At 41.4% G+C, this 144,179-nt stretch overlaps 2 protein-coding genes across 5 annotated transcripts in view; both read left to right on the top strand.

Annotated features, from left to right (window-relative positions):
• The window catches only part of LOC144493550 (uncharacterized), a 235,917-nt gene extending 234,695 nt beyond the window's left edge, over positions 1-1,222 (top strand). Inside the window, exon 5 of the mRNA XM_078212643.1 lies at positions 1,102-1,222. Coding sequence (XP_078068769.1) covers positions 1,102-1,119 — 18 coding nt within the window. The 3' untranslated portion in view covers positions 1,120-1,222. The remainder of the gene's footprint in view (positions 1-1,101) is intronic.
• A 26,296-nt stretch (positions 1,223-27,518) lies between these two features.
• fbxw7 (F-box and WD repeat domain containing 7) lies at positions 27,519-136,115 on the top strand. 4 transcript variants are annotated; one of them, XM_078212603.1, is made up of 11 exons: positions 27,519-27,848; positions 101,771-101,853; positions 104,452-104,593; positions 113,333-113,467; positions 113,852-113,975; positions 114,194-114,330; positions 115,331-115,447; positions 120,865-121,046; positions 121,218-121,443; positions 124,654-124,864; positions 134,238-136,115. In XM_078212603.1, the coding sequence occupies exons 1-11, from the start codon at positions 27,744-27,746 to the stop codon at positions 134,504-134,506; spliced, it is 1,731 nt and encodes a 576-aa protein (XP_078068729.1). In that variant the 5' UTR covers positions 27,519-27,743; the 3' UTR covers positions 134,507-136,115. The 4 variants fall into 4 exon arrangements, with proteins under 4 accessions (XP_078068729.1, XP_078068737.1, XP_078068748.1 ...); XM_078212611.1 differs by having other exon boundaries at positions 115,334-115,447; positions 134,238-136,114; XM_078212622.1 differs by lacking the exon at positions 27,519-27,848 and adding an exon at positions 99,294-99,757 and having other exon boundaries at positions 134,238-136,114.
• Positions 136,116-144,179: the final 8,064 nt, after the last annotated feature.

The following is a 144,179-nucleotide window of genomic DNA, read 5'->3' as shown; positions in this document are numbered from 1 at the left end:
GCTCATAAAAGGATCAAGGACGAGAGGGCACAGATTTAAAGTGATTTGCATAAGAAACAAATATGGTTTATAAAAAAAGCTTTTCACAGGACAAGTGGTTTGTCCTGGAATGTCCTGTCTGGAAGTGTGGTGGAGGGAGGTTCAATTGAGGTGTTAAAGAGGGCATCAGATAACTTGAATAAAAACAATATGAGCTGGTGCAGGGGAATGACACTCAGTCATGATACTCATTTGGAGAGCCAGTGCAAACATGATGAGCCAAATGACGACACCTTGCAACGTAACAATACTGTGATAAATCATCTCCTCTTACTTGTAGTCCATATCAGTGAATCCTCTAACCCTGCTCAATCCTTTACTATTACACTCCACACCCGATAAATTCCTTTCCTGCATGCCTGTGCTACAATGGCTAAATCACAATATAGTTTTTAGGCTTTTTGGGACAGTGAGAAACTTCTTTATTTGTTCAGTTTCTTTTTGTTTCTTATGTCTAAATAAAAAGACCTCTTTGCTCTTAATTTCCACAGCACAAGTCCTCCTCAATTCTTTGAGACTCTTAATTTCACCATCTCTTCTGATCTTGAATAAAACTGCCATATCTCCCCCATTCTATCCCTGCCTCTCATAATTTTGTAAACTTCTATTAGATCACCCCTCAGCCTCTGACATTCAAGTGAAAACAAACCAAGGTTGTCCAATCTCTCCTCATAGGTAATACGCTCCAAACCAAGCAACATCCTGGGAAACGTTTTCTGTACCCTCTCCAAAGCCTCCCACATCCTTCTGGTAGTGTGGTGACCAGAACTGTTCGCAGTATTCCAAATGTAACCTAACTAAAGTTCTATACAGCTGCAAAATGACTTGCCAATTTTTATGCCCTATCCCCCGACCAATGAAGGAAAACATGCCATATAGCAGCCTTGACCACCTTATCCACTTGTAATTGCCACTTTCGGGGAACTGTGGACCTGTATGCCTAGATCCCTCGGCATGGGTTCTGCCATTTACCATATACTTCCCTCCTGCATTAGACCTTCTAAAATGTATCACCTTGCATTTGTCCGGATTAATTCCATGATTTTTTTCTTGATGATGCAGGTTTGCTCATCCATTTGAAAGAGAGCAGTGCCACAGTGGTAGACCGTAAATAAGCAATGTTGAAGTGTGAATAATGACATGATGAGGAAAGATCATCGACAGCCAGTAATGGATCATGTTTGTAAGTCTGATCCAATACAGTCTCTTATTGTATGTGTGCAAGAATTGGAAAATTTTTGAGGAAGAGGTAAGGGCATAGTTGCAAAGCAACAGGATTTTCCAAAATTTTGGCAAACAAGGTTGTGGATAAGAGAAAGCGGTGAAATTTTTTTTTGAAGAAGCAGAGAAGGCAACTTTTAAGAGAAAAGGGTCATGTTAAGTAAGGGGTTAGATATGGGCACTGGATTGACCAAAGAGAAATTAGGTTATTGGGAACTGTAAAAGGAGGAGATTAAGGACTAGATTGTATGCTTAGCACTGTTGTCTCACAGTATCCCTGCTGCCGGCCCAGAGAATCCCACTGGTGTGAGCGGCCTTAATGTCTGCAGTGTGGTTGGAGGAATTGTTTAGTGAAACAGTATTTGGAATTGTTCCTACGCTGAGGTGACATTGGAGTTGTAATCTCATTTAACTATGTAAAGTGAAAATTTGTTGCAACAAAATCTTTCAGTAGACAGCAAGGCTAGTTACTGCCACGTGTACAAATTTGGAGATGGTTAGTGAAATCTGAGGGACTCATGGTATCCAAGGTGAAAGAAAGATTTAAGCAGTTGATTGAAGTGTTGATGCTCTTTGGGTAATGAACTAGTGGAGTGACATTTTGGAATTTGAAAGGGCTCATATAACTATAATTTCTTCTGCCGTGCAAAATATAAATAAAGCATTTGGGGGTATTTATGTTTATATGTAGGACGGAGCTGAGGAATTCGACAAGAGTTTGGAGGATCTTGGATCCATGCCATGTCATAGAATCATCGAATCCCTGCAGTGCAAAAGAGGCCATTCAGTCCATCAAGCCTGCACCAACTATCTGACAGAGTATCTTACCCAGGCTCTCTCCCCTGCCCTATCCCCACAACCTTCACATCTTTAAACACAAAGGGGCAACTTAGCATGGCCAATTACCTAACCTGCACATTTTTTGACTTTCAACAAGAATCCTTACACTTCATGACTAACAAAGAAAGATTATGGGTGCTACAGCATGGCTCAGGTGAAGTGTAATTCAGTAACTGTCTTTTTAGATGGAGTTTTTTTTTAAAGTCAGGTTTCACTGTTGGTTTGGGTTGTGTAATAGCTTTGTCAGAAAGCTCTTTAATGAAAGAGATCAAATCAAATAGGTGGCATGGTGGCACAGTGGTTAGCACTGCTGCCTCATAGCACCAGGGAGCCAGGTTCAATTCTGGCCTTGGGTGATTGTCTGTGTGGAGTTTGCAAGTTCTCCCCGTGTCTATGTGGAATTCCCCTCTCAGTCAACAGATGTGCAGGTTAGGTGGATTGGTCATGGTAACTTGGCCCTTAGTATCAGGGGATTAGCAGGGTAAATATGTAGGATTAAGGAGCTCGAGCCTGGGTGGATTGTTGCCAGTGTGGGCTCGATGGGCCTAATGGCCTCCTCCTGCAATGTAGGGATTCTATGAAATTAGACAAACACTTCCTGTCTACAGCCACAATCATCTTCAGTGGGCAAGGGACAATACGGAACCAAATTAGAATTAAAGCTATTGTACTTCACTCCTCCTCAAAAAATCTTGTCATTGTCACCTTTACTTCTGTTCAGTGCCCGCTGTTTATTTTGTTTTTGACTGCATGATAAAGATGTCCAAAATGAGGTTGCACTTATCACCAATATTTCCTGTAAATTTTGCGGCAGGGCAGCAATCTGGAGATTCCCATGCAGGTCGAGTACAAATTGGTCACTTCAGTTAGTGCATCTGGGCAGGGGTACAACCTTCTGCAATGTTCTCATCTACTTTCTTTATCATTCTCGGGTGGAAACCATCTGTTCCTAGCTTGTTACTCTTCATGCCATTATTTTCTTCATTTCTATTACTTTGCTTATATTGATTTTGAGTGCGTTCCTGTCCCTGATTCAATATTAGGGTTTCCTTGACATGCTGATCTCTGTTAATCTGTGATCATCAGATTATGTTGTTGATCGGTAGCCCAGCGATGCAATTTCATTATTTCTCGGACTTGAGTATGCTTCGTGAATTTTTCCTAAACATGTAGGTCTTTTAGTATTCAATTATGTCTTTATGTACTTGATGTAAAACTAAAAGATGTGCTATTTTCCTGGCTTGCAGTTGCACAAGTTGGTTTGTAGGTAGGATCTTTTTTGATGGGACTTTATATTCAACTGACATGCAGGCAGCGAGGAGACCCAATTGCCACTGATTTTATTGTACATCTGATAATTAACCAGTGGTTATGTACTCACTAGGAGAGCAATGTGTTCAAAATGTTAACTTTGATTTAAATTTGGATATTTTGTAAATAACTGCATTTGACTTGAGTTTAAAGATGACCTGGGGAAAATTCCAATTCGGGATGAAATGCATATTTATTGAATTATTTCCTAAAATCTTTGAGCAAGGTTTAAGCATGTGACAGAGGAAATACCAGCCAGGTTATATGATTTGAGTCTCTTGGTTTCTTTTTTGATCTCTTCCACCTCCCTATCTGATGTGCAGTACTGTGTTTCATTGAGTGTGGGAAAAATTGTGGAAAACTATAAAGCTAACTTGCAAATATTTTGATAAATGATTCGAGTGTCATTAGAAGTCTAAAATGCTGACTCTGGCATTCCAATTCCCTTTTAATTATGTAAGCAAACATAAAATCATGGAAAGTGTGCCATCAAATGATCTGTCTATATAACAAGTGCTGCAAGGTGGGATTCTTTGCAATTTTATTCTAGCTTTGCAAATATTCCTTACACCAAGCGGAACTTCATTCTTCTTTTCAACTGAATTGATATTCATGAAAAGTATAGCAACTTGACAAAAATAAAGGACCACAGCATAGATGTTGGGTTCAACTATGGAAGAACAATGAAAGACAAATTATGGAACTAACAATGATATTAGAATCAGGAGAGTTCAAAACGAGCTCCCTTTCTCTACCTTCTATCATCAGTTAGTAAATTTATTCACTGACCTATTGGGGCACTGAGAGCACACCAGCCAAAATAACAGTGTGATCCACAATTGTAGCCTAGTTATTCTTACACTGGAATTGTGTAGGATGATATTGTGCGCGATTGTACAAGCTTACTAAAGCTAATTTGATGTGTAGGTGGCTGAAAAAGGAAACCCTTATCAACTGTGTGAAGGGTATAGGGCATACTTCAAAACGATAAAACAGAAATGTTTCAGATTTCTTCTTGGATTTTACTTTCTATCTCTGCTCAGCCTCCTACTATACAACTGCTTGTCCTATGTTATGCGTAGTCATCTTTTGTTGCACATGATGGGCAACTACATTGCACAAGGTTATAAATGTGAATGCCACCAATGATTAGCTTCATGTTAAAATCTCACATCTATCCCAGCATCTTTCACTGCTGATAGAACTAGTGAAATCTTACTAAAATTTTTGCTTTTACAAACAATCTCTTGATAGAACTTGATTGTTAGTGAAAAGTTGCCAAAATATTTCTCTCACTCATCAGAACATACGGAAAAGTGCCAAATTTCAAACGATCGTTACAATTTATATGCCAGGAGAAAAGGGTACTGATTGGTTGGCAAATAAATTCTGATCTGAGGTGTGGCATTGAGGGAAAAAAAACAAGGAACGATGGTCTCCCCAAGCTCATGGGTAATTCAAAAAAGGCATGATAGCAATCCCTTGTCCATGTACTCATTCAGCATTGAGCTTATTTAATCAAATGCTGCTGAAGAAGCCATTGACATTTGCATAATGCCACTATCATCATATAAACACGCCATCGTTTTGTGGATTGTATTAATTCAAACTTGTGAACTTAGCAACATACGTAAGTCGAGTTCAGTTTTAAAGACACCATGTTTGCCCAAATAGATGTAGTCACCCTCTATTGGTCCAGCATTGGCTCATGTTTTTGTTGGTTTCCACAAGAAATGCATTTTTGGTGAATTAGTCCTCATCTCCTACCCCATGCATATTTTGCATATGTAGATGATACACTCACGATCTTTGAATCTGCAGCCATGTGTAAGGACACCATAATACACTCCACCCAGCACGCAACTTCACTTTTGAGATGGAGCAGTCTAATGCACTCTCTTTTCTTGTCGTGCTAGATGAGAAACCCGTTAATGGGCTTTCCACTATTGTCTACCGCAACCCTATTTTCTCAAGTCAATTTACATGTTGGGGCTCGCATAGCCCCATGTGCTACAAGATTGGCCTTATAAACACTCCTGTAAGTAGGGCCTTTGTCATTTGCTCACCTTGCAAGCTTGAGGCAGAAATAGAACGCTTCAAAGCTATCCTGAGGGACAGTGGCTATCCTAATCAGAGTAAGAAATCTCACAACACCAGGTTAAAGTCCAACAGGTTTATTTGGTAGCAAAAGCCACAAGCTTTCGGAGCGTGCCCCTTCATCAGGTGAGTGGGAGTTCTTTTCACAAACAGTGCATATAAAGACACAAACTCAATTTACAAAATAATGGTTGGAATGCGAGTCTTTACAGGTAATCAAGTCTTAAAGGTACAGACAATGTGAGTGGAGAAAGGGTTAAGCACAGGTTAAAGAGATGTGTATTGTCTCCAGCCAGGACAGTTAGTGAGATTTTGCAAGCCCAGGCAAGTCGTGGGGGGTTACAGATAGTGTGACATGAACCCAAGATCACGGTTAAGGCCGTCCTCATGTGTGCGGAACTTGGCTATCAGTCTCTGCTCAGCGACTCTGCACTATCGTGTGTCGTGAAGGCCGCCTTGGAGAACACTTACCCGAAGATCAGAGGCCGAATGCCCATGACCACTGAAGTGCTCCCCAACACGAAGAGAACACTCTTGCCTGGTGATTGTCGAGCGGTGTTCATTCATCCGTTGTCATAGCATCTGCATGGTCTCCCCAATGTACCATGCTTCGGGGCATCCTTTCCTGCAGCATATCAGGTAGACAATATTGGCCGAGTTGCAAGTGTATGTATCGTGGATGGTGTTCTCATGTGAGATGATGGCATCCATGTCGATGATCCGGCATGTCTTGCAGAGGTTGCTGTGGCAGGGTTGAGTGCTGTTGTGGTCACTGTTCTCCTGAAGGCTGGGTAGTTTGCTGCGGACAATGGTCTGTTTGAGGTTGTGCGGTTGTTTGAAGGCAAAAGGTGGGGGTGTGAGGATGGCCTTGGCGAGATGTTCGTCTTCATCAATGACATGTTGAAGGCTCCGGAGAAGATGTCGTAGCTTCTCCGCTCCGGGGAAGTACTGGACGACGAAGGGTACTCTGTCCGCCGTGTCCCGTGTTTGTCTTCTAAGGAGGTCGGTGCGGTTTTTTGCTGTGGCGCGTCGGAACTGTCGATCGATGAGTCAAGCGCCATATCCTGCTCTTATGAGGGCATCTTTCAGCGTCTGGAGGTGTCTGTTGCGATCCTCCTCATCTGAGCAAATCCTGTGTATACGGAGGGCTTGTCCGTAGGGGATAGCTTCTTTAACTTGTTTAGGGTGGAAGCTGGAGAAGTGGAGTATCGTGAGGTTATCCGTGGGCTTGCGGTACAGTGAAGTGCTGAGGTGACCGTCCTTGATGGAGATGCGTGTGTCCAAGAATGCAACCGATTCCAGAGAGTAGTCCATGGTGAGTCTGATGGTGGGATGGAACTTGTTGATGTCATCATATAGTTGTTTCAGAGATTGTTCACCATGAGTCCGAAGGAAGAAAATGTCATCGATGTATCTAGTGTATAGCATCGGTTGAAGGTCCTGAGCGGTGAAAAGTCTTGTTCGAACCTGTGCCTGAAGATGTTGGCATATTGAGGTGCACATTTGGTCCCCATGGCTGTTCCGTGTGTCTGGATGAAGAACTGGTTGTTGAAGGTGAAGACGTTGTGGTCCAGGATGAAGCGGATGAGTTTTAAAATTGCATCTGGAGATTGGCAGTTGTCAGTGTTGAGTACTGAGGCAGCTGCAGCAATGCCATCGTCATGAGGGGTGCCGAGGCATCCATTGTGACGAGGAGTGCTCCTGGTTCAACTGCTCCATGTGTGCTGAGTTTCTGTAGGAAGTCCGTAGTGTCGTGACAAAAGCGGGGGGTCCTTTGTACAATGGGCTTCAGGATGCCCTTGAAGTAGCTGGAGAGGTTCTTGCACAGGGTCCCATTGCCCGATACGATGGGACGGCCGGGTGTATTTGTCTTGTGTATCTTCGGGAGGCAGTAGAGATCTCCAATGCGGGGAGTACGTGGGATGAGAACATGGAGGGTACTCTGAAAGTCTGGATCAAAGGTCTTGACCAGTCTGTTGAGTTGACAAATGTATTCTTTGGTCGGATCTGCAGGTAACTGTCTGTAGTGTTCCTCGTTGTTCAGTTGTCGGTACACTTCTTTGCAGTAATCCATTCTGTTCAGTATGACGATGGCCTCTCCTTTGCAGGTTTGATGACAATGTTGCGGTTGGTCTTGAGAGCGCGGATGGCGTTGCATTATGCTTGGCTGATGTTCGGGGCTGTCCTGTGAGTGCGGCTGATGAATCTGGTGTTGATGCACCTCCTGATGGCTTGGGCATACATGTCAAGTCGAGAGCAGCAGCCTTCCGGAGGAGTACAATTCGACTCTTTCCTCTTCAGTTGCTGCACTGCAGATATCTCTGTCGGCTGTTCCGGTTCATTGGCTGTCTCATTGTGTTCACTGTTGGCCTCTTGGGGTTTGTGGAAGAACTCCCGCAGCCTCATTTGCCTGATGAATTCCTCTGTGTCTGCTGCGAGACTGATGGGGTCCATTTTGGTGGTGGGGCAGAAATTGAGCCCTGGGCTGAGAACTTTGATTTCATCTGGTTGAAGTGTGTAGTCCGAAAAGTTGACAATGGACTTCCCTGCAGTGGGGCTATTTTCTACTGTGGTACCAGGGGAGGCTTGTTTGCTGCTGGTGGTGATACAGAGTTTCTCAAGTTTCCTTTCTTGGTGTGCATGTAGATGGCGCAGTTACTTTGTCTCGGCTGCTTGGCAGAGTTTCGCAGCTGGTCTGTGTCCTGCGCGCAAGTTGAGAATATGGACTCTATCTTGGTTTCCAGATGCGGCGTTTGCTGCAGAGTTGGTGTATAAGGTGTTTGAGGAGTATGAGAGAGGTGCAACGGCAAAGTCTCTCAGTGTAGTCTGTGTTATAGGTTGACCTGAGTGGGTTTGTGATCTGTAGTCCTTTCAGTAACTTGTATGCTTTCTTGCATCTTTGTAGAAACTTGATGTCTGTGTCGATATGCGCAATCTTCTTTCTTGGAAATCCTCTCCACTTGGAGCTGGCAGTTTGCGGTGTCGATGGTAGCCATAATGTAGAGATGTCGGCGTTGGACTGGGGTAAACACAAGAAGTCTCTCAACACCAGGTTAAAGTCCAACAGATTTATTTGGTAGCAAAAACCACTAGCTTTCGGAGCGCTGCCCCTTCAGGTAAGTGGGAGTTCTGTTCACAAACAGGGCATATAAAGACACACACTCAATTTACAAAATAATGGTTGGAATCTTTGTGTCTTTATCTGCCCTGTTTGTGAATAGAACTCCCACTTACCTGGTGAAGGGGCAGCAAGCGTTCCGAAAGCTAGTGGTTTTTGCTACCAAATAAATGCTACCAACCTGGTGTTGTGAGACTTCTTACTGTGTTTACCCCAGTCCAACGCCGGCATCTCCACATCATGGCTATCCTAATCAGACCATTGTTTGCTGTATATCCGTCAAACTTGCAAATGGGCCAAAGGCTTTCAAACCTGAGGTCTACTTCAAATTACCCCTAAAAGGCAAAGTATCTCAAAAATTTGAACAACAGGTTAAGCAAGTCATTTCAAGCTGCTATTATGCAGTAGTTATGTGACTGGCATTTTTCACTAACAGGATGCTGCCGTCAATCCAAAAAAACGTTCTGCCTACCACACAATTGAGCAGCATTGAATGTGAATTTTAGTCATGATGTGGAGATTGGCCTTCACGACACACGACAGCGCAGTCGCTGAGCAGAAACTGATAGCCAAATTCCGCACACATGAGGACGGCCTAAACCGGGATGTTGGATTTATGTCACATTATCAGTAACCCCCACAGCTTGCCTCCTGATCTTGCAGAATCTTACTAGCTGTTCTGTCTGGAGACAATACACATCTCTTTAACCTGTGTTGAATGCTCCCTCCACCCGCATTGTCTGTACCTTTAAGACCTGGCTGGCTGTAGAGATTTGCATTCTAATTAGTATTCTGTAACTTGATGTTGTGTCTCTGTGCTCTGTTGGAGAACAGATTTTCACTCCATCTGACGAAGGGGCAGCGCTCCGAAAGCTTATGGTATTTGCTACCAAATAAACCTGTTGGACTTTAACCTGGTGTTGTGAGACTTCTTACTGTGAATTTTAGTGCCAGTGCGATGCCACATGTCCCAATGATAAGTTAATCGAGTCAAACAGCATGTCCCTTTGATTGCTTGTAATAGACGGAATACAGACTGTACTAAAACAGCCGTACTTGCAAAACCCAAAACTAAACATTCCCTGTTAGATGCAATTCTGCAATTGGGCAGCCACTTCTGAACAATCCTGCATTCACTAATAGCTAAACTTAAGATGATCAACTGAACTCGTAACATGAATCATTTATGCTTGCTAGAAGCAACATAATTAACACACAGGTACCTGTACTCTGCAAACAAAAGAAATATGTTCAAACCTTGCACCTTTTATGAATTACCCGGGAGCTTGTCGAGCCTATAGTTCTTAGTTGCTTTCTTCTTGGCAATCCTTGACCAATTGGAGTTGACTCACCAACCAATCTGCATCCTTTTCTCCTGGAATATAAATTGTCAGGATAATTTGGCATTTTTGCATTTGTCCTGAGGAGTGCAAGATGAAACATTTTGGCAACATGCCTTCTCTTTTCAGTGATATTTCTCATTTTATGCATATTTATTTTGTAATTTATTTTCTGTTTCAGCAACTTCTGTCTGTTTATGATCTCTTGACAACAGACCTTTATAAATGATTTCCATAAGATCATGGCTATCTGTATTCAAGTTGTTGTGGGGTAAAGTTTCCATGAGCATTGCTCACATTCTTCTTTCTGGTTATGGCCTTTAATAGAATTTGATTTCAGGGATGGGGAGATGTGGTGTGGATTTTTGGATGCATTTCTTAAATATTTTGTATTCCAGTTGTTGCAGACAGTTGATTGAAGAAAGTAGATGTCACAAATTAGCCTGTATTTCTGTCTTAAGGGTACTTGGGCTATCGGAGATGTTTTACCATTTCTTTCATTCTGAAAACCTGTACTGGTCCTGTTTACTCTAACTACATAAGCTAATCGGAACCATAGCTTGAGGAATTGTAGATAGTGAACTTGCTTTGAATTTAATGTGGTATTGCTGGTCACTGAATTGTGTTACATTCACATACAAGTAGAAAATGAATTGTGTTAGATTTGTGTGTGCGATTTTATTATTTATGTTAGATTTGTGGTGGGTCTAATTATTTTTCCTTCCCTCTTCGGTGTATTTTTTATTTTCCTCAACCTATGCCAGAACCCCCAACCCAGAAAATGACAAAATCCCCTCTCTGCTCATGCTGCTCTGCATCTGCACATTATGGGGGTAACAGGTGGGGTGGCACTCTCTATCTGGTTTCTAGGTTGAAGGGAAATCTCCCTTTAGAAAAGCATCTGGTGGGGGGGGGGGGGGGGGGGGGGGGGGGGAGTCGGGGGTCATGTGATGCAAATGTGAGTGCCTGCGTTTTCTCGAGTTCTGGCGATACTCATTTTTTTGCTCTGTTTTTTATACTGACGCACAACTCGTGTTTATCTCATCCTGATGTGTATAATCTGTGCTATGATCCTGGAAGGGAGAGAGTAGGGCCTCTTAAGCATCAACAAGGTCATCTATGTGCGGATCCACAAGAGATGGGTGAGATCCTAAATGAATATGTCTCATCAGTATTTACTGTTGAGAAAAGCATGGATGTTAGGGAACTTGGGGAAATAGTGATGTCTTGAGAAGTGTACATATTACAGAGAAGGAGGTGCTGGAAGTCTTAAAGCGCATCAAGGTAGATAAATCCCCGGGACCTGGTGAAGTATATCCCAGGACATTGTGGGAGGCTAGGGAGGAAATTGCGGGTCCCATAGCCAAGATATTTGAATCATCGATAGTCACAGGTGAGGTGCGTGAAGGTTGGAGGGTGGCAAATGTTGTGCCCTTGTTTAAAAAGGGCTGCAGGGAAAAGCCTGGGAACTACAGGCTAGTGAGCCTCACATCTGTGGTGGGTAAGTAGTTGGAAGGTATTTTGAGAGACAGGATCTACAGGCATTTAGAGACACAAGGACTGATTAGGGACAGTCAGCATGGCTTTGTGAGTGGAAAATCATTTCTCACAAATTGAGTTTTTTGAAGGAGTAACCAAGAAGGTAGATGACGGCAGTGCAGTTGATGTTGTCTACATGGACTTTAGCAAGGCCTTTGACAAGGTACCGCATGGTAGGTTGTTGCATAAAGTTAAATCTCACGGGATCCAGGGTGAGGTATCTAAATGGATACAAAATTGGCTTCTTGACAGAAGCCAGAGGGTGATTGTAGAGAGTTGTTTTTCAAACTGGAGGCCTGTGACCAGCAGTGTGCCTCAGGGGTCAGTGCTCGGTCCACTGTTATTTATCATTTATATTAATAATTTGGATGAGAATATAGGAGGCATGGTTAGTAAGTTTGCAGATGACACCAAGATTGGTGGCATAGTGGACAGTGAAGAAGGTTATCTCGGATTGCAACAGGATCTTGATCAATTAGGCCAGTCAGCTGACGAATGGCAGATGGAGTTTAATTTAGACAAATGCGAGGTGATGCATTTTGGCAGATTGAACCAGGGCAGGACTTGCTCAGTTGATGGTAGGGTGTTGGGGAGAGTTACAGAACAAAAAGAGATCTAGGAATACATGTTCATAGCTCCTTGAAAGTGAAGTCGCAGGTGGACAGAGTGGTGAAGAAGGCATTCAGCACGCTTGGTTTCATTGGTCAAAACATTGAATACAGGAGTTAGGACATCTCGTTGAAGTTGTACAAGACATTGGTAAGGCCACACTTGGAATACTGTGTACAGTTCTGGTCACCCATTATAGAAAGGAAATTATTAAACTAGAAAGAGTACAGAAAAGATTTACTAGGATGCTACCGGGACTTGATGGCTTGAGTTATTAGGAGAGGCTGGATAGACTGGGATTTTTTCCTCTGGAGCATAGAAGGCTGAGGGGTGATCTTATAGAGGTCTATAAAATAATGAGGGGCACAGATCAGCTAGATAGTCAATATCTTTTCCCAAAGGTAGGTGAGTCTAAAACTAGACGGCATAGGTTTTACGGTGAGAGGGGAGAGATACAAAAGTGTCCAGAGGCACAATTTTTTCACAGCGGATGGTGAGTGCCTGGAACAAGCTGTCAGAGGTAGTAGTAGAGGCGGGTACAATTTTGTCTTTTAAAAAGTATTTAGACAATTACATGGGTAAGATGGGTATAGAGAGATATGGGCCAAATGTAGGCAATTGGGACTAGCTAGTTTTAAAAAAAAGGGCGGCATGGACAAGTTGGGCCGAAGGGCCTGTTTCCATGCTGTAAACCTCTGACTCTGGGATCCTAGATGTTGCTCAATGATCCTGTCATGGCTTTGACCTTTTCAAGCTCCGTGGATGGTGTATTATCCTGCAGTTCATCATTAATCCTGAACTTTCTTCCCGTGAGATTTTAATCCTGATTTTGTGGTATTGTCTGTCATCCTGACAAGGGTGTACGTTCTATGAGCATAGTGGCGTTTGTTGCCTGTTGTCCTGTTATGCTGTGAAACTCGAGATTGGTTATTTCTTTTTCTTTGATGGTGCTCATTCACCGGTGTGCTCCGACAGTGGAACAAGGGAGGCTGGGGTTTAATTGTTTGTGGGGGAGTATGCTGACTTGGTTGTGTGACATGAGAGTTGTGCAGTATTTATTTGGTTTGTCTTTTTTCTAAATGTGCTGTAATCCCTGCTTTTACACTAGGGGAGTACAATTTTAGCATCCTTCACTGTTTTTAAAGATTAGTAGTCTGAGACAGACTTGCAATGAAGCACATGCCTCGGCACAGGGTGGCAACCAACGGGGATACTGATCAGAGCCTGATAGCTCTGTGAGCCTAATCAGCAGGCGATGCAGAACAATATCGGACTCTGTTTGATTGAGTCCCCTTAAAGCGGAAAAACACTGTCCAAGATCAATAAGAGGTGATGGTGACTTGGAGGGCAAGAGAGCAGTGACGAGGATCTCTGAAAAATATTGTTTAAAAATAGCACAGCCAGATTTCTGATCCAGAGCACAGGAGGCCAGATAGCCAGGGAGGCAGTCTGAGCCAACAGTGAGGTTGTCGAGCTTGCAACAGGCTGCGAAGGCCAAGCAAGGAGGCCGATGCAGGCTGCAGTCATCGAGAGGAGAAGTGGGCAACTCTTTACCCCCAGGCCAGGGCTGAGGAGGGTGGGCAGGCAATCTAAAAGTATATTACCTAAAAGTAGCAGCAACAATTTCTGACTCAGTGCCAGGGGGGCTGAGGAGGCCAGATAGCCAGGTAGGCAGCCAGCACAACTGTGAAGTTGTCGTCAAGCAGAACTCTAGGTTGAGTGCAAGGGTTGAGGAGGCGCAGGCAGTCATCGAAGTGAGAAGTGCGGCGGGGTGACTCGACCAAGCCAACAGGGCTAAGGAGGGCCTGGCAACAAACCGAGGGTGAAGCAAGGTGGCCAGATAGCCAGGCCAGCAGCCTGAGCCAGCAATGAGGCGAGTCAAGGTCGTCACGGTCGTGGGGAGCAGCAGCAGATTTGACTCCCAGGCCGGAGCTGAGGAACGCTGGGCACCCAAGGACAAGGCCATACCATGGCCAGGCAGCCTGAGCCAGCAGCAAGGTGAACAGGGGTAACTTAAACCCCAGGGCTGAGGAGGGCAAAAAAGCCTGCTCTTGAAAAAATTAATTTGTTGAAAACGAGAAAGATCACTCAATATGAAACAACACTATTAATCTGGCAGCCAGAAGTGCAGTAATGTAAGGTGAGGCAAGGGGATGAAGCTAGGCAAAACGTTTGTCATTTTACTTTAGAAAGCTCAAAGTATTGAGCAGTGCACAAACTGTACATTCATCCTCATCCACCAAAAGTATGGGTGAATTATCTGATGACTTAGATTCCCTGATTTCTGGACCACATCGCCTGAAAAGTTGAACGAGAAATTGACTCTGAAATGGGAGTGGAACTACAATACTGCTGATTCTTCTGCCTACCCTGGAGATATTGCCTAATGGTCAAAGTCTGTTCCACTGGTTATGATGGAATATTTTACACAAAATAAATCAGAAAACACAGGTAATATGGGAAATTTGGAAAAGGGCTTTGAGGTTGAAAAGCAGGTTCCATTTTCTGAGCGGGGAGTGAAATGGGATGACAAAAAGTAGAAATTGGTTCATTTTTTTTCGGAAACCTTTAAGGCAGCCTTTTGCAAATTATTCCCTGACCCTAGTGAAGGGAAAGAAGCTTTTGTCAATGGGTATTCTAACTGTAGAAATGTTGGAAGAGAACATGTTGATCATGAAACTTCCAAAGCTCATATTAAAGCTGTGTATGTTTGTTCAAAGATGTAAATTATCTGGAAGAATTGATTCTGCATTTTTGGTTTGGCTTGGTTTGAAAAGGAGTGTTCTTATTGGAGGAGAGTGCTGAGATGAGTTGTTGCCACAGTTAAATTGCTGTCTTTGGGACTTGTCAACTTGAAGAGGTATTTTTTTTTCACCTCAGTGAATACCACAGTGAATTTGATGAGCCTAGAACCATACCGTAGAAATGATACAGCATAGAATGGAGCCATTCGTCCCATCTTATCCATGCCAATCCAAAGATTCCCAGGTGTCCTTTCTAATCCCATCTTCCTGCATATGGTCCATAGTCTTGCAACTTACCACACTTAAGGTGCAGATCCAGGTACTTTTTACCATAGAATATCATAGAATCCCTACAGTGCAGAAAGAGGCCAACCAGCCCATCAGATCTGCACCAACTCTCTGAAAGAGCCTCCCCTCCATCCTATCCCCATAACCCCACAAATATACCATGGGTAATCCACCAACCTTTGTACTGTGGGAGGAGACAGGAGTGCCAGGAGGAAACCCACTCGGTCATGGGAGAATGTGTGGAGTTTGCACAGTCACCCAAGGCCAGAATCGAACCTGGGCCCCTGGTGCTGTCGGGCATCAATGCTAACCACAATGCTAAATCAGTACTGTGTGACGACCAGTAGCCCTTGCCATCAATCGAGGACCTATTCTCTGGATTGTCTCGTGATCAAAGGTTTCCTAAGATAGACTTGTCCCAAGATGAAGGCTGGCAGGTGGATCGCAAGCACTGATTTTTGATTTGATTTATTATTTTAACATGTATTGGGATACAGTGAAAAGCATTGTTTGTTGCACGCAATACAGACAAAGCATACCGTGCATGGAGAAGGAAAGAAGAGGTGCAGAATGTAGTGTTAGTCATATCTAGGGTGTAGAGTAAGATCAACTTAGTGTTCAACCATAGGCCTTTGACAATTTTTGGTCCATACAAGGTCATTTCATCATTCGCCGCAATTTGTCTACAAAGATGGGTGTTGATATTATCAGTGCATAGTTATGAATTAGAGTATCGGAGATTAGAACAGCATGCTGACAAAGATAAGTTATTGTGATTGCCACTTCAGGACAAAATCTAATCACAAGGCAGCTACATCAACATTATATTTCTCCCAGGTAGAGAATGTCCCAATAAAATAGTTTCAGGTGCAAAGGCACACAAGGATATGGTTTTAAGGGGAGCATCATTGGACAACCAAAAGAAGAATCCTGAATTCAGACCTTGTATAATGAGGGGACTTGAAATGAGTGTCCAGAAATGGAGCATTGCTACGGGGGATCAAGGTCATCATCTCACCATGCTTATAAAGCCAAATCCTGGAGCAACTGCATGAAGGTCATCCAGGGGTAGTGCGGATGAAAGAGCTTGTATGAAGCTATTTTTGGCTGGGACATGACTTCAAATAGAAGAAAATGTAAGATAATGCCATTCATTGGCTGGGATATGGAATGCTCCACCTCTAGAACCACTTCATCCATGGAATTGACCAAAACAACATTGGCAGAGGATACATATCACCTTTTGAGGGAACGATTGAAGATTACATGTTTCTCATCCGAGTGAACATGCATTCAAAGTGGCCCAAAGTCAGGGTGGTGAAATCCACCATGTTGGAAAGAACCATTGGATAGGTTGTTCGTAAGATTTGGACAGTGCAAACAACTAGTCAGCGATAGTGGAACACAGCTTACCTTGAGAATTACCTTAAGAACAAAGGTATATGACACACAAGGACCACAATCCATTAGTGGACAGATGATATGAGGCAGAGAGGCTAGTACAGTCACTGAAACATGCCATTAAAGTGTCCAAAGAAGAAAGCCCGTTCCCCAGGAGAGTAAATAACTTTCTCATGTCCTATCGGGACATAGCTCATACCACTACACACAATTCACTGGGCAATATTGTTCCTGAGAAGGAAACTGAGAACTAAATTCAATCCACTCACATCACCTGACGCTGCTCCAATCTAAGAGCGACAACAAGGACAAAGAGTTTCCATGAGAAACTACTCTACAAGTGGGAAGTGTGTATCTGCAACCATTCTAGTTAAGACGGGGCCAATTTCTTATACAATGTAACTTGATGGCGAGAAAATATGACGGGGAAACACTGTTCAAAACCTCGCTTCAAAAAGTGAATTCGTAGTGACGGCATCAGAAAGACTTATGTCAGACACCAAAGGTTGTGAAATCCCCGAACCAAGGAGTATTACAGAACCAAGTCCAGATTTTACGCCGGTGAAGCTGACAACAAAGCAACTTAAGGTGAAGTACCTGATATTTGTGAGGGACAGGCTATCGAGGATGTCAAAGATCAGATTCTGGAATGTTGTTTCTTCCCAAAACAAAATCTATGTTCACCAAAATGATTCTTGTATTAATTGTACATATGTAGATGATACTTAATGTTCATTAATGTTTAAAAGTTTGTTGTCACACTAAAGTAATGGTTGGAGGGGTGGTATCAATTGTGAAGTAATGTATCTCTGTGCGATTGGTTACATGACGTGCTGTGACGTTTTTAAAATTTTAAGTTTATTTATTAGTGTCACAAGTAGGCTTACATTAACACTGCAATGAAGTTACTGTGAAAATCCCCTCGTCAATGCACTCCGGCGTCTGTTCAGGTACACTGAGGGAGAATTTAGCATGGCCAATGCACCTAACCAGCATGTCTTTCAGACTGTGGGAGGAAACCGCAGCACCTGGAGGAAACCCACGTAGACATAGGGAGAACGTGCAGATTCGGCACAGACAGTGACCCAAGTCGAGAATCGAACCTGGGTCCCTAGCACTGTGAAGCAGCAGTGCTAACCATTGTGCTACCGTCCACCCTAAACCAGAGGCATTAGTGGCATCCTATATCTCTTCCATCATGGACTATGATGAAGTAAAACCTATCTCAATAAACTCTGACTTGGTTAAGTAAGAAGTCTCACAACACCAGGTTAAAGTCCAACGGGTTTATTTGGTAGCAAAAGCCACTAGGTTTTGGAGTGTTTGCTGCTCCTTCGTCAGATGAGTGGGAGTTCTATTCATAAACAGGGCATATAAAGATACAAACTCAATTTACAAAATAAAGGTTGGAATGCAAGTCTTTACAGGTAATCAAGATGTCATTGATGAAGACGAACATCTCACCAAGGCCATCCCTACACCCCCACTTCTTGCCTTCAAACAACCGCACAACCTCAAACAGACTACTGTCCGCAGCAAACTACCCAGCCTTCAGGAGAACAGTGACCACGACACCACACAACCCCTGTCACAGCAATCTCTGCAAGATGTGCCGGATCATTGACACAGGTGCCATCATCTCACGTGAGAACACCATCCACCAGGTACACTTTACATACACTTGCAACTCGGCCAACATTGTCTACCTGATACGCTGCAGGAAAGGGTGTCCCGAGGCATGGGACACTGGGGAGTCCATGCAGACGCTACGACAGCAGATGAATGAACACCGCTCGACAATCACCAGGCAAGAGTGTTCTCTTCCTGTTGGGGAACACTTCAGCGGTCACGGGCATTCGGCCTCTGATCTTCGGGTAAGCGTTTTCCAAGGCGGCCTTCACGACACACGATAGCGCAGAGCCGCTGAGCAGAGACTGATAGCCAAGTTCTGCACACATGAGGACGGCCTCAACCGGGATCTTGGGTTCATGTCACACTATCTGTAACCCCCATGACTTGCCTGGGCTTGCAAAATCTCACTAACTGTCCTGTCTGGAGACAATACACATCTCTTTAATCTGTGCTTAACGCTCTCTCCACTCACATTGTCTGTACCTTTAAGACTTGATTACCTGTAAAGACTCGCATTCCAACCATTATTTTGTAAATTGAGTTTGTGTCTTTATATGCCCTGTTTGTGAACAGAACTCCCACTCACCTGACAAAGGAGCAGCAAGCGCTCTGAAAGCTAGTGGCTTTTGCTACCAAATAAACCTGTTGGACTTTAACCTGGTGTTGTGAGACTTCTTACTGTGTTTACCCCAGTCCAACGCCGGCATCTCGAATATCTTGGTTAAGTAACCCATGATGTGGCTACCTATTCTTTTGCTCTTTGCTGTAGAAGAAGCTAAAGCCCCAGAACGTGATGGTTTCAAAATATAGGCCGTCCCATTTAATACGGAAATGTGGAGGAATTTCTTCTGAGCGTCATCAGTCTTCGGAATTCTCTTGAGAGCAATTGGGTCATTTAATTTATTCATGATTTTGTTGGATAGATTTTTGACTGACAAGGGAGTGAAGGATTAGGGAGGTTCTGCAAAGAGTGAAGACAATTCAAAACTGAAGGTCCACTCGGGAATATGTTTTCTGTTGGGGCTCTTGGGAACTTGCAATTTTGTGTAGTTGACAACCGAGATTGTTTTGACTTCTTTCACTTGAAGAAGGTTCAGGATAATTGGCATCTCTGCTCAGAAGAGAAAAAGGGTCATGTTGTTTTTCCTTAAAGGTACCAGAATTATGCCTATAACCAAAAGTCTAATTCCTTAGAATGGTGCGTCTGTCATTTGTAGCCAGTGGTGTGTCAGCCCCAGTTGTTTGTCCGAGATTACCATTTTACCGGCTCCTGTGTCAGATTGAAAGTTTGTGAGATGACCATATCTGCAATCCACAACAAGAATCACAGATTTTTGATCTCACCTAAGAAGCATGGTTGTGTTTCCTCTTGGTGTGGTACCTCAGCCTCCTGAATCATGGTCATCTTGGGATTATCTGTGCATCTTGCTGTTTTCGCTTTGTGATGCTTTCGAAGTGTCCTTATGCAGTTGTAATTGAAACTCTATGTTAAGACTGCAGGACATTGATTGTGATCACTGCTGTTGGGTCACTTGGCTCAATGGTGCTGACGTGGTTGCCCACCCTCCAGTGGGTAATTCGGGTATCGCTTCCCTTGACCTGGAGTGTTCCTATTCTTTTGTTCTTTTACAAGCTGAATAGTAGGCATTGCTCTGTACCATGGCTTGATTTCACCTCTTAAGATGGATCTGTGCTGTCAGCAGATTTTGGATTGCCTGACAATCTGTATGGTCTTTTCAGGGATCAAATCATCCTTGAAGCATGTCTGAGAATGTGTGCGTTCGCCACTCTGACGACAATTCTGTCCGATTAGCTATGATTTCCAGTCACAAGTCACATCCTTCAGCCAATCTGTACAGGTCATTAATGAAGAAGTCAACAGGTTCTCCACGCTGTTAGACATATTGGTTAAACATTTTTCTTTCAAGGATCTTGTTGCTTATATTAAATTGTGTCAAATAATTTTAGTATTTTTCAGATTTTGCCGAGGATTCATTGCTTCTGTGTCCAGCTATTATGCTGTCAGCTATTGGACCTACTGAATAAACCAATATGTCAGCTTGTTCAGATTTTTGTCTAGACCTGAAGCAATCATGTATCTAAGGAACCTCCTTCTCCAACATCCCCAATCTCGTGGCTGGTCTGGACCTTGGATGAGTCCAAACTGGTCTGGTAAGGTAGATTTTTGATCCATGGTGACTTAGAATGAAGTAGTGGAGCGTTTTAAATGCTGCAAGAAAATTCAAGATGGCGCTGTCATACACTTCTTAATGAAGTTTCCCATGCTTGTCAATTTGGTGGGCTCCCGCAGTAATGGCAGATGCAATTTCCGTGCTTTACAATTTTTAGCAGACTCCCTGAATTGACTCTTGTTTGTTCTGTCTCTGTCCAGTACAAGATTGCCTTCTAGACTTGATCGTGTGTTCATTTGCGTCACAGTGTGGACGGTACTGTGCTCTGTCCTACATTAACCCTTCCTATGCCAGGCCCTTTATACTACTTTAACTGCTTGTACTTATTAAAATGTCTTAAGTGGAACAAGTTCTGTGAATGGAGAAAACTAGAGAGAAGAGAATAAAGTAATAGGGAATGAATACAGCCACGGAGAGAATGATGGGTTCACGAGAAGTTTAGTTTGAAAAGATTCATAGAGACGCTTCAAAGATGGGGACAGGAAATTGTGCTGAATAGGGAAAATTGCAGAGGAGGTGAAGTTGCCTTACTGATTGGAAACAAAATGATTTCAGTGGTGAGGGAGGATATAATGAGGGGAAAACATCCAATGAAGCACAGAACCTCCCGAATGGGGAAGATAGAGACCAGCAAAGCTGCTTATAAGAGTTACTAAAAGGAATTATGAAAGGAAACTTGCAAGGGACATCAAAATCAATAAGAAGAAATGTTATAGTTACATAAAGGGAAAGCGGGTGGTCAGGAACAATGATGGCTCACCCAAAGACTGAAAGTGGAGATATTGTATATGACAATGGGAAAATGGCAGACATGTTGAATAATTACAGCGGTATAGCGCTTAGTACTGCTGCCTCACAGTGCCAGGGACCCAGGTTCAATTCCAGCCTTGGGTGAAGAAAAAGAAAGTCATGTTAATGTAGGGAATGAGAGGGCTGCTTGAAAAAATAATTCCAGAAACCTAATTATAACCAGAGAAAGGCATGCAATGGCTTTTCTTCCAAATCCCATGAAGGGGATCTTATCACTGGAAGGGTTCTTCTGTGACCTCCTATTCAGCTGACATGGCTGAGCCAACTTCTCCAAGAATGCTCCTCTGCTGCCTCTGCAGAAACATTGTCATGAACAAAGACCAAAGGTGAGACAGTTGGATTTAGAAAATACAACTGTAAGTGTACTGGATGGGGAATATGTTAATCCAGGAGCTGGCACATAAAGTCGAGTTGGATCATGGAAAGGAGATATGCACTGAGAATGATACAAAGGAGTAATCAAAGATGGCCTTATCTGTGATGGATTCAATTGGAGTAGCAAAGCCATGTGGGAAGCTGGCTGTAAATATGGGTTGTGACCCTATCGCCAGAATTCTATTGCCCCACCCACCACAGAATTGGAGCGGGCGAGGGGCGGACAATGGAAATATCCGTTTACCTCGGGCGGGATTTTCTGGTTTCGGGTCGAGTGAGGCCGTAAAACCCCGCCCTATGTCTTCAAATTGCTGTAGAATTGAGGGATTTCCACAAAGATGTGGTTGTTTGAAACCATTTTTATTAATTATGTAATTAAACTGAAACAAATAATTCTATCACCTGTGCTTTTCACTCCAACACAACTTCAGTGTTTTATTGGGGTGTTGATCTGGATAGAGATTATTGTTCTGGAAGGATTAATAGTGCAAATACCATTTGTATGAAAGAGAGGGGAACAACCAAATGATTGGCTTTGTGCCAGGGTCAGTGTCAGTACCTTGACAGGAAGCAGAGTTAGCTTTTTCAAATATCTCCTATCTTTAAATACTCATTAAATACTTGAGCTTCAATAAATAAGGAGTTAATGTTTGCAGCACCAGAAGCAGCTGAGTAGCTAAAGAACAACTGCAGAAATTGTTAACAGGTGGGCCAATCCAAAACAGATCTGAAAGTGAAATTCCATTGAAACTCTGGGCACACGCAATCCTCTTAACTCGAGCATTGATTGGTTAAATAGTTTAGGAATGCTGAATAAAAGCTGGCAGCTGTTTAATTCCTTACACAGTACTTCTGTCTGTAACTTTTGTGGACGTACATGGATAAAATTAGTTTAAGGACATAATCTTACCAAAAAAGTTCTGAGTGCCAAATGAGCAAGAAAACGGGAGAGTTTCAGACCTATTTTTTGGACGAGTTTTAAAATGCAATCTTATGATACTCTTGTCACTTTTTGGAGACAGAAGTGAGTTTCACCAATAAGGAGGAGGCGGAGCCTAAACTTGCTGGTGAAGCTGGCTGAAGACTGCTTGGCGCGTCATTGCGCAGGCGCCCCGATCTTCCAGACCTCATGCTAACCCCCTCCACCGTTGATGGCAGTGTACCCCCCATCTCCCATGGCAACATTGTTCACGGCATCTGGGCATCGGCCCACCCTGCATGCCCCACTCCGCTGGTCACTCCCGGTGCCAGTCTTCCTCACTCCCATTCAGGCTCCAATCCCCTTGGCACTGGCCCTGGCACAAAGCCAATCTCACTGGCAAAACAGGGCCAGTAAGATTGCGTGCAGCGAAAAACTAGTTCGCGAGCCGGTAAGACCACAGCATAAGTGTCTGCCAAGAGAACGTAATCCACCTGTCTTCCAGTTTCTAAAATCTGTTATTCTGTATCTCATTACTGCTTTAAAACCTGCAAAAATAAGACATCAATTCTTAATCCCTCAAAAATCCCCTGGATTATGGACAAAGGCATTCACTAGAATGCTTAAGCTAGCTGATTTATGCCAGTACTTGAATTCAGAACTACTTATCTTCACCAGAGACCTATGAAGGGTACTTGGTGTGTACTAATGATATAAAATACAGAAGACATTTCAGTCCATCAAGTCTGCAACAGCTATTCTGTCGAGCAATCCAGTTAGTCCCACCCTTTCCGTGATGTGCTATTTTCAAATGAGCTCACTCATGCATTTTGTTGCAGCTGCATGCTAGCTCCATCAGAATGAGTATAGATCAAGGCCACCTATGACCTAACCTCCTTCAGCCCCTGTCTTGACAATCCAGTCAGCTGCCACTGAAGTAACCATCACTGTGGTGTTCCTATTGACATGGTATTCCAATAACTCTTCAATGATGATCTCAATAGCAATTCCAGTATCAGCTTCCATTGGTGCTTGAGTAGTGAACCAAACTGTGTAGCTGCTGATATTGAATAACGTTTGGAGTTCATCTTTCAGAACTGTCTCACTTCTCAAGAGCTTGAGCCTTCAAGTTCTGTGACCATTTTTTTTTTTCAAATCACCATTGCCTCTTCCAAGAAAATGTTGTGATTTTGACAATAGATGTCTGTGCCTGAGTTGGCACATTTAATCTGGTCTCATTACACCAATGAGATACTTCATTGAAGTGCTTATGCTGGCCCTGAATGAAGCAGTCAACTTGTTTTGTTACACGTGAAAAACCAAGAGTCAATCTGTCTGGAGGGATTCAAGGTTATGATGTGGAGATGCCGGCGTTGGACTGGGGTAAACACAGTAAGAAGTTTAACAACACCAGGTTAAAGTCCAACAGGTTTATTTGGTAGCAAAAGCCACAAAAGTGTGGCTTTTGCTACCAAATAAACCTGTTGGACTTTAACCTGGTGTTGTTAAACTTCTTACGGTATTCAAGGTTTCCAGGGGTAGCTTGAGACCTAGGTTCAAAAGAATCATACTGATAGGAAAATACGTTAAGAAATAGCATGCTCTACATTACTGCCACATCAAAATGCAGTTGCTGTTATTTCAAATACTGATGCATTGTCATTAGGCAAACTAGATTCAAAACTTTTCAAATGACCAAAACTTAGTCGATTAGAGAAAAAACATTATATTCCAGAAGTTTATTCCCCATGCTTCACCTAAATTAATTGCATTTTTCTTGCTTCTCCTGTCCCTGAGACTAGTTCAGAAATTCAGAATTTTTTTCTAAGCTGTAGCAAAGTTCCCCCTCATGCAGAAAAATCTGATGGATGGGTTGCAGGTAGGGAAGGATGAGTGCTGATGTAGCATACATTTGTGTGCAGTTGCGCTTTTTAAAATGTTTAGCAGTGCTTACATTTACATTATTATAAGCCTTTTTTATAGAGATGTTCTTTGTTTTCAAAGAAAAGTCTAATATGACGAGGTGTAGTATGGTTTAACAGTAAAGCTTCTGGTCCCTCCAATAATCACTTGTGATGCAACAGGTAACTAATGTTCATGAATTAGGGGAGGCGGTGGCATAATGGTAATGTTATTGGACTAGTAATCCAGAGGCCCAAGCTAATGCTCTACATTCAAATCCCACCATGGTGAAATTTAAATTTAATTAATAAATTGAATTAAAATACTCGTGTAATGGTGACCATAAAACCATTGTTGATTGTTGTTTAACACTGATGTGGTTCACTAATGTCACTTAAGAATGACAGTCTGCCATTCTTACCTGATCTGACCTACATCTAACTTCAGAGTCACAACAGTGTGGTTGATTCTTAAGTGCCCTCTGAAATGGCCTGGCAAGCCACTCAGTTATATCAAACTGCTCAAATGTCTAAGAGGAATGAAACTGGACAGACCACCCGCCGTTGACACAGGTACCCAGCCCCGTTGACCCTACTAAGTCTTCCTTACTAACATCTGGGGGCTTGTGCTAAAATTGGGAGAGCTATTGCACAGACTAGTCGAGCAACAATCTGGCATAGTCGTACTCAAATAATCATACCTTATAGACAATGTCCTAGATATCACCATCACCATCCCTGGGTATGTCCTTTTGAGTGCCCAACAAGAGAGAAACCCCACTTGACCTTGTTCTCACCAATCTACCTATTTCAGTTGTATCTATCAATGACAGTATCAGTAGGAGTGACCACCGCACAGTCCTTGTGGAGGCAAAGTCCTGTCTTAATATTGAGACCTTCCATTGTGTTGTGTGGTGCTACCACTGTGCTGAATTGGATAGACTTGAAACAGATCTAGCAACTCAAAATGGCATATCCATGAGGCACTATGGGCCATCAGCAGCAGTACAATTGTACTCTACCACAATTTGTAACTTTGTGGCCTGGCATATCCTCTACTCTACTATTACCACCAAGCCAGAGGGTCAACCCTGGTTCAATGAAGAGTGCAGAAGGGCATACCTAGACATAGGATGTCAACCTGGTGAAGCTACAAAACAGGACTGCTTGTTTGCCAAATTGTCTAAGCAGTATGCAATATACAGAGCTAAGCAATCCCACAATCAATGGATCAGATCCAAGCTCTGCCTTATCCGATCTTGAGTAGTGGTGAACAATTAAGCAGCAATTAAGGAGGGAACTCCACAAATATCCTCATCCTCAATGAAGGGAGAGCCCAGCACATCAGTGCAAAAGGTCATACTGAAGCAATTGCAACAATCTTGAGCTGGAAGTGCCGAGTCGGTGATCCATCTAGACCTCTTCCCAAGGTCCCAGACATCACAGATGCCAGTCTTCAGACAATTTGATCCACAGCACGTGGCAGCAAGAAATAGCTCCAGTTACTGGATACTGTAAAGGCTATAGGCCCTGTCAATATTCCAGAATAGTACTGAAGACTTATGACCCAGAACTAACCGTTCCCCAGCTTAGCTGTTCCCTTGAAGCTACAAAACTGGCATCTACCTGGCAATGTGGAAAATTGTCTAGGTATGTCCTGTACACACAAAACAGGGCACATTCAACCAATTACCACCCCATCAGTCTACTCTTGATGATCTTGACCTCATTACAGCTTTGGTCCAAACATGGACAAAAGAATTGAACCCCAGAAGTTATGTGAGAGTGACTACCCTTAATATCAAGGCAGCATTTGACTGTGTGGCTTCAAGGATCTCTAGGGAAACTGAAGTAAATGAGAATCAGCAATAACCGAGCACAAAGAGTGATGCTTGTGATTGGAGAATACCTATCTGGCCCTGGTTCAAATGTTCTGAGATTGTGAAATTAAATGAGTCCTTTTGGCATGATGTAACACCACAACTGAGTCATTGCAGTCAGTCTGGGATACTGAGTTGGAGAAGTAAGGGATCTATTCTAGCAGGGGTGCTAGGAGTGGGGGAGGTGTACAGAATCCAATCACCTTTGCTACACTCCATTTAAGTTGCAACACTTGGTTCTGGGGGGTGGAGGAGAAGTTATTTTTATCTTGCAATACAAAACTGGTTTCATTCACTTGTAGATCAGATAATTTATGAGGAAAGGGCATAAGACTAGAACTAAACAGGTAGCCTTTTTGGAGACCTGCAAGTCATGAAAAACTTTACAGCTAATTGCTGTGTTTTAAATTTCAGTTTATTAGTTGAATCTGACAATTCTAAAGAGATTTGTTTTTTTTTAAAAGTTGCCCTTTCAAATTATTTAAAATTAATTCAGTGGTGTGCAAAGAAAAGAGAGCTGGCAGAATATGATGCCTGCTTTGCCCTTTAAAAAATGTATTTGTCTTTGTTTCTAATAATATATACATGATAGAAACATAGAAGAGACTGGAGCAGGAAGAGGCCATTTGGCCCTTTGAGCCTGTTCTGCCATTCATTACGATCATGGCTGATCATCCAGCTCAATAGCCTAATCTTGCTTTTCCCCATAACCTTTGATCCCATTTGCTCCAAGTGCTATATCCAGCCACCTCTTGAATACATTCAATGTTTTGGCATCAACTACTTCCTGTGGTAATGAATTCCACAGGCTCACCACTCTTTGGGTGAAGAAATGTCTCCTCACCTCTGTCCTAAATGATGTTACATAAATTATCCGATATGTGCCTTTTCATTATGTTTTGTGAGCTTTCCTGCATTTGACCCCTAAATTTCACTGACACTGAAAAAGCTAGACACCCAGCAGTCTCTGCTGCGGCGTTTGGTACCTGGGTGAGCCATGTGCAGGCTGTGGAGTGGATGCTCACATGTTGATATCACATCAGTAGGAATTTAAAACATAACCAGGGAGTATACATTCCTTGGCTAATAAACCTAGCTTGTCCAAAATACTGTATGCTAGATGGGTGGGTGGCTCTTGTGGATGGCATGCTTAAAGCGTATCAGCTGCAGGATTGGCAGTCATTTCCAGTGATGTCAGCTACAGAAGTAGTTTATAGTCATTCCGCCTGTGTTTAGCTGTGCTGTGAGAATCTGAACTTCAAAGCTTATTGACGGGGGAGTGAGTTGAACTTTGTAGCTGTTGGGAGAAGATCTTGAGAAAGGCAGCAGGCCTTGGGATTCCCTTGCCCTTTTTATATATCTCAGTGTTTATATATAAAATAAAACCACAATGGCTTGCAAAGTGGGACTTCATTGCATGTCAATTAAATAAGCCTTAGCATAGAAAAATTACCATTTCAAGCCATGGTTCAGTTTTTGCTTACTTGATGAGTGAGAAGGAACCTTTATCGCACCATACGGTGCTCAGTATGTTTAACATGAACATTGCCATCAATATCATCACCCAGGGCCTTCCCTGCTGTCGCAGACGGGTGAGTCGAGTGTTGTTGCTATAAAACTGCTTCTGTTGCTTCATATTGACTCTACTGTACTTTGTACTGTGAAACATGAGTGTTGTATAACTACCTTACCAGTTTGGAGACTTGTGATAAAAAGAAGCCTGTTAGTGTAACTGTCGTGCCTGTTGAGGGTGGAGGGGAACTAACCCATTTTTTAGATTCTGTAACTTTTAGATCTAAAGTTTTTGTTTAGTGGATGGATACTTTGTTTCGTAGTACTTAATGATTTCTTCAAATCTGAAATCTACATTGCTAATACTGCTGACCACGAACAATATATTTGCAATTTTAATTGCGACCAACATTATAGAAATAACTTGAAAAAGTGCTCTATTTATATTCATGTTAATTCAAAAGATATAAATTAATGTCTGCCCCAAGATTTGATCAATATAGCCTTTGGTAAAACTAGTGATGTTTATTTCTCCATTTAAGCTAATGTTGTTGCAATGAACAATATTTTATATTTGGAACTAGCAAACAGTCATGTAGAAAACATACTTTCCAGTAATTGCACTGATGCATTGTGCGTGGGAGGCTTTAAAGAATACCCAGCATTTTTGTTTATTTGTGTCCTATGTTATCAGTCACAAGATATTTATAATGCTGTAAGAGACACTAATACATTTGGGATTGTTTCCTAATGTGTCCACTTTACACTGAAAAAGAATATTGATTTACTGAGTATGAATATTAAGTACAGTATTTTCATTGTAGGCTTTATGGTTTATTCAAAACATTTGAAAAGCAGAGGCATTTTATAGATGTCTCTCTTGGGTAAAAGTGGTGCTTTGCAGACTGCTGTCCAAAATGAAAAAACAAAAAAAAACTTGGCCTGATGCAAATGGTTTAAAACCTTTTTTTTCAGCTTGCTGTACTACAGTTTGGAAGAAGTATATTAAATAGAATGAGCATTTGTATCTCGGCAACTTTTACGTATTTGGTGCTGTCTTTTTTTACTGAAAGTATTTGTTGACAACTCTACTGGAACTTAACAGCAGTCATGTAATGGGAGTGACAGAAGATTGTGGAGTATACAGTCATGTCTGACATGATGACATTTATATTTCTAAAATCTGATTGCTTCAACAGTGATGATTACTTGTACTGGAATTGTGTTGTGAGCGCTTAAGAACAGTTGATCTAACCTATTTTAAACCTCTTCTGTTGTAATAGGTGAGAAATATGCGCTTGCATTTAATGAAATTGGTATAGAATTGGCACTGAACAATTTAATGCATTTGGGTTCATAGAGTTTTTTATATATATAGTTCTTGGTAAACTTGAGCTGTTACTGTAATTTTAAAATGCACCACCAAAGCATATTGACTACACAGCCATCTGCACTCAATTTGCTGATATTCTCTTCTATTAATAACCTGCATTAGGAGATCATAAGTATCCCACGATACATTATAGCAGCTGACAGAAATAACTGCGATTTTTGCATATCTTTGTGGAACAGTGGGATGATGCTAACATTGCAGTGAGTTTCATTGTTAGTCTATATAAAATTGCAATATCTGTTACCCATCCATAATCCAAAGCCTAAAACTAGATCTCGAAAAATAAGCTTTTAAAGTTGAGTTCTTAGATTTGGTATGTTAAATTCACATTCTGAATTGGCCGGTTCAGAAACGTGTAAGAAATGTCATCATAGCTCGATGATTAGTTTGATGACATAAATTAAGCACAGATGTACACATTTTCATTTAGTTCAGAAATTCACTAAAATGGTAATCATTGACCATTTGTACTTGCAATAATTTTCCACTTAATTAACCATAAAATAATTTGCCACTCATCACTTCCATAAGTTGACAAGTAGCATCCTTTAAACCTAAACGTCCAGTCTTGTTATTTTTGATGTCACTCAAAATATAAAACGTTGTTCATTGGTAGGTATTAGAACAGTTGAACCACTTAATACTCATTTGTATCCCATTCTACCTAAACTGGTGTTCTGAACTATCCAAGCGACAAAAATTTACTCAACATGCCATACCATACATAGTTATGTCTTCTGTGTGTTAAAATATAAATAGGTTTAATGCTTTCAAAAAGGGTTTCAGATCAAAGCTGACATCTGCAAAACAGTGATAATGTGGAATTAAACTTCTCCAATCCCACATTTGAATTCTGGTTTATGGTTGAGAAAAAATATCATGGCAGAATTAAATGTTGCAGTCTACATTCCCCATAGCTTTTAGCCTCCCTTGTACTCATAAGCTTCTTTTAGACAAGGTTACTTGCCTGTTAGGCTCTCAGAACCATTTTCAGAAATTTTTCCCGAGGCTGGCAATTAGCCAATCTAGGCAACTTTAATTTGGGCTGTCACTAACTGAGACTTGGCACAACCAAATCCAATATAAAATTGACTAAACTCTTCTCTGGAGTTGCTGCAGAAATCTTTTGTGGTGTTGAAGGAGAAACGCTGTCAAGTTTGATCTAGATTGTTTAGTTCGTTTCTCAAAACTGGAGATCGACATTTAATAAGAGCAGCTTCATCACTTCAGCTTGGGTACTCAAACTAGCCCAAAGGTGTCCAGGCATTGTCTACATAGGTTGCATAATTGGAGGCTAAAAAGCCAAATGTAATAGTTTGTTATTTACTTGTTCTGGGATGTGGGTGTTGCTGGCGAGGCCACCATTTATTGCCCATTTCTAATTGTCCTCAAGAGGTTGATGGTGAGTTGCCTTCTTGGACTGTTGCCCATGTTGCATAGGAACACCCACTGCTCTTAGTTCCACGATTTTGATCGAGTGACACTGAAGGAACGGCAATATTGCTCCGGGGACGGTGTGTGTATTGGAGGGAAACTTGCAGATGATGTTATTCCTGTGCATCATCTTCCCTTATCCTGCTAAGTGGTAGAAGCCACAAGTTTGTAACATGGTGATTTGCTGCAGGGCATCTTCTTCTAAAAAGTACACACTGATGCTCTGTGTTGGTGGTGGAGGGTATGAATTTTGACGGTGGTGGATGGGATGGTAGTCAAGTGGGCTGCTTTGTCATGGATGATTTCCAGCTTTGTGTTGTTGGAGCTGTACTCATCCAGGTAAGTAAAGTATTTCATCACACTCCTGACTGGTGTCTTGTAGATGATGGGCAGACTTAGGAGAGTCATCCACAGAATTCACAGCCTCTGACCTACTGTTGTAGCCACAGCATTTATATGACTTGTTCAGGTCTTGCTGTATATGGATACGGACTGCTTCAGTATCTGAGGAGTTGTAGATGATAATGAACATTGTAGTCATCAGGTGAACATATCCGCTTCTGACCCGATACAGGAATGAAGATCATTGATGAAGCAGCTGAAAATGGTTGGGCCTAGGACATTACCCTGCAGAACTCCTGCAGTGATGTCGTGGAACTGAGATGAATAACCTCCAACCATCTTTCTTTGTGCTAAGTATGACTCGAATTAGTGGAGAGTTTTCCCTTCGATTCCCATTGACTTCAGTTTTCTTTGGGCGCCTTTATGCCACACTCAGTCAAACGCTGCCTTGATGTTAAGGCCAGTCACCATCATCTCTGGAGTTCAACTCTATATCAATGTTTAGACCAATGCTGTAATGAAGTCAGGAGCTGAGTAGTTCTGGCAGTACCCTAACTGAGCATCAGTAAGTAGGTTATTGTTGAGGTAATACTGCTTGATAATACTGTCAGTGCATTACTGGATGATCGCCCACATTCTACCCTCAGTAAACATAGAAACATATGGAGCAGGAGTAGGCCATTCAGTCCTTCAAGTCTGTTCTGCCATTCATTAAGATCATGGCTGATCATCTAACTCAGTAACCTGTTCTCATTTTCCACCATATCCATTGATCTCTTTGTGCCCAAGAGCTATATTTAATGCCTCCTTGAAAACATACAATGTTTTGGCCTCAACTGCATTCTGTGGTAGAGAATTCCACAGACTTGCCACTCTCTGGGTGAAGACATTTCTCCTCATCCCAGTCCTATGTGGTTTACCCAGTATCCTTAGACTGTGACCCCTGGTTCTGGACACCCTACTATTGGGAACATCCTTGCTACATCTACCCTGATCAATCCTGTTAGAATTTAAAATTTTTCTATGCGATCTCCTTCATTCTTCTAAGCTCCAGTAAATATAATCCTAACCAACTCAATCTCTCCTTGTACGTCAGTCCCACCATTCCAGAAATCAGTCTGGTAAACCTTTGCTGCACTCTCTCCAAGAACATCTTTCCTTAGATAAGGAGACCAAAACAGTGTGCACACTATTCCAGGTATGGTCTCACCAAGGTCCTGTATAACTGCAGCAAGACATCCCTGCTCCTGTACTCATTCTCTTGCTATGAAGGCCAACATACCATTTGCCACCTTCACCACCTGCTGCAGCTGCATGCCTATCTTCAGCAACTGGTGTACAAGGACACCAGGTCTCGTTGCACTTCCCCTCTCTCACTCTTCAGCCATTCAGATAATTTGCCTTCCTAAACTTGGGATCATCCATACTCTACCCTCATCTTAATTCACACCAAGTCCCCTTCACTTATCACTCCTGTGCTTGCTGATCCACATTGGTTCCCGATCAAACAACAACTTGATTTTAAAATTCTTCCTTGTTTTCAAATCCCTCTATGGCCTCATCGCTCCCTATGTGTAATCTCCTCCAAACCCACAACCTTCTGAGATATCTTTGCTCATTTAATTCTGGCCTCGAGTATACTCAATTTTAATTGTCTTTACCATTGGTGGCCGTACATTCAGTTGTTGACTTTAAGCTTTGGAATACGCTCCCTTCACTACTTTATATCTCTAACTGGCTTTCCTCTTATTAGGATATTCTTTACCAACCTATTTGATCAATTTTTTGGTCATCTGACCTAATTACCTTAGGTGGCTCAGTGTCATCCTTTGTTTTATAATGTTCCTTTGAAGAACCATGGGACTATTATTTGTATTAAAGGTGCTGCATAAATTTGCATTCTGTTGTTGGTCAGTCAGTTGCCAAACTGCTGAGACATCCAGATTTATTTGCTTGATACGGAGTGCACATTTCCGATGTAGGAATCACTTATCCAGACTCAGAACTTGGCACACAGTTGAGAGAACCAATGTTTAGAAATCCCAATTTTTCATAGAATCATAACATCTCTGCAGAGGAAAGCGAGGCCATTCGGCCCATCAAGTCTGCACCGACTGCAATCCCACCCAGGCCCTATTCCCATAACCCCACATATTTACGCTGCTAATCTCCCGACACTATGCTAAATTGAATACTCTCTATTCTTTCAGTTGGACATTAAAGATTTATTTTGAAGAAGAGTCCTGTGTTCTGGCCAATCTTTATCCTTCAAACAACATCTAAACAACAGATTATCTCCTTGCTGGTTTGCTATTTGACAATCAATAGGATCACGAAGAGTTTGACTATTGGTTTTCAGACTTCAAAATATGTTGGAGCAGATGGCAGAACCAAGTTTGATTTCATTACACAATACAAAACCTTGCAGAGAAATTTGTTTGAGTTCTATAGAGGGTGCTTCATGAAACCAGTTTAGTGTGGCTCTGAACTGTTCACAGACTATTATGTCATGTCTCAAAGACCAGTGCAAATTGTGAGAAATTAGAGCTTATGCATTATGTGTACCACAAACAGTAAGTCCAGATGTTTATGCAATAATAGTTTCATAAATAATTTAAAGTTGTGCAATGGAAAATTCCATATTTCAAAGTTAGAGGATCCAACTCCAAAAAAAAATACCCGACTTCAAAAAATAATGATTTTGCGAGGAACCCTATTGTGCATTGTATACTGGCTTTCGTGTTATTGATGAACTACTCCATGTTGTGTATATAGCTCACTGCGGTGCAGCAAAATAAACTGAGTTATTTAAATGATTTTAAAGGGTATGTGCTGCACAGTGTCAGCATTGAGTTTATTAAATTGGTTTAAAAGGTATTACAGTGCAGCAGTAAAACTGGTTTAAACATTTACAAAATAATATACAATATGTACGGTACAGGCTTGAGCAAATGACAGCATGATTTCTGGAATTACTATACAGTAGGTAAGGCAAAACTTGGATCAAAAAATCTACTATCTGCCTTTTTTTTCTAGTCGTTTATTCTTTGCAGTGTCTGTGGTGTACTCGGGCTCATTAGTACTTTGGCATCATTAAATGTTGGAGAAAATCTAAACTACACTATTGCCAGTCCATTGGTTGAGTGCTTGTCTGGTTCATCCATACTGTTGGCCCCTTTTTAATCTTGGCACAAACATTCATATCTTCATGAAAGTCAGTGTCTGGAATTGGATGTTAATGTCTAGTTGGAATTCTTATTAGGCTCTGTTACATTCGCGACTACAACAGGAGGCTTTTGCATAGTTATTGCACGTGTGAAACCGTAGCAGCAGCAACCGTTTCTGATCTCATTACATGCATGGTGATCAACTAGGATTACCTTCAAGATATTGATGTCTGTTACCTCTTTCTCGCCTTGCAAATGTTGGCATTTTTTGACAGTCTTAGCAGCGCTTGGCTCACATTTGTTTGGGGCAAATATAGATAAATTTTATTACTCTAAGGTATCAATTTTTTTTAGGTGAGCAGAGTATTGTTCCTCTTGCCTTAAATCCATTTCAAGTTCCCTTTCTATCTCTGTATTTTGGACTTTTGCATTTTTTACATGTATATTTCAAACATGATTATTGTCCATCTGTATTGGAGAACATTTGTCATTCACCCTGTTACATACCTGAAATATAAAGTATAATTCATTTTTCTTGCCTGAGCCTTTTGAAGTCATTTTTAAATTAATATTGAGAGGGTTTTTTTTAAGATTTAGTAATGCAGAACTTGGGATGTTGCTAAGTTTATTATCTCTGGTAAGGTGAAGTTGACTTTACCACTGATAGTCTGAAAGGCTGTTCTGTGAAGTAAATGCTGACTGAAATCATCCCCAGCAAATTCTAGGCTACTGAGTGAACTGTCTTTGATATTTCACCATATCTCATTTTGGTAAACCGCCCAGTATATTTTTGATGATAACAGAACATGTTGAGAATACTCAGAAGGTCAGGCAATACCTGTGGAGAAAGAAACAAAGTTCAACATTTCAGTTCAATGATGTATCATCAAAACTTGAATATCGGCATCCACAGTATTTTACTATTGCACTCATCATCAACCTTGCAACAATGGAATGTTGTCTGCAGTTGTATTGGCTCACGACTCGGTAGCACACCGTAACTATTGGCCAACCATGGGATTTGTTTTTATGGCTGGATGCCACTTCATGAACCACCTCAGCAATAACTGACTGGTGAAATTTCCACATGCTTTTTGCTTTGCCTCTTGAGTTTATTTCTGATTAAGAAAAACACGCTTTAAATGGGTATAACCTGCCCTGTACACGTGGCAACGTATTAGTCATTGACCAGGTTTAAATCTGCTTTCAAAGAAAAAACTCACGTGACTTGGTGTATAAGATTCCATTAAAATGTCAGGTTTTCTTTATACGACGCAAAAGTAAATTAAGGGATAGAAAACCATCTAAATTTCCACATATGACTTAATCGTAGGTGAGAGCATTGTTTGAAACTAATGAAACTAAATTGCCTCTTCCACCCCCTCCACCTCACTATTCCTTCCCCATTGACCTCTTTCACTTCATCCCATCACCACACCGCCTTGTTCTTCATCTGTTGACCTGCATACTTCCTCTCCTCTTTTTCATCTTGCCTCTTCTGCTGCATTGGTCCAGTTATCACTGCAGCTCTGTATCTCTATTTAACCTGAATATTGCATCTGTTTCTGACTCCCTACATGCTACACCATAGGAAATAATGTAAATTAAATTGCATTGATGTGGACGGAAGCATTTATGTAACTTGTGTTTGTTCCATTTATGAATTCTTGATAGAAAATTCTACCATCGGGGAACTTTGATATTGTTTAATCTACCGATGAACATTCTACTTTAGTCTGTGTGTGGTCTGTTAGATGTTCTTTGACACAGGTTGTTGGTATGAAACCGACATTTCCTGTGGCTTAGATGAATGCTTCAGATGCAAAGAATAGTTAACAGTCTAATAATGGTCACAAGACGTACGTAGCCCAGGCATCAGTTCACCAATCACAAGCAAGCACACAGATAGAACATTGCTTCATTTGTTGTTAAGAGGGGCAAGGAAAAGTAAGTTTGACATTGTGAGGATGACCGATAGGGTACTTGGTTAATTGCAGAATTGAGTGTTGAAATGATTTGCTTTTTATTAAGATTTTATAAGCTATAATCTACTATTCTTGCATTAGCCCTGTTGCTAGGCAGAGAAAATGTTGTTAACTTATTTGTGGACGTGTAAACTGGACGTTCTGTACTTTTGAGTTTGAAATGCAACCAATGACTCAAAAGCGGTTTACACGTTCTCCAAGAATAGTCCAAATTATGTTGATCTTTTTATAGTTTTGTGTAAGAAGTATCATGTGAATTAATTTTCATTTTATTTTCCTTCATTTTTAATGGAGTAGGGAAGGGCTGGGGTTGCAAGAGAGTTACCATGAGATGCACACAATTGCATTGACTATATCTTATGTCATATATAGAGTTTTGCCTCTTCCATTGAGTTTTTAGTTTTCATTATGTAAAACTTAAATTTTGATCACATTTTTGCTACTGCTTTTTCAATAAAAATGCCTTTTTCAAAATAATGTTTGTTTTTGTTGGGATTTATTTCCATGTGTAATAGGATTTGTGCATTTCCTTTGCTATCTCTCTTTACCCCCTCAAACTCTCCAATGCTTTTCTGGAAATTGCTAACAAGGTCTTGAGCACAAGGTTTTTCTAGGACTGTCTTAAATCCAGTCCCTCTATTGAAAATGTCCATACATGACGTGTCTAATATATCTTCATTCTTTTAACAGTGGTCTTCACGAACTGCATCTGTTAATGCAGTCACTCTTTTGAGCCTATTAAGTCTGCATAAACCTGCAATTTATATTGTTAAAGCCACTACTAAGTATCAAACATAAACTACTTAACATGGGCAACTGCCCTGATTCCTGCACCAGCTTTAAAATTGCACAATTTAGTTTGTATTGCCCTCCTCATTCTTCACACCACTTCACACTTGAGCTAAGTTTCATCTCCCAAATGTCACCCATTTCACTAGTGTTGGTGTCATTCTGAAGTCAGTTGCTTTCCTCCTTACTGTTTGCTACATTTCCAACTTTTGTATAATCTGCAGATTTTGAAAATCTGCCTTAAGTATCCAAATCCAGATCATTAACACGTATGAAAAGAGCAGTGATCTCATCTTGGGACACCACTGTGTATTTCTGTCTGAAAAACAACTGCTTGCCACTACTCTCTGCTTTTTGTCCATAGTTAATTTCATACCGACTGTCTCTTAATTGCATGGTCTTACATTTTGCTAACAAGCCTATTAAGTGGTACTTTATTAGTCATCTTTTTGAAAACCTATATGGAGATCAAACACATGCAACCCTCTGCATAACTTCTTCAACAAAGAACTTAATCGTGTTTATAAAAGACAAGGAGACTGAAGAAAATTGGGAAAGGATTGAAGGATCTAAACCATATATATTTTTTGTAATTACAACCTCTTGAATCCATTTGTGAATGCATGTGCATAAACCAAACTGAATTAAACCAGTTTCACTTGGGTACTCGACTCCAGGCAGCACACTGTTCTTGACCTGCAAAGATATCACAGTTTGAGGTGGGATTGTGGATTCCTTGGCTGCCAGACAAATCGGGTTGGTTGAGATCCATATGATGTAAAACACTTAGGTGCCTGATGGAAATGAAATTCGTATGGCATTGTGATCCAAATAGTGTTTGTTCGAGTTCTGGTAATAATGAAGGCCAATGAGGGTGCATCAGTTAACGTGATTCTTGAATTGTTCTATCATGAAAAATTGAGCAACAACAGTTGGAGAAATTCCAACAAAGTTACAGTTATGGAGGAGAAATGTCCATAATTAGAAGTATATTCATTCCTGACACCTCAATGAGCGAAGTGCAAAATTGCCCATCATTGTGGTGAATGGTGAAAAACCATCCTTGCTGGCAAATAACTGGTTAGCAGCACTTTGTTCAGTTAGAATGAGCTTTTTCACGTTGAAGCACAATTGCTATCACAAGATGGCATGATTGACATGTACCCTCAGCTGTTTAGTGAAACCAGCTAACTGATTCAAGGATAAGCTGATAATGTTCAAGTTGAGATGAATACAAGACCAGTTCATTGCAAACCTTGTCCAGGACTGATGAAGTTATGCAGAGGGTTGCATGTGTTTGATCTCCACATGGGCTTTCAAAAAGATGACCAGTAAAGCACCACTTAATAGGCTTGTTAGCAAAACGTATGACCGTGCAATTAAGAGACAGTCGGTATGAAATTAACTATGGGCAAAAAGCAGACAGAAATACACAGTGGTGTCCCAAGATGGGATGACTGCTCTTTTCATACGTGTTAATGATCTGGATTTGGATATTTAAGGCAGATTTTCAAAATCTGCGGATTATACAAAAGTTGGAAATGTAGCAAACAGAGGAAACGTAGCTCTCAGTAGAAAGTAGGGAAGAACTGAAAAGAATTGAATCTGAAGATGATCTCAGCGAACAGAACGATTGACCTATTTCCGTAATGGTGGTACCAAGGTCAGGTGGTAGTGTAAGGATATGTGGTGATTATAAGGTAACCATAAACCAAGTAATGTAATACACTCAATACTTTGCCAAACGTGGTAGGTCTGTTCACAACGTTGTGAGGGGCCAGATTTTTTTCAAAGTTGGATCTGAGAAATGGCCATCTGCATTTTGAGTTAAATGATGAGTGTAGCTTGACTATCAATACACACATGGGTCTATTTTAGATCATAGACTGATGTTTGGTGTTTCTTCAGCCAGTGTGCGCTATTTGGATGGTATACTCCAGCTCCAAACAGGCAGACCCAGGATGATGGGCTGAATAAGGTGCTTCAACATTTGGAAAAGCATGGAGTTCAGATGAAGACACATATGAAGTGTTTCAATACTCAGTAAAATATTTGGATCACAAGGTAGACAAAGATGGGTTACATCCTACCAAGTGTAAGGTTCAAGGAATACAAAATGTGCCAACCATTAAAAATATCTCTTGAGGTCAGACCTTATTTTGGGCTGAGTGTATTGCGAAGGCAATTTCATACTAAATTTTGAAATCTTGTTGCATTGATTGAATGAATTCTTAAAAAAGAATACTCAGGAATTGGACATATGTTAAGTGTATATATTGTTTATCGGGGTGGGTCAGGTGATCTTGGGAAATTCCCCCCCCCCCCCCCCCCCCCCTCCCCGCCAATGAGACGCTGTTAGATAGTCTTAGACCTGACTGTGAATGTGTGCATGCTTAAGTAAAGAGCTCCCATTGTTCAAGTTATGAAGCTTACCTCATGATTCTTTATGCACCTCAGTCCATTGGGGCATACATAATAGTAAGAAGTTTAACAACACCAGGTTAAAGTCCAACAGGTTTATTTGGTAGCAAAAGCCACGGCATCTCCACATCAGGCATACATAATAGGACAGAGGATTGTTACAAAGCATTCAAATTGTGTAAGAGTCAACTAGCAGATGCACAGTTGGTCCTATGATCTTGTGTGTTGGATAATGATGACAAGAGAGTGATTGCATTTGTCTCATGCACCCTCAGTACCTGAGAGTAAAATTATGTTCAGAATGTGAAGCATTGTGTTTGATTTTTGAGTAGGGTTTGTATATTTGTCCGGTCATTGTTTCACAATCAATACTAATCATAAGCCACTAATATTTTGAATCCAAAGTCTCCAGTACCCACTTTAGCTGCAACCCAAATACAGAGATGGGCTTTAATTTTTTTTGTGCTCATCAAAGTGGCATTAAGTACAGACAATTGGAAGCTCATTGTGATGCTCATGTGATGATCAGATGACCATCCCCATCAGAGCTAGATCCCAACAGGTCAGGTGTATTTTTCCTTTCTCACATTTGAGTTGCCAGTCACAGCAAAAGACATTGATAGAACAACTTGTAGAAATAACATATTGACAAGAATGTATGATATTGCAAATGTCTGGCCAACATAGATACTGGATTTCAAAATAAGGCCAATTGTTATGTGTCAGATTGAATTGTCAGTTGATAAAGGTGGTCTGTGAGGAGCCAGAGTTGTAATTCCTGAAAGGTGCAGATCAAAGTTGCTGTCTGATCTTACATGATCAACATTTGGGCATGAGCTTGTCAAAGAGTCTTGCAGGCAGCTATCATATAACCAGGGTTAGGTACGGACATAGAAGACACCATGAAACACTAAGTCCAACAGTAGAGCAGAAACTGCGACGGGTACCTTTACAATCATGAAAATAGCCAGCTCAAGTTTGGCAGAGACTGCACATAGATTTTTCAGAATACGATAGCCATTCCGAATGGGTTAAAGGGTTCCCAATGAATCAAACAATTAGGAAAACCCCAGCTATTTTGTGCAGTTTGTTTGCTGCTGATTTGTTTCCAGAGAAAATTGTGCCCAACAATGGGTCTCAGTTGAGAATGAATTGGATAAAACACGAAGAGTAAAATTCCACTGATCCTGCTTCAAATGGAGCAGCAGGGTACACTTCATATTAAGCGCGCTTTTGATAAGACATTGCTAGATATAAATTGGCAGAAACATCAATTGTCATTGAATCACATACTGGCATTTTTTTTTTGTTTATCATAACACCTCCCACTAGCACCAGCAAAACACTAGCTCACTTGTTAGAAAACCGCCTAGAACAAGGTTTTCGTTGCTGAAGTCACATTTAGTACTCTGCATTCAGAGAGAGAGCAACAATCCAGGCAGAGAAGTAGAGTGACAGAAGTCTGAAGTTGAACCAGATGGTTAATGTGAAGGATCATCGTCATAAGTGGTTGAAGTGGCGAACAGGAAGAGTTGTGAAAAAATGTGGTCCTCGCACATATTTGTTCGAATGTTTGAAGTTAAATGATTAGGCTTGTGCATAGAGATCATTTTACCGTCTGAAGTTCATGAAGGGGGAGGAAGTTGGGAAGAATCAAATAAGTCTGATGAATTGGATAGTTGGGATATACGAGTAGAATACCAATGGTTAGAAAGTCATGCTTCAAGCTGGACCAGTTCAGATCCAAGTTGGAGTCACACAGATATGACTGAAGAAATAGAAGATTCAATTGAAGTCATGGTTAAAATCGGTCTTTGGAGAAAATGTCTTCAGACTCAGGTCAAGGTCCTTCCCCAAGTTCTGAAAATTTGGGTCAAGAAGGAAGGTTTCCTATTGGAAATAGGAAGCCAGTGGTTAAGTTTGATTTGTAAAAATGAAATGAAAAACAAGTTATGTATTTTAATTGTATGGAACCTGAACATTGTTCAACTTCATTAAGAAGGGAGGTGTGTAATGCCACCTTCTTGTGACCATTTGTGTGTGAATTTCTATAAATCAAACCAGATTAAATCAAATTTCACTTGAGTGCTCGACTCCATGCTGCGTACTGTTTTGGTCCTGCGAAGATGTCACATTTTTGTGGGGTAATCGAGGTAAAACTAATTTCCATAAACTTTACAGTAGGGAAGCCTGACTTAACTTCTCTGTACCTGTGTTCCTCTCTAGCTTTTCCTTCAATATATCTCTGCTATTTACCTCAACTACTCATGTTCTTCATTTTGACCACTCTCCTTTCTCGGTCTTTTTCAATCTCCATCTTGGCAAATTAAATTCTGCATACTGAGTGATTTTAAAAAAATTGGAAAGATCAATTCCAGTTTGCAGTTTTTTTTAGAAAGGTAAATTGTACAAGTATTTTGTTTTTAAAAGTCAGGTTTATTAAGCCAGTAAATGTTCAATACAAATCTGTTGCAAAAGACTAAAGGATTTAGAGTTGCAAATACTACCTGACTAGAATTATTAAAATTAACCAGTCTTCAATCCCAATTAGAATATGCCTAATTCTTAATCTTTAACCATTTAATTTGTTAATTTATGATCGAGTCACAATTGGGATTTACAGACTATAATTAACTGTAATTAGAGCTTGACTTAAACTGGGATACATATAAAAAAGCTGCTTGAGTGGGTGAGTGGGCTCTTTTTGCCTGCAGAATATTACAAACTGCAATCTGCTTTTTCTGGATACGATGTGGGACTGTAATATCTGTATAGTTTTTTGTTTAACCTCTTTGCTCTGGGAAGTACCTGAATTTTTTTAAATTAAAGGCATCATATAAACTGGTTATGCACAGAGCTAACATTTAATGTGATCCTGGATTGACAGGGCATTGGCAAAAGACAGTGTCACCTTTAAAATCAATAAAACAGAAGGGTTGTATATCTGTAGAATTTTTGAAGCAGTGCCAAAAATACATGGGTACGGAATGAATTTTGTGTGTATTAATTAGTACATGGCAGAACCCCACAATCAACAAACAGATGATGACTAGTTAATATTTTAAGTTCGAGAGTAGAGCAGAAAGTTGGGAGCAGGAATAGACCACACAGCCTGTCAAACGTGCTCTGCCATTCAGTATGGTCATGGCTAACCTGGGGCTTCAACTCCAATTTCCTGCCCACTTCCCATATCCCCGGATTCCCTGAGACAACAAACATCTGCCTATCAGCATTGGGTGTATTCAATGATGGAGCATCCACGGCCCTCTCTGGGATAGAGAATGCTAAAGATTCATAATTGTTTCAGTAAAGAAATTTCCCCTCATCTCAGCCCTAACTGATTATACCCTTTTCTCATTTTCTAGATTCCCCAGGAAATGGAATCAACCTCTGTCTACTCTATCTAGCCTCTTCAGATCTTTGTATATTTCAATGAGATCACCTCTCCTCCTGCATACTCAAGAACATAAGCCCAGTTTACTACTCCTTTCATCGGAGGACAATCCTCTCATCCCAGAGATCAACCTTTGTTGTGTTGTTTCTAATACAAGTGTATCCTTCCTTAAATATGGAGATCAAAACTATACACAGTACCCAATGTTTGGTCTCAACAGAGCCCTATATAGTTGTAGCAAATTGCTTTATTCCTTACTGCAGCCCCCTTCAAATAAAGACCAACATGCCATTTACCTTCCTAATTGCTTGCTGTACCTATCTTGTGTTCCTTGTATGAGCACACCCAAGTCTCTCTGAACATCAACATCTGCAAGTTTTTTACTTTTTAAAAAATTCTGCCTTTCTGTTCTTGGGACTGAAGTGAATAACTTGACAGTTCCCCACAGTATACTCCATCTGCCATCTTGTTGCCCACTCACTTAACCTGTCTATATCTCCTTTCAGCCTTTGTGTACTACTCTCAAAACTAGGTGGAAATGCAAGTTGTATCGTTAGCAAAATTCAATACATTACTCTGTCTTTTGTCCAAGTCATTATTAGAGATTGTAAATAGCTGAGGTCTCAATATTAATCCTTGTGATACTCCACTAATTTTAACCTGCCAACTTGAAAATGCTCTGTTTATCCCAATTTTATGCTTGCTGTCGGTTAACCAATCCTCTATCCATGCTAATACATTAACCCGACTCTGGGATTTATAAAATAGTGTGGCGCGTAAAGCCACAATCTTTGTACTTGGAGAAAAAAGGAGCTTTCGTCGGGCAAGCTAACACTTATTAGATCAAGCAGAGATGTCCAATGAAATTTAGTGTGAAGGAACACAAGGTGATACCTTTCGAGTGGTAGAAGAGGAAAAATGACAATAAATGGTAAACTTTGGGGTTCAGCTATACAAGTCTTGTGAAGTGAGGGGGGCTGTTGAGAAGTTGTAAAAATTAAAAGCACCTTATACCTACTCCTGGCAATCAGATACAAGTAGTGGACGTTGTGGTGCTCCTAGCCTTTGGTTACTATTTGCTAAAAATGTTGATGTACAATTAAGATGTAAAAAATATTTAAGCCAGTTTTCTTGACATAGAAATGGTCAAAAGAAAGGATTTACTCTTTAAATTTTTATTTCCTACTGTGGAAAAATCCACAAAATTGAGACCTTATTAATTTTTGCCATAGCATTTACACACCAGTTTTCAGTTTAGTCAGAAATCACCAAGGTACCATTGTACTTCATACTAGACACTTTTTTTTTGTTACAACTCTTGTGCATCCCCTGGTGGCCATTTCATGTTAATCCATATTGTAATTAAACAGCCGTATTTTTAAACTGGCACAAGTCATGTTTCGGCTGTGGAGAGGTATTAATTGAAGACCGGTTATTTACTTCAGGCATAAGATACTCTGGCTACCTCTTGCATACTCCTTAGTGACTCAACAGGGTGTCTGGTAAACCTGTACTGTCCACAAATTATTACATAGTGTGAGCTAATTGTCTTAACCTCCTAGAATGAATGACTCTGTTTGACATGTCAGTTTGGCTGATGAGGTAAATTCACAGGGCATATAAAGAGTCTACTGAAAAGTCAGATGTAATGGTAATACCTGTACCAACCTGCAAAACATTGAAACTGAAATGTCCACATTTCATATTAAACATATTTTTGTAAAGATTGCTATATTTGCTTCCCGCAACAATCCAGCATCAAAGGTGGGCAGTTTAAAAATACATACATAATATGTTGTAGTTCTATTTCTCAATTTTAGTTCCTTCATTTTTAACAGAACTAATACTTACCGAAATGTTCTCAAATCTAAACACAGGAAGTGTTTGACAACATGTACTAAAATACGTGACATGTACAGCTTCAAACCGAAGGCTTTTTCTTACCTCAATAATGTTTTTATTACTTAGGACTTAAGCCCTATTTATTTGCTTCTGAATTAGATGTCTCTACATCACAAAGAAGTAATATGTATTTGAAATTATTCTGGATGTCCAGTTATAATGCATCTATTGGGATGCTTTAACAGCGTGTTTTTGTGGCACTAAAGTTTGTTTCTTAAGAACATAGAACATTACAGCGCAGTACAGGCCCTTCGGCCCTCGATGTTGCGCCGACCAGTGGAACCAATCTAAAGCCCCTCTAATCTACACTATTCCACAAGTCACAAGTAGGCTTACATTCACACTGCAGTGAAGTTACTGTGAAAATCCCCTAGTTGCCACACTCCGGCACCTGTTCGGGTACACTGAGGGAGAATTTAGCATGGCCAATACACCTAACCAGCACGTCTTTCGAACTGTGGGAGGAAACCGGAGCACCCGGAGGAAACCCACGCAGACGCAGGGAGAACATGCAGGCCCCACACAGACAGTGACTTGAACCTGGGTCCCTGGCACTGTGAGGCAGCAGTGCTAACCACTGTGCCACCATGCTAGGGAACATCATGCAGAATGAAAATGCACTTTAACACCAATACAAGAAAATCTAGTAATGATTTGCAAAATGAAGTCTGGTTTTTCCAAGATTTTCTTCTTTTAAATAGTTTTCAGAAACTATGTGAATTAAATGGCATCCTGTTAATGACTTAAATAATAGCAAAGTACTGTGGATGCTGGAGATCTGAAGTAAAAACAAAAAGTGCTGGAAAAACTGAGCAATTCTGGTAGCATCCATGGTGTGAGAAACAGAGTTCGATCGGAACACGAAAGTGAAGAAGTCATATTTGACTCGATGTTAACTCTGTTTATGCCGCCATAGATGCTGCCAGCACCACTGAGGTTTTCAACACTTGTTGTTTTCTTTCATATTAATGACTGTTGTCCAATGGCCATACAAATTGAATGAACCATTTGAGGGAGGCTCAAACATCTGCATTCTTCTGATGGGACACATTAAGGGGGAATGACTAACTGAATGTATAACAAATGGAAATAATTATGCTTAGAAATTAATTAGTGAGGATAAGAAAAAGCAGGGAGGGTGGGGGGAGATTTTCAGGGCCCATTCACCATGGGCTCAAACCTGTTATGGCAGGAAACTCTCACAGGTTAAGGCCCAGTGAGGGCGTGAATCAGATTACCATCAATTTGAATAGAATTAAATGTTTGCCGTTGTTCTGATCTTTGTGTGTGTGTGTGTGTGTCAGTTTGTTCTTCTGGAAAGGGAGCTGGGTTTCCGTCAGCAACTGACATTTGCTCCGCTCAGTGTGTGTGTTTTATACTCTCAAAATGGAATACATTGAGTCCTCACTTAAAGGTTGCAATTAAGTTTCTCAAAAGTGCAGTGAAACAGCTTTAAGGATTTCAGATTTTCTTATTAAAATCAATGCAACCATTGTGGTTAGATATAATAGGACCATTCCCATTAGCAAAAGATTGAAGCATTAGACCTTGAGTTATAAGTCCACCTTCAGCCAGAATCTCAGTAGTATAAATGGGAGGTCAAATGCACTGGAGCTGCAGCTGGTTCTGAGTGGAATTACTTGGTAAGGAGAGAAGGGAAGTGCTATTTCCTTTTCCTTTTTCTTTCTATTTTTCTCAGCCTCCAGGAGACCAAGGGTTGAAAAGCTGCACGAGAGGGCTGAGTTTGAAAAGATCCAAGAGGACATCATGAGATATATAAATTTTTCAGTTTGTGAGATGCTGCTGTTAGGACAGGTCCTTAAGTAGCTAATATTAGAAAAAACACAAAAAAGTTAAGTCAAGGCCAGGTAAAATAAAGTTGTCTTAAGCAAACCAAAATCAAATAAAGGAAGTAAATTGAAGCCGTGGCAGGACAGCTTGCTTGTGTGGAGTGAGTGTCCTGTAATATGTGGGAAGTCATGGATGCTACCGGTATCCCAAAAAACCATGTGTATAGCAAAGGCTGTCAGCTGCAGAAACTTGAGCTCTGGGTTTTAGAGCTTGAGCGGTGGCTGGAGTCACTGTGGCACATCGGTGAGGTTGAGACCTACATTGATAGAATGTTCACAGAGCGGTAAGCCAACAAATCCAACCCAGCCAATTATCAGACTGTCAGTGTACGCTCAATCATTAGTAAAGTGATGGTATGTGTTGTCCACAAGGCTATCAGAACTTAACACAGCAATAACCTGCTCATTGGTCAGTTTGGGTTCTGCCAGGACCACTCGGCTCTGAACTTCATTGTGGCTTCGGTTAAAGCATAGATGAAAGAGCTGAACTCCAGAGAAGAGGCGAGAGTGACTCCCATTGTCTAGGGTTGTCAGCTCTGACTGGATGTATTCCGGGAGTCATCGGCGGAAGTGACATCTCAGAAATCCAGTAGCATGGTATGAGCGGCTTCTAGGTTCAAGTGGGAAAATGTTTTTTTGACAGGAGATTCTTGATTTAGAAAATCATTCATCGATTAAAAACAGTCAAAACATTTGTTCAAGGAAGGTTGTGCCTAACATTGAACATTTTGAGGAGGTAACGAGGAGGATTGGTGTGTGCAGCACATTTGTATGTAGTCTGCATGAATTTTAGCAAGACTATTGATAAGGCCCCATGTGGAAAAGTGCAAGTTGGATCCAAAATTTTCTCAGATGTAGGAAGCAAAGGGTAATTAATGGTCGATGGCTGTTATTTGTGGGGTTCTGTAGGACTCGGTACTAGGTCCTTTGTTGTGTATATATCAATGGTATTACTTGAATAGAGTGGGTCCAATTAAGAGGTTTTCTGACCATACAAAAATTAGCCATATGGATGATGATGAAGACGAAAGCTGTTCACAATAAGAAGTTATCAATGGACTAGTCAGGTAAATGGAACAGTAGCAAATGGCCTGTGAAGTAATGCGTTTCGGGAAGGCTAACAAAATGAGAATACAAATATAGTAAGATACTGAGAAGTATAGTTAGGCCACAGGTGGAGTACTGTATGCAGTTCTGGTCACCAAACTATAGGAAAGATGTGATTGCACTGGAGGAAGTACAGAGGGAGATTTACAAGGATGTTGCCGGACTAGAGAATTTCTGTTGTGAGAAAATATTGGGTAGATTAGAGATGCAAAAGCAAGACCTAACTGAAGTATATAAAATTGAGGGGTCTCAATAGAGTGGATAGGAAGGTCCTTTCCGTGTAGTGTCCATAACCAGGGGACATAAATGTATATGTAAGAGGTTTATAGAAGATTCCAGCTGAAATTACTTTCACTCAGAGGGTGGTGGAAATCTAGAACTCACTTCCCTGAAAGGATGATGGGGACAAAAACACTCGGAGGATTTGGACTAACTTGAAGTGCCATAACCTATAATGTTATGAATTAAGAACTTGAAAGTAGGATGAGGCTGGATGCCTCCTTGTCAGCTGGTATAGACATGATAGGCTGAATGACATCATTTCATGCTGTAAATTTCCATAATCCTATGAATTCTTGCAACCCTGATCTCCTTGTGCATCACTCCTCCCTTTGCCATGCCACTTTTTTTTATTCATTCGCAGGACATGGGCATCACTGGCTGGCCAGCATTTATTGCCCATCCCTAGTTGCCCTTGAGAAGGTGCTGGTGAGCTGCTTTCTTGAATCGCTGCAGTCCATGTTCTGTGGGTTGACTCACAGTGCCGTTTGGGAGGGAATTCCAGGATTTTGACCCGGTGACTGCAAAGGAACGGCGATATATTTCCAAGTCAGGATGGTGAGGGGCTTGGAGGGGAATTTGTAGGTGGTGGTGTTCCCGTTTATCTGCTGCCCTTGTCCTTCTAGATGGAAGTGGCCATGGGTTTGGTAGGGGCTGTCTGAGGATCTTTGGTGAATTGCTGCAGTGCATCTTGTAGACAGTACACACTGCTGCTACTGAGCCTTGTTGGGGGAGGGACTGGATGTTTGTAGGTGTGGTTCCAATCAAGCGGGCTGCTTTGTCCTGGATGGTATCAAGCTTCTTGAGTATTGTTGGAGAGCTGCGCCCATCCAGGCAAGTGGGGAGTATTCCATCACACTCCTGATTTGTGCCTTGTAGATGGTGGATAGGCTCTGGGGAGTCAGGAGGTGAGTTACTCGCTGCAGTATTCCGAATCTCTGACCTGTTCTTGTAGCCACTGTGTTTATGTGATGAGTCCAGTTGAGTCTCTGGTTAATGGTAATCCCAAGGATGTTGACAGTGGGGGATTCAGTGATGGTTACACCATTGAATGTCATGGGTCGGTGGTTAGGGTGTCTCTTATTGGTGATGGTCATTGCCTGGCATTTGTGTGGTGCGAATGTTACTTGCCACTTGTCAGCCCAAACCTGGATATTGTCCATATCTTGTTGCATTTGAACATGGACTGCTTCAGTATCTGAGGAGTCGCGAATGGTGCTGAACATTGTGTAATCATCGGCAAACATCTCCACTTCTGACCTAATGACGGAGGGAAGGTCATTGATGAAGCAGCTGAAGATTGTTGGGCCTAGGGCACTACCCTGAGGGACTCCTGCAGAGACGTCCTGGAGCTGAGATGACTGGTCCTCCACAACCATAACCCTCTTCCTATGTACCAGGTATGACTCCGAGCAGCGGTGAGTTTGCCTCCTAATACCCATTGATTCCAGTTTCATTTGGGCTCCTTGATGCCACGCTCGGTCGAATGTGGCCTTGATGTCAAGGGCTGTCACTCTCACCTCGCCTCTGGAATTCAGCTCTTTTGTCCATGTTTGAACCAAGGCTGTAATGAGGTCAAGAGCTGAGTGACCCTGGCAAAACCCAAACTGGGCGTCACTGAGCAGGTTATTGCTGAGCAGGTGCTGCTTGATAGCACTGTTGATGACCCCTTCCATCACGTTACTAATGCAGAGTAGACTGCGCGGTGCCAATCAATATTGGCAATATCTCTTTGCTGAAGTAATTGGGTAATGAAGCAATCTGTTCCTCTATTCAGATTTAACTTCCAATATCTCATGTGGCTCAGCATCTTGGGGTGGCTTCTACATTAAAAGAGTTGTATACATGCAAGTTGTTACTTAGCTACAGATTAATTTTAGTCATATGTAATCATGAGCTAATTCTGGAATAGTATTAGTTTGGTCTAGTTGAGTGAATTAACTTCGTGCATAATGAATGTTCTTCCAACTCTTTAACTTCTGCATTGTCAGAAATGCATTTCCAGTGACTCAGATTTATCTTGATCTCTAATGAAAACATGGTTTGTCTGCAGAATACCATGGAAAATATTAGGAGCAGGAGTGGGCCATTCAACCCATTGAGCTTGCTCTGCCATTTAATAAGATCATGGTTGATCTGATTGTAACCTCAACCCCACATGCCAGCCTATCTCTGATGAGCTGTCACCTCCTTGTTAATCAAGAATCTCTCTAGCTCTGCCTTAAAAATATTCAAAGACTCTGCTCCCACTGCTTTTTGAGGAAGAGTTCCAAAGACTCACGACTCTGAGAGAAAAAATGTCATCTCATCTCTGTCTTAAATGATTGACCCCTTATTTTTAAACAGTGGCCCCTAGTTCTAGATTCTCCCACAAGAGGAAACAGCCTCTCTACATCCCCTCTGTCAAGACCCCTGTAAATCTTAAAGGATTCAATCAACTCTTCGAAACTCTTCTTAAGTGGATCATAGAAATCATAGAAACCCTACAGTGCAGAAGGAGGCCATTCGGCCCATCGAGTCTGCACCGACCACAATCCCACCCAGGCCCACAATCCCACATATTTACCCGCTAATCCCTCTAACCTACGCATCTCAGGACTCTAAGGGGCAATTTTTAGAATGGCCAATCAACCTAACCCGCACATCTTTGGACTGTGGGAGGAAACCGGAGCACCCGGAGGAAACCCACGCAGACACGAGGAGAATGTGCAAACTCCACACAGACAGTGACCCAAGCCGGGAATCGAACCCGGGACCCTGGAGCTGTGAAGCAGCAGTGCTAACCACTGTGCCACCGTGCCGCCCCACAAATAAGCCTAACCAGCCCAACCTTTCCTTATAAGACAACCCACCCATTTCTGGTATTGGCCTAGTAAATGTTCTCTGAACTGCTTCTAATGCATTTACATCTTTCCTTAGAAAAGGAGACCGGTACTGTTCACAATACTCCAGTTGTGATCTCATCAGGGCCCCATACAGCCTCCCTACTTTTGTAATCAATTCCCCTCGCAATGAACAACTTTCCATTAGTTTTCCTAATTACTCACTACTTTTATACTAGCCTTTTGTGATTCATGCACGAGGACATCCTGATCCCCCTCGATCTCAGAGCTCTGGTGTTTCGATAATATACTTCTATAACATGTTACATTAATGTACTTCCTATATTATTTTCAAAGATGCAATGGTACACATCATAGATACAGTTTTTTATTTCAGAATCCACTGACCCTTGGTGAAGGCCAATGGCAAGTTGTTTTTGAAGCTTTGTTACAGCACTGCAATACCCATTCTTGACACTAAATGGCACTGTAATAAACCTATTGGACATAATCCCTGATAACACTACACAGAAATGGAACTCCTATATACCATAGAAAAACACTTGAATTTTTTTCGGCAAGAGGATAGCTCTAACCCCAATCTCCTCTTTCTGTCCTCTGTTCTAAAGTACTGCAAATCTGAATCAGACCCCTTCTACTAACCACCCCCCCCCCCCACCCCCCCCACCCCTGAACATGGAATAGGTGAAATCTAGAAATAACAATGATCTCTTCAAATAAAAATGTAACCAAATAATAACCTGTAGAATGAATAGTGTTTAAAAAGTAATAGTATAATTTATTGCACAGAAGGAGACCATTCAGCCCATTGTGTTATTTCTATAGAGACTCAATCAGTGACAATCCACCCGTACCCCATAACCCTACAAGTTTATTTCCTTTTGAAATTGTTCATTGTCTCTGCTTCCACCATCCTTGTGGGCAGCAACTTCCAAGTCATTATCACTCCCTGTGTAATCAACAAAATTCTTCCCCGCGTTCCCCTGCATTTTTTATCCCAAACCTTACATTTGTGCCTCTTTGTCCTTCAGCGAATGGAAACATATTTTCCTTGCCTACCTTATCTAAATCTGTCATAATTTTGTATACTTCTATCAAATCTTCCCTCAATCTCCTTTGATTCAAGGAGAACAACCCCAGCTTCTCTGACCCAACATTGTAATTAAAATCCCTCATCCCTGGAACACTGCTCAATCTCTGCACCCTCTTGAGGGCACCTGCATTTTTGCTGAAGTACGGTGACCAGAACTGGATGCAATCTATTTATGGACTGACCAGAGCTTTATAAGGGTTATACTTCCTTGCATTTGTACTCTGCTTTTATTTATGAAGCTCTCAATCCCATCTGATTTGCTAACTACTGTCTCAAAATGTCCTGCCACCTTCAAATACCTATGTGTATGTAACTTCAGGTCCCTCTACCCCTGGAAACTGTTTAGAATTGTGCCAATTAGTTCATGGTTCCTCTCATTCTCCCTTTTGACATGCTTCTTTGTATTAAATTCCATCTGTCTATTCTGCTGGTTTGTTTGTTGCATCCTTGGTATTTGTCACTTCTACAAATTTGGCATCATCAGCAAATGTTGATGTTTTACTTTGTATTGAAATATACAAAGCAGTAGCCCCAGCAGTGACCTTTGGGAACACCACTGACTACTGTCCAGTCAGAAAAATAACCATTTGCCCCAACTCACTCTTTTCTGTCCTCAAGCCAGTTTTTTTAAACCAAGTTGACAAAAACCTCCATGTGCACGTTGATTTTTTTCCCCCTGATTAACCCAACATTGAAGTTGATCTAACTGGCTTATGGCTGCTGGGAATGTCCTTGGACCTTTTCTTTAATAAGGGTATCAAACTTGCCATTTTCCAGCCCTCTGGCACCACCCAAGTATCTTGGGAAGATTATGGCAAACTCTTCCACTATTTCTCCCCACTTCCCTAGTGACCTGTGATGCAAGCCATTCAAACCAAGCAACTTATCCACTCTTGATATGGCTAGCCTTTCCAATAACCCTTGCCTCTCAACTTCATCCCAGCCTCTGCTATCTCTGCTTCTACCTACGTGTTTTCAGCTTCCTTTTCCTAGCAGATGCCTATAGAAAGTGCTCATTACTATTCTAGTCTTACCATGTGTCTCTAAGCATACAACACCCTTTGTTCCTAATAGGACTCACTCCAACTCTTCGCTACCCATTTACTGTTTACTTGCCAGTAAAAAAAAGTTTGGATTTTTAAAAATGTTGACTGTCATTCTATTTTCATATTTTCTCTTTGCCATTTTGCACTTTTCTTCTCCCCTCAACCTATTGTTTTTGACCTGGTTCTTGCTTGAAAAATTCACCTGACATGCATCATGCACCCTCCTTTTTCATTTCATCATATTCACTATCTCCCTTGTCATTCACGGAGGCCTTGGTTTGGGTGTTGGAATGTTCTTAACCAATACATGCAGCATTTCTTCCATTTAAGATCACCGTTGTTCTGTTTTCTTTTCCTGTGGTTGCAGCCCAGTGAAATTATCCCTCTTACAATTTCAATGTTCCTCTTTAGATTGTCAGATGCTCTTTGCATTTCTTCACAGCAAGAGATCTGAGCTCAGCAAGTAGATCCTGATTGTTTACCTATCTAATTCTACGTAATGTGAACAGCTGCCAATGCAAGAAATGTATTCAAGCACCTTGGGAGAAAAAAAGTTATGTTCGCTAGTTGGAATAACTTTGCAGTGCAACCCTTGGAACATTTATTCCAAACTATTAATGCTTCAAACCAAGGACTTGGGGCAATGTAATTAATTAAATCAATGCAAGTTAGAACCAACTGCAAACTGAAGTGAACTTCCTAAAAATAAATCTAAAAGCTGCTGTCTTGAAATCTAAATAACATGAGTGGTGGTGCTATTAGCCTAAGCTATCTCTTTCTCAGTACACTTAACATTGTATTCCATACACAAGACTAGGCGACTCTCTGCTCTTAAGAGCAAACATTTTTTGAGTGAAATTTTTTAAAAGTCAGATGAGCATCAAAAGAAACTGCAATTTAAACAAAAATATTTTGCCTGTCTCTCAAAAATGGCCAGGACGTTGTTGATGCAAGTATAGTTGGTCAGTTTTTAAATAGGTGAAAGCATGAAGTTGCTTCATTGTTTTGAGCTGCAAACCTGATGTAGTATTAACCTAGTTTAAATAAAATCAATTTGAGTCAAAACCAATCCAAACTTTCATTGAGAATTTTTTTCAGTAGAATGTTTCCATCATTTTTGTACCCATGCAGTTACATACAATCACCAGGTGATGAAAGGACCCAAAATATAATAAATCTTGAGTATTCAATTCCATTATTATCTGCAAAATCAAAACATTTTTGTCTTTTGTACTCTTTTTACATCTCATTTATCTCTGTCTGTGGACATTAAGCGAATGACTGAATTAGAGCTAACACTAAGTGAGTATGTGGATGTCATGTAGTATCAGGACTTTGGATATAGTATCAGGACTTTGGATTTGTTGGTTCAGCTGGTCACTGTTCCTAGGGAAATTCCAATGATGCTGGAACTATGGTCCCTGAGACCTTGGTGGCCTATAATAGGGGTGAAGTGTTGACAGGTTCTAGCTCCTCCTTTATGAATCTACCTCAGTTGGTTGCTCCAATATTTTGTATTTTCCTTCTGTTTCCTCAGCAAGTACAAAGCCAGGGATGAATGAGTTGAGCACTATTAATGAAAAGTGTTCATCTCTCAAAAAACCCAAGCAACAGCAAGAGATGATCTGTGACTGGGTTTGTGGCTGACTTTTATGGACAGGAGTTGCATGTCAATCCAGCAGCCTCTGTAGGGCTGCCTGAGAACTTTGTTCATCAATGGGAAGGATCAAAATGTTGAAGTGGCAGCTCAATTAAAATTGGAAAGCAGGCTGGATTCTTAAGTTATCCATTATTTATTTCCTGAATTAAGACAAATAATGAAAAAATAAGGCTTTCTATACAAAAGCAGAACCAATATTGTTGGAACACTTCTGTGAATTAAAATAAATTATCTTATCAGTAAAATTTGGTGGAGCTATTTTTAACCCCAAAGTTTACCTTTTTTTTGGAATTTCTATTTTTTGAAAGAAAAGTCAGACTGAAAGTAAAGAGAGTTCATCTAGTAGAGGGCAAAGACTTGTACTGCAAATAAAAATTGATTAAAATGTATTGTTACACCATGATTTTATTGTGCCAAGTCTGAGTTCTGTTAATATGCAAGAGCATAAAAAGATAGCAATTCATTGGGTCGTCATCAACCTGAGCCAAGTAACACATTCGAGCAATCTTTTCATCTTCACTTGACCAGGATGGTTTGGGAACATTAATTTATGGTTCCTCTTTCCTTCCAAATTGGGAAAGGGCATGATCTGGACCAAAGTACTGAGTGGGATGGATAATATAGAGGTACAAATATTGCTAAATTCAAATTGAGAATGTCAAAATGAACCTTGAGCACAAAATTGATTGTGAAACCAGAAGAACAATTGATATTTTCTTTATTTTCATTTTTTTAAAACCAAAACTTGGATGACGATTTAGTTTAAGAATGTAATGATTATAAGACTAAAGGTAAAGATAGATAATCAAACACATTGTGAGACACTGGTATCCCAATGCTCTTGAGGCCATCTTGAATTGTATTTCTGGAATCTTAACAGTGAGGAGTTGAATAATACAGATTCTCATGTTTGGAGAATAGCTTGGTGTTTTATTTGAATTTTTTTTTCTCTAACTTTTTTTGTGAATCTTCACCAACCTTGAGATTAAAGGCACTTTTATTTAACTGGAGTGCAGTGGACTGCCAACAGTTGGATCCTGCGCTATAGAAAATGCACAGAAGAAGAAATAAGCTAACATCAACACAATCATGAGAGAAGTCCTGGTGTTTCCTCTAATCTGCAGTTAGAACATCAATTGTAGAATCATGAAATAGTACAGCAAGAAGGAAGTCGTTTAGCCCAATGAATCTGCACCAACCTTTTCAAAGAGCAGTCCAGTTAGTAATACTTCTCCTGCTCTTTCCCTATATCACTATGATGTCTTTTCTTTTTTAAGTATTTATGCAATTCCCTTATGAAAACTATGATTGAATCAGTTCCCACCACCCTATCGGACAGTACAGTCAATATCCTAACAATCTATTGCAGGAAAATGTTGCCTTTTTTTGCCAAGCATCCTGAATCTGTGTCCTCTAGTTATCAACTCTTGAGCAACTGGGAAAAGTTTCTCTTTATTTGTTCTACCTACAACTTCATGATTTTAAACATTTCTATCAAATCTTCTCTTGGCTTTCTCAGATCTATCAGTAACTGTCTCCCCCAGTTACTGCAGGCCTTTGTGGCTGATTTCCAACCCCCCCCCCCCCCCCCCCCCCCCACCCCCAAAGGCTACTGTGGGGCTCCTGTCACTGCCAAGGTGCCAGGCTGGCACTACCCTAGGGGCATCTCCTCGGCCCCTGGCCTCCCAGAAGGGGCTCAATGGCCTCCACTCCTATCCTTTTTGGGTGCGATGTCCGGTGCCGGTATGAATCCGATTTTCTCGACCCTCTCGCGATCTTACTGGCTCTCCCCATCAATTGGCCAGCGGAGTGAGAAGGTACAATCGCAGCCTATATCTTTTGGCTCCCCTTTTCCACACTGCTTCTTACACGTTCAAAGAACTCTAATAAATTTATTAAGCATGATTTCTTTTCCACAAAACCATGTTGTCTCTGTCTGACTATATTATGATTTTCCAAATATCCTGCCTTCACTGCCTTAATAGATTCTACCATTTTCCCATGACCGATATTAGGCAAGCAGGCAGTACCAGGCTGGCACTGCTCAAGGGGCACTCCCCACCCCCCTCCCGAGGGGGCCTCAATGGCCTCCAGTCCTACCCTTTCCATGCGCAACATCCGGCGCTGATAAGATCGCTGGAGGCGAGAAATCGGGCACAAACCCAATTTCTTGGCTCTCTCGCGATCTTACCAGCTCTCCCCACCCATTGGCTGCTGCTTTCATTACCCAAATCTTAAATCTGCCCCGAGTCCTTATACCACTAGCTAATGGGAAGAATTTTTTTCTTGTTTAACTTTTCCAAGCACACTCAATCTTGTAAATTGCTATCAAATCTTCCCTCAATTTTCTTGGCTCCAAGGCAAATAATCACAGCCTTTCCAACCTCACGTTGAAACCAAAACATTCCATTCCTGGAACTATTCTTCTCTACGTCCTCTCAAGAACATTGACATGTTAAAGTCTGGCGAGCAGAACTGGGTGCAATCTAGTTGGGGCCTAACCAGAGCTTTATAAAGGTTCAGCATAACTTTCCTGCTGGATGGAACGTGTTCTCAGTGTGAAGATGGGAGTTCATCTCATAAAGGACTATGGGTGGTTGCTCCTACCAGTACTATCATGGGTATCTACAACAGGTAGATGGAGAAGGGCAAATTCAAGTTTTCCCCCTCTTGTTAACTCCTTCACTACCTGTCACAGGCCCAGTCTGGCAGGACATATCCTCCAGGACTTGGCCAGTTTGGCCAGTGGTGATGTGTCTTGGTGAAGAGGATAGGTTCCAAAGTCAATGTTGGAAACTATCAGGGCTATATCCTCCCAACTATATACCGTTGTGCTGCCACCTCGGGTGGATCTGTCCTACTGGTGGGATAGGACACAGTTGGGGTTGGTGATGGAGGAAATGATTGATTGATTTGATTTGATTTATTGTCACATGTACCAGTGAAAAGTATAGTTTCTTGCAAAACATACTGCTTATGAAGTACATAAGGGAAAATAATGGGGTGCAAAATATAACTTTGCAGCTACAGGATTTTGGAACTTATAAGATATGTTGCGATTGGTAAGTATGTGTGTGTCTGAGGGGGCCATGGCATTGTGGTATTATTGTCAGTGAACTAGTAATCCAAAGACCCAGATCTAGGTTTGAATCGCACCGCAGAAGATGGTGAAATTTAAATTCAATAAAAATCTGGAATTAAAAGTTTATTAATGACCATGAAGCCATTGTTGATTATCATAAAAACCCCTTTAAACACCATCCACCAGGTACACAGTACATACTCTTGCAACTCGGCCAACGTTGTCTACCTGATACGCTGCAGGAAAGGATGTCCCGAGGCATGGTACATTGGGGAGACCATGCAGACGCTACAACAATGGATGAATGAACACCGCTCGACAATCACCAGGCAAGAGTGTTCTCCTCCTGTTGGGGAACACTTCAGCGGTCACGGGCATTCGGCCTCTGATCTTCGGGTAAGCGTTCTCCAAGGCGGCCTTCACGACACACGACAGCACAGTCGCTGAGCAGAAACTGATAGCCAAGTTCTGCACACATGAGGACGGCCTCAACCGGGATCTTGGGTTCAGGTCACACTATCGGTAACCCCCACGACTTGCCTGGGCTTGCAAAATCTCACTAACTGTCCTGTCTGGAGACAATACACATCTCTTTAACCTGTGCTTAACCCTCTCTCCACTCACATTGTCTGTATCTTTAAGACTTGATTACCTGTAAAGACTCGCATTCCAGCCATTATTTTGTAAATTGAGTTTGTGTCTTTATATGCATGCCCTGTTTGTGAACAGAACTCCCACTTACCTGACGAAGGAGCAGCAAGCGCTCCGAAAGCTTGTGTGGCTTTTGCTACCAAATAAACCTGTTGGACTTTAATCTGGTGTTGTGAGACTTCTTACTGTGTTTACCCTAGTCCAACGCCGGCATCTCCACATCGTAAATGTGGAGGCCAGACAGGCTAAGGATGCCAGATTTCCTTTGCAAAAGGTGGGTTTTGTGAATTCGATAGTTTCATGATCAACACTACTGAGACTAGCTTTTCATTCCAGATTTATTCTTCTTTATTCTCTTCCCGCACCTAGAAAAACATGAGGCAGACAAAGTGCATGCGTACATCTGTTCCTGTAGCTGGTTTTTCCTGGAATAGGACGCTAGCCTGTCACTAGAGACTACAGTTTGAGGGACACCACTCCACATTAAATATCTTACTGCCTGCATATTGGAAGAATATGCAGGTTGATAATCAGCCTGATTGGCCATGTTGTAAATGCACCTTCAGTGGCCATCCAAGTCATGGAGTGGAACACAAACCCAGAGCTCCTGGATCAAGAGGCCATTACCCACTGTGCCACAAGACCTTCCTCCAGATTTATTAATTATCTTTAAATTGACCCAGCTACCATGGTGGGATTAGACTGGGCCAAGTACGAATATGGAGCTAACATTCCCATTGGCCTACTTAGTGAGGGAAGCTGTTCCTCTGCTGGTACTGCTACAGTGGTTAGCACTGCTGCTTCACAGTGCCAGGGACCCAGGTTCAATTCCAGCCTTGGGTGACTGTGTGGAGTTTGCACATTCTCCCCATGTCTGCATGGGTTTCCTCCGGGTGCTCTAGTTTCCTCCCACAGTCACAAAGACATGCAGGTTAGGTGAATTGGCCATGGTAAAAATTGCCCCTTAGTGTCCCAGGATACGTCGGTTAGATGGATCAGTCATGGTGAGTGCGGGATTAGGGGATCAGGTGGGAGAAAGGACCTGGATAAGATGCTCTGTCAGAGAACCAGAGCAGACCCAATGTGCCGAATGGCCTCTTTCTGCACTGTAGGGATTCTATGACTCTATGATACTTGGTGGTGCAAAATTGTTATAGACATAACTCAGTTTATCTTGGATCTATGGTTTCAGTACGTCATAAAGGTGTGCATACGTAAAGGTGCACATACATATTTTATCTACAAAGATGGGAAATGGAAACTGAAGCTACTGCTTCATGACTTCCGAAACTTCTATTGGTTTGTAATGGAGACACTCAGCAGGCTCAAATTGCCAGTTATCATCAATGTGTCTGCACCGTGTAAAATGTCAGTGAAGTCAGACGTGGAAAGGTTGTCTGGAATGTCTTATCTTCTGTGGTTTAGTTGATGGTATCCGCTGCAAGGCTGGATTGCTAGTTAAAGGGACCTGCAGACCTCAAACTCCAGAGTGGATTATTTTATTTGATGTTGTAGTATTGAGTTGTCTTTGTTCTCCTTTATTCCTTTTCCATACTTTTATGTTGTCAGTCTCTATTTCTATAACTTATCAAACTAACTAACACTATTTGCCAAAATATTTTAAGAAGTGAAAATAGTTGAGGCTAATTCTAAATTAAGATCTGAAACTGAATCATTTGAACAAAGTTTCTTGTAAAACTACTTTAAATTTTGCATTCCTGCGACATTGGGTGTTTTTAATACGAACTGGCTTTGATTGCTGCTCGTGCATGCTTAATATTTATATTTTTCATTTTTTCCTGAAACATTTGTATGCAGCAAGTGTATTATTATTTTCCTGAATAGCTCTTGGGTTCATAACTAAGGGTCTGTTGAATGTGAGTATTATTCAGGGTGCTTCATACTGGGCTTATTGCTCCGCAGTGTTTTTCAGCTGTTTCTACTCATTACCATACAGCTGGCCTGTAGAGTAAAGTGGCAGGCAGTGGCTAACACTGTCTGTCTGGATAAGAAGCATTTAAGTAACACTGGTGGTGGCAGATGGAGTTTTCAATTGAAAGTGATTATACAGCTAACAGACTACATTAAGAATCGGTCTTTTGAAGTTGAGGTCTGCTGCATAGACTTTGCATTGCAGTTTTATAGATTCTCTTTTTTTCAATTCTGAAGAAAGTAATTCTGGAGATGGGTCAACACACACAGAGAATGCGCGTGTCATACAATACAGAGAAAGTTAGAAATATTAAAACTTCGCAGTAAAATCGTTATCTGAACAGCCACATTTTTTAGCTTCTTGCATTTTTTCATTGCTGTCAGTGTAGTGATGAATAAAACAATATGTTGTACACCAGTTGCAACCACCTTTAGTGTGGGCTGGAAAAAACTAGCCAAAACATTCCCATTGAAAATTGAAATTTTAATTAGCAAGCATTGAAAAAGTCAGAAGGCTGCAGAGCTGATTTTAAGAGTGTCATCTGGATTCTTATTTTGGAGTCCATTATAATTTAGGAAAAAGTGTATTTGACCAGTGTCTCAGGGTTAGATGAGCCTTTGGCTGGGAAAAAGAAAAGTACAATTTGTCAGGGTTCTAAACTTTTTGTTTGATATTTTTATTAAAGATTCAAGCTAGTACTGTGGATTACAAGATTTGTTTGCAGCCTACATTCCAAGATTTGCATTAAAATATGCATCAAAAGTTCAAGGATATGTTTTTGTGGTGATGTGTCCTACTTAATTGTAACAGGTGTTGTGCAAACTAATCTGTGTTTTAAAATGGTTTGAAAAATATTAAAAGAGATTTGGCTACATATAATATAAAATCCTTCCAATCTTGCGCTTCATTACACTGAGATGACAAGTCTTATGTCATCCATCCGTGCTGCAAAATTTGTTTCTTTTGTCTTCAAAATAATTACCTCTCCCTTCTTTTTGACGTGCTACCTTCTGAACCTTTTCCGGGTTTCACAGCTATCAAGACCTGTAATTGTCCCTTCATCCCATAACCAAGCTTTCTTCTTGCATGGAATCTCCTTGAACTAATCTCTTGTTCACCAAAACTTAAATTCAACATTTTTTAACTGAGTAAATATGGTTTTTACTACCAGAATAGATTCTCCTCAAATTAAATTTCTATTATCTATGATTCATTGTCATATCCAGTTCTATTAGACTAACTAAGAAAACAGCTGTGTACAGCTGTTGCTAAGTCGAATATATCTCTTCACCTTCATGAGCTCCAGACCATGGTTGGCACCTGCGTATTTGACATTTCAGAAGGAAAGGGAGAAAGGAAAAGACTGTGGGATAGCTCCATTTATAAAGGATGAGATCAGTACAATAGTGAGTAATGATTATGTATCCGATCGCACCAGAGTATTGTGGATAGCATGAAGAGAGGTGATCACACTGCAGGCTAAGATTCTACAGACTAAAACTCACCTTCAGGAGGAATAGGACCTGCAGCAGATACTCAGAGTGAGGAGAGGATAAATACAGCCCAGGAGTACGGCCTATATCCCTCACCTTGAGGAGGGTTGGAGAGGCTGATCTGCAGGAGATACTCAAGAGTGGAGAGAGGAGCTCCCAAGTGTCTGGGAACGCAATGCGTTTGAGAACAAAATGAACAGTGACAGCACAGGAAAGCCATAAGTTGAATGGTTGGAGCTGACCAAGGCCAGAGTGCTGGGAGATTGGCTGCGACAGCCGGAGAGTTGCTCCATCTCAATACATTATGCCCAATCCCATGTGCATTAATTTTACATGTAAATCTCTTATGCGGGACTTTGTCAAAAGCTTTCTGAAAAGAGCGAGACTGGAGCTCCAGAGGTGACATCAGAATTCAAAAGTGGTGCCGGGCAAGTGGAAGCAACTGATTGGTTGAGTACTATCGTGTAGTGGTGATGTTGAGGATGGCATTAAACAGGAAATTAGAGACGCATGTGATAAAGGAACATCTGTAATTATGACTGACTTTGAGCTGCATATAGATTGGGCAAATCAAATTGGTAACAATGCCATAGAGGAGGAATTCCTGGAGTGTGCACGGGATGGTTATCTGGATCAATGTGCTGAAGAACCAATTAGAGAACAGGCTATCCTAGAATGGGTATTGTGCAATGAGAAAGGAATAATTGGCAGTCTAATTGTGCGAATCCCCTTGGGGATGAGCAACTATAATCTGCTAGAATTCTTCATCAAGATAGGGAGTGATGTAGTTGATTGAGACTAGGGTCCTGAATCTAAAGGAAACTGCGATAGTATGAGGTTTGTGTTGGCTATGATGGATAATGGAATGTTACTTAAGCGATGATGGTTGATAGGCAATGGTAAAAATTCAAATAACACATGAGTGAACTGCAACAATTGTTCATTCCTATCTGGCGCAAAAATAAAACAGGAAAGGTGGCCAAACTATAGCTTAGAACGGAAATTAGACTTGGTATTCGGTCCAAGGAAGAGGTATACAAATTGGCCAGAATTACAAAACAAACCTGAGTATTGGGAGCAGTTTATAATTCAGCAAAGGAGGACAAGGGGATTGATTGAGAAGGGAAAAATAGAGTACAACAGTAAGCTTGCGGGGAATATAAACACTGACTGTAAAAGTTTCTATAGGTATGTGAATAGAAAAAGATTGGTGGAGGCAAAAGTGGTGCCTTAGTCAGAAACAGGAGAATTTATAATGGGGAACAAAGAAATTGCTGACCCAATAAATACATACTTTGGTTCTGTCTTCACAAAGGAGGACGTAAATAATGTACCAAAATGTTGGGGAATACAAGGTTTAGTGAAAGGGAGGAACTGAAGGAGATCTGTATCAGTAGGGAAATGGTGTTGGGAAAATTGATAGGTTTGAATGCTGATATATTCCCCAGAGCTTGATGATCTACATCCCAGATAACGGAAAGAAGTACCATAAAAATAGTGGATGCATTGGTGGTCATCTTCCAAGATTCTATAGACTCTGGAACAGTTCCTGCATATTGGAGGGTAGCTAATGTAATCCCGCCCTTTAAAAAGGGCGGTAGAGAGAAAGCAGGGAATTATAGGCTTGACATCGGTAGTGGGGAAGATGCTAGAGTCCATTATAAAAGTTTTAATAGCAGAGCACTTGGAAAATAGTGACAGGATCGGACAGTACAGAGTCAGCATGGATTTACGAAAGGGAAATCATGCTTGATAAATCTACTGAAATTCTTTGAGGATGTAACAAGTAGAGTTGAAGATGTGGTTTATTTGGACTTTCAGAAAGCTTTTGACAAAGTCCGGCATAAGAGATTTGCATGTAAAATTAATGCACATAGGATTGGGCATAATGTATTGAGATGGATAAAAAACTGGTTGGCTGACAGGAAACAAAAGAGAAGGAATAAATGGGTCTTTTTCCAAATGGCAGGCAGTGACTCGTGGGATACCGCAGGGAACAGTGCTAGAGCTCCAGCTATTCACAATGTATATTAATGATTTCAATGAGGGAGCCAAATGTGATATCTCCACATTTGGAGATGATACAAAGCTGGATGGGAGGATGAGCTGTGAGGAGGAAGTAGAGATGTTTCAGTGTGATTTGGACAAGTTGAATGAGTGGGTATCTGCATGGCAGATGTGCTATAATGTGAATAAATGTGAGGTTATGCACTTTGGTAGCAAAAACAGGAAGGGAGATTATTATCTGAATGGCTGTAACTTGAGAGAGGGGAATGTGCAATAAGATCTGGGTGTCCTGTACACCAGTTGCTGGAGATAAGCATGCAGGTGCAGCAGGCGAGAGGATTTGAGCACAGGAGCTTGGGTGAGACCACACCTAGAATATTGTGTGCAGTTTTGGCCGCCTTATTTGAGGAAGGATGTTCTTGCTATAGAGGGAGTGCAGCAGAGGTTTGGCCAACTGATTCCGGGGATGGTGGGGGTAACATGTGAGGAGAGATTGACTAGGTTAGGATTATATTTGCTGGAGTTTAGAAGAATGAGGCGGGATCCTAACAGGATTGGTCAGGGTAGATGCAGTAAGGATATTCTCAATAAATAGGGTGCCCAGAACCAGGGGCCACAGTCTAAGGATACGGGTTAAACCATTTAGGACTGAGATGAGGAGAGATTTCTTCGTCTAGAGAGTGGTGAGCCTGTGGCATTCACTACCAAAGAAAGCTGTTGAGGCCAAAACATTGTATGTTTTTATGAAGGATTTAGATAAAGCTCTGTGATTGTACACATTGGGGGAAATGATGTAGGTAGGAAGAGCAGGGGGGTCATACGAGAGAAATTCAGGGAGTTGGGTGCTAGGCTAAAAAGTAAGACCTCCAGGGTAGCAATATCTGGACTGCTCCCGGTGCCTAGTGCAAGTGAGGCTCGGAACAGGGAGATTCTACAGTTGAACGCGTGGCTAAAGGACTGGTGCAAGAGGGAGGGTTTTAAATTCATAGATAACTGGGAAATCTTCAAGTCAGGATGGCAACTGTACAGAAAGGATGGGTTACACCTTAACTGGAAGGGAGCAAATATCCTGGCTGGGAGTTTTGCTAGAGTGTTTCGGCAGGATTTAAACTAGTGTGGCAGGGGGGTGGGGAACAAAACAGGAGGTCAGTAAATACTGAGGCTGGGGTCGAGCTGGGGGTCAGGGCAAGGCTAGCTAAGAAGAGGAGCACTCTGGAGGAGGAGGACCTGACTGGGCCTGGAGGTCTGGAGTGCATCTGCTTCAATGCGAGGAGTGTAACGGGTAAAACAGACGAACTTAGGGCCTTAATGCTTGTGCGGAATTTGGATGTGGTTGCGGTGACGGAAACTTGGTTAAAAGAAGGACAGGACTGGCAGCTGAATATTCCGGGGTATCAGTGTTTTAGGCGAGACAGAGGAGGGGCTAAAAAAGGTGGGGGAGTAGCGATATTAGTTAAGGAGCATATTACCGCGGTGCAGAGGGTAGACAACTTAGAGGGGTCATGTACTGAGTCGCTGTGGGTGGAACTCAGAAACAGGAAGGGTGCAGTCACTATGCTGGGGGTGTACTACAGACCACCCAACAGCCCACGGGAAGTGGAGGAGAGGATATGTCAGGAGATTCTGGATAGGTGCAGAAAACATAGGGTTGTTGTAGTGGGGGACTTCAATTTCCCTGGCACAGACTGGAAAGTGATGAGAGCTGGGGGTCCGGACGGGGAGGAATTTGTAAAATGCGTACTGGAAGGTTCTTTGGAACAGTATGTAGATAGCCCGACTAGAGAGGGAGCTATACTGGACCTAGTTCTGGGAAATGAGCCCGGTCAGGTCGTCAAAGTTTCGGTAGGGGAACATGTGGCAAATAGTGACCACAACTCTGTTAACTTTAGGATAGTAATGGACAAGGATGAGTGCTGTCCTACGGGCAGGGTGCTAAATTGGGGGAAGGCTGACTATAGCCGGATTAGGCAGGAATTGGTGGATGTTGATTGGGAGAGGATGTTCGAGGGTAAGTCCGCGTCTGGCATGTGGGAGTCTTTTAAGGAACTATTGATAAGGCTGCAGGATAGGCATGTGCCTGTAAAAAGGAAAGATGGGAAAGGTAGGATTCGAGAGCCGTGGATAACCAGGGAAATTGAGGATCTGATTAAAATGAAAAGGGAGGCGTACGTTAAGTCCAGGCAACTGAAAACAGATGGAGCTCTGGAGGAATACAGAGAGAGTAGGAAAGATCTCAAACGGGGAGTTAGAAGGGCAAAAAGAGGTCACGAGATGTTCTTGGCAGGCATTCTATTCATACGTTAGGAACAAAAGAGTTGTCAGGGAGAAAATCGGACCTCTCAGGGACAAAGGAGGGGAATTATGCTTAGAACCCAAGGGAATAGGGGAGATCCTAAATGAATACTTTGCATCGGTATTCACGAAGGAGAGGGGCGTGTTAACCGGGAGTGTCTCGGAGGGAGGTGTTGACCCGTTAGAGAAAATCTCCATTACAAGAGAGGAAGTGTTAGGTTTTTTAGGGAACATTAAAACTGACAAAGCCCCAGGGCCTGATGGCATCTATCCTCGACTGCTCAGGGAGACGAGAGGTGAAATTGCTGGGCCTCTGACGGAAATCTTTGTCGCTTCTTTGGACACGGGTGAGGTCCCTGAGGATTGGAGGATAGCGAATGTGGTCCCGTTGTTTAAGAAGGGTAGCAGGGATAACCCAGGAAATTATAGGCCGGTGAGCTTGACGCCCGTGGTGGGGAAGTTGTTGGAGAGGATTCTTAGAGACAGGATGTATGTGCATTTAGAACGGAACAATCTCATTAGTGACAGACAGCATGGTTTTGTGAGAGGGAGGTCGTGCCTTACAAATTTGGTGGAGTTTTTTGAGGAAGTGACAAAAACGGTTGATGAAGGAAGGGCCGTGGATGTCGTCTATATGGATTTCAGTAAGGCATTTGACAAGGTCCCACATGGCAGGTTGGTTAAGAAGGTTAAGGCTCATGGGATACAAGGAGAAGTGGCTAGATGGGTGGAGAACTGGCTTGGCCATAGGAGACAGAGGGTAGTGGTCGAAGGGTCTTTTTCCGGCTGGAGGTCTGTGACCAGTGGTGTTCCGCAGGGCTCTGTACTGGGACCTCTGCTATTTGTGATATATATAAATGATTTGGAAGAAGGTGTAACTGGTGTAATCAGCAAGTTTGCGGATGACACGAAGATGGCTGGAATTGCGGATAGCGAAGAGCATTGTCGGGCAATACAGCAGGATATAGATAGGCTGGAAAATTGGGCGGAGAGGTGGCAGATGGAATTTAATCCGGATAAATGCGAAGTGATGCATTTTGGAAGAAATAATGTAGGGAGGAGTTATACAATAAATGGCAGAGTCATCAGGAGTATAGAAACACAGAGGGACCTAGGTGTGCAAGTCCACAAATCCTTGAAGGTGGCAACACAGGTGGAGAAGGTGGTGAAGAAGGCATATGGTATGCTTGCCTTTATAGGACGGGGTATAGAGTATAAAAGCTGGAGTCTGATGATGCAGCTGTATAGAACGCTGGTTAGGCCACATTTGGAGTACTGCGTCCAGTTCTGGTCGCCGCACTACCAGAAGGACGTGGAGGCATTGGAGAGAGTGCAGAGAAGGTTTACCAGGTATGCCTGGTATGGAGGGTCTTAGCTATGAGGAGAGATTGGGTAGACTGGGGTTGTTCTCCTTGGAAAGACGGAGAATGAGGGGAGATCTAATAGAGGTATACAAGATTATGAAGGGTATAGATAGGGTGAACAGTGGGAAGCTTTTTCCCAGGTCGGAGGTGACGAGCACGAAGGGTCATGGGCTCAAGCTGAGAGGGGCGAAGTATAACTCAGACATCAGAGGGACGTTTTTTACACAGAGGGTGGTGGGGGCCTGGAATGCACTGCCAAGTAGGGTGGTGGAGGCAGGCACGCTGACATTGTTTAAGACTTACCTGGATAGTCACATGAGCAGCCTGGGAATGGAGGGATACAAACGATTGGTCTAGTTGGACCAAGGAGCGGCACAGGCTTGGAGGGCCGAAGGGCCTGTTTCCTGTGCTGTACTGTTCTTTGTTCTTTGTTCTTGGGGCTAAAGGGATCAAAGGATATGGGGGGAAAAGTGGGAACAGGTTATTGAGTTGGATGATCAGCCATGTTCATAATGGATGGTGGAGCAGGCTCGAAGGGCAAAATGGCCTACTCCTGTTCCTATTCTATGTTTCGAAGATCAAAGTGTTGGAATCAGTTTGAGTGGAATTAAGAAATAGAAAATATTGGTGGGAATGGTTTATATGCCCCCTAACAGTAGCTACACAGTAGGATAGAGTAGACATCAAGAAATAACAAGGCTTGCAAGAAAATTACTGCAATAATAGTGGGTGATTTTAATTTTCACACTGGTGAGACAAATCAAATTTGCAAAGGTAGCCTGGAGAAGTTCATAATGTATGCGGGATAGTTCCTTACAACATTACCCTCTGGAACCTACCCAGGGATCAGGCTAGTTTGGACCTGGTAAAGTGTAGGCTTCGTTAAACACCTCAAGGATCCTCCAGGCAAGAGTGATCATAACATCATAGAACTTCATTCAGTTTGAGAGTGAGAAATGTGGGTCCATAATGAGCGTCCTTCTCTTGTAATTGCCTTTATTAAGTTTATGATGACAGAGATGCTGAAGTTGACTGGGTAAATAGGTTAAAAAGTAAAGTGGTACAAAAGTAGTAGTAGACATTTCAGTAGATATTTCATAACCTCTCAACAAAGATTTATTATACTGAAGAAGAAAATCTCTACCAGAAGATTGTACCATCTATGACTAAGAAAGTTACGTATGGTATCATTTTTCTTTTAAAAGCTGCATAACAGTACCAAAATGAAGATTGAGATATTAATATTCTGGAAAATGACAAAGGATGGCTTAAAACAAAGAAGGAGTAATTGGAGTACAAGAGAAAGCTAGGAAGAAATATAAAAATAGGCAGTAAAAGCTTTTACAAGTATATACAAGGTAAAAGAGTAGCTAAAGTAAGCATTGGTCTCTTAGAGTGAGACTGGGAATTAATAATTGGAAACTAGGAAATGATAGAAGCTTTAAACAAGTATTTTGTATCAATTTTCACACTGGAAGAAACATAAAGCATCCCAAGAATAGTAGAAAATTAAGAGGCAAGAACTTAAAATGATCATTAAAGAAAATGTAATTTTCTCAGTAAGACGTCTCACAACTCCAGGTTAAAGTCCAACAGGTTTATTTGGAATCGCAAGCTTTCAGAGTGCTGCTCCTTCATCAGGTGAGTGGAGAGGTGAGTTCACAAACACGGCATTTATAGACAAAGACACAATTGCAAGATAATGGTTGGAATACGAGTCTTTAAAGGTAATCAAGTCGTTACAGGTACAGACAATGTGAGTGGAGATAGGGATAACCACAGGTTAAAGAGGTGTGATTCCAAATAAACCTGTTGAACTTTAACCTGGTATTGTGAGACATCTTACTGTGTCCACCCCAGTCCAACACTGGCATCTCCACATTAGGGCTTAAGGCTGACCAAGTTCCTTGGACCTGATTGTTTGCATCTTGGGGTCTTAAATTAAGTAACTACAGAGATAGTGGTTGGTTGTAATCTTGAAATTCCAGATTCTAGCAAGGTCCCAGCAGATTGGAAAATAGCAAACATACCATCTCTGATCAAGAAAGGAAGGAGACAGGAAGAAGGAAACTATAGGTCAGTTCACCTAACATCTGTCATTGGGAAAATGCTATAATCCAATATTAAAGAGGTAGTCATTGGGAAAGTTAGAAAATCGTGATACAATCAGGCAAAGTCAACTCAGTTTGTGAAAAGAAAATCATGTTTGACAAATTTAGGGTTTTTCAGAATGTAACCAAAAAAGGTGGATAATGAGGAACCCAATAGAGTTAATTTATTTTGATTTCCAAAAGGCATTTAATCTGCCGCATAAAAGCCTATTACACAAGATAAAAGCTTATGTATTTGGGGAGATGTAATCTTAGTAGCTAAGAGGAAACAGAGTGTCAGGATAAATGGATCATTATCAGGATCGCAAACTGTAACTCGTGAAATGCCACAGGAATCAGTGTTAGGGTCTCAACTAGTTACAAGCTGTATGAATGATTTAGCTGAAGGGACAGACTGTATTGTGGTCATGTTTTCTGACAATGGGAAGATAGATAGGAAATCAAGTTGTGAGGAGGATGCAAAGAGTCAGCAAAATGATATAGATTGATTAACTGTATGGGCAAAAATTTGGAAGATGGATTTTAATGAGGTTGCCCTTTTGACAGGAAGAACAGAAATGCAGATTATTATTTGAATGGAGTGAGACTGAAGTACAGAGGAATCTGGGCGTCCCTGGACATGAATCTCACAAGTCAACATGCAGGCACAGCAAGTAATTAGGAAGGCAAATAGAATGTTGGCCTTGCAAGGAGGATAGAGTATAAAAGTTGGGAAGTCTTACAACAACTGCACAGGGCATTGGTGAGGCCATACTCAAAATATTGGGTACAGTTTTAATCACCTTACTTAAGGAAGGACATAATTGTATTGGAATGAATTCCGAGAAAGTTCACTAGGTTAATCCAAGATGAGGGTTTTGCCTTTTGAAGAAAGGTTGGGCCTATATTCAGTGTAGTTGAGAAGAATGAGAGGTGATCTTATCGAAACAGACAAAATTCTGAGGGAGCTTGAGTGGGTAGGTATTGAAAGGATGTTTCCCCTCATGGGGGAATCTGGAACTGGGGGCACAGTTTAAAAATAAGGGTCTCCCATTTTAGACCAAAATGAGGCTGAATTTCTTTTAAGGAAGAGTTTCTTCTCTGAGGGTCTTTAGTGTTTGGAATTCTCCTCCCTAGGGAACAATGGGAGCCTGAGTCATTGAATACACTTGAGGCTGAGTTAAATGGATTTTTTGATTAACAGTTATTGGAGGGCAGGCAGGAAAGTGGAGTTGGGGTCACAGTCAGATCAGCTATGATCTTATTGAATAGTGAAGCAGGCTGGACAGGTCAAATGCAAATTTCTCCTATTACTCATGTTCTTAAACCTTCCAGCAGTTCTCCCCTCCTTCTCTTCCGTCCCTTCTCGATTCCGAAATGTGTTGGCCTCTTGATTCTCTTATTGCATGCTGCATGCAGGAAGATACCATAGTTGACCACCTGCGACAACTATTTGAAGTACTTGCTTGAAAGGCATTTCCTGTACCAGGCATCCCATCCATGGGCTTCTACTCCGTACCTGGAGGCCTGCAATGTTCAGGTTACACCTTAAAACTCTCATGGTGTCAGTGTCACTCACCGGAATCAGTTGGTTCAAACATCATTTCAGGACACAGGTACATAACTAGGCTGACAGTAATGAGGGATGGCTGCATTGTCAGGGATACTGTCTTGGATGAAATATAAAGCAATACCCTGTTTGACTCTGTTTGAGAATGATCTGGTATTTCAGGCAGTGTCCTCAACAGTATCAATTCCCCAGCAATTATCAGGTCCGTTATCTCATTTGCTGTTGTGAGACCTTGATGTGTGCAAATCAGCAGCCAACAGTGATATATTTTAAAGTAAGTGATTGCAGGTGAAACACTTTGGGGCATTTTGAGGACTTAAAAAATGTTACAAATGCCGTTTGTTATTCCTTGCAAACTACGTGTTTGTTTGGAAAACTGGAAACTGGCAGCATAAATTCATACGTTCAGAATGAAACTTGTAACTTCTCCAACATATTTACATTTACTTACACAATCTGGTAGAGTTCTGCGCACACAATTATTGGAGTGAATCTGATGCCAGGACTAATCTGAAAGCAGCATCAACTGAAAGGTTCTATTGTGAAATACCTCTTATAACTATTGTCTATTTAATCATATTAAAGCCTTTTGACTTCCATATGCATGTCCAATAAAACAAAATTATAGCCACTGAGAACTACTAAGTATAAATATGGCATCTCCATCTTTGCATATAAAGGGGCTCATTGATTCATTAAGTACTGGTGGTGAACTAAACTTCAAAAGTTTCAACTGAACTTTAACTTAAATTTCAGCAGGTCTGACAGCATCTGTGGAGAGAGAAAAGAGCCAATGTTTCATGTCTGGATGACCCTTCATCAATGCTGTCAGATCTGCTGAGATTTTCCAGCATTTTCGGTTTTCGTTTCACATTCCACCACCCTCAGTATTTTGCTTAATTACTTGATTGACTTAATTTAGACTACGGGTTGTAGTGGAACTGAGATATGTGATTTACACTCCATGAAGTTGCTGAGTTGATCAGACATGCACCACAAGTGAGCAATATTGTACATGTAAAATTTGATTCTATCTCATTGCTATGCTTTGTTTTTATCACAAATGTTCATTGAGTAAATTGTTGACATTGCAGGTAAATTCACACGTAGCTATGCTGGTTCCAGTTGTTCTTGTTTCTCTTCCTATATCTAGTGGTGCACAAAGCAGACTTTCACCTGAATGTAATTGAATTTAAATATTAAAAAACTGGTATCAGCGATCATAACCAATATCTCCAGGATTACTCAAAGTCTATCTGGTTCAGGGAAAGAAATCTGCCATCCTTACCTTGTACAGAACTTGTGATTTCACACCCAGAGCAATGTGGTTGACTCAACTGCCCCCTCAAATTCCCAGGAAGCTATTCAGTTGCACCAAATCTTTACGCAAAACTGAGACTGTCACCACAAAAATTGCAACAATTCAAGGGGAACGTGGCTCCTCCCCACCTTCTCAAGAGCAATTGAAGATGGACAATAAATGCCGTCAATATCAGTGATACCCATGTGAGTGATATTAGTAATGAGCATATTGTGAAATTAATTATGCATTATACAAATTCAGTCACAGTAAGTTTCTCATCTGAAGGGAAAATCAAATCTTTCACTTCAATTTCTTCAAGAAAAATTTGGAACACTATTGGGGGAAAAAGGCCTTGGGTTGGTATCCCTTTCTGATCAGTTTGCTGAAAAATTATAAAGGGCTTGAAGTAAAGATGTAATAATTCAAGCCATCACATAACACTTTACTCATGTTCACTGTAAAGGCAGTTCGTATAAACAACCCATTCCAAAACATGATCATATGTCTTAGGGCTAACAGTCTATCATACCACCAAGTTATATCATGTATATAACGAATTGTCTACTTACCTCCTGGGGTGTTCAGGATATATGAAAAAAGATGCATACATTTTGAGCTAAACTGTGAATCATTTATTACGAGAAATATGTGCAGTGCTAAGTTAAGTCAGTAGCTAAAATTAGCATTATAGATTTTATTTTCATCAGTAGATTAAATATTTTTTGAGACTTTTAATTCTTTAAAATGAGTCTCTTGATGGATGTTTGCAAATGTGCACACATTTATGTCATGGAGTTATGGTTCCCTTTCATAATATAGCAATATGGTTGATCTGACAAACTGAGGAGCTGGTCAATAGCTTTCCAGTATTTATCGCAGTCGGGCTCTGATAAGGGCTCTGAGCTCATGGCTGTCTGTCAAGCCAGTTTCAAAGAGACAAGTTGAATATGACTGATTTGATTGAATAGCTCTTCAAACTTTGCTCAGGTCTTCAAAATGCCTTGTAAATATTCTGTACCTCACTGATTTGCAAATCAAAGGAACCAACCTATGTACTGTAGAGCTTAAAGTTTTGCAGTGTTACGTCATCAGTGGGGAACGTTTAAGACTTATCGAGACAGCCATATGAACGGAGTGGGAATGGAGGGATACAAAAGAATGGTCTAGTTTGGACCAGGGCCTTGGAGGGCCGAAGGGCCTGTTCCTGTGCTGTATTGTTCTTTGTCCTTTGTTTGTTCTTTGACCCCCTGTGTCTGTAAGCCTGCATTCTCTGACAGCTGTTTATATGGATCCTGTGAAATAAAATTACCATTACCCTCCGAGAATATGCTGTTTGATATAGTCAAGATCCATTAAATGCCAATCAAAGTCTTTCACAGGCAGACGTGGATTGCTGCTATTAATCATAGAATGATTGCAGCATCAAAGGAGGCCAGTAACCCATTATGACTATGCTGGCTGTCTGGTGGAGCAGCTCACCTAATGCCATGCTACCTGCCTTTGCCCCATAGCCATGCACAATTTTCTTTTCGGGTAATGATCCAATTCTTTTTTGAATGCCTCAATTGAACCTGCTTCCACCACACACTCGGGCAGCAACACATTCCAGATCCTAATCACTCGCTAGGTAAAAAAGTGGTTCCTCATGTCGCCATTGCTTCTTTCATCAGTTATCTTAAAATCACATGGTCTACACAATTGCAGCAAGACTTCTTTCCATCTGAACTCTCATTCTCTTGTATTTTATCTTGCTTCTCCATGTTCTTCTTGCCAGAATAAATCGTTACCTATCTGCCCATTTGACCAACTTATCTTTGTCCCTTTAAAATTCTGCACCATCCTCCTCTCAGTTCACAATTCTTTGAAGTTACCCATCAAAAGATTTTGAAATTGAGCCCTGTACACACAAGTCTGGAACATTTATGTGTATAGGGAAGAACTGGGATCTTGCTGACCCTCGGGGGATTTCTACTATGAACCACCTTCTAGTCCAAAAAATAACCATTCACCGCTACTCTTCCCTGTCACTCATCAATTTCTTATCCATGTTGCTACTGTTCCTTTTACTCATTGAGCTCTAACTTTGCTCATAAGTCTGCTATGCAGCACTTATCAAATGCCTGTGCAAGTCCATGTCCATCATATTAACAGCATTATCTTCATCAACCCTCTCTGTTACTTCATCAAATGTGCAATGCAAACAGATTGTACATACTTTCTAAAAGAAAATGCAATACAACCCCCCTTTCCACCCCTGCTCCCCAACATGGAAGTAGTTAGCAGAAATCAGTTTAAATTTGCCAATGTTAGCATTAATAAAGTTAGAAGGAAAAAATTGCAAACTAAATGGATCCTCTTCTTTAACAAATGGAAAAGATAAAAGTATATTTCCTAATGGCAACCATTTCCTTTATTATGCTTCTGATTCAAAAACTAATTTGTCTTCTATACTAACACATTTCATTTGGGAGGTTTGTCAACATTGTGCAAGGTTTAAATTAAAATTAAACGTGTTTTCCATGGTGTAATTGGTTAATTCCTGTTTCTCCCATCTAACTATTCTGTGAATTTAAATATCCTTCTAACCAGCCATTCCCACACACAAAACCTAACTCCACCACCTCTTCACTGTTTAAGGCAAAGCATTTTTGAATTTAGAAAATAGAGCCACAAAAGCATAAACTTGCATTGTTTCAAACATTAGGGAGAGAAAGACATTTCATTTAACTGGTTTCAACCCATGCATAAATTATGACTTTGAAATTTATATTTCAACAATCATGGCCTACCTTGTAAACACAAATCTGGTTATTTCAGACTTCACCAATGCCACTTGAATGGATTATTGTCTGAATGCAAACTACAAGATCGTATTGCTAGGCTGCAAACATTAGCGCACATCCTGATCATCCTGGTGATATTACATAAATCTATTCAACAGTAATGGAGAGGGCAACTAATCCAGTACAGGTCTAAATTAAAGCATTATTCAAGATCACTTTTGCTACTGAAGTGGCTCTTTATTGCACAATGTGATTTTACCGGTGAATGGAATTGAACAAATAAAATTTTCTCACATAAGAACATAACAACTCGGAGCAGGAGTAGGCCATCTGGCCCCTCGAGCCTGCTCCGCCATTCAATAAGATCATGGCTGATCTTTTTGTGGACTCGGCTCCACTTACCCGCCCGCTCACCATAACCCTTAATTCCTTTACTGTTCAAAAATTTATCTATCCTTGCCTTAAAAACATTCAATGAGGTAGCCTCAACTGCTTCACTGATCAGGGAATTCCACAGATTCACAACCTTTTGTGTGAAGAAGTTCCTCCTCAACTCAGTCCGAAATCTGCTCCCCCTTATTTTGAGGCCATGCCCCCTAGTTCTAGTCTCACCTGCTCGTGGAAACAACTTCCCTGCTTCTATCTTATCTATTCCCTTCATAATCTTACATGTTTCCACGAGATCTCCCCTCATTTTTCTGAATTCCAATGAGTATAGCCCCAGTCTACTCAGTCTCTCCTCATAAGCCAACCCTCTCAACTCCGGAATCAACCTCGTGAACCTCCTCTGCACTCCTTCCAGTGCCTGTATATCCTCACGATGCACAATAAAGCGCAGAAGAACAAGATTCCATTTGTTAGACCAAATTATAATCCAGAGAAGAATGGAGAATGAACACTTTGTGAAAAGCAGGAAAGTTGTGTGAAATGTGAGTGCTTGTGAAGCAGAGTGAGGGAATTATATTAGCATGGAGACCAAAAAAAATGTTAATGCTTAATTTTCAAGTTTGTTAATTATTGATGAATAGCAGATTGTTTCCAAAATCATTACTTAAAACAAGTGCAACTTTGATGCTTACAACTGGGTCTTTCTATTTGCAAACAGAAGGTACCAGATATGGAGTGCCTCTCGAAACAACGTTGTCCTCAGAAATCACTGCTCTGCTTCCTTTAATTTATGCTAAGGTTGGCCACATTGAAAAAGCATTTGTTATGATTGTATAGTTGTAACTAATAATGAAAATAATTCTCTAACTGCAAAATGAAATTTGAAGGCATGTTGTGCTTGCAATGTTTTTAGTAAACTTTGTTGGACATAGAAGAATATGATGACATAAGTTATAATCTTGAACTTTTGAGACACCTAGAAGATGACATGATAAAAACTTCTCAAAACAGAACTGTTTTGGATTTTCTGCTTTGCCAAGCAAAAAGGCTTTTCCAATACCTTGTCATGAAGACAGCCCATACACCCTCTACTGCATTGTTCACTTTGTGTCTTTATTAGAGCATGTTTTAATTTGATTGCTTGCTCCTCTTAATGATGAGGATCTGTTTGGCCCAACAAACCTATCCATTTTCTTTATTTTGCCAAATTCTCCCATCCCTCTGTACTGAATGCTTTCACTCCTTGTTTGGACATAGTTTTACATGCCCAAATGATTTTTCATATTTCTTAATCATAAGTATCATGTTATTTAATTGCTAAAGGAATCATATCCAAGGCTGATTCTACGAGTACATGCCCACATGTGTTAGTGGAGTCAGAAGTAAGATATTAAACAAACCTTTTTCTGTAATCCTGTATGCTCAGGCCAATTTGAATGCCTGTACTGCTGTCCTGTCTGAGAGGAACTAACTCAGTAAAGGCAAGGAATTGAATCAGTTACAACAAAGTTCATTGGCCAGCTATCGGTTGATTCCCACCCACCCCCACCCCAAACCCATAGGTATAGCACAAACACAGCTGAGATCAACTGATATGACCCAGATTACGAATTGTACCTGTCGCTGCCTTGGTCTGCATAACTCACCTCACTGAATAAACATTTTTTTAATTCATTTATGGGACATGGATGTTGCTGGCTAGCCAGCATTTATTGTCCATCCCTAGTTGCCCTTGAGAAGGTGGTGGTGATCTGCCTTCATGAATCGCTGACATCCATGTTCTGTGGGTTGACCCAAAATGCCCTTTCCCTTCCCCCCTCCCCCTCTCTCCCCTTTCTCCCCCTTCCCCTTTCTCCCCTTTCCCCTTTCACCCCCTTCCCCCTTCCCCCCTTTCACCCCTTCCCCTTTCACCCCTTCCCCCTTTCACCCCTTCCCCCTTTCACCCCTTCCCCCTTTCACCCCTTCCCCCTTTCTCCCCCCTCCCCCTTTCTCCCCCCCTCCCCCTTTCTCCCCCCTCCCCCTTTCTCCCCCCTCCCCCTTTCTCCCCCTCCCCCTTCTCCCCCCTCCCCCTTTCTCCCCCCTCCCCCTTTCTCCCCCCTCCCCCTTTCCCCCCCTCCCCCTTTCTCCCCCCTCCCCCTTTCTCCCCCCTCCCCCTTTCTCCCCCCTCCCCCTTTCTCCCCCCTCCCCCTTTCTCCCCCCTCCCCCTTTCTCCCCCTCCCCCTTTCTCCCCCCTCCCCCTTTCTCCCCCCTCCCCCTTTCTCCCCCCTCCCCCTTTCTCCCCCCTCCCCCTTTCTCCCCCTCCCCCTTTCTCCCCCTCCCCCTTTCTCCCCCCTCCCCCTTTCTCCCCCCTCCCCCTTTATCCCCCCTCCCCCTTTCTCCCCCCTCCCTCTTTCTCCCCCCTCCCCCTTTCTCCCCCCTTCTCCCCCCTCCCCCTTTCTCCCCCTCCCCCTTTCTCCCCCCTTCTCCCCCCTCCCCCTTTCTCCCCCTCCCCCTTTCTCCCCCTCCCCCTTTCTCCCCCTCCCCCTTTCTCCCCCTCCCCCTTTCTCCCCCTCCCCCTTTCTCCCCCCTCCCCCTTTCTCCCCCCTCCCCCTTTCTCCCCCTTTCTCCCCCCTCCCCCTTTCTCCCCCCTCCCCCTTTCTCCCCCCCTCCCCCCTTCTCTCCCCCCTCCCCCCCCCTCCCCTCTTCTCCCCCCCCCTCTCCCTTCTCCCCCCTTAGGGAAGGTAATCCAGGATTTTGACCCAGAGACTGTGAAGGAACGTCGATATATTTCCAAGTCAGGATGGTGAGTGCCTTGGAGGGGAACTTGCAGGTGGTGGCGCTCCCATGTATCTGCTGCCCTTGTCCTTCTAGATGGAAGTGGTCATGAGTTTGGAAGGTGTTGTCTAAGGATCTTTGGTGAATTGCTGCAGTGTATCTTGTAGATAGTACACACTGCTGCTACTGAGTGTCGGTGGTAGAGGGACTGAATGTTAGTAGATGTGGTGCCAATCAAGCGGGCTGCTTTGTCCTGGATGATAAGCTTCTTGAGTGTTGTTGGAGCTGCACCCATCCAGGCAAATGGGGAGTATTCCATCACACTCCTGATTTGTGCCTTGTAGATGGTGGATAGGCTCTGGGGAGTCAGGAAGTGAGTTACTCGCTGCAGTATTCTGAGCTTCTGATCTGCTCTTGTAGCCACTGTGTTTATGTGATGAGTCCAGTTGAGTTTCTGGTCAATGGTAATCCCAAGGATGTTGACAGTGGGAGATTCAGTGATGGTAACACCATTGAATGTCAAGGGGCGGTGGGTAGAGTGTTTCTTATTGATGATGGTCATTGCCTGGCATTTGTGTGGCACAAATGTTACTTGCCATTTGTCAACCCAAGCTTGGACATTGTCCAGATCTTGTTGCATTTGAACATAGACTGTTCAGTATCTGAGGAGTCGCGAATGGTGCTGAACATTATGTAATCATCGGCGAACATCCCCACTTCTGACCTAATGATGGAGGGAAGGTCATTGATGAAGCAGCTGAAGATTGTTGGGCCTAGGGCACTACCCTGAGGGACTCCTGCAGTGATGTCCTGGAGCTGAGTTGACTGGCCCTCCACAACCATAACCCTCTTCCTATGTACCAGGTATGACACCAACCAGCGGAGAGTTTGCCCCCTGATACCCATTGATTCCAGTTTCGCTAGGGCTCCTTGATGCCACATTCGGTCGAATGCGGCCGTGGTGTCAAGGGTTGTCGCTCTCACCTCACCTCTGGAATTCAGCTCTTTTGTCCATGTTTGGACCAAGGCTGTAATGTGGTCAGGAGCTGAGTGACCCTGGCCAAACCCAAACTGGGCATCACTGAGCAGGTTATCGCTGAGCAGGTGCTGCTTGATAGCACTGTTGGTGACCCCTTCCATCACTTTACTGATGATCGAGAGTAGACTGGGCGGTAGTTAGCCGGGTTGGATTTGTCCAACCTGGGCAATTTTCCACATTGTTGGGTAGATGCCAGTGTTGTAGCTACTGGAAGAGCTTGGCTAGGTGGTGGCAAGTTCTGGAGCACAAGCCTTTGGTACTATTGCTGGAATGTTATCAGGGCCCATTGCCTTTGCAGTATCCAGTGCCTCCAACCGTTTCTTGATTTCACGTGGAGTGAATCGAATTGGCTAGAGACTGTTATCTGAGATGTTGGGGGCCTCTGGAGGAGGCCAAGATGGATCATCCACTTGGCACTTCTGGCTGAAGATTGTTGCTTCAGCCTTATCTTTTGCACTGATGTGCTGGGCTCCTCCATTCTTGAGAATGGGGATATTTGTGGAGTCGCCTCCTCCAGTGAGATGTTTAATTGTCCACTACCATTCTCAACTGGATGTGGAAGGACTGCAGAGCTTAGATCTGATCTGTTGGTTGTGGGATCACTTAGTTCTGTCTATCACTTGCTGGTTCTGCCATTTGGCATGCAAGTAGTTCTGTTTGGTAGCTTCACCAGGTTGACACCTCATTTTTAGGTATGCCTGGTGCTGCTCCTGGCATGACCTCTTGCACTCTCCATTGAACTAGGGTTGATCCCCTGGCTTGATGGTAATGGTTGAATAGGGATATGATGGGCCATGAGGTTGCAGATTGTGCTGGAGTACAGTTCCGCTGCTGTTGACGGCCCACAGCGCCTTATGGATGCCCAGTCTTGAGCTGCTGGATCGGTTCGAAGTCTGTCCCATTTAGCACGGTGATAGTGCCACACAACACAATGGAGGTTATTCTCGATGTGAAGGCAGGATTTTGTCTCCACAAGGACTGTGTGCGGTGGCCACTCTTACCGATACTGTCATGGACAGATGCATCTACAGATTGGTAAGGATGAGGTCAAGTATGTTATTTCTTCTTGGTTCCTCCACCACCTGCTGCAGACCCAGTCTAGCAGTTATATCCTTTAGGACCCGACCAGCTCGATCAGAATTGCTGCTGCCGAGTCACGCTGGGTGATGGACATTGAAATCCCCCATCCAGAGTACATTTTGTGCCCTTGCCCCCTCAGTGCTTCCTCCAAGTGTTGTTCAACATGGAGGAATATTGATTTATCAGCCAAAGGAGGACGGTATGTGGTAACCAGTAAGAGGTTTCCTTGCCCATGTTTAACCTGAAGCCATGAGACTTCATGGGGTCCGGAGTCAATGTTAAGGACTCCCAGGGCAACTCCCTCCCGACTGTATACCACTCTGCCGCCACCTCTGCTGTGTCTGAGCTGCCGGTGGGACAGGACATATCCAGGGATGGTAAGGGCAGTGTCTGGGGTGTTATCTGTAAGGTATGATTCCGTGAAAATGACTATGTCAGGCTGTTGCTTGACTAGTCTGAGACAGCTCTCCTAATTTTGGCACTACCCCCCAGATGTTAGTAAGGAGGACTTTGCAGGGTCGACAGGGCTGGGTTTTTTTTGCCGTTGTCTTTTCCGGTGCCTAGGTCGATGCCAGGTGGTCCGTCCGGTTTCATTTCTTTGTTGAGACTTTGTAGCGATTGTTACAACTGAGTGGCTTGCTAGACCATTTCAGAGGGCAGTTAAGAGTCAACCACATTGCTATGGCTCTGGAGTCACATGTAGGCCAGACCATGTATGGATGGCAGATTTCCTTCCCTAAAGAACATTAGTGAACCAGATGGGTTTTTCTGACAATCGACAATGGTTTAATTACAGATATTTTTTATTGAATTCAAATTCTACCATCTGCCGTTATGGGATTCGAATCCGGGCCTCCAGAACATTATCTGGGTTACATGCTAATAGAGAGCCTGATATGCTTTTGAAGACAAAACTGAGACACAAGAACAGTAACTGAATCTCTCATCTAGTATTTCTGTAAAGTAGATCATATAAAATAGTATTTTACCTTAAGAGTTTTGAATTCGGGCCCACAGATACCCAAGATAGGCAGTCAACTATTTGTAAGTAGTTTTAAGATGGCTTATTTAGTTTATTAAGAAGCAACTGTTTCGATAAAATGCATTAATTCATTAGACAGGGAAAACTATACCACCCGTGTAAGTTGAAAGCAGTTTATCAATCCCAGGTGATGAATGGACAGATGGTTGGCACAGTGTTAATCTCAGTAGCTTGTAATGGCAGCATTCTGTCCTCTAGTCGAAGTTTGAGGGAATGTTTTCCTCAGTCTTCCTCTCCCTCTTCTATCTGAAGAAAACGGCTGCCTGATGAGCACTGCCCCCTGACCTGCTCTCCCCCCCCCCCCCCCCCCCGCCCCCCTCCCCCCTGTCTCTGAGCACTTGTTAATATACCATTTTTCTGGGGGTTTAACCCAATGCCAATCATGCATTCAACCTTTCTGACCAATGGATACGGGACATGTACCCAAAGTAGCAGGGAAGTTACCTCATACCCTGCATGAGGTTAGCCTTTTGATTTACATCACACTGAGGGTCATTTCCTGACACTTTCTAAACACTTGCACAGATAACGAGGTACACAAGAAATCATCCTACCAACTTAGGAAGGTCAACATGGTAGCTTGAACCAAGTGACCTTAATGTTCCCAGAGACTGCTTAGATGTGGGAGTGTTTAGACACAGCTTTTCCAGAGAGAGACAATCAATGATGTTTAAGCTAATCTCATTAAAGTGTTATACTATGTAGAAAATATCAGTTTAGTAAAGATCTTCGTTTCGTACAATTGGTGCAATGAATGTCTTCTGATTGAAGCTAATCTTGAACATTAACTTCGGCGCAATTATTGCTTATTGAAAATTTTTCCCAATACACTGCTTTGGCAACCTGAAATATAGTAAGAAGTTTAACAACACCAGGTTAAAGTCCAACAGGTTTATTTGGTAGCAAATGCCATTAGCTTTCGGAACAGGCTGTTCCTTCGTCAGGTGGAGTGGAGAAATGCTCACAAACAGGGCATACAGAGACACAAACTCAATTTACAGAATAATGATTGGAATGCAGTCTTTACAGATAATCAAGCCTTAAAGGTACAGACAATGTGAGTGGAGAGAGCATTAAGCACAGGTTAAAGAGATGTGTATTGTCTCCAGACAGGACAGTTAGTGAGATTCTGCAAGTCCAGACAAGCTGTGGAGGTTACAGATAGTGTGACATGAACCCAAGATCCCGGTTGAGGCCGTCCTCATGTGTGCGGAACTTGGCTATCAGTTTTTGCTCAGCGACTCTGCGCTGTCTTGTGTCGTGAAGGCCACCTTGGAGAACGCTTAAGCGAAGATCAGAGGCCGAATGCCCGTGACTGCTGTCGACACAGATGCCATCATCTCACGTGAGAACACCATCCACCAGGTACACAGTACATACTCTTGCAACTCGGCCAACGTTGTCTACCTGATACGCTGCAGGAAAGGATGTCCCGAGGCATGGTACATTGGGGAAACCATGCAGATGCTACGACAACGATTGAATGAACACCGCTCGACAATCACCAGGCAAGACTGTTCTCTTCCTGTTGGGGAGCACTTCAGCAATCACGGGCATTCGGCCTCTGATCTTTGCATAAGCGTCCTCCAAGGCGGCCTTCACGACACAAGACAGCGCAGAGTAGCTGAGCAGAAACTGATAACCAAGTTCCGCACACATGAGGACGGTCTCAACCAGGATCTTGGGTTCATGTCACACTATCTGTAACCCCCACAGCTTGTCTGGACTTGCAGAATCTCACTAATTGTCCTGTCTGGAGACAATACACATCTCTTTAACCTGTGCTTAATGCTCCCTCCATTCACATTGTTTGTACCTTTAAGACTTGATTATCTGTAAAGACTGCATTCCAATCATTATTCTGTAAATTGAGTTTGTGTCTCTGTATGCCCTGTTTGTGAGCATTTCTCCACTCCACCTGACGAAGGAACAGCCTGTTCCGAAAGCTAATGGCATTTGCTACCAAATAAACCTGTTGGACTTTAACCTGGTGTTGTTTAACTTCTTACTGTGTTTACCCCAGTCCAACGCCAGCATCTCCACAACCTGAAATATAGTCAGGAATTGCAATTTTTGACAGTCTCTGCGCAGAAAATATCAAACAAGAAAATCTTGGCTGGTCTGTCAAACCTGGTCCATGCTGTTATGCTGCACAGGTCCTCCCACCACACCCACCCCAATCCCCAAGAGGCAAATTTGGAAACACGAGGCTCAGTCTCATTATGAGACGACAGTTCATTAGCAGTTTATTAGCTGGTGGATCTCCCATTGTTGCATGTAGAGTGATACAGTAGCTAAGAAGGAAGCATTAAACTTGGGTTTAATGGATCATGGATCAGTTAGTTTGTGGCATGAGCAGTAACACCATACAGTGCCGATCGCTAGCAGAAGTCAACATAAATTTCAAATGGACAATGGATACAGTGCTGGCCATGGAAAGCACTGAAGAAGTTTCACAGGAACTGCAGAGTGCATAAAGTGGTGCCATATACCAATTAGGGTGGGGACCTGCAGTTAGCCGTGGTGCCAAAACCACCAAAGCAGCTGCAAGTGGGAAACATTTCCAGTCACCCACAGAAGTAAAAGATATAGCAGAGGCAATCAGCCAGTGATTCTTCAGGTGAAATGTTGCCAATGTTGGGGTAACCATATTCTTGAATCATGTAAGTTTAAGGATACCAAGTGCCATTATTGTCACAATTTGATAAAACAGTGCAGAGCTAAGTCAAGACTACGAAGTAACTATCGACCAAGATGTTACAAGGGCTCAAATGTGAAAGCACCTGACATCATTGATTCTGATATTTACTGTATTTTCAATCTAAGAGCTAGTCAATCGCTGTCAACAGTGCCAGCTGCAGCTCCACCACACCCTTGGGGATAGTCTGGCTTGCCATGGGTATGGATCCATATCAACTATGTTGGTCCATTCCTGGGAACAATGTTTTTGCTCATGTTTTTGCCTGCAGTGATCGTGGAGTCAGACACTTTAGGAACATTTAAGCGGTTATTGGATAGGCACATGGAGCACACTAGGATGATAGGGAGTGGGATAGCTTGATCTTGGTTTCAGATAAAGCTCGGCACAACATCGTGGGCCGAAGGGCCTGTTCTGTGCTGTATTGTTCTATGTTCTATGATCGGCACATGCTCTAAATGGATGGAGAGTTTTAAGGTGAAGTCACCAACATCACACGCTACCATTGAAGATTATTTCAGATGTAATTCAGGGTCACTCCAAAACCACAATGGTCTTACATTGATAAACTAAAGCAATTATAAGTCACGATCAATTGACCTGGGACTCTCTCTGGATTATGACTGGTGGTTTCGGTTAAAAATGACCTTTCACTAAATCCACAAGATCGCTGGATGATTTGGAGTTGGGCACGCTTGGGCTGTGAGACTGTGAATAAGATTGTAGGTCTGATTTCAAAAATTGCTTGGGATAATAGCTTTGCCTCTTGGCCTATTTTGTTTGCCTGGAAATAAAACCTGAGGCGCTCAATGTATTGACTCATTCCTCTGTGGAGGAGTCAAATGGTCTCAAAGAGAGGCGTTCTGGTGAGTATATCTTTTTTTCCTTCAGTCTTCATTTAAAATGCGATATGTGCAGGTGTAGAGGTAGAGGCAGCGCCAGGATCATTTATCCTCATCGCCAGATGTGAAGATGTACTCCCAGAGGCTGTTTAAGTTGAACAAGCAAACTTTATATACAAGGTTGCTTCATTTACAGCATGCTTCAAGCTAGTCCATAGTACACATGACGCTTATTCAGTAAGACTGGTCTTAAAGTAACAATCACCACACCTTGGTAAGGGATTCGGCAACATTCACCTTGGTAAAGTACACGACAAATGTAAGATGAAAACACTCGATAGTTGATCAGTCTCTCTTAATTATGCGTAACCAACTATTTGTGGGAGATTAAAGGAACTTTCTGGGCTGGGCAATCAGTGGAGCTATCTTGCAACCAAACTATCATGTTGTCATCATGTAAAAGTGACATAAATCTGAATGAAAAAGATGATAATGACGTCTGGTACCAGTCTTATGTCAATATTAGAATCCAGGCAACAATTCCGTCTTGGTCATTGCCACCAAGGCTGCATCTTGAATGCAACAAATTTATAGCATGGTTATTTAGATCTGCAGTTCTGTGTTTAATTCATCAGCTTCATGTATATATTTGTGCAATCCAGACTAGCCTTTGAACAGAATATTATGGCTAAGGAACAGCTTTTATGTGAATCCAAATTATTATATTGAGACACAGATTGAAGTGATAACGAGCCTCTCAGACTTTGGTCAAGTGTCTAGTCTTAAGTGCATGAATGAATTGATCAAGTCAGGAAAACCTACTAATCTAAGGAAATATCCCAGACTAGAAAGAGTTTTAAGACTCTGAAAAGTTTCCGTATATTAACATAATTAGAAATGTACTGTGAAGTACTAGTGCATGGAAGAAAGAATGGTGACCTATTAATCAGTATTACAGTACTGATCTGACACATTGATGGAGAAATCTTGGTTTTTTCTATATGAGATGGTTTTTTATAAAATCTATTTTCCACTGTTCAAACAAAAGAGAAATCTTTTGGTGTAATTTGTGTGAAAGGTCATCGTGACCCATTTTTCCATTCACTTCAAGATGTGTCTGTCAAAGAACACAATTGTAAATGGAATTTGTCCCTGGAAGGACATTCCTCTTTGAAAGTACCCATTTTGGAGAAGCATACTGCGTTTATTAATCATTATCAATGTGTGCAGTTCTGGTCACCTCACTACAAGAAGGATGTGGAAGCGCTGGAAAGAGTGCAAAGGAGATTTACCAGGATGCTGCCTGGTTTGGAGGGTAGGTCTTATGAGGAAAGGTTGAGGGAGCTAGGGCTGTTCTCTCTGGAGCGGAGGAGGTTGAGGGGAGACTTAATAGAGGTTTATAAAATGATGAAGGGGATAGATAGAGTGAACATTCAAAGACTATTTCCTCGGGTGGATGGAGCTATTACAAGGGGGCATAACAATAGGGTTCATGGTGGGAGATATTGGAAGGATGTCCGAGGTAGGTTCTTTACTCAGGAAGTGGTTGGGGTGTGGAATGGACTGCCTGCAGTGATAGTGGAGTCAGACACTTTAGGAACCTTTAAGCGGTTATTGGGTAGGCACATGGAGCACACCAGGATGATAGGGAGTGGGATAGCTTGATCTTGGTTTCAGATAAAGCTCGGCACAACATCGTGGGCCGAAGGGCCTGTTCTGTGCTGTACTGTTCTATGTTCTATCAAAATTCTAAGATAAATATTTGTTGACTTTGAAGTATTCAACAAACCAACATTATGCTCTATGTAAAGTTTTGATGTGGAGATGCCGGCGTTGGACTGGGGTGAACACAGTAAGAAGTCTCACAACACCAGGTTAAAGTCCAACAGGTTTATTTGGTAGCAAATATCATAAGCTTTCGGAGCACTGCTCCTTCGTCAGATGGAGTGGAAACATTTCCACTCCATCTGACGAAGGAGCAGTGCTCCGAAAGCTTATGGTATTTGCTACCAAATAAACCTGTTGGACTTTAACCTGGTGTTGTGAGACTTCTTACTATGTAAAGTTTACCATATTCCAAAATGACCTAAATCAATGCTTTATATGTTTTGCGTCCTGTGTAGTGTATCTGCCTTGCTAATGCTCACCGTACCTGAAACATTCCAATTCAGTTTCCTGAGGAAGCTGCTGTTTTGAAATATAAAATGCCCTGAGGATTTCTGCATGATCACTCAGCATGTCCACCTTCTAGAGACTGTCAACCACAGACCTGTTTGTGCCCCTATAATGCTTAGCTGGTGATTTTTGTAAAGGGGGAGCTCAGGTTTTATTGCTTTAATCTTCCCTTTCCTTCATATTGTTCCAGTTACTTTTTACACCAAAAGCTGCTCACCCCAATGCTACTCTGCTGATCAGCTCAGATGAGATTAGTAACTGAGCATTTGGGACAAAAACAAATGCCTGATTCCTTTTAGAGGTTATATGAGCCTTCCTTTGGATTCGGACAGTGAAAGGCAGTGTACCGTGTGTCGGTAAAACCCAGTTTTATGTTGACAAATGGAATTAAGGCCATGCATGAGCTCCCATGCTTTTACAGGATGGTGTAGAAAGAGCAAGTTACGTTCTCTTTGATTGGACCAAGTGAAGTTTCTCAGAGTACAGTTTCACTCTGTATTGCAACAGATGCTGGATTTCCAGCTTCCTGTTGAAACTTTGAATTGGGCTGTTATTATGGTGTGTTATATTTTTGAAAGGAGCGTGAATGGCTTATAACAATTGTGAAAATGTAACCTTTGAGCCATTGGCACTTTATTTGTTTCTTCCAGAGGTGCTCTACATCCCAAAGGCACTACATCATAGTATTTGATGTTTTGCTGCTGTGGCTACAGGCACTTTTGATCAATGCCTGTATTTATTTAACCTGTAAATATCAAAATATAAGATTAATAAAACCTCCTAGTCAATATTTTTTATCATGTTTTTAAATTTAAGACATTAAATAATTGCAGAAATTGTAACTGCCCCTTGTGCTTCTTCTTTCCCTGCCCCAAAAATACCAGTGATGCGTTGAAGCAGTCATACAATTTAAATGTATTTGGTTTCCCCACTAGTATTGCTTGATATTTTCCAATTTTTTTTCAGTTTCTTTGCCTTTGTTTTCTGATATGACACACAGTCAGTCGGAACATTTGGCTGCAGTTAAATCATGTGATTTCACACGCCATGATTTATTTGTAAAAGGAAATTAAAGTAGCTGGCAGATTGCAGCTTTAATCGTCGGTCAGTTCTCATTGGCTATTTCTCTGGTTTTTACATCTACTTTAATGTTTTATTCTGGAGACTTATTATTCATTCTTAGAATGTTGGCATCTCTGGCAAGGTGATATTTATTGCCTGGAGTAGGTGGTAGTGGACTACTGCCTTGATCTGCTGAAGTCCACCATGTGATTGGATACAATTAAAAGGCTTGTTAGACCTTTTGGGTGAGGTTGAGTGAACCACATTATTGAAGGACTGGTGACATTTATAGGCTAGACTGGTTAAGAACTTGTTTTATCCTCAAAAGCATATTAGAGCCATTTGGGTTTCATGACAATTCAGTAGCTTTGTGGTCACATTTTAGCTGATACTAACTTTTAATGTAAGGTTCTTTATCAAATTGAAGTTAAATTCTTAAACTGCTATGGTGCAATCTTAACTTGCATTCCTGAAGATATTTCTTGTCCAGTAACGTAAGCACGACATTGATGTACACTCAATGTGATGGGTCAAAATATTTTTGCAATACTGTTCAATTTAGTTGAATAAATAGGTAATAAAACTAAAATGGTTCTTTAAAATGTAGAAGTAAGAACATTGGTGAAGTTTTTCTGGTTTCTGTAATTGCCAAATACGTATTCAATTTCTGGAGGAAAGATTTGAGAATTTTCAAAATTTCAGTATAGATCATTGTAATTTTACCTGAGGAACCTTCGGTACATTTGTGGTTGCAGTGGGCACCTTATTCATTTTGAAAAATCGCACAAGTTCTTGCCACATCTGTATTGTGTGTTCCAGTTCATGTCATTTTATTTTAAAAGGGATATCTCCTCGATTTAAATTGATAAACCCAATAAATCATTTTTTAAATAATCATGGCCTGGGTTTTGTAATAAGAATAACGCTGAATCAATCACCACTTTATAAAGAAATTTTGACAGCAGCTTTAGGAGTCGGCACATAATCATTTAACTGAAAATCAAGACGTTCTGTCCAATTTGCCCTGTCTATCCACAAGTTTCATTAGACCAGTACCTCGCCAGTGGGTATCCAAGCACATGAAGGGTGTGAATTTGGAATACTTACTAAAAAAACAAATAAGGACAGCAGGAAAAGTTAGGGCTGGAAGTGATTTTTTTTAATGATGTGATGAGCCTTTCTTACTGACAAACACCCACTCAAACCCTGAAAATTCTGTTCAACCAGTTGGTTCCTTCTAAATATTATAAATTTTATTTTTTGATTTTGTCTTTCATCTCTCAATTCCATCTTCATTTACCTCTATTTTGTTTTCTGTACAAGTTTTTATGTTGAATTAAATATTCTAATTTGTATTTCTCTCTTCAGTGAGGATTCTTCAATCTTTTTGGTTGAAGAGGCATGCTGTGGCTTGTTCTGCTCAAAAATTCACAGAAATCTTGTTAGAAAGCTGACCAGCACTGTTCAGTCTGCAAGCAAGACCATGTTTGTCATTTTAATTTTCCTTGATCCCACTCTGACTGTTCTGTCCTGGGCCTGCTGCAATGTTTCAGTGAAGCTTAAGGCACCTCACCTCCTGTTTCAACTGGGCACTTGACAGCCTTTGACACTTAACGTTGAGTTGAATACTTTTAGATCCCAACCCCTGCACCATACTCACCACACCCTGCGCGCGCGCCCCCCACGCGCGCCCCCCACACACACCCCCTTGCCGATTTGAGTTTTTCTCATGTTTCTTTCCGAACATAATTTTCCTTGCATACAGAGTTGGTGCCAGAGGACTAGAGAATTGCAAATCAACCTTGTTCAAAACAGGGTGCAAGATAATTCAAGCAACTACAGGCCACTCAGTTTAAACTTTGTGATAGTGAAGTTTTTTGAAGCAGCAATCTTGGACAAAATTAACAGTCAGTTAGTCAAAAGCAGATTAATTAGGGAAAGTTGGCACACATCGGTTAAGGGAAAATTGTGTTTAACTAACTTGCTTGAGATTTTTAATGAGAAAAACAGAAACTGCTGAGGATGATGCAGTATATGTGGACTTACAAAAGTGCCACATAATGGGCTTGTAAGTAGAGTTAGAGTTCTTGGAATAAAAGGGACTGTAGCAGCGTGGATAAGAAATTGGCCGAGTACCCGAAAGTTGTAGTTGTGAAAAATATTGAACCAGAGATCCATTGAAAAGTAATTGTAGAAAGAGGCCATTGTGTCTACACCCGCCAAAAAAGAAACTAGCCACTCATTTTAATCCCACTTTCCAACACCTGGTCCATAACCTTGAAGGTAACACCACAGCCAATGCCAAAGCATGCCCATTACATAGGTTTGAGGGGAGAACTGGCTACAGTTAGGTAAATCAATTAATGGGTATGATCGTAAATAAACAGTGGAAAAACACCTTTTAAAAATGATTCAAAATAGTCAACAAAAATACATTCCATTAAAAAAAAAACTCCCTGAAAATGATCCATCTGTGCCTTACTAGGCAAGTAAAGATTACATTAATTGAAGGGTCTTCCAGTTTTTTGAGGAATAATTGTAAGCCTGAGGACTGGAACCAGCCAAGGGCAACCAAAAAGTTGATAAAAAAGCAACAAATAGAATATGAAAGGAAACTAACCCAGAATATATAAATGGATTGTAACAGCTTGTATAAGTGCATAAAAAGGAGAGCAGTGAAAGTGAACAGTGGCATCTTGGAGACAGAAGCAGCGTAAGTTATTGGGAGAATTAAGATATGGCAAAACTGTTGAACAAATATTTTTGCGTGGGCTTTCAATCCTGAAGCAGGAGCTAGGAAATGTCCTGGCTCGCTGCACTCAGCTCAGGAAAGATGCCCTGAATGACATGATCTTTGTTTCCCAGGGGATGGTGCAAGATGGAGTTTGACCTGCCACTCCCCGGATCTAGATTGTAGGTGGTTGCTGAGTGCCCAGACAGGCTGGTTGAACCCATTTATCTATTACAGACTTCATTATATGTAAAAAGACACTCTTATTCAGGAAAGGACATTCAAATGCCATCAAGTACTTCACCGAAGCCTGCCTCGGTTCTCTGGGACTTCTTCATCCCAGTTGTTTCCTTAAACATTAGGCTCTCTCGGCTTCATTCCTCACACACCCTCATGCACCCAGTCCCTGTGCCCATGCAGGCCAACCCATGCTCCTCACCCACTCATGTCCCTTTATAATCTCAATGCCAATTTAGTACCAACTCATGACTCCCACCCACCACCCATTGCCCTTGCACCCTCCATGCTAACTCACCATGGGCAGGCCTCAAGAACCATGTTTAGATTAAATAAAATGAAGTTCTAAATAACTATTACAGACTTCACTATATATTTTTTTAAAAACCTCATTCAGGAAAGGTCTTTCATTACTTTAAAATCCCCTCAACTACTTAATCCCTTAAAATAAACATAATCTCATAGCATCAAATACTAATACTTTAATAACCACTTTGAGTTATCAATTAAACTGAACTTGCAGCCCCCCCATTGTAATAATGTTTGTTTGTGGAAAGCAGACAAACATTAATGATGCAATAACGGTAGCACTTAGAGTTACGTAAAACAAAAACAGCTGGAACATTGTTTTCAACGCTCAGACACAACCAGGCAAGATTTTTCAAATTTTACAAGGCAAGTTATTTCAATAACCTGACAGCAAACAGTTCTATAAAGCTTATCTGTCCTTCACAAACATTTATGTCTATTTTTAAAATGTGTAACTGTTACACACTGCGGGATAAGGTCCGTACTCCAATGAAAATGGAGTCTGTTTGAACTCAACACTGAGTTCTGTCAGAATTGGAGATTGGACTTCCAAATCTTGGTCCCGCCAACCAATTTTAACCATTCCCAGAGTCTCCACGACTCCTATAGGCCTTCGTGTCTGTCTTCATAGCAGAAGATGCACATTACACATCAGAATTGGGTAACCAAGGCCTAATAAGGCTGAGGAACTTAAAGTAATATTAACAGAGAAAAAGTATTACATAAACTTAAGGGACTAAAAGCTAACAAATACCCAGGAACTGGGTACATACAGTTGGCCTACATCATCGGGCTGCTGCAGAGATGGAAAATACTCTGGTTATGATTTTCCAAATTTCCCTAGATTCTATATCAATCCCAGCAGATTGAAAGTTAGCAAATATGACATCATATTCAAGAAAGAAAGAGAAGATATGGAATACAGATCTGTTATTCGACAGCGGGAAAATGCTGGAACCAAGTAGAATTCAATAGAAAATCATAGTGTGATTAGACAGAGTTGAAGGGAAGTTGTGTTAAACAAATATATTAAATTTTTGGGATTGTAATTAGGTTAGAAAAAGGGGATACAGCCGAAATAGCATACTTGGATTTTCAAACGGCATGCAATACAGAACCACACAAAAGGTTAACACAGAAACGTCTTCTGGACTCATGAAGTTGCATGAAGTAGCATGGATACAGGATTAGTTACAAACCGAAAAAAGAGAGTGGGATAAACTAGCAGAGACCTGCAAAAAATTGCAGTCCAATTAGAATCTTTATTGCGATAGGACTTCTTGAAATAGAGGATTTCGAGTTATTCTTTCACCACAAACTTCAGAATCAAACTTTTCACTGTTAAAAAGCTATATAAAGCTTCCCATGTTTAAAAACAGGCCTAGGAATATAAATAAAAATGTTTTCAAGATTTGTTTATAGTCATCAGAGAAAGCAGTTTGCAATTAGAGTTGCATAGTCTGCGTTGCAAAGGCAGGCTTACATCTCATCAGCTGAATATAATTCGAGGAATAAGCACACATTTTCCTTGAAATCTGCCAGTTAAAATTTCAGCATCGATCATTGGAAAAAAAATAGCTTCCTAACTACCAATCTTATTCCACAATAAAGTCTTTTTCTTGGATTGAAATTTCATAACGACATTATAACTGTCCCTTCTTTGAGTCTATTTGTGCGGTGGTATTCTATAGAGCTAGACTTTGTAGAAATTCTGGAAGGTATTAACTTTATCATCATCTTCATCTGCTGAATCAACACTGATGTATTCTTTTAATTTACTCGAGCTTTTCTAAAGCCTTTGCCTCCAGATCTAGCAAGTATTCATTTTTAGCAAAAAGAATAGCTTCCAAATAATAAGTTGTATCAAATAATTGTCCCCACCATTTTGCCACACATAATTAATCCATCATGTCACCCAACCCTTCTATCCCACCCAAGCTATCCCCATCACACGCTTGCCATCCCCCACATCCCTCCCATGAAACCCACCCCATTCCTCATGGAACTGTGGATAACTTTGTTGTTGGGATTCCCATGTCTTCTACTGTTTATGACCTCCACCAACCCTCCCTCACCCCACCACCACTGCCACCACCTTTAGCAGCCATATGTGTGTCATGCATGCAAGTCCTTGCGTGTCCAAGTGTCCAACATGTGCCGGGCACCACCCACCAATTAAACCCCCAACAAACACACTGACCAGACCAACTAAATACTGAGTATTATTAATATAGCTGGAACATTCTGAAGTTAGAAGGTTGTAACTAGTGAATTGCCACAAGGATCATTGCTGAGATTTGAACAATTTGCAACCTATAATAATGACTTGGACAATGAGACCAAGAATAATGTATTCTCGGTAATAAAGTTTGCTGACGATACAAAGCTAGGTGGGAATGTAACCTGTGAGGAGGACACCAAGATATAGATAAGTTAAATGCACAGGCAACAAGCTGGCAGTTGGAATGTAATGTAGGGAATTGTGAGGTTATTAAGTTTAGGGATAGAAAAGGAGAATTTTTTTTAAAACGTGAAACTTCTAAGTATTGAAATTCAGAGAGACTTGGTGAACTTGTGCAAGGAACACAACACAAGTAATTAAGAAAGCAGATGGCATGTTAGCAAGGAGACTGGAGTACAAGATCAAGGGAGTCTTGCTACAATACTTTAGGGCTTTGGTGAGAGCATACTTGGATGTACTCTCTGAAGTTCAGAAGGATAGAGATGTGATCTCATTGAAACATGCAAGATTCTGAAGGACCTTGACAGAGAGTTGTTTTCCCTAACTGCGGATTCTAGAATACAAGGGCACAGCCTCAGGATACGGAACTGATCATTTATTACTGAAATGAGGGGCAATTTCTTCACTTGAGGGTTGTGAATGTTTGGAATTCAGTATCCCCTGAGGGTTGTGGATGTTCCATAGTTCATTCAAGGCTGGTCTATTTGCTTTTTGGTGTCAGGGAAAGAGAAATGGGGAACAGAAAGGTGGAAAGTGGAGCTGACGCCCAATCATGGTCATATTGAATGGCAATGTAGGCTTGAGAGCTATTGTTCTACTCCTATTTTTTTATGCTCTGCCACAAATGTTTGATATTTTCCTGATGACATTTACCATTTGGCTGTGTTAACATTTCCCATTTATTGTTATGTAGTTGCACCTTCAGGCCACAAGGTGACTCTGGTGCAAGTTTCTGGAGTATCTCAATTCTGCTGCCACCTTTTATATAAAAAAGACTTGTATTCTCTCACTGATCGTGGATTGTGCTACGGACATTTTATTGTCCGTATAGCAATGATCTGGAATCAGGTATAGGGGGACATAATGTCAAAGTTTTCAGGCAAAATAAAAATAGAGAACGTTGTTTACTGAAGAGAATTGCTAGTGATGTAAAGCAGGCATAAGTTAATAGATTGGGCAGAGGTTGGGGCTAGCTTGCATGAAATGTGAGGTGATACATTTGGGGGAAGAATAAGAAGAAAAGTTATATATTGAATGGTGAAACTTTAAAAGGAATAAAAAAACTAAGACTTGATGCATACACATCCTTAAAAAGTAGAAGGGCAAGCTGTTACAAAACATAGGAGATCTAGGATTTTATAACTAAGATCATAGATTGCACAAGTAAATAATGCAAAGCCTATGTAAATCTATGGTTAGGCTGCAGTTGGAATCTTGTGGCCAGTATAGGATGGTGCTCATTGTAGTTAGCTATTAGGAGGGACTAGAAAAGCTGTCCCTCTCTCTCGAATCGTAGAAGGTTAGGAAGCTTTAAGACAGGTATTCAACATTTTAAAAGTCTGATAAGGTAATGATGGGGGTAATTATTTTAAGTCCATGCATCAGTAATTAAGGGACTTAAAGAAAACATTTAATTCTTTTGAAGAGGATCAGTAGGAATGCAATGGACAATCTGAATCTGTGTGGAAATGGGATAATTTTACGAAAGAATTGCATACATCAACAACTTGTATTTATACATCACTTTTAATGTAATTGAGCATCCCAAGGTGCTTTGCAGGAGTATTATCAAACAAAAATTGACCCAGAGATGATGATAGGCTATATGACCAAAAGCCTAGTCAAAAAGTTAGGTTTTGAGGAACAAGTGGCAGAGAGATTTAGGGAGGGAATTCCAGAGACTTAAGGCCTTGGCAGCTGAAGACCTGGATGACAGTGGTGGAGCATTTAAAAACAGGAATGCTATGGAAAGGCACATGCAGCAACACTTGGAGTGGATGCAAGAGCAATATCTTGGCCGGTAGAGGGTGTTAGCCTTCCTTAGTAGCCTGAAGCAATCCACTCGAAGTGTGAGCGCTGACATCCATGGAATACATGAGATGCTGTGTACTCTTAACAGGGCGATCATACTCTTAGTCCAGCGGTTGCTGGATTGGACAATAGGTGCGCACCAGCAGCCACCCCCCACCAACTCCATCTGAAGGCCAACCCTGTGGGGATAACAGGGGAGGGTGAAGAAGTTAAGAGTTCCTCAGAACTGTCATTCTCCTCCATCTCCCAGCCTCTCCAACAGAGCCTCATCTGCTCCATATGTGCCAGTGACCAGGGCTACCCATGCAGAGATGTAAGGCCGCAGTCTCAGAGAGGATTCCAGTGGATTCCTGCATGACTAGGCAGACCCCCACACTTCTCATTGCCATTTAGATAAACATAGGACATTTGAACTTGTTCAATATATGTATTTTCACTTCTACATAACTCTGTGCGTGTACATTCGAGAGTGCAAAAGGAATGATAAAAATGGCACAAAGCCTAGCATTGCTGCCTCACAGTGCCAGGGACCCAGGTTCTATTCCGGCCTTGAGTGACTGTATGGAGTTTGCACATTCTCCTTGTGTCTCTGTGAGTTTCCTCTAAGTGCTCCGGTTTCCTCCCATGATCCAAAGGCATGCAGGTTAGGTGGATTGACCATGCTAAATTGCCCCTTAGTGTCCAAAGATGTGTAACCATAGTGAATGGGTGGGGTTACAGCAACAGGACAGGTGGTTGGGTCTGTTAAGATACTCTTTTGGAGAATCTCTGCAGACTTGATGGGCTGAATGGCCGCCTTCTGCACTGTAGGGATTCTATGATTCTGTCACATAAAAATCTTGCCCTGGCAGACCAGCAGCCCCACCCTCCCACTTTCTTGGGTCAGGAGCGAATAATGGGAATTAGGTTCCTGGCATGTCTGGGCCACTAAATGAAAACTTCAGTGTAACTTTGCAGCGTTCCTCACCTCTCCAAGGGGCTGTCCTGAATGTTCAAAGCTAATGGACAGAAAACAGATGATCTGAAATAAAATCAGAAAATGTTGGATAAACTCAGCATGTCTGGCAGCATCTGTGGAGAGAGAAACAGAGTTAACATTTCGAGTCTATACAACTTTTGTAAAGAACTGAAGAGAGATAGAAATGTAATGAATTATATAGTTGAAGAATGGGATGGGGCAGAATAGAAGGTCAGGGATAGGTCTAACATGGTCTGCTCTGTGCACATCGGATTTGCAGCTGCTTTGTAAAAATCACAACCTAAAAATCACATCATAAAAATCACAAGTCAGTGGAGGCATCTGGTGATTTAAATGACCAGTTGCCTCTGCAAATTGCACTGATGCGAACCTGGCCAACTCCAGTCCCACTCCCACAGAGATGGGAAATGCTGGGTTCAGGGATGGGACTTAGAAACTTCAGCCATTTCCAGCCTCTCCATCATGGCGAATATCTGGGTCTTTGTTTTCTTTCTTCTCCAGCCTTATATTTGCCTATAAATTACTTCATTGTCATTTCAAATGTCTGCAGCATTTTCCAGTACCAAATTCCACCCCCCTCCAACTAGCAATCACGTTCCTCTAACTCTGATCTTTTGTCAAATTTGATCTTTATTCCTCCATTGGCAGCAGAACCACTATAGGTCACTCCCTAAATACTATTTTTAAATAAGATTTGTTTCCAACCAAAGCATTGGTGGTTAACCTCCTTCCCAACTCTGGTTCTGTTCTCACTTGTCTGTGACGTGCCTTGGGATACTTCAGCTGAAGGTGCTACAGTGAATTATAATTAGAGATCTGTCATGAGCACTTGAAGTTTGCACTTTAGTTAATGTGTTGCTTCATTTCTGCCTTTTTTGCATTCTAACTTGTCAGCTGTTATTGCAGGAATTTTGGGAAATCACTTTTTAAACTCAAAAATACTTCAGATATTTCAGCTGACAAGTCAACACATTTTATTCAGGCCATCATTCTCTCTCCTCCTGTTTGCCTCTTCTCTCACTTGCAGGTACTGGATCTTCTTTGAGTATGGTTACATGGCAGCCATCAAATACTAAAATAGCCATTTCTTATGTATGCCAGATTGTTCACAACCTCTGTGTTCTATTTGACCCCGAGCTGAACTTCCAATCACATGTCTGCACCATCATTGATATTGCCTATTTCCACCTCTATAACGCTGCCAGATTTTGCCCCTGCTCCAGCTCATTTGCTGAAACTCTCAATTTTACCTTTAAAATCTACCTTTTTGGCTAAGCCTTTGGTCACCTTGTGTGGCTTGATTTTGCTTTATAATACACCTGTAAAGTGCCGTAGGAAGTTTCATTACATGGAAGGTGCCATGTAAATACAAGTTGCTGCAGAAGCTGATATTCTAGGTAGTCACCGTTCAATCCATAATGTAGATCATGGATAAATCCCACTGCATCCCATTCATCTGATGCATGTCCCAACATCCAGACTGCCAATTGTGATACAGAGGAAAAGTTTGAGGATATATTAAGTTACTGGACTGAACCTCCGGGTGGATGACTCCAGTGGCAGTACCAGCAGCCCCTCTCTGTGATAGATTGTAATAGTGAAGGTTTGAATGTGGGCAATTTAAAAGGCCCTTTCTCTCTCAAAAATGCATTTCATATTTTAGACAATACAAATCTTCAATTTTTTTTAAACTGCAAATCTCATTGGTAATATTCTTGCTGTTAATATGTTGCACTAGTGTATGTAAAGGGTTAATTCCATCATTATGTAATTGTAGGCCAAGCTTTCTATTCTACCGGCGAAATAAAGTTGGCCTCGAGACCTCTCCTGTGCAAATATTTGCATTGACTTACACAGATTATTTAGAAAATGAAGTGTGTTTTTGATTGCCACTTTGAAAATGCTTTAAGAAGCCTATTCATTGAAGGGAGGCAGAGAGAAATTGGGTGTGAAATTGATTTTGAACTGCTGAGGTTCAAGTAGACACCTGTTTTGTAAAGGTTCCTGTCTGGTTGTGGAGTTTTCAGCTTGCCATCTCAAATCTTGGCACTGTTGATCAGGAATTGCACAGCAGAAGGTTAACGACAATGGGTTATGGGCGCTTCAAAGAGCCAGCGTGACCCCTGCATGCTTGGCATTCCTCTGTGCCGTGTAAAGGTTGGGAGTTGACTCCCAGGGGTTCCAAGAGCGCGCTTAAAGCAAAACTAACTCCAAAGTAGGTGGCCGACCTCTGCACTTCAACTCGGAGATTGCCATGGCAATGGGAGGAGATCATTGGCAGATGGGGAGCCCTCAGTTCACTCCCACATACCACCTGCATTATGTTTACTGTGAAGAAAGGCAGGTGAAATTATATAAACAGGGCAAAGGGGCGAGACCCGATTTACATGTCCTTCGATATATAGACTGCAAAGTAAATAGCGGAGGGGAGAAATGCTCTTTAAAAGAAAACGTCATTTAACGTGATCCAGTGAACGGTAGAGACATAATTGTCGGATGGTACAGATCTTATTAGTAATTCCACACATTCCACTTGGCCGCAGAATGCAGGCAGGCAAATTGATGGGGAGGCGGGGTGGTGGGTGAACTGAATTCAATCATGAAACCGGCTGTATTCCTTCTTCCGTTTCGCTCCCCCTCTGCTTACAGGCTCCCTGGGGCTTTGTTCATCTAATTGACGTGCAACTCACATTGTCGGTGGCTGGACTCTGCCATTTCTTTTTTCCCCAGGCAGGGGGTGGAGCGCAGCGCAATTTGATCCATCTGCCAGACACCAGGGTCTGTTCATTGGAGAACAGATTCTCCCAAGCAAGCTTTCCTGCCTCCGCTCCCCCTTCTTTTTGTGTGTGTTTTTTTTCCTTGACGCCCCAGTGCAGCTTTCTGTCTGATATTTGGTTTGCCGGCGAGCTGCAGTTTGCTGTTTAGAAGCCGGTTTTCTGGGTTATACGCTTTTCCATTCTTTGACGTGCCTGAGCATGTCCATGTGGGGGACATGGCAGGATCTAGTTGAAGGTCCACACTCTCAGCAATCGGCAGCCGAACGTACAAGGATTTGAACCAGCAGCAAAGATGGGTTTCTACGGCACTTTAAAAATGATCTTTTTTAAAGTAAGTGCACATAAATACATATTTTGCGGAGTGCCTCAAGTAAACGCAGCCATATGATGGCTTTTATTAATCTGTACTTTGTAAATTACTGGTAATAGCTCATCGCTAAACATTAAGGCTAATTAATTGGCGGAAAGTAGGGAGCCAATCTTCACTTTCAAAATAAAAAATCTTAAATAGTAGTCGTGAATTTTATTAATAACTAATAACAAAACCAATAAAAAAATGTCAGTTTTAAATCATGCTACCTGTTACCCGATATCTGCATCTAATTCATTTTAAAAGGAGAGAGTATTGCCAATTTACTTGTGGAAATGAGTTACATTGATTCCAGTATGTGATAAATGCCATTATTGCTGTTTTTATGTTGCCACAATAGATTTTTATTCGGAAGTACTGATCGATCGTGGTTAAAATTAGCGTTGGATAGAACGTTTATGAAAATGTTTGTTTTCTCGGTAACTACTGGTTAAATGTTCCTGTGGCCATGGTTTTATGTGTGCGGTTAAATAGCTGGTCGAGCTACGACTTTACAGCAGCTCACAAAATTTGTCGCAGCTTCGCAAATAACTGGTAATATTCACATCATATAGTGATAGATGGTGAAATCACAATGTCTATTGCTGTTCTCGCGAATGTCATGGTTTATCTGCCCTTATGTAACATCACCGTGGAGCACTAGTAATAAACTGGCAATTAGGTTTTACCCTTGGTATGAAGAATGAATTGGTTACAGTGGTGCTGCAGAGTATATCCTGTGGCTTCACTCAGGTTGCAAAAAGCGGCAAACATTTACAAGCAGCCCTATTTGGAACATATTGGAGTTACGAATGAACACTTTTTTGCTGCAGTCTGTTTCACATTTCTGTGTTGTTGCAATCTCACCATATGTATCAATGTAATTCAATGCAGAAAACCCAAATGGCCATTTTTTCTGTTATAGCTCGAGGTAGAATATTCCTAATCAAATTAATGAAGGTTAAATACAAATAAATACATTCTCTGAAAAAAGAAACCAAAATGGCCAGGGAATTTAGTTTAAACGCAATAAATAATGACATTGTGGTTGGCATCTTTTGAGCTGGTTAAGTGACTCATACCTTTTGCTGAAAATTTTAGGGGGCACTGTCTTTATGTCACGCATGGATTGAATCAGAGGTCAGGTGTAAACATCCAACCATTGAATAAACTGATTTGTAAGATCACCCTTAGAACTGCATTTTAATTATCAAGTCACTAAGAGCAGGATTAATGTGACCAATTTTGTAATTTTTTGGAAGACTGAAGATCCAACAAAGAATTAAATGCTTCACTGTATTTAACAATTTGCAGTACCTGATGTGTATCGACTAGAAATAATTAATATGCCTTCTGGCCTCCTTGTTTGAGTATTTTTATTTTTAAAAAGTTGTCATTCTGTGACTGTTTGTGGAAGCTAGATGTGCACCATAGTAATATTTCCCACATCGGGAATCTGAAACTTTTTCACAAACAATATACATTGAGATAACTACATATTTTAAAAAATTGAATTTCCTCTAGATGTGTAAAAATACAAAAAAACTTATGTATTTTTCTAATTTTCCACACAAACACATATATTATTCATTTTTGCTGGTTAGTTATTTTCTGCCCCAGTCTCTTAAATAATGATTTTTATTTGTAATATGTGGAAGACCAAAAATGTTGTAATGTTGAAATAGGACTGAATCCAATACGTCATAATACAAGTATGACTTTTAGTCACAACGGATATTTAAAATACCTCATTATGAATTCCGCATACAGAACACTTAGATAGCTATGAAATACTTAATCTTTAATGAATGCTGTTTGCTTAATATGCAGTTATTGCTTATAAGACCAGCTAGCATAATACCATTTAGATTAGTTTAGCACTGTGAGAATTTAGCAACAATGACCATTGGTTAAGATGTAGAGAATAGTTGGGTAACTGACTCAAAGATCAGAGTTTGAGGATTTTATTAAAAATTCATTTTTTTTCTCTTACAGATGAAGAGAAAATTGGACCCTGGCCCTGAGGTCCGGTCTTTCTCTTCGGGGAAGAAACCATGCAAAGGTTCAGAGTACAAAAGGTAAAGAATATCTTAGATGCATTTCAAGCCACAAGAAGATTCTGCATTCTACCATATATATTTCAGCGCTTCTGTTTTGGAAGTGAACTGAACTTGGTCACTAATGACAGACTTGAGTTTGAAAAAGGAATTCATGGAATATGTATGCGACCCAATTATTTGTCAGCCTATTATTCCCTCAGTCTTGCATGTTGCCCATGTTCCTTGCAGGCAAATAAAGCAGGCTGAGATGTGGCAGTTTCTTGGCATAAAATGCAAAGCATGAAAATTGTACTAATTTTTGCCCAATTATAATTTGGCAGTGTGGGCCACAGGGTAGAATCCTTCATGTACATTAACAAGCAACAACTACTGACATGGCAACAGATCTTGACCCATAGACACTAGGCATACCCTCATAAGAGATTGCTTTCTCAGATCTATATTAACACTTCCATTATTGGCAAATAAAATCATTTGCTAATGTGATAATATTTTAGTCTATCATGTCCTCAGCTGCCATGCACTCAAAGATAAAATGCTTCACCGTAAAGCATTGATTAAGCACTCAGTATATGGCAAATGCACAGCACTAAATAGATGAGTTAAATCTTCATGAATTTTTTCTGATTTTTTTTTGTGTTCTTTGCCAGTTTGTAAAACTGTTTTCCTTTCCGGTTTTTTTCCTTGGACAAACACAAAGCTTGGGATTCTTGTGTAATGACAAATTCTAGGATAGGTACTGACAAAACTATTTCTGTTTTAATAATTATACTGTAATTCTGAAATCTTACAATGCGATCTAACAAAATTGACAGAATAGGATTTTTGAAATCTGCTTCTGAATGCTTGTTGTTTGCTCCTATTACATTTTTAAAGTTTATTTTAAAATAATTTGGCTGAATGCTGTTTTCATACAAAGGACTATGGTCTGAAAGTGACAACTTCCATACTCATTTGTATTGGTGCTGGCTCAAAGAAACTGCATTAATTGAGTACTGTAATGTTGTAAAGTAGATATTGAAAAGGATGGCTAATAGGGTTAACTATTATTTGAATTGGCTCATGTCTGTCCTTTTGGTGTACTGCAACATAACCTTTAAATGTGGTGCGTCTCCACAAGCAACAAACTCTCCCCACTCCATCATCCTTCCGTCCCTTCCCTAATCTTCCAGTATATCAGATTATTACAGCAGTTCAGTGTTAAACAGTGCAGGCTTTAAACACAGTTCTCCCTGACCGGCTGTCTGTGATGGCTGTTCTCTTGCCACACTGTTTCACTGCTGCTCCCTGCACCATTTGGAATTAATGGAGATCACGGTTGAATAAGCACACTACTAAAATCGTTGAATGTGTAAGACACTTGACCCTGCAGAGAAGACTCTTTGGTGCTACTGAAGACTTTGGCATTGTAATTTCAAGTGGGGCGGTCTTGCACGTGGGAGGCACCAGTACACTCCAGGCCTGTTTCTTGAAAGGGAAACAATTATTCAGCATTTTGTTATTTTGAAAATTGATTATGCATTTAAAGTAATTCAGTGTTTCTTGCTTCTGATATCTCTATCAAGGTAACAGTACAGTAAGTTCCAACAAGACAAAGGGTGCTTAAAAATGTAAAAAGGCACCTTAATCATTTAGTCCTTTTATTTCTGTCTGGTAAATTTTTGGTGATGAGGTTTTGTATTCACATAACAATTGCCCCCCGTTGATATTCTGAGGCATGGTAACTGAAGCGTTATTAGTTCGCCTATTCAATAGGGTAATATTGAATTAGTTGTCAAAAATCATTTTCAGATTTTGCATTTTTATTGAAAGGATATTTACTTAGTTTTTCTCAACTGCCACCACTTTCTGACATCCTAGGAATAGGAAAGTTTAAACATAAATGCAAGTCTTCCCTTCTCACTCCATTCCCCTCCCCATCATTTTATGAGCAAGTTTATTTTTTATTTTCTGTTGAAGTGGCTCCAATTAAAAAGTATTCTTTTAACAATGTTCTAAAACTTTCCTGAACTTGATTTGTTTGCCGGAATTTTACTGGAATGACCGCCTGAGAATCTTAAGATCACGCCCGAGGCCAACGGAGAATGCTGTTCTTCAAGCCTCACCCACCCCAATAAAATCAGGGCTGTTTTTTTTTTCCAAGCGCAAAAAACTGCCATTTTTGACACTCACATTACTTCTCCTGGCCAGCTTCCCTTCATCCATTCTCTATAAAGGCAAATCATCCAAAATAGATGACGATGTGCGGGATAGGATTCGTAAGTTTGCAGATGACACAAAGATTGGCCAGGTGGTTAACGGTGAGGCAGAATGTCTTGGGCTACAAGAAGATATAGACAGAATGGTCAAATGGGCAGAGAAATGGCAGATGGAATTTAACCCTGAATAGTGTGAGATGATATACTTTGGAAGGATTAATTTGACAAAGAAGGACTCATTGAATGGCATGGCACTAGGAACTTCTATGGAACGAAGGGACCTTGGCGTGTTTGTCCAGAGACATCTGAAGGTGGAACGGCATGTTAGAGAAAACTCATGCTGATCTGTGAATGCTTATGAAAGGTGTTTTTCTGTTTTAAACCAAGGTCTGCTTTAATTATCTACTTTTTTCAACAGCACCACAGGGCTGGTTCCATGTTCAGCAACACCGACCACCTTTGGCGATCTGAGAGCTGCAAATGGGCAAGGGCAACAGCGGCGTCGGATCACAACTGTCCAGCCCCCTCCAGAACTCCAAGATTGGTTGAAGACTTTCCAGGTTAGGATGTACTAAAGTAACAGGATATGTATCATGAAGAATTATTATAGCCTAAAAAATATTGTATTGCTGAAGGGAAACCTGAACCTCTGCCAGGCTAATGTCAACCTCTGTTGACTGCATTAGTTCGTCACTGTGGGTTTTAAAGAAAGATGAAGCCTGTAGATTCTGCAGCATAATGTTACTTTCAGATCTTGGAGAATAAAGCACATGCTCTTGTTTGAGATAATATTTTTCTGCTAAATACATGTGAATTGATGCTCCGCTCTTGAATTTGTTGAGTATTGGGAGCTTTATTTGCATTTTGATTTTGTTCAATTTTATTCCCTTTTGCTGAGACAAATAACTTGAAGATGACATTCGAGCTAAAGCAGAGTACTGTATAACCATCGTTCAGATGTGGAGTCAGACTTAAAGCAATCGCAACACAATTGGCTCCTTAATGTCACCGGATAAGCTTCTGTACATACATAATATTCTGCATTGCGCATCCTCACTTCCTGCCTTTCTGTTTCTGTGATGAGTAACATACATATACATGTCAGTGAATTTCTGTGCCTGTTGCATTCAAATTGTATGTGTGGAATTAGTTGAATTCCGACACTGAATTTGTATGAAGTGCTGCATAACCCTCAGTTGACCAGAAACTGATATTTTCCATTTAAGAGAGAGATTTCAAGCAAACATTCAATGTAATTTCACTTATCAACCAGACATAAATGGTTTAAGCCACTGTGCTCATGTGGGAGTGGGGCTGAGATTGAAAGATTTTTATCAACCTAAACAACACATCCATCGAATAAATGTAAAATAAATACAAAAAACTGCAGATGCTGGAAATCTGTGAAATAAAAACAGTATATGTTGGAAAGACTCAGCAGGTCTGGCAGCATCTGTGGAGAGAGAGAAAAAAGAGTTATGTTTCAAGTCCTTCTGACTCTTCAGGGCTCAGTTTAGTAAATGTACTTTTCAAAACTGCTATACATTGCCATCATTTAAGCTTAATACTGCTGGGGCTCCACAAGTCATCAATAGGCAAATGAATAGTGTTATGCAGTATTGAGCTATGTTGATGAGAAAGCTCACTTTACTAACTTCTTGTCTGGATGGTGTAAACAGACCAGGAAGTGCTCATATATACTGATGATGCCCAGCTCTATACCTCTACCACTTCATTCAACCTTATGATCATTTAACACCATTATTATTCATGTTTCTGGTTGGTTATCTGACAAAAAGCCATTCAATAAAATCACGACTGAACTTTAGCATCAACCTCACTATCCGTCCATGTCCCTAAATCCCTTGATTTCTTAATTGCCCAGAAAATATCAATTTCAGTCTTGAATATGCTCTGAGTATGGGGAGAGAAACAGAGTTAACGTTTCAACGTTAGCATTTCTACAGATATGAAGAAAAATAGAATTGTGAAGAATTATATAGCAGGAAGGGGACGGAGGAGGTGGGACAGAATAGAAGAACAGGGATAGGCTGGGGCAAAGGAGAGATAGATAACTGTTATGGGAATCCAACTATATATTTCTAAATGTTTTTATTTTGACTTATAGTCTTTTTTTTCTCTCCTTCCTCCTTTCTTGAAGAGTGGGTTATCCTTGCTGCCTTCCAGTCCACAAACGCCATTGTAGAAACTAGAGAATTCTGGAAGGTCATCCCATTCATTCTCAATAACTGTCATTGATGCTTGGTTCCTCACACTTTTCAGCATGTTCTTCGTGCTGCTGTGAAGATAAATGCAAGGTATTTGCTTATACTTTCAGTCATCTCCACTTTCCACTTTATAACCTCTCCTGTCACTTCTGAGGGGCCCACGTTTCATTTAAGATCAGTAACCAACTGGCAATGGAAAATGGAGTGAGGGGCCTGAAGAAACTGTTGTTGGGTTAACACAGGAAGCTGACTAGTGGTAAGATAATTATGGAGGGGAACAGTCCAGAATATGCCAAGGAAAAGTTGGATCTCATTCTCCTATACTGCGCTTCCTCTCAACATTGCCGATCCTGCCCACCCAAATGTATTCTAATCCTGCTTCCTCGGACTTCTTAATAGGGAATCACCATCTCCCCTGGTCACATTTCAGGACAGCTGCCAGACCTCAGAGTGCAATGGCTGCACACAGGCCAGGGCCTCCCAAAGCTTGGAGTACCCCTCTCATCTCCTCCCACTGCCAAATACTTTAAACTCTGTCTCAGTGTCATCAGATTCCAGTGCTGTCTCCACTGTGGATGACCCAATGAACCCAACAATCCAATTGCAAATTGAAATGTTTGCCAAGGTTCCCTTATTGAACAATAACTTAACTCTAAATCACCAGGGCCGTTCATTACTTAATGATTAGTTTCTGATCCTGACAGATTTGGTTAAATCATAGCAATGTAATCTATCGTGCATTTCATGATTTAACACTCAACATCAAAGCAGGAGTTCTTCAGAATAGTGTCCTAAGCCATCCAATCTTCAGCTATTTTCACAATTGACTTCCTTTCCGAGCTAAGTGGAAGATTTGCCATTTCTCAGATAATGAAGCAGGCCATATTCACATACAGCAAGACCAGGATAACATCCAGTTTGGGCTGATATGTGGCGAGTAACATTTGCTTCACACAAGTGCCAGGCAATAACCATTTTCAACAAGAGAGTATCTAATCACCCCCTGTTGAGAGCCAATGGCATTATCATCAAATCCCCCAACATAAAATCTTGGTTACACCATTGACCAGAATCTTAAGCAGGTGCATAAATTCTGTGCTTCAAAAGCAAGTCAGAGGCTGGATATTTCGCAACTTAGCTCCTGAAACCCCAAAACCTTTCCACCACCTACGAGACACAAATCAGGACACTCCCCTTACCCAGCTCTAACAGCACATGAGAAACTCAACACAATCCTGACAAAACAGTCCAATTGATTGGCATCTGCCATCTTAAGCAGTTACACCCTCCACCACTGGTGCACCATGGCCACAGTGTGTACCATTATACATTACAAACTGTAGCAACTTGCATGGTTTCTATGCCAACGCCTTCTAAACCCGTGACCTCTACCACCTGGAAGGACAATTGCAATAGATTTTTAGAATTCTTTCTTAGGATATGGGCACCACTGGCTAGACCAGTGTTTATTGCCCATCCCTAATTGCCCATGAGAAGGTGAGCTGCCTTCTTGAACACCATGGGAACACAACTTCCCATGTCCCCCCCCCCCCCCCCCAAAAAGCAAGCTTACCAACATCTCCTTGGGGGCATTTAGAGATGGACAATAAATGCTAGTGTTGCCAGCCATGCCCACATTCTGTGAATGAATATTTTAGAAATATTGATCATTGATAAACAGTGTAGCAGTAAAGTGATGAAGAGCGCCAGAGACCTCTGGTTAGAATCTCTGCAGGGGTTCTCCTGATCAACTCCCATTGATTCAGCAACAGAACAAAAAGTTATTTATGACATTTCTCCAGGGTTTCTGGCACAGTTGTTGTGTACAATCTAGAATTCTATCTCCAAGTGTCCAGCTCTCTTTAGCTGTCACAGTTTACCGTAGATGTAGAATGACTTTAAATGCTAAGTGCTTCTGAAACTGCCAGTGACATTACCATTTTAATGTTCCCTTATCAAACAATTGCAGAGGCATGTAGAGGAGGCAAATTGTGATGTCAGTCAGTTTTATAGAATTCATAGAGTCCCTACAGTACAGAAGGAGGCCATTCAGCCCATTGAGCCTGCACCGACAACAATTCTGCCCAGGCCTCATCCCCATAACCTCACATATTCACCCTGCTAATCCCCCGACCCTAAAGGACAATCTACCATCAATCTAACCCGCACATCTTTGGAGTGTGGGAGGAAACTGGAGCACCCAAAGGAAACCCACGCAGACACAGGGAGAATGTGCATACTCCACACGGACAGTCACCCAAGGTTGGAACTGAACCAGGATCCTTGGAGCTGTGACACAGCAGTGTTAGCCACTGTGCCACCCAATGCTGATTTTGATGCCTGACATGTCCTTTTGGACCTTGCTGCTTTAGTCAACTCCTTCTTAAACACTGTGTATTGAGCAGCACAAAAGACCCTCCCAATCAGGGATCATAGAACAGTACAGCACAGAACAGGCCCTTCGGCCCACGATGTTGTGCCGAGCTTTGTCTGAAGTTTTCGTAAATATTGGGTATTTCTAGGGGGTTCAAATATTTGGTAAAGTCTTCAGTAAGTTGTGTTCACATGGGGAAGGGTTTGGTTGCTACTGCAAGGGCTCTGAGAACATCACTTTCGCCCAATTATAGGAGCTATACTAGCAGTCACCTGAGTAGCATCAGTTAGCTATAGAGGCGAGGCAGCAAAGATCACAAGTTTCTGGCAGAGGGATGAGGCGGAGGAGGGCTCTCGACAAGAGGGTTTAACCATTCAGAGTCTTCAGGAGCACTCCTGCCTCCACCTACACCAGGAATACTCATGGTTTCACCAAGTTAGTGGTCAAAGAACTCTACCATCTCTTGGAACTAGACCTGCAACCTCAGTTAGGCGAGGATGGTGCTATCAAAGTTGACTTTGGCCCTGATTTCCTATGCAGCTGGATCCATCCAGGCTGACAATATAACTAACGTCTCGCAGTTTGCCATCCATCTTGTATCCAGAGGCTCTGTATTCCAGGAGAGGGGACATCATTGCCTTTCCTCTCAACAGAGAGAGGCAGAAGGAGCATGCACATGGCTTTGCCATGATAGTGGGCTTCTCCATGATACAGGGTACCATTGACTGTACACACATAGCTTTGCGAGAGCCATGTCTCAGCGGTGAGATAACTACTTAAAGGCACTTGTCACTGCAGACAATCTGCAACTATGTTCAAAATATTGTGCAAGTGAATGCCTGCTGTTCCAGCAGCAGTGATGATGTGTTCATCCTGTGTCAGTCCACAGCTCCATGGTGAACCAGAGGGCGCTGCTCAGCAATGTGGGCTGGCTGATAACTCTCCTCTGCAACTAATAGTGGCTGGCACTCGTGTAATGAGGAACATCATCAAGCAGACAGTTGGGGTGTTAAAGCAACAGTTCCACTGTTTTGACCACTCTGGAGGTGCCTTCAATACTCACCAAAGCAGGTGTTCTTTTTCATGGCAGTCTGCTCTACCCTCCACAAGTTGGTCACCATGAGGTAATAGAGTTGCCAACACCAATTCAGCAAGCCTCTCAAGAGAGGAAGGAGCTAGCACATCAGAGTTCTGGATAGGCTATCCAAGAGCACATCATTCAACTCTGGACTCCCTGATTTGAAACCCTGGAGTCTCATTGTGAACAGTTCCACATCATTGCTTTGTTACAGACCATTACAACATCCTCATGGCTACAGACCTGAAATGAAAGTGACCAAAAAGCAACCATTCCATATCAAATTTACCCAACAAAATATTCAGTACTGTAAACAAAACCCACCTAATGACCCTCACGGATTTTCTTAGTTCATGTCTAGAGGGTGCCTTTGCCTAACTTTGCACTCCTAAGCAGTGAATATACCATGACTGGCGAAAAGCCCCTCCACTCTGCCCTCAACCTCTATACCACCCCTCTCCACTCTGCTGTCGGCCCCTATACCATCCCTCTCCACTCTGCTCTCGGCCCCTGTACCACCCCTCTCCACTCTGCCCTCAGCCTCTCTAACACCCCTCTCCACTCTGCTCTCGGCCCCTGTACCACCCCTCTCCACTCTGCCCTCAGCCTCTCTAACACCCCTCTCCACTCTGCTCTCAGTCCCTGTACCACCCCTCTCCACTCTGCTCTCAGTCCCTGTACCACCCCTCTCCACTCGGCCCCTGTACCACCCCTCTCCACTCTGCCCTCAGCCTCTATACCACCCCTCTCCACTCTGCTCTCAGTCCCTGTACCACCCCTCTCCACTCGGCCCTCAGCCTCTATACCACCCCTCTCCACTCTGCTCTCAGTCCCTCTACCACCCCTCTCCACTCTGCTCTCGGCCCCTGTACCGCCCCTCTCCACTCTGCTGTTGGCCCCTGTACAACCTCTCTCCACTCTGCCCTCAGCCTCTCTAACACCCCTCTCCACTCTGCTCTCAGTCCCTGTAACACCCCTCTCCATTCTGTAGCTTTGGAGTGAATTTGTTGATCTTTATATTGAGTGTGAGCGGGACACTGTACTTTGAAAGGATATTTATGATTTTATGTGGATTGTTTTGAGATGCAGACTGCCACGGTCGTCATAAAATTTGTTCCTTCAACGAATCTTACTATTGTGCATAAAACATGAGCACACAGTAAACCAGTCATAAAAAAGAGAAAGTTGATTGGATTTGTGACCTGTTCCTTGAGAAAAATGAACTTAACCTTCATTTAAATTAATATGGACTCTCAAATACATTGCTGCTGTTTGCACGTTCTACATTGAATCTCCATAATCATCTGTCATCTAGTTTGATGTCAATAATCCACGGATGAAGAGGATTTCTGAAATCAGTTTATAGGCTCATAAGCAGCTTTCTGATAATGCTTCAAAAGTTTTTTAAAAATAGGCAGCTGTTAATTGAGAAAATTTGAGTATCAATTGGAGCACTTTAATTGAATAATTGGGTTGACTTGATTGTAAATATGCATATAAATTACATTTAATCGTTTTAAGAGACATGTCTCAAATTTATTTGTACTACAAGTGCCCGCTGCTTGTTTTTTCTTTCTTCGCTTTGTCCTCTTTTACTGGCCTCTTACTCTATTTAATTTTTCTTTCTTTCCTTCATTCTATACACTGTTTCTAATTGCCACTTTATTATATAGGTTGCACACTTATCTTTAATTTTCATTTTACTATGCCTTAGTTTTCATAGAAATCATAGAATCCCTACAGTACAGGAGGGCCATTCGGCCCATCATGTCTGCACCAACCACAATCTCACCCAGGCCCTATCCCCATAACCCTATGCATTTACCCTAGCTACTCCTCCTGACACTAAGGGGCAATTTAGTATGGCCAATCCACCTAATCCACACGTCTTTGGACTGTGGGAGGGGACCGGAGCACCCGGAGGAAACCCACGTAGACACGGGGAGAATGTACAAACTCCACACAGACAGTGACCCAAGCCAAAATTGAACCAGGTCCTTGGCGCTGTGAGGCAGCAGTGCGAGCCACTGTAGCGCCCATTGCTTTCATTTTCTCATTTTCTAACTCTTAACATCCTCCAATTTGTCTCACTGACTCTTAATGTGCTGTCAAAATAATGGCGTGGCTCATAGCACTCAGCTTTATTTATGTGAAAATGTTGTAGAAACTTGAGGTTAAATGTGGAAATCTAAGGGTTGATGTCTGAAATGCAGCTCTCTGCTGTAAGCTTTGCAAAAAGTTCATCTTCTTTACTGCCCCACCGTTAAAAGGTATTGAATGGCATGAAGTTGATATATTCGCCTGGTGGTTGCACAGTAAACTCACCACAAAGTCAAGTCTTTTCAGTTTCAGGACCCTTTTAACGATGTCATGATTGCTGCCAGTCAACCTCTCTGACACTGACAATTAACGTGTCCCTGCTGCCCATGACCAACTCCCGCATTCCACAACTTTGCAGGCAAAACCTTAAAAACATACTTGTGTGAGGGCATCCCTAATGGCAGAGACTGTTAGGTGCACTGCCATAGCAAATTATGCTTCCAAACCCGCAGCAGCTCACTACCATCTCTCATGAGCAATTAGGGATGGGCAACAAACACTGGCCTTGACAGTGGTGCCAACACCCAACGAATGAACAGAAAGTTGTTTATATGGATACTCCTGCTCGGTTTCTATCTGGGATGGAACAATTACTGACAATGAGTTGGATAGCAAAGAAGATAAGATATACATTGTGACACAACAAAAGCGGATGAAGTTTTGGTGGTCTTGTTATTATTGAAAGTAACCCTGCTTTCAGGAACAGCAAAATATGCATCTCGGGCCACAGAATGATTAAAGAACCCATTTCTGAATATAACAGGGTTTGGAAGATGCTGTCGAAGGAGGCTTGGCGAGTTGCTGCAATGCATCTTGTAGATGGTGTACACTGTTGCCACTGTGCACTGGTGAGCATTTAATTTGGTGAATGGGGACCCAATTAAGCGGGCTGCTTTGTCCGAGATGATGTCAGTTGTCAGTATTCTTTTTCCAATGATGCAGTCACTGTGGCCTGCTGCTTACTGATTGTATTGTGCCTAACATTTGTGGGATAACCACAACAGCATTTTGGGGAAAGAGTGTTCCAGATTCCCATTACCTGTTGTGTGAAAAAGTGCTTCTTGACATCATTGTGAATGTTAAGTGTTTTTGGTGCGACGCTAATCCAGGCAAGTGGATAGTATTCCATCACACTCCTGAGTTGTGCTTTGAAGATATTGGACAGGCTTTGGGGAGACAGGAGGTGAGTTATTCAGTGTAGAATTCTCAGCCTTTGATCTGCTCTTGTAATCCTAGTATTTAAACCGTTGGTCCAGTAAAGTTCCCTGTCAATGCTACCTCCTAGGATGTGATGGTGGAGGCTTCAATGATGGTAATGCTAGTGAATGCCAAGAGGAGATGGGTATTACTGTGAGGGGTGAATGCAAGTTAAATAGAACATGTCCACAGCCTGTCTTTAGTGCACCCTCCTGTCTCTTCCCAACTACTCCCTACAACATGTCCAGAATTTATTTAATTCATACATACTGTCTGTCGCCATCTAAGTATGATTTCACTAAATGTGTCTTTTTTCTTTTAGAGTTGGAGTGGACCAGAAAGATTGCTTGCATTAGATGAATTAATTGACAGCTGTGAACCTACCCAAGTAAAGCACATGATGCAAGTAATAGAACCCCAGTTCCAACGAGATTTCATATCACTGCTCCCAAAAGAGGTGAGGTTCTCTAAACTATATTGTAGAGTTTGATTATATTTCTAATCGCTGAATGCAGCATTGGCAGTTTAATGCAACAGGTGTTAAATAAACAATGTTAATCAAAATTGTTTTAAGTTTCAGAAATATGATTCTGTAATACACACATTACAAGAATTCTATTTTTTTAAATCCGGCTTTGAAAATTGAATTGTGAATTTATCTCAGATAGAATAAATAAAAGTTTACACAATCCTGTTGTACAAGAGTGGAAGGGTTCAGCTTTTGTTCATCGCCCTTCATTCAGTTTATTTTTTTTAACCTTTTACAACTATAGTTTTAGAGATTAATCTTTCCCCTGGTAGAAAGGAAAAACTAGTAATTTTCAATTTGCGTGTATTGCAGCTGGCGTTGTATGTTCTCTCATTCCTCGATCCCAAGGACCTGCTGCAGGCAGCACAGACCTGCCGCTACTGGAGGATACTGGCTGAAGACAACCTACTCTGGAGAGAAAAATGTAAAGAGGAAGGTAAGGAGATTGAAAGAAACTTTGTGTAGGTAGTTGCACCTTCATAACAGCAGTATTGTTACTGTGGTTGGATTATTTAATACTGTGGGTGGGGGGAGGTGGGGGGATACATAATTGGCGTCAATATGTTTTTACTTTTAAAGGCAAACTTTTTTTTATTTTGAGAATCTTAGCAAATTACTTCCCAAAAGTGAGCGAGTGAAATCTTTCTTCTCCAGGAATTGATGAACCTGTATACATCAAAAGGAGAAAAGTGATCAAGCCAGGCTTTGCTCACAGCCCTTGGAAAAGTGCTTACATCCGACAGCACAGAATAGACACTAACTGGCGCTGTGGAGATCTAAAAACCCCAAAGGTACTGTCTCATAAGAATTTAGGTGATGAAATTTTGAGAATTTTCTGCTGTATGGTCATTTGTATCTTGATTAAAATATATATCAAGTATTCTTAGAAATCTTAGAAACCCTATAGCACAGAAAGAGGCCATTCGGCCCATCGAGTCTGCACCGAGCACAATCCCACCCAGGCCCTACCCCCATATCCCTACATATTTACCCACTAATCCCTCTAACCTACGCATCCCAGGACACTAAGGGCAATTTAGCATGGCCAATCCACCTAACCTGCACATCTTTGGACTGTGGGAGGAAACCGGAGCACCCGAAGGAAACCCACGCAGACACGAGAATGTTCAAACTCCACACAGACAGTTACCCAAGCCGGGAATCGAACCCAGGTCCCTGGAGCTGTGAAGCACATCATGAATATTGATGAATTCCAAAAGTTGTGTGATAAATGATGAGCTTTACGTTTGCTCTAAAACGAAAGGTGCAGCTTTTCTGTGTTAACGGTGAAAAAGCCAAATTTAAATGCTCCTTTAATCAAAATGTTTAGAGCAGAAAAAAAACTTACCTGAATTTCTCAAATGGGAACTGCTATCCAAAGTGGAACCGAGCCATACAAACCTGGAGTCTTCATGTTCAGTCTTTGGTTGTGCTGAGCTCAACATAAGTAGCAGCGGAAAGCACTAAAGTTTCCTATTATGTTGTGTTGGGTGGGGTTGCAAAACAAACTAACCGGGATCCTCAGCTCAATTTGCTATGCAATGACGTATTCTTAAAGATCCACATTTGCAGGTATGGTGAGGACTGACTTGGACATGTCCATGATTAATTAGTTTGTGAAGACTCACTGTATCGACTCCCATGTGAAGAATGGTACATTGCCGAGGGAAGCTGGTGCTCAGGGAACCTGTTTTCAGTGGTGAAAGAATTTGAATGTTGGAAGCATTAGTTTAGTAATAAGTCATTAATCCCAATTTGTCCTGGCTCTGAGTGTGAAATGTTCTTTCTCAGCAGGTGCTAAAAGGTCATGACGATCATGTGATCACATGCCTACAGTTCTGTGGTAACCGAATTGTCAGTGGTTCTGATGACAACACACTGAAAGTGTGGTCTGCTGTTACAGGAAAGGTGAGTTTCATGAGTTCCACCCATATCCTGATCTCTTCCTGAGCCTGAGAGTTTATCAATAAGAAATTGTTTAGAAAAATTAAAAGTTAAAATTAGAACTGTTCTATTTTCAGAAATTTTGTTTGCTTTCCTGTTATTTGTAACTGAGCAACCACACCCTGCCTGTCAAGAAAGTGTGGATGAGGCAAAAGGACATTTGTCTTGGCATTTTTCAGCCTGGTTAATCACTGTGTTTCCTGTACCCTCCTCTTTCTTGTCCAAAGTAAATACAGAAGGCGAGAACATGCTTGGAAAAAACAGATGCTGAACATATTTTTCAATAATACTTTGATCGAAACCTTTCATTGTTCATATCTTGAACTTGCCCATTTCACATCTGTTTTAAATTGAAATGTTTTAATTGGTACCCTCTGCATTCAGACTGATTGAGCTGAGGGCCATCATTAAATAACAGGTTACAATAAAATTTGCCGTGACTGTGAAATGTTAAGGATGAAATAGTTACAAAAATTCAGAAGAAAATAATGTGATTTAATTAATTTCACTGCAGACTATTGAAGCATTTTTAAAATTGCATATATTATGATCTGAATGAGATGGCAGAGTTGTTTGAGAATATTTTAACAAAAATCTATGAATTGTGAAATGTTGCATCTAAGATAGGAAAATGAAAGCTCTCTTCACAGCAGTACAGTAAATTGGTCTACTGATTCCCAGAATTCATCAACATAGTGAATTCCTTATCTTGAGTGGAGGTTCCCAGCCTATTTGCCAATCAGCATTGACCAGATCTGGAAGTACGCTACAGTTTTTCTTTCAGTCAAGAGACAGTTGCGTGGCACTGAGGATGTAATTCAACATTTGGCAATTCTTTATCAGAAAAAGTTGAATATATGCGTTGCCATGCTGTGTGCTGATTTTGCTGATCTGAGCAATTGGTGATAGTAATTTCATAGATTTGCCCTAAGATCAGCCAGGATTTCCATTCCGGATTATTATCCAATGGCTTCTGCTGGGAGCTGCATGTATTTGTCAAGTGAGGATAAGATTTTGCGGTGATATTGATCTAATCAAATACATACATGAGGAATGACCATTTCAGCAAGGCATCAAAAATAATTTGTGCAAGTGCTTGAGTCACTGCCTTTGGGAGAAATGGGGTGCAAATTGGAATCGCATTCATTGTGGTATCCATGGCAGGTGGAGGAAAAGAGTGTGAGGAGGCATGACTGGTATTATAGAAGTCATGAAACTTGAGAATCAATTCCCCACAATGTCAGTGATATAAAATATAGATTTTCAATTGAAATGTAGAAAGTTGGGAGTACTCAGCAGGTCAGATGCATTCATGGAGAATGAAACAGACTTTAAGATTTCAGGTTGATGATTCTTCTTCAGAACTTGGGGATTGCCTTGTAACACAAGAATAGGTCGGTGCTAATTACAATTGCATCAAATATCAACTTCTGTTGTTGAGGTCACCAACAGTTGGTTGACCACAAGTTTCCAATGGATTCACCTCTGATCCAAAAGCCCTTTCCAATTATCTAGGGATCAGTGCTGGACCTCAATATTTTACAATTTACATAGATGACTTGGATGAAGTGACCAAAAGGTATAGTTGCTAAATTTGTTGATGACACAAAGGTAGGGAAGTAAATTGTGAAGAGGACATAAAGAGGCTACAAAGAGATGTAGATAGGTTAAGTGAGTGGAGACAAAGATCTGGTAACTGGGATATAATGTGGGAAAATGTGAATTTGTCCATTTTGGCAGGAAGAATTAAAAAAGTGTATTATCTAAATGGTGATGGGTTGAAGAGGATCTGGGTGTCTTAGTGCATGAATCACAAAAGGTTAGTGTGCAGATATAGAAAGTAATTAGGAAAGCTACTGAAAGTTATCGTTTATTGCGAGGATAATTAAATATAAAATTAGGGAAGTTAAGTTTCTGTGATGCAGGGCATTGTTGAGGTCACATCTAGAGTACTGAGCACTGTATTGGTCAACTTATTGAAATAAGGAAGTAAATGCGATGGAAGCAGTTCAAAGAAGATTTACTCGAAAATAAAACAATATTGACTCAGATGCATTGGATTAAAATAGAAGCTGAAATATATTAAACATCAAACAAATATTTTTAAAATCTATGTTTTTTAATCACGGTGTTACGGGGCTTCTGGCAGCAAGTAGCGATGGTGGGAGAGAGTATTGAGCAGGAGAACTGGTCAGCCCTGTGGGCACCTCTCTGCAGGAAACAATATCATGACAAGCCCAGGTGCAGAGCCAGATGCCATAAGACAAGGGAGAAAGCAGCAAGGGTAAGTCTTAAGAGTGGCAGGAGCTAAGTGAATAGGGCAGCTTGAAACCCCTGAGGGTGGCTAAAGAGCCAGGAATGGGAATTGAAGGCCTAGTCAGATGGCTGGCAGCACCCTTGAAGCAGAGAAGCCCCGTGGAGAGAGAACAAGACTATAGCCAGGAGCTGGTGCAACAGTTCAAGACTGGTGAGTCACTGTATTGGGGAGCCGAGATTCCGAATATGGCAGAGGTCATGAATATTCAGTGTACATAATTAGTTCCTTGAAGTTAAATTTTCCTTTGAGGGTTTATACAGCTTTGATGCTGATGGAATAAAGGAACCTAGTTTTGTGTGTTTAAATCACACATTACAGTGGAAAGATTTGACATTTCACAAATATAAAATGAGTATGTTTTATGGAGGATAGCAAATGTTGTCCCCTTGTTCAAGAAGGGGAGTAGAGACAACCCTGGTAATTATAGACCAGTGAGCCTTACTTCTGTTGTGGGCAAAGTTTTGGAAAGGATTATAAGAGATAGGATTTATAATCACCTAGAAAGGAATAATTTGATTAGGGATAGTCAGCACGGTTTTGTGAAGGGTAGGTCGTGCCTCACAAACCTTATTGAGTTCTTTGAGAAGGTGACCAAAGAGGTGATAAGGGTAAAGCAGTTGATGTGGTGTATATGGATTTCAGTAAAGCGTTTGATAAGGTTCCCCACGGTAAGCTATTGCAGAAGATACCGGGGCATGGGATTGAGGGTGATTTAGTGGTTTGGATCAGGAATTGGCTAGCTGTAAGAAGACAGAGGGTGGTGGTTGATGGGAAATGTTCATCCTGGAGTTCAGTTACTAGTGGTATACCGCAAAGATCTGTTTTGGGGCCACTGCTGTTTGTCATTTTTATAAATGACCTGGATCAGGGCATAGAAGGATGGGTTATTAAATTTGCGGATGACACTAAAGTCGGTGGAGTTGTGGACAGTGCGGAAGGATGTTGCAGGTTACAGAGGAACATAGATAAGCTGCAGAGCTGGGCTGAGAGGTGGCAAATGGAGTTTAATGCGGAAAAGTGTGAGGTGATTCACTTCGGAAGGAGTAAAAGGAATACAGAGTACTGGGCTAATGGTAAGATACTTGGTAGTGTGGATGAACAGTGATATCTCGGTGTCCATGTGCATAGATCCCTGAAAGTTGGCACCCAGGTTTATAGGGTTGTTAAGAAGGCGTACGGTGTGTTAGCTTTTATTGGTAGAGGGATTGAGTTTCGGAGCCATGAGGTCATGCTGCAACTGTACAAAACTCTGGGTGCAGCTGCACTTGGAGTATTGCATACAGTTCTGGTCGCCGCATTATAGGAAGGATGTGGAAGCATTGGAAAGGGTGCAGAGGAGATTTATCAGGATGTTGCCTGGTATGGTGGGAAGGTCTTATAAGGGAAGGCTGAGGGACTTGAGGTTGTTTTTGTTAGAGAGAAGAAGATTAAGAGGTGACTTAGTAGAGGCATATAAGATGATCAGAGGATTAGATAGGGTGGACGGTGAGAGCCTTTTTCCTCGGATGGTGATGACTAGCACAAGGGGACATAGCTTTAAATTGAGGGGTGAGAGATATAGGACAGATGTCAGAGGTAGGTTCTGTACTCAGAGAGTAGTAAGGATGTGGAATGCCCTGCCTGCAGTAGTAGTGGACTCGCCAACATTAAGGGCATTTAAATGGTCATTGGATAAACATATGGATAATATTGGAATAGTGTAGGTTAGATGGGCTTTAGATTGGTTTCACTGGTCAGCGCAACATCGAGGGCCGAAGGGCCTGTACTGCGCTGTTATGTTCTATGTCTAAGTCAAAGATTGTTCAGCAGTAATTATAAATGCAGACAGTTTTGCCATCAGTACAACTGCAAAGTTGAGGCATTGGTTTTACAATATGTTTTGATTCATTTTCAAATATCAGGAGTATAAAAACATTTCCTATTATGATGACTAAATTCTGCCTGAGAGTTTTGTGTTGCTATGCCTATTGTCTGACGTGACCTAGTCTAGCATTTCCTGTGGATTTCCTGAATGCCAGAAATGGTAGAAGTCAATACCACACAGCAAGAATGTACTGAAGACTTTATCAAGATCTTGGCAATTGAGCTGCCATTGCTAAGATAGGTGATCAATCTGTAGTATAGAAACAAGAATGAAATCTCCCTTCTCTTTTTTGTGGTTCTCCTGTTAACCCAATATTAATACCAAAACTGGAAAACAGGCTAATGTGCAGAACTGTATTCATCTAAATCTCCAACCAGAGTTCCTCACTCTGGAATGATTTGGCAGAAATGATGTGGGGAAATGGTTCAATATTGTTGATGCCCTAGAGATACAACTTTGAAATGGAAATAAGGTGTGCCTTCATTGTTCAATGGTATTTTAAAACCAGGCTTTAATGCCAATTTTGTTCTTGCAAAGAGGCTACATTTAAAAATCCAAATGTTTAGAGTATTAAATCAGGTGGATTAATATAATCAGTCTAAATGTCTGGCTGGTTTGATGGTATGCAATCAAATAAACTAGCCTGTTGTTTGCCTGTGGAAACCTTTTAGTTCTCAATGCAAGTGTCTTCATCACCATGTAAAAATAACTACATTGGACCAAACTGCCTCAATATTGTTGACATTTACTCAGGATTGTGAGAATCAGCCACGTTCTTTACCATTGAATGTATATTTCGAGTTCAAAATGAATTTTCTGGCCAGTGTTTCAGATTTCAGGATCTCTTTGGCATTGGAAGAATTCCTATGTTCTGATTGAAGCTGTTCAGCTTGCAAAAAAAAACCCAGCTTAACATAAATACTTACAAGCAGCACAGATGAAACCACTTTTGGCACTCAAAAAGCACTTATCCAAGTGATCTCCTTTTGAGATAAGAAACTTTTAAGGCTTTTCAATCTTGCATTGAAAAGAAAATGATAGCAGAGACTAAGACCTTAACAGCTAGTGAACCACTTCATTACATACTTAAAAGATTTGAGGATTAATTGACATAAATTTTCAGAACTCCGGAATGTGCATAAATTAGAAATGGTGTGTTTTCTGTAACAGCTACTTTTTTTATCCCCCATTTGTTTGCAGTGTTTAAGAACGTTAGTAGGACATACGGGTGGTGTCTGGTCATCCCAGATGAGAGGCAATATTATTATAAGTGGATCCACTGACCGGACATTGAAAGTATGGAATGCAGATTCTGGCGAATGTATTCACACGCTATATGGTCATACCTCTACTGTACGCTGCATGCACCTCCATGAAAATCGGTAGGATTATATCCCTACTTACTGAAATGACAATATTCCTGAACACATTCCTAATTGTATTGGTATTAAGTAAATGTGCAATCTGGAGATTATTTCTTCAACAAATAATTTATGATTTGAAGCAAACTATTTGGTTAATTGCCTCTGTTCTGCCTTGGTTTAACTCTGCAGAGTTGTGAGTGGATCTCGAGATGCTACTCTTCGTGTCTGGGACATTGAAACAGGACAATGTTTGCATGTGTTGATGGGTCATGTTGCAGCAGTGCGATGTGTACAATATGATGGACGAAGAGTTGTTAGTGGGGCTTATGATTTCATGGTTAAGGTGTGGGACCCTGAAACAGAAACATGTCTACATACCCTACAGGGACACACCAACAGGGTCTATTCATTACAGGTAAGAAACTGGAATAATTATTTGTAAAATCTTAAGTTTTTTTATGCGCAAAGACATTTCATATATTTGCACATGATTTAGGAGTAATTTGATTGCTACTGTTTAGCATGTTGATGTGTCATGTTACACTTGGTTCCACATGGCTCAGCATTTTTTGTAGAACTGACAACTGATAGGTGCTTTAGTGTTCCATGTAGGTTGTATGTCTTTGGCAGCAATTCATGACAAGGTGATCTTGCCTTTAAAGCTAGACTTCCAAGTAGATGATGAGCTTTTCTGACCCATATGCAATATAAAAATACAGGAGCATAAAATGGCAATCACATTATCCTGGGCACTTCCCAGCTCCAACCAAAACCCTGTCCGCTCAATTTGGTTCAATCCCTACAGACTTGTTTTCATGTGCTGTTTTTTATGCTATTTTTGATACCAGTGCAAAAATGCTGCTTCTGAGTTCTGTTTGATCTAATAATCCAGCATGGTACAGCTCTCAGATTTTTTGGCATCAAATAGTGCATTCGGGGATGAATATAGCTTTGTAAATAGTAGTTGAACAAGTAGGTAATTGTTAAAGTTGAGGTCACATAGAAAGGCCACTGCAGTGTTGGATATCAATTAGACGCACCTTCTTGCTACAATACTAACCCTATTAAGGTTTTTCTGTGAAATATTATAGAGGACCACTATCCATACAAACCTCTCCCACTCCAGCTATTGAACAAAGATTTGTGCCTGGCTCCCATCTCGTGCTTGTTGTTCACAACTGTAACTCAGGCTTTCCTTTTTGGATATTCTAGCTCCAGAAAGCATCTCAGAACTATTTTCAGAAACATGCTTTAATCATACGCTGGTGCAGATGTTAATTAAAACGAGTAAGAGCAGTGTTTTAATGAGAAATAACTAGCCGCCTACATTCTTTCTTGTGTAGATGTATATAATTAAGTTTTGCCCAACTTTGTGTGTGGCATAACTGATCCATGGAAGTAGCTGAAATAACTCGTTTTTAATTTAACACGGCTTTCCACATTTATTTGCTGTGCTTTTTGTAATGTAAATTTATATCCCTAGTTTTGCAGTAAAATATACCACAGTCGTACATAAACAAAGATCAATCTTTATTACTTGTCATATCAAAGCTAATTTTTTTTAAATGGAAAGAGATTTTTGAAAGAAGACAGTTGCATTCTGTGAGTAAATCATAAGCCACTCGCCGCGCTACTAAAGTCAGATTCACATTATATATCTTAACAATGTGTGTCTGATGCTTCAATGGAGTCAGCTGAAGTCAGTAACCTAGAACTTTTAGCTGGAATGGCTATTAATGAGTTTTAATTGAACTCCAATGGAAGTGCGCTGTTTTCCCACTTGTCAGCTAATTGACATAGCTTGAAGTGCAGATTTCAGGAGATCTAGGGAGGACACCGAGTGGGAGTACAAACATGTGCAAATGAAATTCAAAAATAGTAATGGAGAAAATGTGTTACAGTAATGTGACAAATCTTGAAAGACTTTAAAGATCATCTTTGGGTAGATCAACCTAAAGGGGCAGGGATTAAGAAGTGACAGGCAAAATTAAAAGGAAGGAAAGCCTGAGTTACAGTTGTGAACAACAAGCAACTGAGATGGGAGCCAGGCACAAATCTTTGTTCAATAGCTGGAGGGGGAGAGGTTTGTATGGATAGTGGTCCTCTATAATATTTCACAGAAAAACCTTAACAGGGTTAGTATTGTAGCAAACCTGCAAGGTGCAGCTAGATTTTGAATTAAATATTATTGTCGCAACAACAAAGCTTTTTGCATTTATATAGCATCTTTAACATTATAAAGCAGCCCAGGGTACTTCACAGAGGCATTATAAAACAAAACACAAGCCGCACAGTGATATTAGCGCAAATAAACACAGCTTTATCAAAGACAAAGTAAAATACTGCTGGAAATCAAAAATGAAAACAGCAAAATGCAGAGCATCATGGTTAACATTTAATCTTCCATCGATAATTCTGTTTCTCCCTCCATGAATACTACTTGATCTACTGATCTTAGGCAAAAAGGTATGACTTAAGGACTGTCTTGAGAAAGGGAGGTAAAGAGATTTAAGGAGAGGATCCAAGGCGAACAATGGTGGAGTGCTTAAAATTGCGGATGTTCGAGAGCTGGTATTGGAGGAGCACAGACATCTGAGGTTTGCAGGAGATGTGGAGACGCCGGCGTTGGACTGGGGTAAACACAGTAAGAAGTCTGTCAACACCAGGTTAAAGTCCAACAGGTTTAATTGTAGCAAACGCCACTAGCTTTCGGAACTGGCTGTTCCGTCGTCAGGTGAGTGGGAGTGAACTTTGGGTGGGAGTGAACTCCCACCCACCTGACGAAGGAACAGCCAGTTTCGAAAGCTAGTGGCCTTTGCTACAAATAAACCTGTTGGACTTAAACCTGGTGTTGTGAGACTTCTTACTGTGGTTGCAGGAGACACAGAGACTGGGAGGGAACAGGCCAAGGAGGGATTTGAAATCAAGGATCACAGTTGTTAAATTGAGACATTATTTAACCGAAAACCAGTTTAGATCAGCAAGCACAGGGGTGATGAGTGAACAGCATTTGACGTTAAAAAAAAATTTGACATAAACTCAGACCCGGGGCAGTGGAGTACTTTTTCTCCCTTTTTATAGGTCTCCTCTTATACTTTCTAGAGTGAGCTTGATTTCTACTGTGTTTTGAACTTTACATTGGTCAAAGAAATCCTTATTCTTTCTCATTTACACTTTATATCTTCACTCTTCCAGAAGACTTGAGCTTTGGTTGACTTTTCCTGTCCCTCTCATCAGAGGGACGGTGCCTGAACTCCCCTCTCTTTGAAGGCATTCTGTTGATCAATTACAGTTTTGCCTACCCGTTTTTGATTACAATCTATGTGGGCCAAATCACTTTTAACCCCCTGAAGTTAACCTCTTCCAATTTAGTATTTTTATGCTGGATTGTCCTAATTATTCTAATAAACCTCATTCCCCAGAACTGCCTGGGCAGGAAACATGCAACACACTTCAGGAATTATGACTCCTCTTAGCCCTTCACACTGGTACAGTATATGGTGGATTACAGTACTCGTTGCAATGACATGGAAGTATAAAGGGTGCAATTTTACAAATTGAAAACTATTTACTGCGTTTCCCTTCAAATTTAATGGTGCATTTCTTTTCTCCCTCAACATTATAGTTTGATGGTATCCATGTAGTAAGCGGTTCACTTGATACCTCTATTCGTGTATGGGACGTGGAGACAGGGAATTGTATTCACACATTAACAGGACATCAGTCATTAACAAGTGGAATGGAACTGAAGGACAACACACTAGTGTCTGGAAATGCAGATTCCACAGTGAAGATCTGGGACATCAAAACAGGACAGTGTTTACAGACATTACAAGGTGAGTCTGAAAAAGCATCCTTCTGCAACATGACTTGTTGAATTGAAATTGTCTTAAATATTAATATTTTCTCTTCAGTGATGGTGAATCCTTATACTTAGTTCCAGTATCAGTAGCACAACTTATCTTCCAATTCTTGTTTTGAAGAAGAACACCAACACTGCATTTATATAATGCTTCATAGGAGCATAAAATATAATATGACACCCAATCACAGGGAAATATTAGGTCAGATGGCCAAAGTTTTGATCAGAAAGGAAGGTTTTAAGCAGTATCTTAAAAGAGGAATGAAAGGTAGAGAGGTGGTGGTGACATATAACAAAGGGATTCTAGAACTTAGGTCCTAAACAACAAGTGGTTTTGGCTAAATGGGGAGATCAAAATTGGGATGCTCAAAAACCCAGAATTAGATGAGTGCTGATATCTCGGAAGGTTTTGGGGCTGGAGAAGATTACAGAGATAAGGAGAGGCAAAGCCTTGGAGGGATTTGAAAACAAGGATATGAATTTCAAAACCAACACATTGCTTTGACCAGGAGCCAGTGTAGGCCAGCAAACACGAGTTTACAGACGTTATAATGTAGGCCAGTCAGGGGTATTTTGTCAAGTCTAGAGGTAACAAAGATGTAAATGAGGGTTTCAACAGCAGACGATAAGAAATGGGAACAGGAGTGGGACATTTGGCCACTAAGTCAAATTATTGTTACTCAATAAAGTCGTGGTTGATTTGATTGTGGCCTTAACTCTACTTTCTGCCTTTTCCTAATAACCTTTGACTCCTTTGCAGATCAAAAATATGTCAAATTCAGCCTTGAATATATTTAATGAACCAGCCTCCAATGTTTTCTGGAGTAGAGAATTCTAAAGACAAACAACCTTCTGAGAGAAGAAATTCCTCCTCACCTCCATCTTAAATGAGAGACCCCTTACCAATAGTACTAGAAAGGGAAGCATCTTCACGATCTAGCCTGTCGAGCCCCCTCAGAATCTTACAAGTTTCAGTAAAATCACTTCTCATTCTTCTAAGTTACACTGCCTACAGGCCCATCCTGCTCAAACTTTCCTTATATGACACCCTGTCCATCCCAGGAGTCATCCTAATGAACCTTTTGAACTGCTTCCAACCCAAGTATATCCCACCTTGCGTAAGGAGATCAAAACTATACACAGCACTCTAGCGCAGTCTCACCTGTGCCCTGTACAGTTGTAGCAAAATTTCCCTTTCATACTCCATCCCCCTCCAATAAACACCAACATTCCATTTGTCTTCCTAATTACATTTCTGTACTTGCGTGTTAACTTTTTTGATTCATGTACAAGGGCACTCAGATCCCTCTGTACCACAGTCTCTTTCCATTTCAACAATATTTTGCTTTTGTATTCTTTCTGCCAAAGAAGACAACTTCTTTGTCCACGTTATACTCCATCTATCAGACTTTTGCCCATTCATGTAACCTATCTATATGCCTTTGCACTCTCTTTGTATCCTCCTCACTTGCTTTCTTACCTGTATTTGTATCATTAGCAAATTTGACTACAATGCACTTGGTCCTTTCATCAAGTCATCATTTAAATCATAGTTGTGGCCCCAGCACTGATCCCTATTGCACTCTACTAATTACAGTTTGTCAACCTAAAAATTTATCCTGACTTCTTTCTATTTACAGTCCCAAAAGTCTTTATCCTTTGACCTACCATTGAGCTCTATATCATCTTGCGTGGTGACTATTTCCACGTCAAGTCCACTGCTTTCTTCAAACACCTGCTGAAATTCTGCTGTCAGTTCTCCAATGTCCACTTGAAGAACTGTGTTCTTCAGTTGTTGGCAAAATTCTAGAATCCATCGTTAAGGATGAGATTTCTAAATTCTTGGAAGTGCAGGGTCGGATTAAGACAAGTCAGCATGGATTTAGTAAGGGGAGGTCGTGCCTGACAAACCTGTTAGAGTTCTTTGAAGAGATAACAAATAGGTTAGACCAAGGAGAGCCAATGGATGTTATCTATCTTGACTTCCAAAAGGCCTTTGACAAGGTGCCTCACGGGAGACTGCTGAGTAAAATAAGGGCCCATGGTATTCGAGGCAAGGTACTAACATGGATTGACGATTGGCTGTCAGACAGAAGGCAGAGAGTTGGGATAAAAGGTTCTTTCTCAGAATGGCAACCGGTGACAAGTGGCGTCCCGCAGGGTTCAGTGTTGGGGCCACAGCTGTTCTCTTTATATATTAACGATCTAGATGACGGGACTGGGAGCATTCTGGCCAAGTTTGCCGATGATACAAAGATAGGTGGAGGGGCAGGTAGTATTGAGGAGGTGGGGAGGCTGCAGAAAGATTTAGACAGTTTAGGAGAGTGGTCCAAGAAGTGGCTGATGAAATTCAACGTGGGCAAGTGCGAGGTCGTACACTTTGGAAAAAAGAATAGAGGCATGGACTATTTTCTAAACGGTGACAAAATTCATAATGCTAAAGTGCAAAGGGACTTGGGAGTCCTAGTCCAGGATTCTCTAAAGGTAAACTTGCAGGTTGAGTCCGTAATTAAGAAAGCAAATGTAATGTTGTCATTTATCTCAAGAGGCTTGGAATACAAAAGCAGGGATGTACTTCTGAGGCTTTATAAAGCACTGGTTAGGCCCCATTTGGAGTACTGTGAGCAATTTTGGGCCCCACACCTCAGGAAGGACATACTGGCACTGGAGCGGGTCCAGCGGAGATTCACACGGATGATCCCAGGAATGGTAGGCCTGACATACGATGAACGTCTGAGGATCGTGGGATTATATTCATTGGAGTTTAGGAGGTTGAGGGGAGATCTGATAGAAACTTACAAGATAATGAACGGCTTAGATAGGATGGACGTAGGGAAGTTGTTTCCATTAACAGGGGAGACTAGGACGCGGGGGCACAGCCTTAGAATAAAAGGGTGTCACTTTAGAACAGAGATGAGGAGAAATTTCTTCAGCCAGAGAGTGGTGGGTCTGTGGAATTCATTGCCACAGAGGGCTGTGGAGGCTGAGACGTTGAGCGTCTTCAAGACAGAAATTGATAAATTCTTGATTTCTCGAGGAATTAAGGGCTATGGGGAGAGAGCGGGTAAATGGAGTTGAAATCAACCATGATTGAATGGTGGAGTGGACTCGATGGGCCGAATGGCCTTACTTCCGCTCCTATGTCTTATGGTCTTAAGAACAGGATTTGAGACAAACATAATGGATTTGTTCCATCTTGTCTAACTCCTGAAATTGTTTGTTGAATATCTTTTCCAACTTGTTCAGGTGGTCATAGAATTTGTTTTTTGTTTGACCTGTTGTTAGATTTTCTCCAGATTTGGAAAGTTCTCAGGAATTTTGTTCTTTAACTGGGAGGACGACAAGCCCAGTTTGAACTTGAACATATTCACTGCACTGATCGTGCCTGACATTCTCTGTCCATCCCCTGCGATTCATGGTTCAGCTCATTCAATTTTGACCTTACGACCATAAGAAACACCAAGTCTAGCAACCATGCATTATCTGTGCACCTCATATCTTGATTCAAGAAAGGTGACAATTTCAGGGAGCAGATCTAAACATTTCTGGAGGACATTTCCTCGATTTAACCACCTCATATCTGCATGAAGGATTAGCTCACTGTAGGTGGCATCAAACAACGATTTGAACAAGCAATGTTACAGAGCTCTGGCACGAATTGAGTTGGTGAGCTTGAGAACAACTGTTATTACATGAGAAAAATCAATAACTTTGCTCACTCTTGTTTGTTGGTGGATAACGGTGGTAACTGACAAAGGAGGGGAATTCAGGATCATTTCTGCAAAATGGAACAAAGCCTGCATTGACGGTGCACCATCAGTTGTGATTGAAACCAGTTTCTTGATCGGAATATTTTTCTCAGTGACATATCTTTTTAATTCATTGTAGACGTCCTTGCCTCTTGTCCTCTCTTTGAGTGACATGAAAAGTGAGAAGTCCTCCTTTGTTGTTGCATCTTTGTTTTCATTCACAAGGCATTCAATCAGCTGGGCCATGTCTTCATGTCTATTGACTCATTAAACTGCAGTGACAAACAATCACAGCCTATCAAGTCTTTGTGTATTGGCTGAGACACATTCTCGGTCAACAATTCCACCCTTCTGGCTACTGTTAAAGCACCAAGCTGCATGCTCTTGATGCCTATCATAATTTCATCTTTGTTTTTAAAGTCTTTGAACAAGGTGTCGGCAGCAACAATGACCGCCATCGATGAACAGTTTCTTATGTTTTGCTAGCAAGTGGCTAATATGAAAAGGCGCCTTTTTGCTAGCCTTGGCTTTAGCCACAGGTTTTGAAAAAAGTGACTGTTGATCTTCCAACATTCCCTCTCACTCCCCAACTTTCTTTTCTCAAATGGCGCTGTTAAAAGGGAAATTTTCTTGAAATTTTGGATACATTGTCTTGTGATGCCTTTCCAAATTTTACCCAAGGCTACACTCTGACAAATGGTGTTGCCTTTGACATTTGTAAAAATAAATTCACTTTCCCACTCATGGTGGAAATGGCAAGTTTTTGCCCTTGTTCCTTGCTTATCACCGTCTTCAACCAGCTTAGTCCACATTTTGGCACATGCACTTCGGCAGTCAATGAGCTGATTCACTCGTCCTCACAAGTTCTGCACATTTCTGGCTCAGTTCAACACTGCTGTTAGGGAGGCCGTTCCAGGATTTGACCCACAAATTTAACTAGGGGATTTTCACAGTAACTTCATTGCAGCCTTCTTGTGACACTAATAAATAAACTTTAAAACTTTAACTTCCCCAGCATATAAAATCTTTCTTGTTCTCCCTATCTTTTGGGTTAATTGACTTTCGAGTCAAATAAAATCTAATAACTTTTCCTTATTTATTTATTGTTGTTTTCCAAGTTGTAGAACCTTTTACTCCCCTTTGAAATTTAACAGCTGAAAATCCAAATCCTTACTTTATCTCCAAATACAAATTTTTACCCACTGCATGTTTACTTATGAAAAATTCACTTGGCCATATGTAAAAGAAATGCATGTCTTTAATACTGCTTTCATGTCTCTCATCCTACCAGACAATCAGTCCCTAGCTTAATTAAATTATTTTCTCTCTCAGACCCACAAGCCTGCTTCGCAGAATAACACAGTAGACCCCCAAACTATTTTTAAAATAACATCTCTCATCACAATGCTATTGGTGGTTCTGTTCACCTTGGTTCCAGCTGAACTATTGCTCTTGCTGCATGTTTTCCACTTCAGTAACTATGTGGGCAAAACATTTAAAAACCCAAACATGCAGGAGCAGGTCAAGGTGCCCCACTTGGGCAAAATCTAGCTTATACTGTTTTGTAACTAAAATTTGACAAATTTTGTGTTGCTTTTGAAGGATAGTGAGCAATCTGAAATATTGTTCCTGGCTACAGTAGTTATCAATAATCACTAACATATTAGTTTACATAGTTAAATGGAAATGGCCATTGCTGCTCGTTTCTCACTCCAAGTACATTAAATTGTTTTTTTTTACCTGTTGGCACCTGTACACAATTTTATCTATCTTCAAAATCAAAAACAGAGTTGTTAACTCAAGGTGTATTGGAATTTGTTAACCTTACATTTCTGATAGGAAAATATGATGCACCAATGTGCAATGCATCAGAGTGCTCTCAAAAGAGAAAGGGTGTATCTCTGAGCAATAAACCAGCTCAACTAGTTTATCGACTGGAAGCAAAGCAACTCTGAGGGAGGGACAATTGACGTGAATCTCCCTTACCGGATTTAACCACTTAATACAGTACTGAGAGTAGTGAACCAAGTCCCTGATTTACAGAATCATAGAATGGTTATAAGCCTAGGAGGAAGGCATTTAACCTGTCGAAACCATGTGAGCACTTTACAAGAGCAATTAAGCTAGTCCTATTTTCCTGCCCTATTGCCCGTAGCCCTTCAAAATATCCCCACTCAGGTGCATATCCATTTCCCTTTTGAAGACCACATTGAATTTGCCCGAGTACCCTCTCAGGCAGTGCATTCCAGATCTTCACAACTTGCTACTTTAAGAAGTTTTTCTCATGTCACTGCACGTTCGTGTGTTATTCTCAAATTAATGTCCTTTTGCCCAAGGGAGCAGTTTCTGTCTAGATTTTGAATACCTCTTATCAAATTTCTTCTTTTTCTCCTTTGTGAAAGAGAAGGCCAACCCCAGCCTCCCCTATCTATCTATTCACCCTGGAACCAAGGGTGTAGCCAGGTTCTAAAGTTAGGGGGAGCGAGCACATAAAAAAGGCGCCCATGTGATTCTGCACCAAACTGTGGGAGGTTTTTAATTCATAAATCAACATTTTAATTTATCCACTGTTTTAATCGCCTGAGGGAATGAAACTTGGATATCGAGTGTTTTGGGGACATTCCAGCTGGCTTTAGGGGTTATTGACAGTGAAGAAAGACTCTGAAATTAGTGCTTCCTAAACTATTTTGTCCTCCAACCCCATTTTAACAATAGGAAATTAGCCTGACCTCAGGTGCAAAGAAAAATAAAGCAGTATAGTAACATTTGGTATAATATCGAAGTTGGCATAGTATAGATTAGCACATAATATAGCAAAAAAATATAAAATCTCTGTTTTACAGTACGTTCAAAAAATGGTATTTATCTACTCACTAATCCATTACTTCATCTGAGCCACTCAATGGACCATGCCCAGGAAGCAGCAGAGATACAGATTAAAGGTCTGATGATTTTGGAACAGAGGCCATTCTCCAGCACTAAAATGGCGGATTTGGGCTCAGAAAGGCCATAGTGCAGCAGAGGAGTTTCCCAGTGCGATGAAGGTCCGAACTGGGTTTTGACACAGTGAAACAGCCACAGGCAGGAGCCCATTTTCCAGAGAGAAACCAGAAAGCAAAAAGGGCAAGGGCAGGATCAAATGCCACCTAGGCCCCTGTACCAGTGCAAGACGCATTCTCAGAGGAGCGATTACTCAGCCGAGGTCTCAAATCCCCTAATCCAGAGCAAAGTAGTGTCATGCCTGGCTTCAGAGTTTTTAAACTTTTTTTCTGAGAATTGTTACAATCCCAGTTGATGTTATAACTGGACGGGAAGATCTCAGATCTCTCAAAAGGCCGTAACTACTTTTTTTAAGAAAACATGGAGGAACAGAGTCATAGGGCCGCTAATAAGTTTCAACAACAAGAAAAAGAAAGTTTATTAACCATGAAAACTTTTATTATGATACAATACTCCTTCACTAGCTTTACAAATATACACGGCTTTTAAGGTTAGCATGGATTAGAAAGTATATCTTAAGCTACAATGGTCTCAGTAAAACAAAAGTCCCTTTAAGCACATAGACTGGCCGTGATCAAATATTCTCTCTACTCTGAACCCAAGTGAATTTCTCTGGATTTCTCCTCAAAATCCCTTCAGATGATTATCCATATGAGAGTTTCCAAACTCCACTTCCAAAAGAACATGCTTTAGCATCTTCTTTCACCACAATGCTTTCTTCCCATTAGTGGTTTACATTCCGAAATCCAGTCCAGGTTTTCCAGATTACTTTTTCAAACAAAGCTTCCATAGCACTTTTAAAAAAGAATCCTGCATCCGGGTTTTACAAATCCCCCTTCGGGATTTATTTGTCTTGGCTGTGTTACAGACTGCTTTAACTAGTGATTCCCAGACTCTTGAAATGGCATCAAGCTTTTAATTTACCTCTGAAGTCTGCTTTCCCACTTTAGCTCTGGTTACTACAGCTGTCTTTTCACTTACAATACTTGCCTGCTTTTCCCTTGAATTCTCCCGAAAAATACCTTGGTATCTGTTTTCTTAAATATAGGGTGGGATTTTCCAGCTGTGCTCACCCAAGGGTCGGAAAATCCCACCCGAGGTCAAAGGACCTTTGCATGGTCCATGTCACGCCTGCTACAATTCCCATGGTGGGCAGGTCGGGAAAAGTATGCACATTCCATGGTTATCTGGACTGTAGCTGGTTCTTTGGAAAGTCTGCCTCTTTGCAGCCTGCTTTGTCCTGTTCAGCTTGCCTTTTCCTGGAAAAGTTGAGAGATGTTCATTCCCCGGTGACCTATCTCTAAGTGCAAGCAGAATCAGTTAAGAACTAAAACTCAAAAGCCTTCCTACCTTAAAAGGGCCCCCAGTTGCTAAGCAATGGTCATGTGCTCCTGCTAGCTTATTTACTTTTCACGCCGTAACCTTCTCTAAGCACAATAAAAGCACAATTTGAATTGATCTAACCCCCCCACACACACATTAGGTTTTACCCTTCCTTCCACAGAAAGATTAAATTAAACCCACTTAAATCTATACCATATTTCCAATATTTACCAATACAAATATAAATCCCGTAAATCTACCTTTGTTTTCCAAACGGAATGCAGACCATGCCAAATTGAACACCTGTTATCGGAATTTTTTTATTAATTTGACTGCAGCCGGAACCAGAAAAAAGAACTGCAATCCTTAAAAATTTCTTGCAACCCTATCTGTTGTTTCTGTAACCCAGTTGGGATCAGGAACTAGTGTTTCAGTTTAGCGGTTTCTGGAATTGATGAAGCGTTACAAAGCTTGAATGGTTAATTAGTTTGTGAGGTAATCTGTACAGATTGGCATAATGAAGGAATTCAGCTGCATGTTTCCGCTGAATATGAATTAAGTAGAGATTAATTTTGCACATCACTGGTGATATGGACATTTTCAATGAAAAATTAAAATCTAAAATTAGCATCTTGAGAATTAATTTTGTTTTTAAAATAGTTAGAGTTCATAGTTTTTCCAAAATTTTGAAACATTAATTTTTGATATTAAATGTTTGAAATTTATGTAAAACAATTTGAATGACTTGCATTTATATAGTGCCTTACATGACCATAGCATGTCTCAAAGTGCTTTATAGATAATGATGAACTTTGTGAAGTGTAGTCACTGTTGTAATATAGGAAATATGACAGTCAGTTTGTGCATAGCAAGCTCCCACAAAAAGCAATGTGATTATGATCAGATGATGTTTTTGTGATCTTGATTGAGAGGTAAATATTGGCCAAGACACATTTGAAAGATATTCTGACTCCCTTGGTGCTGCAATAAAGCGTCATCATTTTAATGTTCGCCCTAGAGTCCTGGGGTAGAGTTTGAATCCACCACTTCTGACTTTAAGGCAAGATTGCTACAGCCACAGCTGAGATTATTAACCCATTAATTTGTATATTTGGAAATAAATTGGAGGCATAAGTTCAAAGTTGACCATGCTGTGTGAATTATTTTTCCTGCCAGTCATAAAACCGTGATGTTGTTACCCAGCTGATGGATATGAGACTTTCTGGGGAATGGCTTGCTGGATTCAGATTCATCTCCTTTTGTTTTACTCACTAGGTCCTAACAAGCATCAGAGTGCTGTGACATGCCTCCAATTCAACAAGAACTTTGTGATAACTAGCTCAGACGATGGGACTGTAAAACTTTGGGACCTGAAAACAGGAGAGTTCATTCGAAATTTAGTTACACTGGAAAGTGGAGGCAGTGGAGGCGTTGTATGGAGAATCAGAGCATCAAATACAAAGCTTGTGTGTGCAGTAGGTAGCAGAAATGGAACTGAAGAAACAAAGCTGCTTGTTTTGGACTTTGATGTGGACATGAAGTGAAGATGTGGAATAGGAATTTGCCTAATGTGAAGTCAATGTACATCACCGTGCTTTGGTGGGTACAGAATGTTGGCTCGGGACAGCAGGATGCATGAAGAAGACACAGACCTATGGATCACCAGGAAAGGGAGTAAGGGGTGACGTGTTATAACTGACAAAATCTGACTTGTTCGGATGCACATATTGTCTTGTTATATCTGGCTTCCCCTTTGACTCTGGGCAGTTTTTGTGCAGAAAGACTTGATACAAAGCCTAGTGCAATGATTATTTTTTTAATGATTATCAGCAGCCAACTCTCAGCAGCAAGGCATAAAAAATTTTATTTGAAAAGTTATGTTTTAAAAAAGCTGCTTATCAGGCCAAGAGCTGGTTTTCTTAAAGACTTGGGTTGTCTAAATGTCTCAGTTTTGTCCTCCCAGGTTTCAACATTTGGAGCCTTACTGTGAATTTTGTACAATTTTTTTTATATATATATAAAATATATATATATAAAAAAGCATAATGTTGCCAACAATCGGTCACAGTATTAACATATATTTCTCTATTTATTCACCACTGCTTCCAGATTCTTTTAATGAGGGATTATATAGTTCTTCAGAGGCAAATTATCCTGAGTGATCTAAGTACTTAAAGAACTCAAAAGCTGGAAGAGTTCTTGAGGTTGTTATTCAAATAAGTCTTCGGGCTTGTTAAAATTGTCCCAGCCCTGTACTGTAATTCCAGTGGCCAAATAACTTGCTGCTAAGTCGTCTTTTGTGACATTTCACATCCAGACTCTAGTTCTAATTTGATCTGGTATGGATGATTTTTGAGTTTTAAAAAAGGCATTTGCCACTGAAACTTGAGCCAACTGTGCCTCTGAGAGGCTGAAAGAAGGAAGGAGATGCAGAATGGCATAGTAAGATTTGCTTGCAAGAAGGAAATTGAGAAGTGTTATGTGCTACATTGGAATGTTTTTTTTTGTTTCCTAACAATGTTGAACACATTCCTTCAGATGGGAGCTCTTTCAGCCTGTATTGTGGACAATTTCATTGTGAGGACTATGGTGGAACAGACAAAAACACAATTAAGATTATTCACATAATGCAAAAAGAACAAAAAATGTAAGTGAGATGTGCATACAAATAAGAGGTGTTATTGCTGGTCAGTCTTAGTGTAAACAGTATTGAAATATCCAATTGTTACAGTTATTGCTGTGAGCAGCTGACGAAACAATACCAAATGTTTTGTACTGAACGCAGCACAGGCAACAACAGTTAAATTGTTTGCCTAATTATTATTCAAGATCCACAACGCAACATGAACTGTGAAAGTGGTTTAACACTGTATACTAAACAATCTTGAGTTAGATATTTTGTTTTTCTTTTTATTTTTCCTGTTAATTTATAGTCTGGTTTTTAAAACAAAGCAAATACAAAAAAAATCAGATTTTTTACTTTACAGTATGTAACTGCCTGACGTGATGGAGAAACCTTAAAGGGATTGTGTCTATGGTTTGATTCACTTAGAATTTTTATTTTCTTATAACTTAAGTGCAATAAAATGTGCTTTTTCATTTGAAATTTTTACTTGTTTAGCTTTCATGTTGTACTGTATGGTTCCTATGGAATGATATGTTCCTCATTATTCAATTCAACTTTGTTTGCTGCTTTTCTCATATTCCTTTCCTAAAGTGCAACTATGAGAGTTAAAATCATCAGTTCTCACTAACACCCATTTTATGTATTTAAGTTTTTGGTTTTTAAATGCAGCTGCATTGAAGACACACCTGTTGGCAGTGAGCAGTTTTGATGGGAAAATGATCAGTGTTGATTTACGGAGTTTTGAGTAGTTTTTACATGCTTTCTACAGAGGGACATAAGTGAGAAAATATTCTTTAATATAGCAGTTTTTTTAGCATTAAATTTTCAACCGACTTTAAAATGTTATTTCTAAATTTTATAAAGTATCAAGACTAAATCATTGTTGCTTTTGCCAGCATCACATTCGCATGAGCCTTCCCCTTGCTGTAAGGTTCTGTGATTGCATGGATGAGGACTTTCACAACTGCTGCCGTTGTTACCTTAGTTGATCAAAATATGAGGCGGCTCACTGAATTTCTCCAATGAGTATTTTTATTCCATGGGATGTGGGCTTCGTTGGCTAGGGCAGCATTTATTGCCCACCCCTAATTACCCTTGAGAAAGTTGTGGTGTGCCACCTTATTAAACCGCTGCAGTCCAGGTGATGTAGCTACATCCATAGGGCTGTTGAGAAGGACTGGAGCCTGGGTTTTTTTGTCAAGTTTTCAAGGTATGCCTTGCTGAACTGAGTCCTCTCCCTGTGGCTGCTGATGTGAATCTGCTGTACATGCTCTGGGCATCAATATAATAACTACATCAAAGATTTTCTGTTTAAGCCACTTGGGCTCAACCTTGTAATCATTGGTTCTAATTTATCTTGCACCTACATCAGAACTCTTGACACTCAATGAAACTTGCCTTTGGAAGTAATTGCCTTCAAATATACATGAAGGCATGGTGTTCCTAAACAAACATTTGTGGTCAGCAGTGCATCCACTGCACCTAAGGTTACAATCAGCGAGGGTTGACAACCCTAATTCAGTCCATATTTTGTCAGAAAACAAACATCAACAAAGGATTTAGTGGGTGATTCCCAAGGTCTTGACTGCTTTTGATGAGAATATGATATCCAGAAGATTACACAAGTAGCCAATTCAACTGATATAATCGCACAGTGCAACTAGCAATTGCCAGCCAGAGTTTCACAATACAATCGCAAGAGCTTAAGGGTCTTAGTATAATGTTGAGATGATGCAGATGAACATAATCAAAGTGGCAAAACTGTTAAATGTTCCAGTGAATAGCTTAGGGTGGTAAGCTGATCTTAACTCCAGTTTAGTTCAGTTGGTAGCACTCTTGAGTCAGAAGGTTCAAATCCGACTCCAGAAACATAGAATGGTTGCTGCACAGAAGGATTCTTGGTTCATCAAACCCATACCAGCTCTCTGCAAATAAATCCACCTCATTCCAATCCCCTTTTCCCGTAGCTCGGCAATTTCTTTTCCTTCATGAACTCAACTAATTTCCCTTTGAAAGTGTTGGTTGAACCTTCCGACACCACCCTTTTCAAAGAAATGCCGCCTTTGGTTATTTTGCCAATCACATTAGGAGCTGAATATTCCTGTTCTGCTCGCCACGGGAATCGGAGTGGGTGAGGGGCAGACCATGGAACAACTGGTCCGTTGATCTCGGGTGGGTTTTTCCAGTTTCGGGGTGAACATTGCCGGAAAATCCCACCCTATGTCTGTCCTCTGATTCTCAACCCTTGAGCCAACAGAAACAGTATCTCCCTATTGATATGATATTGAACAGATCTATCAAATGTCGTCTTCGTTTTCTCTCTGGGGAACAAAAATAACTTCTCCAATCTATCCACTTAAGTACCTCATCTTGGAACTATTCCTGTAAATCTTTCCTGTACCCTAAGGCCTTCACTTAGAGTTGCCAACTCTGGCTTACCATATTCCAGGAATGTTAGAGGAAGTGGTATGGTGCGAGCTGTTTTTAGGTTTGAGTTGGTTGAATGAACAGTGACAGATAAATACAAAATTCTCTTATTTCTGTCAACGCACAGTATGGGGAAGGGGTGGAGGAGAGATACAGAAAGCATCAGCACATGAACATCTCAATCTTAACTGAGCTGCTACTTGCCCCCTCTGTTATAGCCATGTCCAGCTGCTACTCTTACCCTTTACCTCAATTGACAAGTCCTGTCACAGCACCTGCCCCAACCACAGTATCCTTGGGAAGTTGTAGCCTGCCCTCCACCCAGTTCCTTATTCTCTGCCCTGCAGGGATGGAGAGACTACATTTCACAGCCACTGAGTGGGGCCCTCCATTCTGTTTTGGGGGGGTGGGGATTGTGATGATGTTATGGACCAAACTGACTCAATTCACTCGATGGCATCAATTAAATATTGTTTTAAAATCTCCCAGAAGGCTTTCTTTGGCCACTGAACGATGGATGCAAATTCCAGGAGATTCCCAGACATTCTGGGAGAGTTGGCAACCTGAGCTTCATGTTCTCCCTAAGGTGTGGTGTCAAAATTGCACACCGAACCAGTGTTTTATAAAGGTGCTTCATAACTTTGTTGAGAGTGAGCGGCATGGTGGCACTCACAGCACCAGGGACCCGGGTTCGATTCCCGGCTTGGATCACTGTCTGTGTGGAGTTTGCACGTTCTCCCTGTGTGGGTTTCCTCCGGATGCTCCGGTTTCCTCCCACAGTCTGAAAGACGTGCTGGTTAGGTGCATTGACCCTAACCGGTGCCGGGGTGTGCCGACTAGGGGAATTTCACAGTAACTTCATTACAGTGTTAATGTCAGCCTTACTTGTGACTAATAAATAAACTTTAACTTCCTTGCCTGTATCTGCCCATTTCACCAGCCTGTATGTCCCCTGAAGTCTATCGCTGTCCTTCACTGTTTACTTCCAAGTTTTGTCTCCTTTGCGAATTTTAAAATTGTGACCTGTACTCCTAATTCCAAGTCATTAATATACATATAAAGAACAAAGAAAAGTATAGCACAGGAACAGGCCCTTCGGCCCTCCAAGCCTGTGTCAATCATGATGCCCTAACTAAACTAAATAAAACTTTCTGCCCTTACTCGGTCCATATCCCTCTATTCCCTCCTTATTCATGCACCCATCCAGATGCCTCTTAAGTGTTGCTAATGTGCCTGCTTCCACCACCTCCTCTGGCAGCGCGTTCCAGGCACCCACCACTTTCTGCATGAAAAACTTCCCCTGCACATCTCCCTTAAACTTTTCCCCTCTCACCTTGAACCTGTGTCCCCTTGTAATTGACATTTCCACCCTAGGGAAAAAGCCTCTGACTATCCACCCTGTCTATGCTCCTCATAATTTTGTACACCCCTATCAGGTCTCCCCTCAGCCTCCGTCTTTCCAGTGAAAACAATCCTGGTTTATTCAATCTCCAATACAGCATCTTACCCAGATCCTATTCCTGCAACCCCACATATCTGCGCCACTAATCCCCCTAACCTACACGTCTTGGGACACTTGGGGCAATTTAGCATGGCCAATCCACCTCACCTGCACATTTTTGGAGTGTGGGAGGAAACCAGCACACCCGGAGGAAACCCATGCAGACATAGGGAAAACATGTAAACTGCACACACACAGTCACCCAAGGGCAGTATTGAACCCAGGTCCCTGGCACTGTGAGGCAGCAGTGCGAACCACTGTGCCACCGTGTCGCCCTAACCACTGTGAACAAAGATGGACAACCGTCTAAACTGCCATTTTTACTGAGCTGTTCTGGCAATTTCTAAAGCCCAGTATGTTAGTAACCATACCTTCACAGCAATAATCTTTTTAGAGCTAAGCATTACTGCTAAAATATTAAATATTGCACTTATCAGGACAGATCACAAGATAACCAGCAATAAAGGAAATAATTTCATATAAAATCCTACAGAGCAGAAGGAGGCTATTCGGCCCATCGAGTGCACTGACCACAATCCTATCCTGGCTCTATCCTCATAACACCAATCATTTACCCTAGCTAGTCCCCCTGACACTAAGGGGCAATTTAGCATGGCCAATCCACCTAACCTGCACACCTTTGGACTGTGGGAGGAAACCCACGCAGACATGGGGAGAATATGCAATTTAAATTACATGAGAAGAGAGTGCTAATTGGTTGGAGTTGATTTTAATTGGTAGAGGCTTTGCCATGGAGAATGCAGCAGGGGACAGTTAACTGTGAAGATCTTGTCCAAATTCAAACCACGCACATCGACTCTGATTAAGGCATTGCCATGGGGAATGAACCAGGAAATCACTCAACTCTTGTTGAACAATGTATAGCTCGTTTTAGCTGCAAAGTACGAGGCCCTGTGTGTGAATAGATGTGGCTTTTACCATGTGTAAGTGAGCCACGCTTTGAGTTCAACTTATCAACTTAAATGGTTTTCAGTGTAATGCAGAATCATAATGCAGTGCAATCAGAATTCTTTAGCACGTGTTGTCCAAATATATCTAACGCTACACACTGTTTGCAAAACTCAAAACATCCAGGACATCACTGTAGGAGCTCCTCAGAGTCGTGTCCTAGCCCAACCACCTTCAGCTTCATAGACTACAGCTCATGCTTTAACACCATTGTTCCTACGAGCCTCATCTCCAAACTTCGTGGCCTGGGACTCAATTCCTCCCACTACAACTGGATCCTGAACTTCCTAACCCACAGACCGCAGTCAGTGAGGATAGGCAACAACGCCACCTCCGATCATCCTCAACACCATTGCTTCACAAGGCTTTCTCCTCAGCCCCTTACTATACTACTTATACACCTTTGTGTGGCCATATTCCCCTCCAACTTGATTTTCAAGTTTGCTGATGACACCACCGTTGTGGGTCAGATCTCAAATAATGACGAGACACAGTACAGGAAAGAGATAGAGAATCTGGTGAACTGGTGCGATGACAATAATCTCTCCCTCAATCTCAACAAAACGAAGGAGATAGTCATCGACTTCAGGAAGCGTAGTGAAGGACATGCCCCTGTCTACATCAATGGGGATGAAGTAGAAATGGTCGAGAGCTTCAGGTTTTTAGGTGTCCAGATCACCAACAGTCTGTCCTGGTCCCTCCATGCGGACGCTATAGTCAAGAAAGCCCACCAACGCTTCTACTTTCTCAGGAGACTAAGGAAATTTTGGCATGTCTGCTACAACTCTCACCAACTTCTACAGATGCATCATAGAAAGCATTCTTTCTGGTTGTATCACAGCTTGGTATGGCTCCTGCTCTGTCCAAGACCGCAAGAAACTACAAAGGGTCATGAATGAAGCCCAGTCCATCATGCAAACCAGCCTCCCATTCATTGACACTGTCTACACTTCCCGCTACCTCAGCAAAGCAGCCAGCATAATCAAGGACCCCAGGCACCCCGGACATTCTCTCTGCCCCCTTCTTCTGTTGGGAAAAAGATACAAAAGTCTGAGATCATGTACCAACTGATTCAAAAACAACAACTTTCCTGCTGCTGTCAGACTTTTGACAATAAATCAAATCAGCTTCCCTCTACTTTAACATCTGAAGTGGACATGTTCACTGATGACTGCACAATGTTCAGTTCCATTCACGACTCCTCAGAAACTGAAGCAGTCCATGTCCATATGGAGCAAGACCTGGAAAACATTCAGGCTTGGGCTAATAAACCATCAAACCACAAAATCACTACAGTGCAGAAAGAGACCATTCGGCTCATCAAGTTTGCATTGACTTCTCTCAGAGAGCATCTTATCCAGGCCCACCCTCTCAACCCATCCCTGTAACCCTGCACATTTATCATGGCTAATCCATCTGACCTATACATCTTGGGACACTAAGGTGCAATTTAGCATAGCCAATCTACCTAAGCTGCACATCTTTGGACTCCGGGATGAAATCAGAGCACCCGGCGGAAATACACGCAGACTCAGAGAATGTGCAAATTCCACACTGTCACCCAAGGCTGGAATCGAATCTGGGTCCTTGGCGCTGTGGTATTGGAGCAAGTAATATTGGCTCTACACAAATGCCAGGTCATGGCCATCTCCAATGGAAGAATCTAAACATCTCCCCTTGACATTACAACATGGAGGTCATCATTGACCAGAAACTTATCTGGACCAGCTATTTAAATACTGTGGCCCTCAAGAGCAGGACAGGGTGGAAATTTGTACTGAGTATCTTGCCTCCGAACTCCTCAAAGTCTGCCTTCTTGAACCGCTGCAGTCCATGTGGTGAAGGTACACTCACAGTGCTGTTAGGAGAGAGTTCCAGGATTTTGACCCAGCGACAGAGAAGGAAAGGTGATATAGTTCCAAGTCAGGATAGTGAGTGACCTGGAGGGGAACTTACAGGTGATGGTGGACTATGCACCATCTACAAGGCATATGTCAAAAGTGCGATGGAATACTTCTCACTTCTCTGGATGAGTGCGGCTCCAACACAAGAAGATTGACACCATCCAGGGCGAAGCAGCTTGCTTGATTGGCATCCATCCACCACCTTAGGCATCTACTTACTCCACCACCGGCTCACAGTGGCAGAAGTGTGTCCCATATACATGATGCACTGGAGCAACTTGCCAAGCCTCCTGCGACAGCACCTACCTGCAACCTCCATCATAAAGAATAGAGCAGCAGATGTATTGGAATATCACCACCTGTAAGTTACCCTCCAGATCACTCACTATCCTGACTTGGAATTATACCACCTTTCCTTCTCTGTCATTGGGTCAAAATCCTGGAACTCCTTCCTAGCAGCGCTGTGGGTGTACATATACCACATGGACTAGAGCAGTTCAAGAAGACAGCTCACCCACCACTTCTCAAGGGCAGCCAGGGATGGGGAATAAATGCTGCCTTTACCAAGAATATATTTTTTTAATTGATTGCCACATTTTTCTATGTTGAAACAGTAACTGCACCTCAAAAATCCTTGATTTTAAAAATGCTTTGGAATATCTGAAGCTGCTAAAAAATTTGTTTTCTTTGTGCAGTCTTGTGCATCTCTAGAAAGACAATGAATTTAATATAGATGGTGGTCATCTTCTGAAAAATCTGTTGTCCAAAAAGGCTACTTTGTCAAAGGCCTCCCGCACTCCATTCTGTCTGCGTGTCCGGGATTGTTCAAGAAACGTTACATTTCATTTTGTTTATTGGCCCACGTAGAATTTGAATACATTTCTTGAGCATTTAAATATAGTTAGTTCACAGATTATTCATTGACCTTGTTCTAATCAAATGGACTGATTACTGCATTTATATTCAGTCAACAATAGTCATTATAGAGAGGTCTGGTTCCTCTGAACCTGGAATTAATAGTGCTTAGATTCCAATTTGCTTCTTGGATAACCTCCCAGTCTGAGAAATCATTGCTATACAGCCTGAAGCATTTTGTTACTGACAATTCATTCAGGATGAAATGTCCTGACATTGATGGCTTTGGTTGGAGCCAAGCTTAAGGGGACTTCAGTTTAAATTTATTGCACTCATGCTTGCTGAAATTTTTTTTTCCTCAACCAAAATGTCACCCAAAGCCCGACATCTCCTCCATGCTGCAGCCAGCAGTCGGTCAAACATATAGTAACAACCATGGATGCTGTCACTTACTAATTCTTCTGTTGCTAATTTTCTCCCTTTGTTGAGCACAATTCCAGATTGTTTGTTTTGAACACCTTGGCCAATTGGTCATTTTGCAATTCTGAGCATTGATAGTGAATTGTACAAAGCCCCATTTGACAGTCAGAGTGCCCTCGAGCATCCAGTGATGAGTTTCAAGATTTTGAACATCCAAGGTCAGTTTGATTATAATAACTATCCACAATTTTTCTCAATGTTGAAGCTTTGACCTTCATCCAGGAAGATTTACTGACAATACGACCATGATTGCCAGTCAAACTCTAATTAACAGAAGTGGCAGCCAAGTGGAAGCAGTTTATTGGAGTTGAGTCCTTTGTCTTTAGGGTTGTGGATGCCACTGTCAGCCCTCGAGTTGCTTTCATTACATTAAACTTCAGGCACTAGTTGTCCGTCCTGGAAACTTACAATATCGTTCAGCATACCTGTTGCTGGGCTGATCAGTGAGTTGTAGT

Source organism: Mustelus asterias, chromosome 1, assembly GCF_964213995.1.
Source record: "Mustelus asterias chromosome 1, sMusAst1.hap1.1, whole genome shotgun sequence".
Taxonomy (NCBI): Eukaryota; Metazoa; Chordata; class Chondrichthyes; order Carcharhiniformes; family Triakidae; genus Mustelus; species Mustelus asterias.
The sequence above is the reverse complement of the archived record's forward strand: the minus strand, read 5'-3'. Positions and strand labels throughout refer to the sequence as shown.

Coding starts and splice junctions, on each gene's coding strand:
- fbxw7 (XM_078212603.1), top strand. CDS start 27,744: ATGAGTGAGAAGGAACCTTTATCGCACCATACGGTGCTCAGTATGTTT. Junction 113,976..114,193: donor AGAAAAATGTAAAGAGGAAG/GTAAGGAGATTG, acceptor TTTCTTCTCCAG/GAATTGATGAACCTGTATAC. Junction 121,047..121,217: donor ATGCACCTCCATGAAAATCG/GTAGGATTATAT, acceptor TTAACTCTGCAG/AGTTGTGAGTGGATCTCGAG.